This window comes from Urocitellus parryii, chromosome 1 (assembly GCF_045843805.1).
Source record: "Urocitellus parryii isolate mUroPar1 chromosome 1, mUroPar1.hap1, whole genome shotgun sequence".
Classification (NCBI taxonomy): domain Eukaryota; kingdom Metazoa; phylum Chordata; class Mammalia; order Rodentia; family Sciuridae; genus Urocitellus; species Urocitellus parryii.
The window spans coordinates 134,998,821-135,127,886 of NC_135531.1; the positions used below are offsets into that span (position 1 = coordinate 134,998,821).

At 36.9% G+C, this 129,066-nt stretch overlaps 2 protein-coding genes, 1 non-coding gene and 1 pseudogene across 3 annotated transcripts; 2 read left to right on the forward strand and 2 right to left on the reverse strand.

The window, feature by feature from the left end:
- Positions 1-2,489: 2,489 nt before the first annotated feature.
- Positions 2,490-20,594, reverse strand: LOC113199924 (ubiquitin-conjugating enzyme E2 B). Its single transcript, XM_026413110.2, has 6 exons — positions 20,457-20,594; positions 18,343-18,423; positions 15,552-15,577; positions 10,915-11,004; positions 6,227-6,315; positions 2,490-4,200 (listed from the first exon to the last, which is right to left on the reverse strand). The coding sequence occupies exons 1-6, from the start codon at positions 20,498-20,500 to the stop codon at positions 4,072-4,074; spliced, it is 459 nt and encodes a 152-aa protein (XP_026268895.1). The 5' UTR covers positions 20,501-20,594; the 3' UTR covers positions 2,490-4,071.
- An 8,238-nt stretch (positions 20,595-28,832) lies between these two features.
- LOC113178461 (cyclin-dependent kinase-like 3) lies at positions 28,833-90,237 on the forward strand. Its single transcript, XM_077801656.1, is given in 13 exon segments — positions 28,833-30,685; positions 31,383-31,569; positions 34,805-34,999; positions 41,054-41,232; positions 69,775-69,887; positions 71,515-71,654; positions 72,188-72,276; positions 75,377-75,530; positions 75,635-75,963; positions 84,468-84,561; positions 85,594-85,756; positions 86,531-86,628; positions 90,184-90,237. Coding segments are annotated over 13 exon segments (1,854 nt in total). The 5' UTR covers positions 28,833-30,626.
- Positions 42,492-44,117, reverse strand: LOC144256544 (eukaryotic translation initiation factor 4E pseudogene; annotated as a pseudogene).
- Positions 89,582-89,687, forward strand: LOC144249246 (U6 spliceosomal RNA). The gene has a single exon (XR_013342198.1). It is a non-coding gene; the product is annotated as a U6 spliceosomal RNA (small nuclear RNA).
- Positions 90,238-129,066: the final 38,829 nt, after the last annotated feature.

The following is a 129,066-nucleotide window of genomic DNA, read 5'->3' on the forward strand; positions in this document are numbered from 1 at the left end:
GTTATCAGGCCAAGCCAAAGCATCTTTTCCTATGGGAAGGGCAAAGTATCCTTCAGATTTGGAATAAGGTAATAGGTAAGCAGTTTCCTGTTCCTTGTTTTCTTTGTACTAGCACCAACCCCAAACCATAAAAATTTCCAACTCAGGTTTTCTAAGATGACTTTATACAGGGGCCAGCCAGAGCTGCAAGCCTCTCTGTGTTGGACATTCTCTTCTTCAGGAGTGCTGCTGGTCCAGTTCAGCTGGTGGGCTGTGGTATTCTTGGCAGAAGATGTTGTTTGTAAAGGGGGAAGAGAAGAGGGCTACGTTATCCTTGGGGCTTTAGAGAGGAAACAGCCATAACCAACCCTTTGCTCTTAAGAGGTCTGCTTTAAGTGCTCTTATGTTTTCATTCTGGCAGCTTTCAAGACACAGTAGAGAAACTTCCCTGCATTCCAGGAAGAATGACTAAAGGGTTCACAATTCAGAGACAGTCTAGTCCCCTTTACATCAGTTTCTAACCCAGTGGCACTTTATTGATCAGTCTTCCAGGTAAGATTTATCTGAGATCAGCCAAATTTCCCTAAAGACTACATAAGCATCTTTAAAAAAAAATATTTTTTTATGTAGTGGTGCTTGAAACTGAACCCAAGGCCTCCTACAAGCTAAAAAAAAAAAAAAAAAAAAGAAAGAGATGCTCTACCACTGAGCTCTGTACATCTCCCAGCCCTGAAAACATTCTACTTATGACCACCTCTACATAGAGACATACACTAATCAGGCAAATGGTTACTTGCTTTCTCTCAGGAGAGCACAATATTTGTTTTAGGTTCTTCCCAAACATCTTAATCCAGAAGTCACTGATAAAGATCCCTCATCCATCTATGAACAGAGGAAATGTTAAAGCCTCAAGAAAGTCCTGACAAAATTATTTTAAAGAAAATTTATTGAAAGAGTGGGCACACATGCTCATCTCTGTTTTTGTTCAAAGCATAGAGAAAAGAAAGTCAGGTGGGTGTGGTGGCCTATACCTGTAATCTATGCTACTAGGGAGGATGAGGCAGGAGGATCTCAAATTTGAGGACAGCCTGGGTATCTTAGTAAGACCCTGTCACAAAACTTAAAAGAATGGGAACCACATGCGGTAGTGTGCACCAGCTGCTAGGGTGCTGAGGCAAGAGGATCACAAATTCAAGGCCAGATTGGGTAACTTGGTGAGACCTTGTCTGAAAATGAAAGGACAGAGGATGTAGCTCAATGGCAGAGTGCTTGCCTAGCATGTGCAAAGCTCTGGATTCAACAAAAAGGCAGGTACTATTCATGAAGTACAGAAAGAGAATACAGTACCTGTAATAGCTTTATTTTTATATATATATATGCTGAGGATTGAACCCAGGGTCTTGTGCATATGAGGTAAGCACTCTACCAATTGAGCCACATCTCCAGCCCCAAGTTATTCATATCAATGGAATGATTTTGTTGGGAGTGGAAATTGGGTTTGAGATGTATCCTATAGACTCAAGGATATTTCCAGGAAGGGGGGAGAAATGTGGTTTATTGATACATCACAGTTCTTTATATCAGAGACAGGAGTGTGTCCCTATATCCACACTGTATTTATTTACATTGAAGAACAAAAAAAAAAAGTGAAAAATGGCAGTCAAGAAGACCTCTTTTTTGGATAGATACAAGCCTGGGTATACCTCTAACTGAAATATTTCCACAAATTGGAATGAATATCTATGTCCAATGGAACATCCAAAAGTAAACTTGATTCCCTTAATACCCTTCAGGGATCATACAATTACTGGTTATAAGATTAGACCCCAGCTCTATCACTTACTAGCTGGTTGACTCTGAACAAGTCATGTCATTGCTTTTTTTTTTTTGGTGCTGGGGATTGAACCTAGGGCCTTGTACATGAAAGGCAAGGACTCCACCCACTGAGCTATATCCCCAGCCCATGTCATCGCATCTCTTACCTAGTTTTCTCATCTGTAATATAATAGTACCCACCCTATAATTACCTTGAGTTTGAAATAATGTTAAAGTGCTTCCAATAGTGCTTTGCAGATTGTTCTCTGCTAGAAGTATTTGTTATCAAGGAATTGCATCACAAATGCATTTAAACCTTAACCCAACAATATAATTTTGTAACTAAATAGTTCTAGATCCTTGGATACCAAAAATTTATGAAATTTACATGAGACTTTAAAAGTAAACACTTTCTGTATAACAGAACTTTACAAATTGAAGGTTCATACCTGGTACTTAATCAAAGAAATAGGAATCTGTTCTAAGACTGAATGGAAAAAATCCAGGAATTACTAAGAGATGGAACCCTCCTCAGGGTTTTCTCCAAATTATGCAAATTAGGTATGAGATTCATGTATGTGTTGAATTGAGCAGTAACAACTCACTGTCCTCCCTGCAAAAAGTAATTCTCTGTAAGTACTTGAAATGTTCCAGTTTTAACTTGGGCAAAGAAAAACAGGTTAAGGATAAAAATATGTATTGAAGCAATATTCAATAACATTTAATTGGGAATCACTGGAGTAAAGGTCTATAATTTGTTTTACAGCTAAACTACAGAAGCATTACACAATTAATAAAGACCATAGGGTACCTTTAAATAAAGCATCTCTTGTTTTTGGCCATGATTCCAGTGAGTGAATTCCCATTTGCACCAAAGTTCAAATAACTTTTAAAGGAAAACATCAGCACTTATCCATTCCAGTGTTAAACTTTGCTTAACGAATAGAGGCTGTAGATACTGCTATCCTGTAACCCAATCTTCCAATAGAGAAGTCGCTATTGGTTATTTCTATGAAACTGGTATGGACATGACAAAAAACTTTGGGGTCACTGAAATAGCTGTTTTAACTACTAGAGAGACTACACAGGTGGTTCAACAGAATTTACTTGTATATTTTCCATTTTCTATACTACTTGAAGGCATAGGATAGCTTTGTATTAGCTTTCTACAATACTGTGTTTTAAATTTATCCAGTAAACTAAGATGCAGTACAACTTTTATACAACTTAGAGGAGATTTTAAAGGAAAAAAGTCTCCACAAGAGAAAGCAACTCAGCAGGCCCTGGTGTTAAACATTTCCCAGAATAAACAGATAGGCAATTGCATTAAAAGGTAGTTTTCAAATATTTAAATTACACCAAGATTCCTTCCAAATATCTGTCTTTCTCAAACCAATGCAACCAATTCATTGCTAATACTGGGACATGAATTTTTGGTAAATGCTAATGCTTATGGTTTTACTTTCTTCATTAGTCAAAAACCTTTTGAAGTGCTACCAAGTAGCAGAAAAAGCTGCATCAGTTCTCTGCTCATGGTAGAGGACCAATTGTGAAATCACAGAAGGTATACAGTTTAACATAAGTAATGCAAGAAACTATAACAAGTGGCCTAAATACAGAGTTGGACACAATCAAACCAGTTATATCTAAAAATTACTCAACTGGAACTAATATAGGTACATTCAAAATAAAATTGGAGATTATACTTGGTATTTAGAATCAAATTTGAAGAGTTTCTTGATAAAATAGAAATGTTCTTTTTGAAATTGGAAATGAAACTATCAATTGATGGAGAGCTAGAGACTTATTAACCCCTCCTACACAGATAAGGAAATAAGTGACAAAGTCTCTTGCACTGAAGTTATGTATTTTAACAGCTTTACATGTAATATTCATATATAAAAAACTTTTAAGTGCTTTTCTCCAATTTAAAAATCTAAAGAATTCAAAAATAAGGCATTCAATATTTGAAAAAAGTACAGATTTACAAAATGTGTATATTCTGTCATGAAAACTCCACACCAACATTATACACTTGGAAAAAAATACAAACAGGATATATTACAAATTTATGCAGCAATAACTTAGTTCACACCATGCAATAAAAAGTACATTAATCAAGATACACAAGCTTTTGTAGGTTCTAAACTGAAGGACTTTTTTTCTTTTTTTCTGCAGAATCCTTAAAACCTGTGGCACTTAAAATTTGTTAGCCTTTCTACTGGGAGGTAAATTATACACAACAATGATGAAAAAGATTAACAGACCAGTTGTCTATTATGAATCATTCCAGCTTTGTTCAACAATGGCCGAAACTCTTTTTTCATATTCTCGTTTGTTTTCCTGATAAAGCTGTGCTGCCTGGCTATTAGCTGGACTATTTGGATTTGGTTCATCCAGCAGAGACTGGAAAGAAAAAGAAGAAAAAATAGATTTGCACTGTCATTCTTTCAAATAACAAGGTTTAAATATGGAATATATGAAAATTATAAAAATAAATAAAATAAAGATATTGTCCATCTACAACTAAAAAAATATTAAAAGAACTTAGGCTTCTAAAACACAATTCTAAATTGCCTTCAGACCATTAATTTCAAGGAAATCAGAAAAAAAACAATATTCTTTAGTATACTTAGATTTTCATTAGCCAAGAAATAGGCAGCTTAATTTGGTTAAGATATGATACTTATAAATGCTTTAGTAAACAATATTTTCAAAAGTTAAATTTTCCAGACACAGTGGTGCATGCCTGTAGTCCCAGTGACTAAAGAGGCTGAGGCAGGAGGATCACAAGTTTGAGGCCAGCCTCAGCAACTTAGCAAGGCCCTAGGCAACTAAGCGAGAACCTGTCTTAAAATAAGGGCTTGGGGGTCTGGTTCAGTGGTTAAGTGCCTCTGGGTTCAATCCCTAGTCCCAAAAGATAAAACTATGTTAGTAGTGCTGGGGATTAAATCAGGGCCTCACAGGTTAGGCAATTACTTCTATCACTGAGTTACATCCCTAGATCTAAACCCCATTCATCCCCAGCCCTTTTTATTTTTTAAATTTTGAAACTGAGTCTTACTAAATTGCTGAAACTGGTCTAGAACTTGTAATCCCCCTTTTTCAGCCTACTGAGTTACTGGGATTATAGGCATGTGCCACCTTACCCGGCTAAGGGGGTGTATCTTTATTCTTTTGATAAACAAAACATATACATTTAGCAGTAAGAGAACAAAATAGATGATATGACTAGAATTAAGTTAAAGTGATATAGAAAAAGTTTTATAAAGGTCACAAACCAAAATGTTATTTTTGCTCCTCTCAAATACACATAACTAAAAAGCCCCTGAAAAACTGCTTTTCAAGGTCAACTCTGAACTCAGCCAGATTGCTCTGGCAAATGGTTACACTCATTTTTATTTATTAATTTTTTAAATTTTATTATTATTTTTTTAATACTTATTTTTTAGTTTTCGGCGGACACATCTTCCTTTGTATGTGGTGCTGAGGATCGAACCCGGGCAGCACGCATGCCAGGCGAGCGGCGCTACTGCTTGAGCCACACCCCCAGCCCCTCATTTTTAATTTTTTTTTTTTTTAAACTGGAGATTGAATCCAGAAGTGCTTTACCACTGAACTACATCCCAGCTCCTTTTTACTATTATTTTTTATTTCGAGACAGGGTCTTGTTAAGTTGCTTAGAACTCCACTAAGTTGAAGTTGGCCTCAAACTTGTGATCCTCCTGCCTCAGCCTCCCAAGTCACTGGGATTACAGGTATGCCACGGCATCTAGTTGATTTTTAATTTTATTAGAATTTCTTGCACAATATACTCAATGTTTCTCTGCACTTTTTCTTAAGGTTCTTAGGGTTTTCTAAATAGTTATCTTTATATTTCTCTCCAAGATTTTCTTCACAATCTCTGCTGTGCTACATAAGAGTAAGTTTGACCTATGAGAACACATTAAGAAATGGATTATGAAAGTTCTAAAAACACAAACTAATAAATAACTCATGGAAAACATAAGGAACTTCAACAAATTATAAACTGTGTAAAGAACTTCAACAAATTAAAAAGAAAAGAAATGGATTGTGGGCTGGATTTCATATGGTTAACGAATAAAAAAAGTAAGCCAGGTACACAGGAGCACACCTATAATCCCAGCTATTTGGGAGGCTGAGGCAGGAGGATCACAATTTCAAGGCCAACCTGCGCAACTTAGACCGGGAAGGTAGCTCACTTGGGTTCAACTGACATGTAATAGCACCCCTGGGTTCAATTCTAAAAACAAAAACAAAGAGCAGAGCAGTCAGGTGAAAATCATGGGCTTCTACTTGAGCTCTGCCATTAGTTACCAGGTGCTGGTAAGTAAGTTTGTTCACCTGTCCTAAAGGAGCTGACTGTATCCCACAGTACACTGAAAAATGATATATCGTAACACACTCTTACCTGAATTGATGTTAAGATAGAAGATACATCATATGTTGGACTCCATCGATTCTGAAGGATATCTAAACATATGCTGCCATCAGCATACACTGCAAAGACAACACTAAAATTAGTTATATGTTAACTTTGCCTATCTATTAAGAGAAGTCCTTACCACAAACAGGATACTTGGCCCAGTTAATTTAAAAAAAGACATATCTACTCTGTTTACTATGTAGGAAGATGTAAAACATTTAGAAGATTACATGTCAAAATACAAGCAGCAGGTATCTGTAAATTAAATCATGAATAATCAATCATATTTTCTTGTGATGAACACAAATTTTTACCTACTTGGGAGACTATGTACTTAGAGGATAAATTTTTTTGACAGACCACACTTAATACTCCCATTTTTCAGAGCACTAACCTAGGCTGTCTTCCTTCCTAACCATTACTGAAATATAACTAGATGATGCTAACCACTCCTTGGCCTTAGTTACTGTCCAAGTGCTCAAGTGCTCCCAAATGTTAGCTTTGGCCCAGATCTCCCTCTCTCAGCTTCAAAACAACACAGTCAACTGCTTGCTGTTTATTCCACAGAAGCATCAAACTCAGCAACTTCAAAGCAAAAAAAAAAAAAAAAAAAAAAAAACAAAAACAAAAAAACTACAAGATGATTTTAAAGTTTTGAACTAGTAACTATTTTTGAGAAGTAATCCAGAAGTCAGTTAGAACCCAAGCATCCATCAATTGATGAATGGATAAAATGCTTATGCAATGTCTTCATGTCAGGTCTAGAAAAAAGAAAACAAAATGACCATGGCAATGATGGCATAACTCTGTGATTATGCTTAAGTTGATAATTCTCCATTCACAAATCGCCCCCCAACCCCCAATTCTAGCCTTTTCCAGTTTTATTTAAAGGCCTTTGATTTGTTTGGGTTGATTCAATACCAACTTTAAGCCAAATAAAAACACAGTGGAATAAATGCTAAATGACTTAAAAATTTTCCCAAAACAGAAAATAAAAATCAAATGTATCTTAGCAAAAAAGAAAGGCAAACTAGAAGGAAAAAGCAACTTCAACTTATAGCTTCAAAATGCCAAATGCTGTACAAACTGAGTATCCCTAAATTTGAAATGCTTGAGGCATTGTTTCAGATTTTGTAGTGTGTGTGTGTGTGTGTGTGTGTGTGTGTGTGTGTGTGTGTGTGTGTGTATATATATAGACATAGATATAGATATAGAAATATCTTGGGATAGAACTTAATTTCTTTCTTTGGAGTAGGGATTTGAACTCATGGGTGCTTTACCACTGAGCCATATCCCCAGCCCTTTCATTTTGAGAGGGTCTCACTGAGTTGCTGGGGACCTTACCAAGTTTCTGAGGCTGGCTTTGAACTTACAATCCTCCTGCCTTATCCTCCTGAGCTGCTGGGATTACAGGCATGCACCACCCAGCCAGGCTTAAAACAGGGTCTCATTAAGTTGTGGAGGGTCTCCCTAAGGTTGCTGAGGCAGGCCTGAACTTACAATCCTCCTGCCTCAGCTTCTCCAATCACTGGAATTACAGGCATGAAGCATTGGGACCAGTTATAATATTTTAAATAATTTTATATGTGAAATGAAATTCCATGGTGTAGAATTTTCCACTTATGACATGTTAATGCTCAAAAAATTCCAGATTTTGGAGCATTTTGGATTTTAGATTAGTGATGCTCAAATGGTGGGTCACCTTGATTCCAGACACAGACAAACACATCTCTCCTCTGAGTAAGGAGCTCTATTATGTAGTCTAAGAAAAAGTCAAGACTGTCAATAAGTTACCTAACAGGGAAGACCACATTTAAATGAACAGAGTTAGGTGGAAGAGGAGATTCAAGTTTTTGAGAAGTAGTTTTTCATGAGAATTTATAATCCAAGAATCATCATAATTATTTTTTCTTCTGTGGTACCAGTGACCGAACCACATCCCTAGTGTTTTGTTTTTCCTTCTTAATTTTAAGACAAAGCCTCACTAAGCTAATGAAGCTGGTCTCAAACTTATGATCCTCTTGCCCCAGCCTCCTAAGTATCTTGGAGTATAGGTATGTGCCTCCATGCTGGACTACTGTATTATTATTATTATTATTTTAAATATTTATTTTTTAGGTGTAGATGGACACAACACAATGCCTTTATTTTTAGGTGGTGCTGAGGATCGAACCTGGGTCCTGCCTGTGCTAGGCGAGTGATCTACTGCTGAGCCACAATTCAGCCCTGGGCTACTGTATTACTAACAGAAAAATCCTGAGAAAAATCAGGTCAAGAGACACAGCTTCAGCTGTGCCTTGGTTGGGTGGTGGCAGTTGAAATCACTGTTGTGGATGAAATGACACTTTGGTGAAAAACATTGTTTCTCTATATGCATAACAGCTCTGACAAGAGATGTGTCAAGAGTTTTTCCCCACACCAACAATTCCCTGACACCAACTGGGTATCTACAATTCAATTCACCCTGACACCATTTACCTGGAGTTAGTGCCCGATCCCACAAGTTAAAGAACTCAGTGCCAGAAAAGGTCGTGCTTCAGATACCAATTATAAATCCATACCTCCCATGCTTCTGAACAATCAGACATAAACTGGGGATTTCTATGACTCCCACACCCATGTTGGATAATTTCTTACTTACATTTGCCAGTTTGTTATAGAGAATATAACTAGGGAGCAGTTAAGGTGATGATATGCATAGGGCAGTACATGGGAGGGGCAGAGCATGTGCCTGGAGCTTCTATTCCCTCTCTGGGCGAGATATCCTCCAGCACACTTCAAGGTGTTCACCAAACCCCAAATTTCCTAATCTAAACCTAACAGATATAAACTTTATGAAGTCGAGGAAGACCAAATTTATTTTCAAAAGTTATCCATTCATTCATTCAATCGACTAAGTAATGATGCAAATAGCTTTTAACCCAGAAATCTTATTTTGAAAAACTTTTTCTGAAGAAGCAATAACTGACACCTAAAAAGAATTTCAGAACATTTCAAGAATGTTCAATGTGCTGTTTAAACCACAAACATGGGTTCAATCCCCAGTACCACAAGCAAACAAAACAAAACAGGGCTGGGGTTGTGGCTCAGTGATAGAGTGCTTGCCTAGCATGTGTGAGGCACTGGGTTCCATCCTTGGCACCACATATGAATAAATAAAATAAAGGTATTGTGTCAATCTACAACTAAAAAAAAAAATATTAAAACAAACAAACAACAACAAACCCACCAAAACCCAATAACATTGGTTAAATAGATCTAGGTGATCTATATAATAGAACATTTATAGCTATTAAAAATGATTCAGGCCAGAGATGTAGCCCAGTACTTAGTACCTAGGTATGTGTGAGGCCTTGGGTTCAATACAAAGTGCATGTACACATATACACAGAATATAGAATATTTAATAAGGGAAAATATTCAATGCATGGGTGTATGTACACATATATACACATATATAAAATTCATATATAACACATTGCCAATTATGTATAAGCAAAATTGTATCCCCCCCCATTAACTTTTTTTTTTTTTTTTGGTGGTGGTACTGGGAACTAAGCCCACAGCTTTGTGAATGCTAGGCATGCACTTTACAGTTGAGCTACATCTTAGCCCCAAAGTTGTAAATTTTTTTTTTGTTGTTGGCACTGAGGATTTAACCTTGGGGCACTTTATATTACTAAGCTACATACCCAGCCCTATTTTAATTTTTATTAATATTTACTTTTTAGTTGTAGTTGAACACAATACCTTCATTTTATTAATTTATTTTTATGTGGTACTGAGGATTGAACCCAGGATCTTGCACATGCTGGGCAAGCACTCCACTGCTGAGCCACAACCCTAGTCCCCCCTATTTTTATTTTATTTTGAGACAAGGTCTCACTAAATTGTTAAGGCTGACCTTGAATTTATAATCCTCCTGACTCAGCTTCACAAACCCCTGGGATTACTGCACGAGCCCCTGGGCCCAGTTCAAGTTTGTATTTTTTAAAAGCTAGATTTTAGATGAAAAAGTTTGGTATTGTTCACAGTTCTACAAATACCTATTACTTTTCTTTCAAAAGTTATTAAAACAAGCCAGGTGCAGTGAAGCATGCCTGTAATCCCAGCAACTGGAGAGGCTGAGGTAGGAGGACTGCAAGTTTGAGGCCAGTCTCAGCAAGTTAGTGAAGCCCTAAGCAATTTAATGAGACCCTGTCTCAAAAATAAAAAGGCCTGGGGATGTAGCTCAGCGTTAAAGTACCTCTGGGTTAAATCTCTAGTACCCCACCCCCAGAAGTTATTAAAACAAAAAAATTTTTTCAGGTGTGGTGGTACATGCCTGTAATCCCAGTCACAAAGGAGGCTAAGGCAGGAGTATTGAAAGCTCACAGTCTGCCCAGGCAACTTAGCAAGACCCTGTCTCAAAATAAAAAGGGGTTTGGGATGTGTCTCAGTGGTAGAGTACCCCTGGACACTGGATTATCCTCAGTACCACAAACAAAAAAGACAACAAAGAAAAAAAAAAATACCTCAAATTTGGAAGCTTGATAGAATCCAGCTACAATAATGTAGCTAAGATGGACATCTACCAGTAGGCCCTAATTGAGAGAAGTAAGGGACAAGACCTAAAAGGAGGAAAAGAAGCTCCTACCCCAATCATTTGTGAAGTGTAATAAATTGCTACTTACCATTTGGATGAAACATTTTGGATAAAAACCTAACAGTTGGTGGTTTATTTGGATATTCTTCAGAAAATTCTATTACTAGTTTAAAAGTACCTAGATAGAAAACAAACCAAAATAATTAAAGAGAAACACAACTTTTAAGTTTATTAGTTCTCAAACCCATACTGGCGTTTGCACAACCACACAAAAATTTTCTATGTGAACTGTGGTACAGCATACAAAAAATACTAACGTACCTCTATGTTAGACTGGTAACATGCAACATTGGCAAGCACTTGGGGAATAAGCATTTTATGCTTATTCCCAATGCTATTGGCAGATATGTATATATATATATATTTTTTTTTTAAGACAACTGGTTCCTAGCTACCAAGATTTAAAATGTACTTGAAGAACTACATATAGTTTATCATAGCTTAGAAGGGGAAGATCAAAGATTCTGAGAGCGGCTGACTACCACATGGCAAAAGACCCACATTAGGTATGGGCGCTAGTATGAAAAGTTCTTTCCACAATACCAATCCCTTCATTTGAATATACCAAGAACCATTAAGCTTTTGTGTAAATGCCTACTGTTGGTTTTTGGTCAGTCTAAATCAGTATTTAATGGTGAACAGAGACAGGCATTTAAAAAAATTATCCATTTGTTACAAAGTCAACACATTCAGAGTACATAAAGGACCTTCAACTCTAGTTCTAATTCTAAGAAATAGCCACTATCAATGGTTTTGTGTTTGCCTTTCTAGACTTCTTTTGTGCTTTTTATCTAGAGTCCTTTCATTTAGAGGAACATGTGTAAAGGCTGAAGAAGCCCTCTAACTACAGCTCCTTAGACATACTCAGTAAGCTAAACTTACTAATGAAGTAAACAAAACTTTAAATCATTACAGTTGTTTCTGCAAGTCTTTCCTTATTCCACCAATGCAATTAAAATAACACGCTTTTCTAATGCTAAATTCTAAGTTCCTTGCTCCAATGTCCAAAGTTAGAGGTTCATTTTTAGTAAAATATATTGTACCTCCACTGGTCATACATTTAGAATATAATCTCTACCTTTTTACATTGTTGTCTGAAAATTTTGGATCAAGGAGGCCAAATATACAAGCATTAAATGTAATTATTTCATATTTGTATACATATTAATGCAACAGAGGTACTTCGCATATGCTAGTAAGTACATTTATACTGAGTTATATGTAAAAGATAACATTTTAATTATGTAGCTGTACAATTTAAAATTTCAGGCAAATATAAAACAGCTATATTTAACTTTTTGATCTCAGAACCACTTAATACTCTTAGTCCCACCATTGCCAAGAAGTGGACATGAAACAGGAAGAAGTATGCAAAAAGTTAACCATTTTGTAGTTGTCTCACCACAGAGAAAAATAATTAAAAAGTGATGAGGTTTGATATGTGGAAGATAGAGAAAAAAGCTAAAAAGGGGAGGAGAAGGAAGGAGGATCGCAGGAAGAGGAAGTTATGGGGGAATGAAATTGACCAAATTATGTTATATGCATACACAAACATGTCACAATGGGCCCTAGCCATAATTATAGATATAATTATAATTCACCAATAAAACATTAAGAAAGATGAGGTTTGAGTATTATCACTTTCTAAAATCTTTGCTTTTAAATGTAATTTGGGGTGGGGGTAGGTACCGAGGATTGAACTTGGGCACTCAACCACTGAGCCACATCCCCAGCCCTATTTGTATTTTATTTAAAGAAAGGGTCTCAATGAGCTGCTTAACACCTGCTTTTGCTTAGGCTGGCTTTGAACTCGAAATCTTCCTGCCTCGACCTCCCAAGCCATTGGGATTACAGGCATGTGTCACTGTGCCCAGCTTTCAGATGTAATCTAACTTTAAAATAAATGCTCTTTAGTAACCAACTTGAAAAACTTTCTGAAATTTAAATAATTAGCTCTCATCAATTAGTATAGGCTGCTTCCACCAAATCACTGATTATACCTATTGATATTTGTTGTTAAAAATCACAATTTAGGGTTGGGGTTGTGGCTCAAGAGTAGAGCACTTGCCTAGCAAGTGCAAGGCCCTGGTCAGTTCCTCAGCACCACATAAAAATAAATAAATAAAATAAAGGAATTGTGTCCAACTACATCTAAAAAATAAATATACAGAAAAAAAATCACAACTTGGAAAATCTTCAAACATCTACTAACTAATTAAACTGTAAAGCCACCACACAGTAACCCAGGTAGAGTATTTAACAAAAAGTTAATGAGAAGCATAGCACTATTTTATTATTTTTACAATCCTCTTTAATGATTGGCTTCACAGAAGACAATCCTTATCTGCTTCTGTACTCAATCTGTTACAATATGTTGTTTTGGTTGAAGTATAGTACATGAAGAAAATCCTTTCTCACACAAATATGTGAGCAAAAAAGGAGTACTTTCATGACTTTTATAGATAACTGTATTCTTTTTTGATATTACACAAAAGAAATGGTAATTAAAAAAATTTCTTGCAAAGTACAAACTGAAAGCCTAATTCAGCAAACTTTTCTTACTCAGTAACATTAAAATATGTTGTAATCTGCATAAATTTTACTTATTTGCTGTTAGTGGCAATTGAATCTGAGGCCTTGTGCATGCCAAGCATGTATTCTACCATTGAGGTACAACCCCAGACACAATACCCAGACCCAGATGCATAAATCTTTTACCAATCCACAATTCTATAAAAATCACAACAACTGGAAAATACTGATCCATTCAAGTTATATGGATCATCCAGATTATAAACTATTCAAAAAAATCACATTACTTAATAATCACCTATTATTCTCATCATAAAAGTCTTTAAACATTTGGAAACCATCATTTTACTATCAGTAACACATATCTTCAATTGCTTTCCTTAACCTATCAACCTACTTAGGGCACTTTTGAGAATACATATGCCATATATTGAAACTTGAATAACCACAGTCTTGTCAGTTATTTTCTGGTGTTGATGATCAAAAGCAGGGTCTCATGCCTGCTAGACAAGTGCTCTACCAATAAGCTATATCAGCAGCCCTGTCAGTCATTCAAGTAAAAAATGTTCCATGAAAAAACAAAACCAAAAACAAACCAGTAGCTCAAGTTGCAACTCGACTGCAGAAGACAATAGTTTGGTATGTAGAGAAAGTGCTTTATTCATAATTCTTACTTCATCACATAGAATTTGTTTTTTTAAAGCACCAGGGATTGAACCCAGGAGCCACACTTAACCACTCAGCCACATCCCCAGTCCTTTTGATTTTTTTATTTTGAGGGCTGGCCTCAAACTTATGATCCTCCTCAGTCTCCCAAATTACTGGGATTACATGTGTCTAATGCCATGCCTAGCCCACAAAGAATACACTGGTGAGAATTTAATACTAATAACTTCGGCAGTTTCATCATTTTATTTAATACTGGGACTGAAAATAGTTGCACTGAGTGACATCCAAGCCCTTTTTATTTTATTTTTTAAGTTTTGAGACAGGGTTCTGCTAAATTGCACAGGCTGGCTTCAAACTTGAAATCCTCCTGCCTCAGTCTCTTGAGTCACTGGGATTATAGGCGTGTGCCACTGTGCCCACCTAAGACATTTAAGTACCTCCTTTAATTCTTTACCTTACCTAGAAATAATTGCTAACAATAGTGTGGTTCATATGTTCTAAGACACATGTGTTTAGTAAAAATGGGATGTTACAACATATTCTGCAACTTTTTTGCCTACTCAGACATATGTCCAGATCTACCTTATTCTTTAACTGGTACATAACTTCCAGAGTCCATCATCATTTGCTTAACCATTTCCCCTACCAGGCATTGAGGTTATCTCCTTACAAATAGTTCTGCGGTCAGTATTCCTGTACAAATACCCTTGATGGATTAATTGTGAATTTTTTTTTTTTTTTTAAAGAGAGAGTGAGAGAGGAGAGAGAGAGAGAGAGAGAGAGAGAGAGAGAGAGAGAGAGAGAGAGAGAGAGAATTTTTAATATTTATTCTTTAGTTCTCGGCAGACACAACATCTTTGTTGGTATGTGGTGCTGAGGATCGAACCCGGGCCGCACGCACGCCAGGCGAGCGCGCTACCGCTGAGCCACATCCCCAGCCCTTAATTGTGAATTAATAAATATATTTAAAATGTCATGCTATAATTAGTGAAAATAGTGTCTGGTTAAAATCAATTTGATAAACTCAAGTATATACACATATTAGAACTAGTTTTCCATTTTCTTGGCTCATGGTGAAAAAACCCAATTTGAGATGAAAAATTTCAGCTCAAACAGCTATAAATATTAGACAGCAAAATAAAACAAAACATAATTTCCCTCAGGGACCTCTTTATCATGCTACAAGACCACCTAAAATAAACTGTTCTCAACATAGACCATGCCACTTATGCTTTCAGTTCTACAGGCAGATAACAAAGTAGCAGAAGGAACTGGCAATGGAGGTAGGTATACAAGCTGATATATGAAGAAAGTCCCTTGTAAACTATAATTTCACAGTAGCTTTATTCAGTTAACTTGGTTTATTACAATAGAATGTGACTTCAAGTAGATACATTGGTGTTACAATTTCTTACTAGAAAAGTACCCTTTTTAATAGTATAAAAAACAGTAAGAATGACTTACCATCTTCAAAGGGTGTCCCTTCTGGTCTGAAAACAAGAAGATTTCTGATTAAAAGATGTTTTTTAACATTGCTTTTCCCTGATCTTCAAGAATGAAAAAGATAAAACTCCAACAGAAAGAGGGGCTCATTTTTATTTTTTTTGTGATGTTTTAAAGATATGGTGGAGTTTGATATCACCTTAGCCTTGGATTTTCATTGAAAGAAGCATAATAACTTAAACTTTCTACTTTTCCTTTTAGAGTGGTTTTATGAAAACAAAACTTGTCCATGATTTCAGCACAAAACCAAATCAGCTTATGAATAATGTGTATTCTTTTTTTATTTTTTTGGAGTACTACAGATTGAACCCAGGTGCTCTAAACTGAGCTACATTCCCCAGTCCTTTTTATTTTGAGACAGGGTCTTGTTAAGGTGCCCAGGCTGGCCCAGAACCTGTGATACTCCTGCCCTGGCCTACTGAATGGCTGGGATTATAGGTGTGCAGCATTGTGCCCAGTTCCTTTTATATTTTAAGAAAGGATTTCTGTAAGTGTCCCAAGCTGTCCTCAAACTTGCAATATTCTTTTTCAACCTTCTGTGTGGCTGAGATCACAGGCATGTACCACAATGCCCAACTAAATGTGTAATCTTAACAGAAAGAGTAATCTTTTCACTTTATAGCTTTTAAGATGGAAATTAATAACCTTTAAGGAAATTACGACACCAAGCCAAATTTGGCTTTCCAAATCAACAATAGCGCTTGTTCAGGTAACAAAGCTGGCATCACAAAAATCACCAGATTCTTATGCTCAGATGCTCAGAGCTAGAACATTATTTTTTTTTTTCTTTTTTGGTGGTACTGGGAATTGAACACAGGGTGCCCTACTACTGAGCCACACCCTCAGCCCTTTAAGTTGCCAAGGCTGCTGGTCTCAAACTTGAGATCCTCTTGACTCAGTCTCCAGAGTCACTGGGATAGGGGCATGCACCACCATATCCATCCTATGCTCAGATCTCTTCCTTGCCTCCATATCCACATTTAATCTTTCTTAAAGAGCAGCGTGAGGGGCTGGGGATGTGGCTCAAGCGGTAGTGCGCTCGCCTGGCATGCGTGCGGCCTGGGTTCGATCCTCAGCACTACATACAAAGATGTTGTGTCCGCCGATAACTAAAAAATAAAATATTAAAATTCTCTCTTTAAAAAAAATATTAAAAGTTCTCTCTCTCTCTTTAAAAAAAAAGAGCAGCGTGAAGTTTATCACTTGCAAGACACATTCAAAATTTCAAAGAAGCAGAGTAACAGCCTGAATGTAATAGAATCACTTTATTCTAGAAGGATGAATTTCACTCTTTTCCCACTAGTTTTTAAATGTACTTTTGTGTGGTGCTAGAGATTGAACCCAGGGTCTTGTAAATGCGAGACAAGCACTCTACCAACTGAACTATATCCCCAGCCCTTAAATGTACACTCTTATAGCCGAGTCTGTGCTGATAGTTGTTTATGAAAAATATTCTTTTGCATTTTAGTTGAAAACCCTAGTTTTAAGAGTGAAAGAAAAACAGATCTCTAAGGAGAAAAAAGGCATTGAAAATTTTAAATCAAAAAGCACATTCGGGGTTGGGTTGTGGCTTAAGCATGCATGAAGCACTGGGTTTGATCCTCAGCACATAAAAATAAAATGAGGTATTGTGTCCACCTACAACTAGGAATAAATATTTTTAAAAAAACCATGTGGCTAGATGTGGTGGCACATACCTGAAATCCCACTGACTCGGGAGGCCGAGATAAGAGAATCACAAGTTCAAAGCAGCCTGGGCAACTCAGAGAGACCCTATCTCAAAATTAAAAATAAAACGGCTGGGGCTACAGCTCAGTAGTAAAGTGCCCCAGGGTTCAATTCCCAATACCAAAATTTAAAAAAAAAAGTCGAATATATCATCTGTCCCAGCAAGGTGGTACATAAGTTTGAGGCCAGCCTCAGACTCTGCAAGATCCTGTCTCAAAATGAAAAAATAAAAAGGATTTGCGATGTAGCTCAGTGTTGGATTAAGTCCCTAGCACCAAGAGGGGGGAGGCAGATGTGCAATATGTATAAAACATATACTGTGTAGAGAGTAGTTCACTTTATATAAAATGGCTTCAGTTATTTCACACTGGGCTGTGAAATTTTTCTATTAAATTCTTGCCACAGTGAAAGTTCTCAGTATTTTTGGTTCTGAGCCTTTTTAAAGCTCCACCAACAGAATGATCATAAACATCTGCACAGCACATTTTATAAAAAATAATCTTTTTCTTCTCCTTTATTATTCCATTCTACTTTGTTCCAAACAGTATTTTTTGCCAATCACCTAAAGGAATTATAAAACTATATGTAGCTGGGTGCAGTGGTGTGCATCTGTTGTCCCAGCTACTTGGGAGGCTGACACAGGAGAGTCACTAAGGCCCAGGAGTTCTAGGGCAGCCTGAGTAACACATTAAGACCCTTCACAACAAAACCAACCAAAATAAAATATAAGAACACCAAAGAGTAAAAAAATTGTATATATCTGCCCAACCTCATTAAAATGTTTCTTTGGGCTGGGGGTGTAGCTTGTGATAATAGCAAGTGCCAGCATGTGCTAGGCCCAGGACTCAGTATTCAGTATCTCAAAATGAATAAAAAGTAAAATTTTTCCCAATTTATATTGCAGTTTCAGCTCTTATTAAGGTCCCTGATTATACGTCAATCTCCTTTCCTAGATAATTGTTACATATTCACTTTTCTTAAAGACTCATCACACACCTCTTATTTGGTAAATCTTTCAACTCACCCAAATATAACTGCATTCCACTGCATGATGTTGTTTTCAGATGGTGCACCACTGACACCCACAGGTGGGTCCTCTTGCAATCTAGAAATCCAGGGTGATAATTTTCAAAGTTGAACACTGAGGTCACCAAGGAGGCCAAGCGGAACACCTACTAACTCTATACCAGTAATTTTGAGACACTAAACTAAATCCATTTCCTTGTTATGGTGCTGAACAGGAACAAACCATAAGAATTATATCAACCAAGTATACACATTTATTAAATAACTCTTCAAATTATCTGTAAACTTGAAGCGCTTCAGGAACATGTCTCTTCAAATAAAAAGATTAAGATTATTTTCTCTTCAAGAATTGATGTGTTCAGTATGACTGTCCCCTTGAACCAAAAAATAGCTATTTAAAACCTCAATAGCAAAAAATATTTTTACGGAACCATCAATATGCAACGACTGTGTGTCCTAATCACAGCTGCTGGTGCAAACTGCTACCAAAAAAAAAAAAAAAAAAAAAAAAGGCACGCAAACCTTTGTGTATACCCTAATGACTAAAAACACATTCAATTTAATTAGAAAACTGTTTTAGATAGGAATTTTACTTCATCTCCTTTAGTTCCCACAACAATGGCTTTTAAAAGTAATCAGAAGTTTCAGGTATTCCAGGGGTCTCTATTTTAAAGGCTCTGCACTAATGCCAAATCAACCTCTCAGACCAGGAGATTCAAGACAAAGCTTCCAACAGTCGTCACAGTCAAATTCTTGTAACCTGAAGACCCTTGGAAAACTACCAGAGGTGCCAGGCGTTCAACTCAGAATTAAGCAAAGAATTGCAATAATGAACAAGAGAATGTGGACATAAACTGGAAGTTTTATCTGAATTTCAGTCATGGGAGTTAATCAAACCTATTGATTTCAAGACGATTTTTTTCACCATTTAAAAACCTCAACAAAAAACCTATTATATAAATATATATAGCCATTTTCACCTGGCAAAATACTTTGCAATTAGTCTAAACAAAAATGGTACTGTTTTGTCAACCTCAGGTATATTAACCTACGATGAACAGAAGCTTTGGAGGAAACTACGGCTTGAGGCCTAAACTTAAGTGGTTAAAAGAAGCCACGAATGAATTAAATGCCTGTTAGCCAAGGCCCAAAACAATGGCTTCCAAAAGCCACACAAAATAATGGCGAAGTTAAGAGATTACTTTCTGAGCGGCAAATCTAAGTTTTATATTTATCTCAACCAGGGTTAATGTCCCCAGCCAAAAAAAAAAAAAACAAACCTTAACGCTAAATTTCTGAACCATTTTGTTTCTGTACTCGTAAATATTAAACAGAAGGTAAACTGAAAAAAAAGTTACTTCCTCCTTTAACCCCCACACCGCCTAACAAAACCTTACTTTACAAAAGAAGACCCAGGAGTATCAGGTTAGCGGAAGGCATTTTTCCAGACGGGAGGCTATAGATAGGGCTTTATTCACCAGCCAGAGCCGAGTTCCAGAAAGCACTGGCAGCCCGAGGCCCGTGTCTCCAGGCCAGCTCTCAAGGTCCTTTCAAGAGGGCGGGGGTAGAGTAGGGTTTCGTGGGTTGGGTTAATCACCTTCGGACCTCTCACAGTATACCCCACCCTCACTGAAGACCGAGAAAGCGCGGGGGGATGGGGGTCGCCCCAATACTGTTCCAAAGAGGAGGAGACCAGAGGCCTTGAAACAAAGCTGACTGCAGCAGGCGAGGCCCAGGCGGCCTGCAAGAGCTCACTTTCAGGGGCAGGGAGGGGGCGCTACAGAGTGCAGGGGTGAGAGACATGGTTTGAGCGCTTGGGAGAGACGTCGGGCATCTGATCTAACTGGACAGTAGAGACCCCTAGGCAAGCTGATCGCCTCCTTTTTACTTTTTTTTAAGGAGGGGGTGAAGAGTAGTAGTACCGATATCTTTACCCTGCCATAGTGAGCAACAAGGATGACGAAGTGGGAGCCGAGACTACGACTGGGCTTCCGTCGGTCCCCCTGGGCCCACTGGTGGTCCCCTTAGGGTTATAAGGGGAAAATGTCCGGGATCCCCGCCCTGCAGACCCGCAGCTTTGGGGGTCATCTCGGCGAAGCAGAAGGCCCTTACCGCTTGAAATCCCGCATGAGCCTCCTCCGGGCCGGGGTGGACATGCTCCCCAGCTGCCCCGCGGTCAGTCTGAAAGAAAAGAGTCCCGCGCAGCCCCCCCACCCCCCGGCGCAGCGCCGAATCACTGTGGGTCACCACCGCCGCGGCCGAGACTGCACAAACAACCCTGCAATGACGTCTCCCTCCGCCGCCTCCAGATCCCTCCGCCCTCCGCCGGTACCACAGAGCAAGGAGTGGGGGAGAAGGGGGCGGGGCGTGTGGGGGGCCCGTTAGGGGAGCCTCTTGACTAGGACCGTTTCCATTTTGGCCATCTGAACTTAACAAGAAGTTGTGTTCTCCGCGCTCAGACTAAAGAATGTGGACTAAGAGACACCGCAATGGAAACATTACTGTCTTCCCCCTCCCCCGCCACTAGTTTAGGTTCGGCGGGATGGGGAGAGGGACGCATCCGGGGCCAGAGATTTCAGGGAAAGGAGGTGGGATGACGTAAGATCACGTGACTCCCGGCGGCGTTGTCAACAATCCACCCCTGAGGGGGAGGGGACGAAGTATCTAGAACCACGTGTCCCTGTGACGTGATTAGAACCGGTCACGTGAGAACGTCGCCTGGATCTGACTTTCAGACAGGTCTATGGAAGGGTCATTTAACTTATGGGGCTTATTAGTTGTTTTTCTTGTTTGTCCCAAGTTCAGAGTCGTCCTTACCAAATGGACAGCTTGTTTTGATTTGTCTTTAAAATGGAATCAGAAATACTTTGGACTTAATTTGTCTCTAGTTGGTTGTTGGTTTATAAACTCTGGTCCTTGGGGCAGAGAGGATGACTCAAAAGGATCTGCCTACCTTCTAATAAATGCAACATTTGGTGCTGGGGCCCACACATAGTAAAATCTTCTGAAATGCTTCCTTAGGACTACCAAATACCCTGTTTCTGCACTCTAGTGTGGTGTCTGGTGTTGGAAATTTGGGGCGATGCTAAAAAGAATGATGTAGATGTCCAACTCTTAAAGATCCTCACAACTATGGAATTTAGTTTTCCTCTATGGGTCTTTTTTCTTTGAAGATATGTATCTAGCCTGAGATACTTCATTCCAGGTTTTCTACACTAGCAAGGATGGTGCAAATAGTCTGGAAGTGCCCCCCCCCTCCAATTTTCTTTAATCACTCAATTCCCTCTCTCTATAGCCTAAAATTCCAGCCTTTAGGATTTTGGTTGGTCAGAATTCTGAGCACTTAATTTGTCTATACATTTGGGGAATTCTTCAGCTCATCAGGGCAAGAGGTGAAATGAGATCCCTAACCCTAACCCTCACATTTGCCCATGCTCTTTCTTTTCATGGAACCAAAAAGAATTAAAGTGGGAAAAGTTCCCATTTTCGTGATATCTCCTTTCTTCAAACCTTAAATTCTACCACTTGCTTTTAACCTTGGTGAATATGTTAGCCAAGCCTAACTCTTGATAAATCTTGCTGTGCATTCACAATATGATTCCACATGTCAATATTCTTAATTTTTTGACTTCCCGCAGTAGCAATCCTAATCTTCTCCAAAACTAGGGAGGGCAACCTAAGTGCAGGGTTACATGCAATGAAATGCTAAAGAGAAACTATATTTCTAAAAAGAAATCCCTGTAGCCAGGCATGGTAGTGCTGAAAAGACCCCCCCCCCCCGTTTCCCTGTCCAAGGAGAATCACACAAAACACTGGCTGCAAAAAGCAAGAGGGATTTATTGGGGGACACAGGCGCCTGCGGGTGCCCAGCAGAACCTCAGCCGGAGCTTTGGTGAGCTGGCACACCGGGCTTGGGGATACAGAGATTTTTATAGGGTAAAGGGGCAGTTTTCGCGCGGGGGAAACAATAGGTTTCTTATTGGTTAATTTTAAACCCAGCATATAGATTACCTAAAGGGCAAAGTTGTTTTTCACTGTATGTTACTAAAAAAGAACCACATAAAAGCTACATATTTGCACTCTGGTCCTCCTGTTCCTGCTCATTCAGGCATGCCTAGGGACCTGGTCCTTTGTCCTTTCCCAACCGGTTACACCTAACTAATTATCTGAAAAATACCTCTGGTGCCTGCATAGGTTTGTGACATACCTTGGTGGTTTTGCAACTAGGCCTGAGGTTGTTGGGCTGGGGTCTTTCATTCCCCCCTTTGTCTGGAAACTTGGGAACCAATCATGGTTCCCTCAGTCGTGGGCCTATTTGGGCAGACTCTACATCTTGGTAAACAGTAATCCTCAGGGGACAGTTTTTAACTTTTCAAACTTACTTAAAATTGGCCTCCTAGATCCAACCTGACCTGATTTACTTATCTATTCTGGCTTTGTTTACCCTAATTTTAGAAACTTTATTGCCGTAAGGAGAAGGAGTGAAAAGGGGCGATGGCTCGTTCTGGCTGCTTCAGGCTGAAAAGGGGTGTCGAACATGAGGGGGCTCGATGACAGGGGGAACGACGACATGGGGGGACATGAGTTCCCTTTTCAGTTCCATTTGAGGTCTGGTTGGGGAAAAACAGGTTGTCATCTGGGGATGGGTACCTCTATGAGAGAAACAAAAACCATGAGTACTGAATAAGTGTTGCAGCACCTGGAACGTGTCACTGTACATAAGTTCCCTCCAGTTACCAGGATTGTAAACATATCATTTAACTTTTAGGGTTACAGATGTCCTTCCCCTTAGGACACAGTTTAATAATTTAATATTATCTGATCTTGCAAAATCCTTTTACTAGTATGACCTGTGTCTAATAGAGAAATCTAATTCTGTTACTTAGGGCTGGATAACCATACTAGCAAACACCAAGCCTACCTGTGTAGGTCAGAAATATCTGTGGGCCTTAAACTAAGAACTATTCTGGCAGTTCCTTTTGATAGTTATAGTTTACTTATCTATGGAAGTTACATTTAACTATTATTATTATTTAAAATGCACAGGAACAGCTATGTTTTGGCTTTGACTGTCTTTGCTAAGTGTTTAAGATGAAGCAAGTCAAACTGACTTCTGTTTCTATAAGAGTCAGCTGAATTTCTCTGGGAGTCCTCGGGAACTTCACAGCAGCTTCTCAGTTCTGCTAGTGCCATTTGCGCTGGGATGGGTCCAGGCCTTGCTTGACCACGTGGCTTCCCTCGGAAGCATCAGGGATGTCTCCCTTTTCTGATGACCCTCCTCTTCACAGCAAATGCACTGATCGGCTTTCTGTCCTCCACTGGTCTCATTAATCTCCCTGATCAGGAGGTTATGTGGCCTAGAGTTGCAGAGCTCTTTGGAGAAGTACCCTATCCCTGATTCAGACTGACTCAGAGGGCAAGAGCCAAATATTGGTTTTCTTGGCCCTTTAATTTAACTTTAATTTTAAAACTTAATCTTAAACATCTAGCAAATAAGTTTTAACAGCCTTATACTAAGTACTGGGCTTTAGTACCTATCTCTCTATCCTGTAGGTGATAACTCCTTATCTTAAGTTAACCCAGGTTGTGAGTTTTTAAAGCAGTACCTCTTTAAAACATTAACAGGCAATCCTTAGACCATCTAAAAGCAAACTACAAAACAAAACTAACTAGGATAAAAACATATTTAGTTTATGTAATAGCTACCTTGAATTTTGGCAGAGTTATACATTATAATTCCCTGTTTGAGGTCCTGGCAATCGTGACAAAAACCAACTTTTGGACACAACCTTAAATGTACTGAAATCTGGCCTACTTCTTTCATAGTCACTTTTACATGAGATGGGACATAGAGCCTTATCTCAAGTAAGGCGGGGCTCATCATAAGTCTTAAATATTATAGTTCTGAAGCTGATCTTTGTTTTGTAGACATCATTTTACAAAGTCTACATAAATTGTTGCTCAAATTTACATGAATATTAGCTAACACAACATAATATCACATCTAAAACACGAATTAAAGAAAGGCTGAAAGCTTTTAACTTTTTGTAGAAAAGTAGCAAAGTACTTTTGTGTTTTGCAATAAAACCTTTACATTGATCAGGCTCTCATTAACTTAAAAATACATTTAAATGTATGGAACTTTACATAACTTATTGATAATAAGTACAGTTACAGAACACAAATGGTATAAATAAATTTTTAACATGTTTTTTTTTTAAGCCTAAAATTACCATACAATTTTAGAACACCAGTTTGATATAATGCTCTTTCTAAAGCTTCTGCCTTACAGACTTGTATACCTGGAAGATATGAACACATTAATGGCACCAATTACATTGATGTTTTATATTAACCAAGTTTAGCTTTTTAAGAAATAACATAGCACAATTCTCTAAAACAACAGCACTTGTTTAACCAGTTGTTTAATTTCTTTAAGATTACTTGCTCAAAAACTTACACAGACCTTTTTTATATCATTTACTTAAACTTTTTAATTATTTAACCATATAGACTCTTATCCAGAAATCTAGAACCTTTTAGTTTTTCTTTTTATCTGTTAACCTCCTTTTGTTCACATTTTGAAACAATACCTGTAAACCTTTGAATCTAAGCAGATTATTTCATAGACATCAACATTTTATTAGGGCCTTTTTGAACACCTAGGAAAACTTATAAGCTTAATTTCAAAGACATCTTTACTTTCATCTGTTTACCCAATTTAAATTGAACCATTTGAATCACGTGAATCAAAGATATTTGGATTCATTTTTAAATTTTTTTTTTTTATGAGCGCTCCTCATTTGTCAATTTGTCATATCACTGCAGGATATATGGACATACACACATACAGACATACAACACATAACAAGAGTGTGCACACATAATAGTGAAGGCCTTGTAGCTTTTCGAAAATGAGATCTCCATTGTAATGTTTCAAAAAACTCCAGTTGATCAAAAATAGAACTTATCAGAAAAACATTAACTTGTCTGTAGGAACAAAATCATGAGCTCAAAAAAAAATATAGAATCTAAGAAAAGGCAAAAGTCCTAGAAAAATTGACCGGCCAGTAATTAGTAAATGCCATACAATTTACTCTTTGGTTTAATCTGGTTTGAGTTCCCATAAAAAGACACTTTTACCCCTTTTTTTTTTTCCTTGGGCCTGAGCTCCAAGCTGCTTCTGTTTGCATATCAGCTTAAACCCTGGCTGAGGTCTGGAAGGAACTGGAAAACCGGAATTCTGAGCAGAAACTTTATGCCTAAGGTATTTTAACCATAAGTCACAATTTATCTTTTTACATTAGAAAAATTTGCTCACACAAAACTGAAAATAGGATCTTTCTTGATAATATAAAAGACACCATCAGAAGGAGTTTCTTTAGGATCATTAAGCTACTTTCTTTGTTCTGAAGTTTTTAAAGTAATATTAGGTTACATTAAATCGCCTGAAAAATTTTAAAAGAGAACCACACACCACCATGTATATCAAAATTAAGCTTTGAAAATTCCCAAGACTGTTGCTAATTAATGTCATTCCAATAAGCCAGACCAACGTTTTAATTTAACACTTTTTTTAAAATTTTACACAGAGAGAAACAGATACCAAATCATAATTTACTATCTTTACCTAAATCAATGCACTGTATACCTAGTGAAATCTCCTTAGGCTACCCAATTTAAAAACTGATAAAAAATAAAACTGAATGATTGGGAGTCACTTGCCAGCTTGGAAGTAGAGTTTTTTTAATTTTCTATTCTAAGTATTTAAGTTCTCTGGCATGAATTATCTGAAATCACAAACTAAACAATTACCTAACCCTAACTTTTAACTGCAAGATAGTGCAATACTTTAGAAACCCATTCAGATACCAGATTGTTACAATAAAAAAATTAATTTTTGTTAGACACACATTTAACTTAGATTATCCCCAAGAAACAATCTATAATAACCTTAAAACAGACCAGATAAGGGAAAAAAATCTCTCCTAGGTTTTGAACTTCCATTTAATCATGACTTTTATTAGTGGCTAAAACAGACTATTGAAAGTTACCTATGTACCTTAGAGAACCTGGGCAGATTTTACTAATTATCTCATGTCTTTCTTACTCCTACAACCTGAATTGCTAACATTTCTGACCTGCGAAGGAAGGGAAGCATCCAGGAGGAATGGATGCGGGGTTGGGAGTGTTGCATGGCCCATACGGAGGCAAATGTGATTGGGGCTTTCCCTCAGTGCCATTCATCTACCGATCACCCTAGATACCCCTGAGGGCTGTCGGAAGGGGGCTCAAGAGAAAGGAACCTTAAGAATTCGTCTGAGAGTAGCCCAGACCGGAATTCCTCAGTTGTTCCAAACTCTTTCCTCCACCTCCACGCATCCGAGGCAGATCGGGATTAGGGACACTGTGTACTCACGCCAATTGCTCTCCGGGCCCAGACAGAAAAGTTGGAAACGGCTTTGGCAGAACCCAACATGCCTGCTCTGTACTGAACAGGTGATTGAGAGCTGCTTAGGCCGAGAAACCTTTCACCCGAGTCTTGAAGAGTGGCGGCTGCACTAATTGCGTTTAAGTAGCCGTCGGGTGCCCACCTTATCCTCCAGAAAGAAAGAGAGAGAAAGATGCACCTCAAACAGACATGGGGTGCATGCACTTACCTCAGTGTAGAATCTCAGTCTGGGACAGAATTTATGACTGAAAGTTTGGCTCCCATCCCCGAAGCCAATTAATGCTAATTTAATAATGAGGACAGGGTTTTGAGAAAAGTTAAAGCGAGATATCAAAGTTCTTTGATCCCCAGCAGGCATTTCTTAATTGCGGCGGGTGCACTCAGGCCAACTACAGGAAGAAAAGAAAACACTGCTTCCCTAATCTTGCTCACAATTTAGGTTAAAATCTAGCTAAAGTTATCTCCACACCTCTAAGGCAGATTGGAATTTGGGACTCTGCATTGGTCAAACTAAAACAATGCCATCACACTTAACAGAGACACACGGAGACACCCACAAAGACATAGATTCCCTTTCCAGATTCAAACTGAAACAATGAAAGTGGGTGCTGGCCCCAAGCCGACTGGGGCCTTCCCTTCAGACAAGCGAATTGGGGGAGCATCCCCCTCAGATTGGGTCTGACAACACCAGATTGGGAGATTAGTTCTCTTGCTAATGGTCGAGGGTGAGACTCAAAGGGATCGTAATTGATTGTCCCATGTTAGTTTCAGATGAAGGGATTGAATACAGAGACAGAAATAATAACCACAATAACACTGCAATCAGACCAAAGAGAAAGAGTGCTGCGCAACTTCCAAACAGATGGCTTTGGTAGAGCGAAAGTTCCACCATTGCCTACAGATACAGATGGCTTAGATGGAGCAGGAGCTCCACCGTTGCCTACAGATGGCTTAAATGGAGCGGGAGCTCCACCGTTGCCTACAGATGGCTTAGATGGAGCGGGAGCTCCACCGTTGCCTACAGATGGCTTAGATGGAGCGGGAGCTCCACCGTTGCCTACAAAAATCCCTGGGACGTCTCCCAGGGTGGCAGGGGAGAAGTCCGAGTTCGTCAACTCCTTCTCAAGCTGCCCAGAATACAGAGCGACTACGCGTAATCGTACAGATGCAGCGCATAGAAACAAAGTATCAGCCAAGAGTTGCAAACATTACAGACATAAAAGTGACACCAGACAACACAACAGACACGACATGAGCTGGCCAGCTTACCTCCCAGTGATGCCAGGTGGTCCTTGGGCAGGGATCCGGACGGGATGGGGGAGGGGCTGATATTTATCTCGGTGGAACCTCCAAATGAAAAGACCCCCCCCCCCGTTTCCCTGTCCAAGGAGAATCACACAAAACACTGGCTGCAAAAAGCAAGAGGGATTTATTGGGGGACACAGGCGCCTGCGGGTGCCCAGCAGAACCTCAGCCGGAGCTTTGGTGAGCTGGCACACCGGGCTTGGGGATACAGAGATTTTTATAGGGTAAAGGGGCAGTTTTCGCGCGGGGGGAAACAATAGGTTTCTTATTGGTTAATTTTAAACCCAGCATATAGATTACCTAAAGGGCAAAGTTGTTTTTCACTGTATGTTACTAAAAAAGAACCACATAAAAGCTACATATTTGCACTCTGGTCCTCCTGTTCCTGCTCATTCAGGCATGCCTAGGGACCTGGTCCTTTGTCCTTTCCCAACCGGTTACACCTAACTAATTATCTGAAAAATACCTCTGGTGCCTGCATAGGTTTGTGACATGCCTTGGTGGTTTTGCAACTAGGCCTGAGGTTGTTGGGCTGGGGTCTTTCAGTGCAAGCCTGTAATTGCAGTAACTTTGTTGGCTGAGTCAGGAGGATCACAGATTTGAGGCCAGCCTCAGCAATTTAGCAAGACCATCTCAAAATAAAAAATTTTTTAAAAGGGCTGGGGATATAGCTGAGCGGTAAAGGGCACAACCCCCCTTTAATCCCCAGTAACCCCCTCCCCCCAAAAAAGTCATGTTTTATATCTAACAATTTATAACTTTATAAAACTGGGAATTTATAATTTTCAAAAAGATCAAAAACAGTTATATCAATCAGTAAATGTGGTTCTTGAAGTCTGATGGCAGTAGTTGCAAAAATCACACTGGAAGCCAGCCACAGTGGCACATGCCTGTAATCCCAACGTCTCAGGAGGCTGAGGCCGGAGGATACAGAGTTCAAAGGTAGCCTCAGCAAAAACAAGGTGCTAAGCAACTCAATGAGACCCTGTCTCTAAATAAAATAAAAATAGGGCTGGGGATGTGGCTCAGTGTGCACCTGAATTCGGTCTCTGGTAATCCCATCCCCCCCAAAAGAGTCAAGAATCACACTCTATCTTGGTCACCAGGCCTGCCAAAACCTATTTGTGGAAAGAATAGTCTTAAAGCTCTAATTATATACTGTAGTAATTTTGTAGTTCAGGAACTGAGTCTGGTTCATACTTTATTTAACTTAACCACAACAAATATTGAATAAATATACTAATCTCAATTCACTGTAACTTTTCATTTTTTGCAGTACTGGGGATTAAACCCAGGGGCCCTCTACCATTGGGCTATATCTCCAGCTTTTTTGAAGGCAAAGTCCCACAAAACTGCAGAAGCTGGCCTCAAAATTGTGATCCTCCTGCCTTCTCATTCACTGGGATTATATAGGAGCACCACTGTGCTCGACTCATCTATTACATTCTTATTTATACACAGAAATTATTATTTTGTTGGATTGAAGCCAGGGCCTTGGGTCTGGCTAAATTGCCCAGATTGGCCTCAAATTTGTGATCCTACTGCCTCACCCTCCTTAGTAACTGGAAGTACAGGTCTATGCCATGGTGTCTAGCTAGAAATTATTTTACAATATGGTTGAGTAAATTTTGGAAAACAGACAATTCTGAATATTTTGGGTGGCAAAAACGATGAGTATTTCTCCTTCATGTAAACTACAGCAACAGCGTACAAAAACTTAGGAAGACTTAAAAATACTAATTTCTTTACCCATTAAATCAGAATATCTGGGGCCTTTTCAAAAGCTCTCCAGGTATGTAGATGCTTGGATGGGAACCAATAGATTACAATTAGTGGAAAATAATGTCTGTCCTGTTATTTAGAGGAAGCATAACTATTTATATTCAACACTTTACAGAACTACGAAATTACAGCTCCCATAAAGACAGCACAACCCGGGGCACTTGCTTCATGATATACTTTTTACTCACTGAAGGCTGTCACTAGAATTAAAGCGGTCTACTTCTTAAAACAATTAGGCACTGGCTCCTCCCCACGCCACGCCCAGCGCCCCAGTGCATCTTATATGATAGGACCCTTAGAATTGTTTTTCTAAAGAGTACCTTTTAGAGTTCTCACGTGTAGTAAGGGAGAGATTATAAGATTTGGAAAAATTTAGAAGGCAAACAGTAGATAGCCGGGGCCTCGGCGCGTGCTAATTACGCGTTCTGACACTGAGCTAGCTATACCCACAGACCAAGGAAAGTTCTTGGTTAAAGAACCATCTTATCCACGTTTTGAGGATGGATGTCAACTGTTGACACTCCTACATGGGAATATTAATGCAGTTGGCGAAACTGTACCACACAAAACTTTGGAAATATGATTTTACAAGCTGTCTGTTTAATTACCACAGATACCCTTTTAGGACCCAGAAGAAGCAGCTGGTATTCTCCGACCGGGGCACATCTGCGACGCAGGTCGGGAAAGTTTTCACCTCGGCTTCCCTTCCCTAAATATTTGCAGTCACTTACGCTGCAGCCAAAATGTGGACGCTCCGGTTCCCGGGTCAAAACCAACCTTTGAGGACTCTCCAACTGCGACAGTAAGCTGTATTTCCCTCCCCCACCTCCATGCACGTTTCCACTTTTCACAAGCTTCTGTTTCCGGGTCGGCACCCCACAATTATTCCGGTCTTGCGTACTAGGGCTGGAGCGCCCTCCCCGCCCCACACCGTTGCCATGGTAGCCGCCGACCTAGGGCTGTGGAAGTTAACCGGTAAAGTAGGGGCGGTGTCCCTTGCCTGGCTGGGGCTGCGCGGAGCCGGGCCAGTGGGATTACAGAATGGGCTGAGGAGGCGGCGGCTGCCGGAACAAAGTCGACAGCCGGCGAGGGGCGCAACACCGGTCCGGGATTCCGGGACGCGGGTTGAGGAGTGGGCGGGAAGGAGGCTTTGGTAGGACCCGTGGCATGTTGTGTGGACGACTGCACTGGTGCGGGAATCCCTTATTTGCCCCTAGCAGGAAGTGTGGGGACCCCGCGCTTGACACATGGTGACAAGTAGTGAGGGAATCTCAAAGTTGATGGGAATGACCGAGAAAACGGGAGGACCCCTCAAGTCTGGTGAGGATTGAAGCCGAGGAGGCATAATTCCCAGAGGCACACGGGCTTTGTGGAAAAGATTACTATTCCGTTTCCGTATTTGAAAGTGGGGGCTTACTAGGTCTATACATTATCCAGCTTGAATAAATAAAAGTGTAAACGTTTAACATTTTCCATTTTCTTTCTTTATTTCTATGAAGAAATAGAAACCAGGCTTTGAAAATGGAGATGTATGAAACCCTTGGAAAAGTGGGAGAGGGAAGTTACGGAACAGTAATGAAATGTAAACGTAAGGATACTGGGCAGATAGTGGCCATTAAGATATTCTATGAGAAACCAGAAAAATCTATCAACAAAATTGCAACGAGAGAGATAAAGTTTCTAAAGGTTTGCTTCTTTTGCCTTAATTGCTGTGTAAGTCAAAAGAAAAATTGTTATGAAATAAAAAATTTAAAATAGTTGAGTTAACCCATTCAACAGAAAAACCAACCTTATTGCTTACACTTTGTAATTTTATAGTACTACAAAATGTATGTGCTTCTGTATAATGTAACAGTTATGTAAATATTTGTGAATAGTTAGAAATATCGAAGTTTAATGCTTAATAAAAAAAAGTCTGTGCAAGAAATTGTGCTAGGTGCTGAGACTATACAGGGGTAAAAGGTGGTTATTTCCTCGATGACTCATAATTTAATCAGAAAGGAGAGTATATAAGACTAACACTAAATAAAAATTGGCTCATAATAAATGCCAAGTGATTGCCACAAAATTCTATTGGGCAGGGAAAGTTTCTTGGAGGAAATGGCACACATTTGGTTTTAAAGGATGTGTAGGATTTATATAAGAGGGATGAAACTATTGAGTTTCAAGTTGGGAAACAGCATAAACTTAGAAAGGCTAATGGACAATTGACAAAGAGCAAGAATAGAAAGAAAAAAGAATAGAGGCATTTGCCTATGCAGATTCCTGTGCAGAATTAGAGTTGAGATTAGTGTAGTAGATTCTAAACTCTTGTCATTTAAGTTAAGGACAGAATCAAAACTTGATTTTGTAAGATGTGGAAAGTGAAGGGGTTTTGTTTTTCCGTCAGTACTGGAGATTGAACACAGGATCTCACACCTGTTAGGCAAGTACCACTGAGCTACATCCCTAGTTCCTTTGTTTTGTTTTTCTCTTCACTTTTAAACACACACACACACACACACACACACACACACACACACAGCCTCCTTCTCTTCACTTTTTAAAAATTTCTTCTTTTTTAGGTATACATGAATTCCTTATTTATTTATTTATTATTTATTTTATTTTGAAGCAGGGTCTTGCTGGTTTGCACAGGCTGGCCTCAAACTTGGATCCTTCTGCCTTAGCCTCTCAAGTAGCTGGATTACACTTTTGGGCCACTGTACCTGCCTTCTTGTTTTTTAACTTTGTTGCAGTTAAGCTGATTATTTTTTCTACTTTATAGTTTAAAAAGAATAACCAATATGTGGCAAGACATGGAGAGGAAAAATGTATTTTTAATGTTACAACTATTATGCAAATTATTTAAAGATACCTTAACTTTTTTTTTCCCCAGCCCTATTTTGAAATTTATTTAGAGACAGGATCTCACTAAATTGCTTAGCACCTCATTTTTGCTGAGGCTGGCTTTGAACTCAAGATCCTCCTGCCTCAGCCTCCCAAGCAGCTGGGATTACAGGCATGCACCACCCTGCGTGGTTAAGACACCTTAACTATTTAATTGTCTTATAGGATTTTTAATCAGCTGTAATTAATTCAACTAAGATTTCTTGGAGGGTTAAATCTAAAACTATTACTAAAATGAGTTAATTTGAACTAAAGTTTTATCTGTTAGAATTTTAGTAAATAAATTATAGATAATTAGCATGTTTGTAGAAATGTTGTCTAGTAATGGAGAAAAATAAAATTAAACAACTTGAAAAGGAGTAATGAAGCATTTCTAGGTGTTTCTTGTTTTTATTCTGATAGACACTGGGCATGGTGCAAACTTCTAATTCCAGCAACTGGGAATACTGAAGCAGGAGGATCTCGAGTTTGAGGCCAACCTCAGCAACTTACCAAGACCCTGTTGTTTCACAGTTTAAAAAAAAATTAAAGGACTGGGGATATAACTCTGGTAAATATCCCTGGGTTTAATACCTAATACCAAAAAAAAAAAAAAAAAGATATTTGAGAAGGTATCTGATTCTGGATGAATCTTCCCTAATTCTTATTAGCTCATGTTAACATTTCACTGTTTTCATTGCTTTTGCCTTTAAAATATAGACAGGAAGCCGGTAATTTTCCTTAGGTAAGGGATTAATGTTCTTGTGTCCAGAAGCAGTCAGTTCTTTCATTGCTGCATTACTCTGGCGTCTTTCCAACCAGGGAAATTGGGAGCAAAAACAGGAAAGGAATCTGGTATTATATTTTGGCATGTTTTTCTGTTAGTCATGTTTCAAAGATTTTGGTCTCTGTAATACGAAGATATGAAGAAAAATTGAATAAAGGCAAATTTTAAAAACCAAAAGTATAGTTTTCTAATGAATACAATAATGAAAATATACCCTTTAATTTTTAGCCAAATGAATAAATATTTTTGGTAACTTGAAACAATGGTTAAATATTTCAGAATTGATTGTAATAAGGTCAATGTAAAAAATATATTAAAGTTAATTTTTTAATATTTATTTTCTGAGCTGATACACACTTTTTTTTTTTTAACTGGGGGTTGACCCAAGGTCTGGCAATTACCCAGTCTGGCTTGAACTTGAGATCCTTCTGCCTCTACCTCCCAAGTAGCTGGGATTACAGGTGTCCTCTACTGTACCTGATTTACATGCCATTTTTGACAATATATTTTAAAACTATTTCCACAATTAGTTGTACCATTACAAAAGCTGTTTTGTGCTTCATAGTCTAGACAATGAACAAGAATTACCACACATGATTGCATATTTTTGTAAAGTCCCTGTGGTTATAAATTGATATCTCTTATATCTGAAGGTTTTCTAGATAGTTTAATATTTTGCACTCTGAAAAATTTATAATTTCCCCTGAAATTAATGGATTTACTCTCTAGAGTTTAAGACTCAAATTAGAAAATAATTAATTTGCATAAATTCAGATTACTTACTTAATGGTGTTGAAATCCATCCTTATTTGAAAATATAAGGACCTTGGGGGCGGAGATATAGCTCAGTGGTAGAGTGTGTGCTTAGCTTGTGCAAGGCCCTGAACTGGTTCCCCAGTTCAAAACTATAACAACAAAACAATCAGAAAACATAACAACCTAAGTGTCATATGTTAAATTTAACCATAAATCAAGTTTAAAAATTTGAAGACATTTCTCAGCATACTAAGTTTCATTATAGTACATTGTTTCTAAATTTTTAAAATAAATAATCAAATGCCAACTTGATGTAAATTCTATAAATAGTTATCATGAAATACCTTAAAATTTTTCTTAAAATAAGAATTGAAACTAGTCACTTGAGAAATTTTTTTGAAATACATGGAGGAAAAGAAGCTGAGAATATTTAAAAGTTACATAGATATTGTATGTACATGTTACCATATTTGAAATAATTTATTAAAAGTCTGTTTCTTTTGTCAATAGCAATTTCGTCATGAAAACCTGGTCAATCTGATTGAAGTTTTTAGACAGAAAAAGAAAATTCATTTGGTATTTGAATTTATTGACCACACAGTATTAGATGAATTACAATATTATTGTCATGGACTAGAGAGTAAACGACTTAGAAAATACCTCTTCTAGATCCTTCGAGCAATTGAATATCTTCACAATAATAATGTAAGTGCTTCATAATAAGCCAAACTATAGGATGGATCATACTTACTTCTTTGCATGATTAATAAATTTAATGTTGAAAGCAGGACGTTTTAAATAATATACTGTGGTTACTTTGGAAATTAGAGTTTCCCATCTCGCTCAGGGTTTGTTGTAGTGGCTGTGACTATTTGTTTAGTTGCATTCCTGAACTAATTCTTTGAAGTCTATATTCTTTGTCATGTATGTCCTCTGAAATCTCTGTTCAGTTAGCTTAGAGGTTAGTTACCAAGCAGACAGGCTTTTTAAAGTTAATTAATATGAAGTCCTGCAAATATCACCACAGTCCTATTATAAAATATTTTCACCACTCCAAAAAGATTCCTCTTGCTCATTTCACTCAACCCTAATATCTACCCCCATTCCAGGCAGCCAAGAATCTACCTTTTGGCTAGAGATACACCTTTTAAGATATTTATTATAAATGAAATGATATAATATGTGGCCTTTATCATATGGTTTCCTTCACTTACCATAAATTTTTGAAATTCATCTTTGTTGTATGCATTGCTACTTCATTTCTTTTTAATTGCTGAATGATATTCCATTTTATGGATATACCACATTTGTTTATCCATACACCAGTGGATAGACATATGGATTGTTTCCGATTTGGGGCTCTTATAGATAATATTGCTCTGAAAATTCATGTGTAGTCTTTGTATGGATGTACATTTTTAATTTTCATGGGTGTATATCCAAGATGGATCACATGGTTAGTTTTATTTATTTTTATTTGAGATTGTTGTTATTGTTGTTTTATTTGTTTGTACTGGGAATTAAGCACCTAAGGGGACTTTACCACTTAGCTGTAACCCCAGCCCTCTTAATTTTATATTTTATTTTGAGCTGAGGCTGCCCTTGGACTTGAAATCCTGCTGCCTCAGCTTTCTGAATTACTAGGATCACAGGTATGTGCCACCACATCCAGCCTGTATTTTTTAAAATTTTTTTTTAAATTTAAATTACAATTGTTTGTATTATTCTTAAACCACAATCTTTTACTATTTTCTTTTTTAAAGTTTGTTCTAATTAGTTGTACATGACAATAGAATGTACTGACACATCATACATAAATGGAGTATAATTTCTCATTCTTATGTTTGTACATGATGTAGAATCACAGCAGTCCTGTAGTCATATATGTACATAGGGTAATCCTTTTCTGATACACTTCCCCTCCCTTCACTCCCCGCTACTTAAACTAAAGCAACTCTATTCTTCTCTAGTGTCCCCTCCACATTGTGAATTAGCATCCACATATCAGAGAAAACATTCTGCCTTTGGTTTTTCCTGTGTTGTTTTTAAAGAGACGACCAAATTGTTTTCCAAAGTGACTATCATTTTGAATTCCCACCAGCAATGGGTTCCATTTCTTCCACTGACGCCCCAATATTTGTTAATGTCATTGTGTGTGTGTGCATGCACTCTAGAAATCTAACCCAGGGGCTTGTGCGTGTTAGGTGCTTTACCACTGGCCATTACCCCCAGCCCTATTATTGTATGTATGTATGTATGTATGTATTTATTTATTTATTTATGGTACTAGGGATTGTACCCAGGGACACTTTACTACTGAGCTACATCTCCAGCCTTCTTCATTTTTTGTTGGGGGGCCCAGGATCTAAGTTGCTTAGGACTTCATTAAGTTGCAGAAGTAGGGGCTGAGGCTGTAGCTTAGTGGTAAAGTGCTTGCCTCACATGTGTGAGGCACTGGGTTCAATCCTCACCACCATATAAAAATAAATAAAGATACTGTGTATTCATCTGCAACTAAATAAATATTAAAAAGTTGCAGAGGTAGAGGTTGGCCTTGAACTTGCTGTCCTCATGCCTCAGCCTTTGGAATCACTGAGATTATAGGTGTATGCCACTGCACCTGGCTTATTATTGACTTTTTAATTGTTGCTATTCTAGTAGGTGTAAAATGGCATCTTTTGTGTGTGGAGGGTTAATTTTCTTTATTCATAGTGCAATTATCTATGTACAAAATCCTATAAAATATACAACAAAGCTAACAACTATTAAGTGAATTTATCAAGGTTGAGGAATTCAAGATCAACATACCAAAATCAGTTGTATTTCTATATATTAGTAACAATCAGAAATTCAAATTTACAAATATCATTTACAAAATACGAAATAATAGGGAAAATTTGACAAAAGATGTTCAAAACTTGTACAGTGAAAACTAAACATTGATAAGAAATATTAAAGATCATCTAAACAAATGAAGAGAAATTGCTTTTATGGAAGTCTCTATATTATGATGAAAGATCAAGGAAGATGCTTCAAAACAGAATTGTAGGGCTGGAGTTGTGGCTCAGTGGCAGAGCGCTTGCCTGTGTGAGGCACTGGGTTCAAATCCCAATATCACATACAAATAATAAATGAATAAAATAAAGGTCAGTCAACAACTAAAAAAAAACTTTAAAAATTCCAGAATTGTAAAAGTCAGAATTCAGAGAGTGTTTGGTTTCTAATAATATTCTCCCTGTAGTAATAGTGTTGGTTGCTGAAAAGACTGAGAATGTTAAGGAATGGAATGAGAGACTCTTCATGCCCCATGTTTATAACATTAAGGTGTTTGATGGGTATGTGGTGGGCAGAATATGTGAAGTAGTATCATAATGTGCTTATTTATTTCTATTTTCATGCACATTATATACTCAGACCTTGACATAGTGACTGGCATATAGCAGGAACTCAATAACAACTGTGGAAATAAAAAAGGATTAATGTAGTTTGACAGATACAACCTTAAGGAAGCTCAATTAGAAAGGCTTACCCTAAGTTATTTATTTAGTTATTTTGGCTATTTATGGAGGAAGACTGAGGCCAAACAAGAGCAACTTCCAAAGATTTATGGCAGTAGTTTGTATGAACTTTGAAAGATCTCAGATTTCTAATACTGAGACATTTTCACTCATGCTATTACACTTTGCAGATGATGAGTGTATGTCTGTATCATTCATCTGATTAAATTTAAATGCCTTCTTTGCTGTAGGCATTACATTGGACACTGAGAATATTGCTTGAACAAAGCATGTATCTTGCCCTCATGTAATTTACAGTACACTGGGAGTTTCAGACAAGTAAATAATTGACAGTTCAGCATGATAAATATTGTGAAAGGGGAAGTACACATGATGTGAATGTATGGAAGAATAAACATTTAAGCTTATATCCAAGAAAATGGTTGGCCAGGCAACTGGAACAACATCAACAAATGCATAGAGACTGGGAAATTAATATTGGCTCTGGCAAATTTGGAAACTAATATTCTATGGACAAGGGAGGGGAGGTTGAGAAGGTAGGCAGGGGCCAAATCTTATAAGTCCTTTCAAGCCAATTTTTGGAGTTTGATATTTATCCTATGGGATGGGGAATCCTTAAAGGGTGACAAACAGAGAAGTGATATGATCACACATGTGATTTTAGAATAGTACTGTGACTTCGTTGTGGATGTAGAGTGGAAGGGATCAGAATGGATTCAGGAAGAGCAATTGATAGTTGTGTAGTTTTGGTGAGAGAGCTGAGGAGATTTGAGCTAGGAAGATTGTAATAGTGTGAAGGATGGGAAAAAGGCCTTGGTTTTTGGCCTGAGCCATGGGGTCAGTGGTGGCTCCACTCATTGAAATAATGTATTATTGAGAATGAGTAGGTTTAGGGGAGAAGGAGATGCATTTAGCTTTGGATTTGCTGAATTTGAGGGGCCTGTGGTCAGTCTTGTGGGATTTCTTGTGGACTTTCACTCCTGGAAAGTAAGAGAGAGAGATCTTGGTGAGAAACAGAAATGTAGAAATCATTAATGTATGGATAGTTACTAAAGCTTATGAGTAGATGAACCATATATAAAATCAACTCAAAGTTGACTAAAAATTTAAATATAAGACCTGAAACTAAAATTTTCTTTACTAGAAGAAAAAGTAGGAGGAGACTCCATGACACTGATCTGGGCTGAGATATATGTCTCCAAAAGCACATGCAGCAAAAGCAAAAATAGACAAATGGAATTACATTAAACTAAAAGCCTTCTTTCAGTTTAATTTCTTAACCAAAGAAACAACCTGCAGAGTGAAGAGACAACCCACAGAAGGGGAGAAATGTTTGAAAATAATACCTCTGATGTTGACTTAACATTCAAAATATGTAAAGAATTTAAACAATGCAACAGATAAACTGATTTAAAAATGGACAAAGGATATAAACAGATATTTCTCAGCCAGGCTCGGTAGCACTTGCCTTTAATCCCAGTGGTCCTATAATTCCAGCAGCTCAGGAGGCTGAGGCAGGAGGATTGCAAGTTCATAGCCAGCCTCAACAATTATAGTGAGGCCCTGAGCAACTTATCGAGACCCTGTCTCAAAATAAAAAATAAAAAAGGGCCGTGGATATGGCTCACTGATTAAGCACCCTGCGTTCAATACCCAGTAAAAGGAAAAAAAAAAAAAAGTCATACAACCAGGCTCAGTGTAGCATGTCTGTAATCCCAGCTACTCTAGAAGCTGAGGCATGAGTGTCATAATTTCAAGACCAATCTTGGGAACTTAGACTATTTCAAAATTTAAAAAGGTGGGAAGGAGGGGACAGTAGCTCAGTGGTAGAGCACCCTCTGGGTCCAATCCCTAGTATGAGGAAAAAAGAAAAGAAGAGAACCTTTGCACAATGTTGGTGGGAATGCAAATTAGTATAGACATTATATAAAACAGCATGGTGGTTCCCCAAAAATAGAAATTATGGGCTGAGGGATAGAGTACATGCCTAGCATGTGTAAAGCCCTGGATTCAATCCCCAGAAGTAAAATAAATAAGTAAAAAAAAAAATAAACTTTCATATGCTCTATCAACACCACTAATATATATCCAAAGGAAATGAAATCAGTATGTCGAAGATACATCTATACTCTCTTGTTTATTGCAGCATTATTGTTTTTTAAAAATTTTTTTAGTTGTCAGTGGACTTTATTTATATGCAGTGCTGAGAATCGAACCCAGTGCCTCACACATGCTAGGCAATCGCTCTGAGCAACAACCCCAGCCTACATTATTCTTCTTTAAAATATTTTTTTTTAGTTGTAGATGGACACAATATCTTTTTTCATTTATTTACTTTTATGTGGTGCTGAGGATTGAAACCAGAGCCTTGCATGTGCAAGGCAAGCACTCTACCACTGAGCTACAGGTCCAGCCCGGCAGCATTATTCTTAATAACCAATAAATGGAATTAAAACCAAAATGAAATAAGGCACAGGATAAATATAATGTGATTTCACTTATATGTGGAATCTAAACAAGTTGAACTCAGAGTGAATAATGAATAGTTGGGTAGAGAGTATAAGAATATATCTTCAAGAGGGTTAGCTGTGAAAGAAATGAGAAGGACAGTAACTGGAATGGGCCATGGGGATAAAGGAAAGTTAAAATTTCATAAGTGCTTTTGATCTTATAGAAATGTGATTTACCTTTTTAGTATTATGTCTATCCTGGCTATCCTTCCTTCCTTCCTTCCTTCCTTCCTTCCTTCCTTCCTTCCTTCCTTCCTTCCTTCCTTCCTTTCTTTCTTTCTTTCTTTCTTTCTTTCTCTCTCTCTTTCTCTCTCTCTCTCTCTCTCTCTCTCTCTCTCTCTCTCTCTCTCCCCCCCCCTCTCTTTCTTTCTTTTTTGGTACTGGGAATTGAACCTAGGTGTACTCTACCACTGAGCTACATTCCCAACTCTTTTTATTTTTTATTTTGAGACAGGGTCTCACTAAGTTGCAGAGGCTGGCTTTGAACTTGCAATCCTCCTGCTTCAGCCTCCCAAGTAGCTAAGATTACAGGCATAAAACACCATGCTAGGCAGGTTTTATTTAATTTTCAAGTGATAGATAGGTAAGAATTAAAAATATGTAAATATTTTTACATGTGCTAAGGAAATAAATTCATTGTCTTAACTAGATTTTCTCAGTGTAATTTTTGAGAGATTTTCTAGAAAATGAAACCTTATTTTAATGTATTTCATCTTCTGTTTGTTTTTTAGATTATTCACCGAGATATAAAACCTGAGAATATTTTAGTATCACAGTCAGGAATTACTAAGCTCTGTGATTTTGGTTTTGCACGAACACTAGCAGCTCCTGGGGACATTTATACAGACTATGTGGCCACACGCTGGTATAGAGCTCCAGAACTAGTATTAAAAGATACTTCTTATGGAAAGTATGTATATTTTGGGAATCTGCCTGGCCTTTCCAAGGCATCTCTTTTTTGCCCCTAATACTGATATTCTCTGCCCTCTGGATCTAGATTGGGGCAAAGAAGAGGGACACTTCTAAAGGTAATAAAGATCCTATGAGCACCTGTACTGCTGGCAGCTGCTGTTGTGCTTAACCTCTGGTCAAATAGCTACAGCACCAGGAGACAGAGGCAGACGTCTCAGGGTATATCCATGCTTGCTTTAAGCTGAGCCATACCTTTGGAGATCTGCCCCCTCTGTTTATCTTTGGTCTCTACATTTTGCAAAGGTTTTAAATCATTTACCTCCCTCTGCCAGTGTTATAATAGGATCTACCAAGTTTCCTGTTTCCTGGAAAAATGGCACCCTCTTTGCAAAGACTGGCAAATAGTAATTTTTAAATTGTACTGTTCTCAATGACTCAAAAAGGAGCATGGTCTCAGTCTAATGTAAAATAACTATCTAAAATACAAATAATCAGTCTTTTTTTTTTTTGCTATTAATTCCATTTTATTTTATAAGGGTCTTTGTCAAGTTTATCAGTTTGAAAACAATCCATTCATAATCACCACTTAAAGACAAAATCTCCTATAGACTAATGATTTCCATTCTGCTACCTACAGTTCACCTTACTCTTTGCTCTATGATAGCCACACTTCATTTCACAGGATCTGAACTATACAATTATGTATCAGAGACAAAATATTTTTCAAGTTTGCTTTCAAATGATACCTACAAAGAAGAAATGAAGTTTTCAAGTTTACAGAAAAACCATACTACAACAATTGACCAATATAAATATCTTAATACTTATTCTGTTCTATTGATAAGAATACTAATGCATATGCCCCCACCTGTACTTTCCCTATGCTATCATTCTGACACTTAAGAATATCTCAACTTGCAACCAAGATTTACAACCACTGTTCCTATCAATCAAATGGTGATGCACCAAAATCCCAATTCTCATGAATTTTTACATATTGAAATTACATTATTTACTTAAGACTAAAGAACTGGGCCTTACTTTATAAAAAAACAAAGATAGCCACATCAGTTTCATCCATATATATGATACTACCTATTCAATTTATTAAAAATTGTAATAAACATAATCAAACTAGTGCTCCAAACTTATGCTGTTCAAGTGGAAGACACTACAAGAGAAGACACAATAGAGACTGCCTTGCAATAAGAAGTACAAATTCCTTCTATAGAAATGGGAGAAATAAAAGGACAAATCTAGTTGTCTAAAAGACAATTCACTGTACACATTTTATTTACAGTTTTGTACACTGTCTTAATATGAATGGGACCGCTTTTCTACTTGAGCCATTTTTAACCAAAGCAAAATAACCTAAGTAATACAAAGTGTTAAAATACAGCATAAAGATACAAAAACAGACATACTAATTCTAGTTAGGAATGTAATTATGATGTTACATTTTTTTATAATCCACAATTATGTTTAGGAAATCACACAAACATAGATCACTGATTTGAATGAAATGCATAAATTTGTAGCAAAGTTTTGTAGTTACAAAAAACAAAAAAATTACCAAAGAATGCACAAAATTAATGTTTATTCCACCTTTGTGTCATATTCCTGGATCCTTCACCAATGTTACATGAGGAAAAACAAAAGCAAAACAAATGGAAAACTGAAATCAGAATCACTAATGTTATCAAGTAGGGAAACAAATAAATTAAAATCTAGCAGCCATCAGCAAGAGTACAGCAAAGATAATGCTGTCAAAAGAAACAAAGAAAATTGCTAGAAAACTGTATGCATCATACTCTTTCAAACCAGCAAAATATGCCCCTGCATACAATGGAACATAAACTCAATTTTTTTCCTATTAAGGTATAGAAACGCAAGTTCTTTTGAATATTGTGGATGGGTAAAACTTGTTTGTAATGGTAATTCTACTAAGCTAATACAGAGTGGGCCAGGAACACATTTATGGATTCTGGGGATGATGTGGACTGTGAATTCTTTGATTGGGATAGTGGACACTATAATAAAAATTAAAAAAAAAAAATGAACACAGAAGTACAAGACAAAGGCGAATGAGACTTCTCTTATATCTGAGTAACATTTAGATGGAATCAAATTTAAATGCAGTCCACTCTGCTTTTGAAGAGGCTTTGGTTCAGCTCCCAAATCTCGATTGCTTGACGCAGTCTCCTATGAGAATACTCAGAAGGTGTCTTCTTAAACAACAAACCTATTTTTAGTGGTGGAGCCGCTCTTAGTAGCTGTGTCTGCATGGGACTGATAACCAATCACTATCTTTGGAGGAAGTCCTAACCTTTCCTTGTATACTCTCCCTATATGTGTAACAGCCTCTCTGTTTTCACATTCAGTAGTCCATATTGCTATCTTATCACCTTTAGCTCTAACATTAACAACAGCTCCACATACATCATCACTGTAGTCATCAAAAGATTCTCCAATAAGGCACAGCAGTGTCTCTAGCCAAAAACGATCGAGGTCACTTCGTCTCTGCTGTTTGTTCAATGTAATGAGCCATCTTCCGCCCCGTTTGTTTTTCTCGTCTTCCCACATAGGCTCAATACCATCCTTAAAAAGTGAGTAGTCACAGCCAGGCATTAAATTACTAGACAACTGGATATGGTTGTATAGAGCCCAAAAGTCTTCAACAGTATCAAACTTAGAGATCAGTCGAAGGTTTGCTTGCCAAGTTTTACTTTTATCATTTTTAAAAAACCAGAGTGCCCATCTGTTCTGTAGAGGATGTTTTATATAGTGTTCTGGGTTAGCAACCTCCTGATTAGATTCTGTTTTCTCCTCTTCTGTAGGCGGGGGATTAGGAGAAGGGGTGGTTTCCGGTTCCACAGTCGCCATCTTCAAATAATCAGTCTTGAAGAACATAAAGGGGCAATGGTATACAATTTTCTACCACGCGGCCTGCGCAGTGGTTTCATTAATGAGGTTCTAGGCATAAAGTTAGTTAGACGAGATCGAAATAAAAACACAAGACTCAATTACCTTAATTCTATTGCTAGGTCCGAGATGGCTCCCCTCTCTGGTTCGCTCCTCTAGCCGCCCAGCAGGGCAGCAAGGATTACTCAGGGCTAGCAGGAGAGAGAGAGCGAGCACGCCGGGGAGTAGCCTTTTATTAGGGAACCAGAGATTCAGGGGAGAATTCCATCCAATGAAGGTTGAGGGGGGGCTGCACTCCAAGGTCAGGGTCAGCGATTGGGTCCCCGGGGTCAGTGGTCAGGCACACCCCCACACGGATGGGCTCTCTCATCAGGAGAGGGCCGGGAAAAACTTCCACTTATGCCAAAGTGCCTCAGACCCTCAACGGGAGGCACCCGATCACGTGTGAGAATGGCTCCCAACATATTCCCCCTTTTTTGTCTTAAAAATGAGGCGGCGGTTCATTCTCTGGAGTTCCTGGATTCTTGATTGGAAGACTCGCCATCCTATAGTTACAATACAAAAGAGAATTAACAGCAAAGAGAATAATCCAATAATGTACCAAGCGGAGTGTTTAAGAATATTTCCAGGGTTGAATCCATTTAACTCCTTCAATATTTGGTTAGCCAAAGAAGAAGGATCTGAAAAATCAGCTTTATTATTTTGAATGTCTTGGATATGGTGATGAAGTTCCAGAATATCCAAGCTATTATTACTATTTTGCCAAATACCTAATAAATGGTTTTTAACTTTCTCCCAATCCCAGAGAGAAGCATTGTACTTGGCAGCTGTAACACATACATACTTATAATTAGCATGGCATTTAAGCCTCTCCTTAAATTTTAAGGCTGAAAGTTCATTACCTATGTCTATAACAGTTGCCTCTAAGGCATTTAATTTAGTTTCAATCCTTTCATCAATATTTACTTGATTACGCAGAGCCTTGGAAGTATTTTGAGCTAAATTATTAAGAAATTTTGCATGCTGAATATTTTGAGACAACGTCAGAGACGCAGAGACAGTTGAGGCAATAAATGAGACCAGTGCTAAGACACCAACTATTATGACTCCAATAGCACGTTTAGGTCTTGTTAGCTGAGCATGAATTTGCTGCAAGACTTGTAAACCAGCATCAGCATACTATGGCTCTGAAATATTAGCAGGTAATAAAACAAAAGAGGGCTGATGAAGTATCAGTACTCCTTTTACTCCATTGTACCTAGTAATACAATTGGTTAGGTTGCACTTATTACAAGCAATAACATATCTGTCACCCATCCATTTAACTTTTACATTTCCAATAATTAAAACATAAGGAGATTGGACACAAGCTCTTAAGCCATAGCAAGATCCCTCTTTACAGTTCTTGCCGACAAATTTTGGTAAAGGCTTATCTGTAAAATGTAAATACTCTGAGGCAGCAATTAAGCGCCAAATATCTTTTTGAATACCTCCTTCACTATAAGTCAAAATATTACTGACAAATCCTGCAGGTGTCATAGCAGAATTTCTTCGTAATTGTCTTTTATCAATCTTTGGAGACCAGTCTAAAATATACCCACTATCTTTAGACACCTTATGTTGTACAGGAAAGGCATTTACACAATCCATCCATTTAGGAAAGGTGTCGATCTCAATTATAGAACTATTTGGACAGTGGGATATCTGTGGAGGTTTTGCAGAAATGACTGGCTTGTTATGGGAAAGTCCCATTTTAATTACTGATCTAATATTAAGTTTTAAGTCCCCATAAATAGAATTATTTGTCAATCTAGGTTTACCAATCGCTGTCTTTTCTTCAAATGATACTTTCAGACAGCCAGCATGTTTATCATGTGACCAACACAAGGGTAATTGGGCACTGTAGCCAGAATAATTAAATCTAGTCACATGATGGGGAGTAATATGAGTATCTGTAAATCCTCCCATCATGAGTGAGTCATTAGTAAATACTGGAATAGATTCTCCAGTCCACACAGCTGGATTTACCAGGGGTGGATCTGGGGAATATGTCCAATAAGTGTCTACTTGATTCCCTTTTACCTAACAGCCCAGTAGGGCAATTACTGTCGCTACCATCAAGACTGGGGTCCTGTTTTTTCCTAGGCGTCGAAGTATTTGGGAAGCCTGGGTTGTTAGCTTCTTTACGTCTTTCCACGAAATCAGCTTTTCGACTGGTTCAATCTGGTCTTTCTTCATCCTTTTCCGAAATCTCCTCCTTCTGGGTAGTGGCTCCTCTGGGTTGATCCTCAGTCGCTGGAATCTGGGTTCTATCTCCTCCATGTCTGATAGCACATTCAGGCACCCAAATAGGACGGAAGGCACCTTCTGGGAAGATACAAGCATGGCCTTTTCCCCACATTATTACCGGATCTGGTCCCTTCCACTGACCAGTCTGTAAGTCTTTCCACAGAACTCTGCCTAAGGGGCCTGTTACTGAAGGAGACATTTGTCTCTCAGCAGCAGTGTGACCTTCTGCATCACAGTTTAAAAAATTTAAAACAAACAAGGCATGATTAAGGCTATTTTGGGGAGTGACAATCCTATTCCCCCCTTTTAATTTTTGTAATTGAAGCTTAATAGATAAATGAGCTCGTTCCACAATGGCTTGACCTTGGGGGTTATAAGGAATTTCTGTTTTATGATTAATTTTAAACTCTTGACAAAATTGTTGAAAAGAAGAGCTTACGTAAGCTGGAGCATTATCTGTTTTAATCTGCATAGGGCACCCTAAAACGGAAAAAGCTGCTAAGCAATGAGAAATTACATGTTGAGCATTTTCCTTAGTATGTGCTGTGGCAAAAATAAATCTAGAATAAGTGTCCACTATGACATGCACATAACATTGCTTACCAAATTGAGGAATATGAGTTACATCCATTTGTCATATCTGATTTGGTTTTAATCCACGGGGATTTACCCCTGATGGCGGAGATGGAGTGTGAATAACACACTTTGGGCATTGGCTTACAATCTGACGAGCTTGTTCTCTGGTAATACTAAATTTTTTACGTAAGCTAGAAGCATTTTGATGGTGCAAGGAATGGGAAGCTAGTGCACAGTCATATGAAGACATCTGTTGACAAAAGGCTACTAACTTATCAATTTTGTCATTACCTGAAACTAGAGGTCCAGGAAGATTAGTATGGGCTCGAATGTGTCCTATGAAACATGGGTACTTTCGCATTAGCATTGTCTTTTGTAAATTATGAAATAATTCAAATAACTCTTGTGATGAAGTAAACCCAATCATTGAAGTTTCAATATTTTTGGTAACTCCGACTGCATATAAGCTGTCAGAATAAATATTAATAGGCTCATTTGAAAAGTAATCTAAGGCACAGATCAGAGCTTGAAGCTCTGCTTTTTGGGCAGAAGTATAAGAAGTTTATATCACCTCTGTGTGAACACGACTGAAAAAACCTGCCTTACCGGAGTTAGAACCATCTGTGAATACCGATAAGGCTCCCTCTATTGGATAAGTTCGTACAATTTTTGGAAAAATGAGTGATGTTAATGATGCAAATTGTACAATCTTATCACGAGGATAATGGCTATCTATCTGTCCAGGGAAATCAGCAAAAGCTATCTGCCAATAGTTAGAAGTTTGAAAAAGCCAGTTAGTTTGTTGAGCAGAAAATGGAATAATTATGATATCAGGCTCAGATCCAATTAATTGTAAAATCCTAGTTCTACCTTTAATTACTAATTGAGCTATAGAATCATGAAAAGGAATTAATGTTTTTTGAGGAGAGTGGGATAAATAAATCCACTCAATAACTCCTAATCTTTGCCATATGGCTCCTGTTGGGGTATGTTCAGTTGGAAATATTAATAAATACACTATTTCTTTAGGATCTATTCTAGTAAGCTGTGCATTTTTAATTGCAACTTCAACTTTTTTCAAGGCTGCCTTAGCTTCCAAAGTTAGCTGACGTGGAGAGGTTGGAGAAGGATTCCCTTGTAATATCTGAAATAAAGGACTTAACTCAGAAGTAGTTAGTTTTAAGGATGGCTTTAGCCAATTAATATCTCCCAATAATTTTTGAAAATCGTTAAGGGTACGTAACTCCTTAACTCTTATCTGAAGATTTTGAGGACGGATTGTACGTCCTTGAATTATCTGGCCTAAATATTGAAAAGGAGACACCTTTTGAATTTTTTGAGGAGCTATACATAAACCCATTGCTGTAAGTGAAGCCTCTAACTGAGTAAAAATTTCTGAAAGTGTCTCTGGATTAGCATGAGCCAATAATATATCATCCATAAAATGAATAATATATGCATCAGGAAAGCTATTCCTTATGGGATCTATTGCCTGATCAACGTATTTTTGACACAGTGTAGGACTATTACGCATTCCCTGAGGAAGAACCTTCCAGCAATATCTCTTAACAGGTTCCTTAAAATTAATTGCTGGGACAGTGAAAGCAAACCTTTCACAATCTTCAGGATGCAACCTTATAGAGAAAAAGCAGTCTTTTAAATCTATTACCATCAAGCTATAATCTAATGGCTGTGGGGGAGGGAAGTCCTGGCTGTAATGATCCCATAGGCTGAATTGCATGATTTATTGCCCTTAAATCCTGTAGTAATCTCCAATTTCCTGACTTTTTCCTAATAACAAAAATAGGTGTGTTCCAAGGACTAAGCGTTGGTTCAATAGACCTAACAGCCTGAAATTGTTCCTCAACTAATCTATGAATTATTTTAAGTTTTTCCCCTGAGATGGGCCACTGAGAAATCCATATAGGCTCCTCTGTGAGCCAGGTGATTTTTTCAGCTGTCTTAGGGATTGGGGAAGTGCTCAGGGCCCCTAGTAAAAATTTTGGTTTGGAGCATTTACTAATCTTTGTCGTGGAGACTGGCTTGTAAACAGATACTCTTCCTGAAAGGTCTCCCTGTCATCTCTAGGAAAATACCTCTGATTAACTTCCTCAACTGACCTTATAGAATTTGGAGTAACTAATAATAATCCCATTTTGGTTAAAATATCTCTTCCCCATAGGTTAGCTGGTAAAGACTCTAACACATAAGGCTTAAATACTCCACTGTTCCCATCAGAATCTTCCCAATGGAGATAGTTGGCACTTTGAGCAGGCTGTGAAACCTGTCCTATTCCCTCTAGGTTAGCTGGTGCTACATGCAAAGGCCAGTTTCTAGGCCAAAACCGACTAGACAATACCGAAATATCGGCTCCTGTGTCGATTATTCCTAGAAAATTTTTATTATTAATTCTAAGTTTTAATAAAGGGCGTTCTTGTCTTACTAACTGTGACCAATATACTCTGTCTGGCTGCTTAGAAACTGAATCTGCCAGCAGGTGCCTTTCAGAGACACAAGGCAATAATATTAATTGGGCAAAAGTATCCTTTGGGGTGAGTCTTAGGGGATAATTGGCTTTTACAGTAACATATAGCTGTTCTTTAAATCCTGAATCTATCACACCAGGTATTACCTCAATGGCTCCCTTCAAATTATTTCGTCCCAAAATTAAACCTACAGTATTATCAGGAAGCGGCCTGAAAATCCCAGTAGGAATTTGTTCTGGCCCCGTTTCAGGATTTAATTCAACTGTCCTTGAAGGTCCTAAGAAAACTGTCTGTGATCTTTGTCCCTGTCCCGGTAAAAATCGCGGACTGTTCTGGTCGGCGCCAGTGACGTCACACTGTGCGACCTTCCCTGGAATTCCCCATATTGTTGCTCGGCTCCCGCCAGGAGGGAATGATGGCGGCGAGAAGGTGGGCTCATCCACGCCATCTGAATCCTCCGCATGGCGCTGCGAGTTTAAGTTCACATTTCGAACCTTTGGCTTGGCCCTTAGTGCCTTTGTTTTTAAAGGGCTTAAGGGAAAGGGAATTAACTTAGCCTCAGGCTGATTCTCCATTTGAATAGACCTAACAGCTCGTTGAATGCCTTTTAAAAGGTCCTCAGGGGGCCACGAACTCTGGCCCATATATTCAAAAAGACAAACTTCTAGAGCTGTCCATGTTTTCTGTATATTTTCAATGCCTCCAGGTAATTCATTAGAAATACAAACTCTCTGTAATTTCCTTCCTAATTTCTCCCAAGTAAGTAAATTTGGAGATTCCTGTTCGCAAAACCAAGGACAATATTCACCTACAATCTTTAAAAATTGTAATAACTGAGTTTTCTTTATCTGTTTCCCTTTCTGATTAATTATACTGTCTAAAATAGTCAGGTACATTTCCTTATCAGTAGAAGTTGAATTTCCCATTTTAATTAATTTAATGTCTCTTTCCTTCAATAACTCCAGGTACTTTTGTGACCCAAACGTCACCTCTTCCTTTATCTTTATCTTTTTCCTTTATTTCTTTATTTCCTTTTTCCTTATCCTTATATCTTTTTTCCTTATCTTTATAGCGCGCTCCCACTCAATCTAACTAATCTAGAATGCCCCACGTTGGGCGCCAAATCTACCACGCGGCCTGCGCAGTGGTTTCATTAATGAGGTTCTAGGCATAAAGTTGGTTAGACGAGATCGAAATAAAAACACAAGACTCAATTACCTTAATTCTATTGCTAGGTCCGAGATGGCTCCCCTCTCTGGTTCGCTCCTCTAGCCGCCCAGCAGGGCAGCAAGGATTACTCAGGGCTAGCAGGAGAGAGAGAGCGAGCACGCCGGGGAGTAGCCTTTTATTAGGGAACCAGAGATTCAGGGGAGAATTCCATCCAATGAAGGTTGAGGGGGGGCTGCACTCCAAGGTCAGGGTCAGCGATTGGGTCCCCGGGGTCAGTGGTCAGGCACACCCCCACACGGATGGGCTCTCTCATCAGGAGAGGGCCGGGAAAAACTTCCACTTATGCCAAAGTACCTCAGACCCTCAACGGGAGGCACCCGATCACGTGTGAGAATGGCTCCCAACACAATTTAATACTTTATTTAATAGAATTGCAGGGATAATTCTCATACACTTTTCCTGGAAACTATTATTCTGTTATGGTAATATCTAATATTGGCAGTGGAATGGAATCTAGGGCCCCACACATGCTAGGCAAGTGCTCTACCACTGAGCTATAATCCCAGCCTTTTTTATTTTTATTTTTTTTATTTTTTAATTTTTTTTTTGAATTTTTAATATTTATTTTCTAGTTCTCTGCGGACACAACATCTTTGTTGGTATGTGGTGCTGAGGATCGAACCCGGGCCGCACGCATGTGAGGCAAGCGCGCTACCGCTTGAGCCACATCCCCAGCCCCCAGCCTTTTTTATTTTGAGACAGGGTCTCATTAAATCATTCGGGCTGGCCTCAAACTTTCAATCCTCTTGCCTCAGCCTCCAGAATAGTTGGAATTACAGATGTGTGCCACCACACCCAGCTGGTACTTTGGATTGAACCCAGAGCCTTGCACATGTCAGGCAGTCACTCTACCACTGAGCTACACCCCATCCCTTTTTTATTTTTTATTTTGAGACAGGGTCTCACTAAGTTGCTGAGGGCTTCACTAAATTGCTGCAGCTGGTCTTGAACTTGTGATCCTCCTGCCTCCTGAATTGATGGGATCACAGGCATGCGACACTACACCCAACCCATTCTCAGTTTAAATAAGAGCACACTGAGGCACAGAGGTAAAATAATTACCTGAAGTCACATAGCTGGTTAAGTCGCCCAGATTCTAACCTAGGTGGTCTAGATTCACAATGCATGCACCCCCAGTACTTTCTTCTTCTTTTTTTGGTACTGGTGTTTGAACCTAGGTGAACATTATCCCTGAGCTATATTATCCCATTCCTTTTTTAAAATTTTTTTTAAATTTTTTTTTTAGTGAGAGAGAGAGAGAGAGAATTTTTAATATTTATTTTTTAGTTCTCGGTGGACACAACATCTTTGTTGGTATGTGGTGCTGAGGATCGAACCCGGGCAGCACGCATGCCAGGCAAGCGCGCTACCGCTTGAGCCACATCCCCAGCCCCAAAAATTTTAAAAATTTTGAGACAGGGTTTTGCTAAATTGCTGAGGCTGGCCTCAAAGTTGGGATCCTCCTGTCTCAGCCTCTTGAGTCTCTGGGATTAGAGGGGTATCCAGGCCCAGAGTAAGTTTTCAATTGTACCTGTCCCTGAGGCCCTGCACAAAACCATCTCTATGCCTCATCTGTGAAGTGATAATAATAATAGGACCTCCTTCATAGGTTTGTTGTGAGAATTAAATGATTTGATATACTAAAAGAATTAAAATATAGAAAATGCTCAATAGATGTTAGCTAATTTTATATAGAATATTATGAACTTTTTCCCCCAATTCTTTTTGTCCCTAGGTATAATATAGCCTTTGTAAGATCTATGTCTTTTTTTAAAAAATATATATACTAGGGATTGAACCCAGGGGCACTTAACCACTAAACCACATCTCCAACCAACTTCATTTTTTATTTTGAGATAGGGTCTCACTAAGTTGCTTAGGGCTTCCATAAGTTGCTGAGGCTAGCTCTGAATTTGCCATCCTCCTGCCTCCCGAATTGCTGGGACTACAGGTGTGCACCACCACGCTTTGTTTTTGTTTTCTTCTTTGTACTGTGGATTGAACACAAGGGCACTCTACCACTGAACTACATCCCAGCCAGATAGGGTTTCACTAAACTGCCCAAGCTGTCTACGAACGTGTCATCATTCTCCCTCAGTCTCCCAAGTATTTGGAATTGCAGGCATGTGCAATTATTGATCTTATAGAATGTGCAAGACAAGCCTGGCAAAACCCTTTTCTGATACATTCTCTAGCATTATCCCTTGCTCTTAAATTGTATCCTTTCTCTAAATCTTCTGTTTTATCTGCCAATGTTATGTCAGTTAACGTTAACAGTTTCACTCTTTCTCTAGCCTTCTTTCACTCTCTCTTTCTTTTTTAACTTCTTTCTAAAAGATGTGTTCCTTGAGGACAGGCATAATCTGTTGTATTTTTCCATATTTTTAATTGGTGCATTATAGTTGCACATAATAGTGGGATTTGTTATTACATATTTGTACATGCACACAATATAACAATAATTTCACCAATATCATTCCCCAGTGTTTTCCCTTACTCTCCCTTTTTCCCTTTTCTGATCCCTTTCCTCTACTTTATTGATCACCCTTTGATTTTCATAAGGTTCCCCCACATACCTTTCTTTTCCTTTTTCCTTTCTAGCTTCCACATGTGAGAGAAAATATATGCCCCTTCACTTTCTGAGTTTGGTTTATTTTGCTTAGCAGTGTTCTCAAGTTTCACTGTCCTACAAATGATATAATTTCATTCTTTTTTTAATATTTTTTATTTTATTTTTTTAGTTCTCGACGGACATAACATCTTTGTTGGTATGTGGTGCTGAGGATCGAACCCGGGCAGCACACATGCCAGGCGAGCGCGCTACCGCTTGAGCCACATCCCCAGCCCTATAATTTCATTCTTTATGGCTGAATAAAACCACATTGTGTACATACACTACATTTTCTCTATCCATTCATTCATTATGGACACCTAGGCTGGTTCCATATTTTGGCTATTGTGAATTTTGCTGCTATAAACATGGGTGTGGATGTATGCTGACTTTAATTCTTTAGGATAAATAATGAGGAGTGGTATACCTGGTTCCATGCCTAGTTTTTTGAGTATCTGTTGTATTCCACATAGCCAAACTTGGTGCTTTGCACTGGATAAGGTTGGATTCTATTTCACATTGTGTTTGAAACAAATTTGTCAGTGAGTCTTTTCTTAAAAAAGTTGTAATTGTAATAAACAAACAAAACCAGACAGAAAGCTTCATATAACAAATGTACAGTTGTACCATAAAATCAAAACTTGAATTTTGCTAGCTACCCCAAGAAACCCTTTGTAACCCATTCCTTCTCCCAAAACTAACCATAGTGTTGACTTTTATTGTAATCAATTCCTTGCATTTTCTAATAGTTTTATCATTCATGAATACATTCATTTAGTTGAATGTAACCTTTTTAATGACAGCTTTTTAAAGATATAATTTGCATACCATATATTTCACTCATTTAAAGTGTTCAATTCAGTCATCTTTATTATATTCACAGAGTTGTGCAACCATAACCACAATAATTTTAGACCATATTTATCACACCCAAAAGAAATCCTGTATCTGTTTTTTATGTTGTTGTTGTTGTTTGTTTTTTTGTGGTACTGGGAATTATTGAACCCAGGGCCTTCAGTATGCTAGGCAAGTGCTCTATCACTGAGCTACATCCCCAGTCTTTAAGCCTTATATTTATTAACAGTTGCTTTCCATTTCTTTCCAAACTCTCCAGGTCTAAGCAACTACTTATGTACTATTATTCTCTGTGGATTTGCCTATTCTGGATGTTTCATGTAAATGAAACTATACAATATATGGTCCTTTGAGACTGCCTTCTTTCATTTATACTTTTCAAGGTTCACCCATGTTGTACTCCATTTCTCTTTATAGCTGAATAATATTCCATTGTGTGGATATATCACATGTCATCTACCCATTCATCAATTAATGAACATTTGGCTTTGTTCTCCATTTTTTTGCTGTTAAAAATAATGCTGGGGCTGGGGTTGTGGCTCAGAGGTAGCGCACTTGCCTAGCATGTGTGAGGCCCTGGGTTTGATCCTCAGCACCACATTAAAAAAAAAAAAAAAAAGATATGTGTCCACCTATAAGTAAAAAATAAATATTAAAAAAAGAATAATGCTGCTGTGAACATTTGTGTACATGTTTTTGTATAGATAAATGTTTTAATTTCTTTTGGGGTGTATACCTAGGAATTGGAACTGTGGGTCATATGGTAGCTCTGTTTAATCTTTTGAGGAACTGTCATACTGTTTTCCAAAGTGTTTCTATTATTTTCACATTCCTACAAGCTGAATATGAGGGTTACAATTTCTCTGTATCTTTGCTAATACTTATTATTGTTCTTTTTTTTTTAAATATGGCCATCCTCACCTTTTTATTCAATCATCTTTTGGGAAAATTTTAGATTTATAGACAGTTTTCAAAGGATAGTACAGACAGCTTCCATATATCCCTTACCCATTTGCTTTTTATCCTAATGTTATGTTACCCATATGTGGTATATTTGTGAAAATGATGCTTGCTTTTTGTATTTAAATAAGATTTGGTATGTTTTTAAAAATTCCTTTTAAGCTACAGGAATTTGGGGCTGGGGATGTAGCTCAGTGGCAGAATGAGTGCCTTGCATGCAGTAAGGCCTTGGGTTTGATCCCCAGCACTCACTGCAAAACAAATGATAAGAAACCAATAAACAAAAAAAAAAACTACAGAAATTTCCTTTATCTCTTTCTTTTTCTTACGGCTTATCTGTTAAGGCCAGATCATTTGCTTTGTCAATTTCTCACAGTGCAAATTTTGCTTATTACATTCTTGTAGGGAAGTTCAATGTGCTTCCCTGACTTTATATTTTCTGGAAATTGGCAACTAGATCCAGAGGCTGGATAGTCTGAAGTTCAGTGCCTTTGGCAAGAGAACAGGCTTTATTTTCTTCTTTTATTAGGAGGCACATAATGTGATGCTAGCAGCTTTTAATCCTTAATGGCTAGATTCAACAACTCTTAGGGGTTTGCAAAATGGTGATATTTTAACTGCATCATCCTTTTAAAATTTATTACTTAGAATACTTTTATGAAGGGACATTTCTCCTCATTTGATTACTCAGGGATAATAGTTCATATATAGAAAGCAGAATAAATGCTTGATTTATCAATGTTTAGGATGAATTGGCTCCAAAAAATAAACTTTGAAAATCTACAATTAATTTTCTAAAAATATGACCAGGCCAGTGATGTAGTTCATTGGTACACTATTTGTTTAGCATGTGTGCAAAGTTCTGGGTTCCATACCCAGCATGGAACTCATGGACCTAAACTTATTTAATGGGTTTCTTTGCATTGCAGTTTTTTGGGGCAAGAGAAAAAGGCCTTCTCCCACTCATCACAAGATCACAGGTACCCCCCGCCAAGCATACAGGATTGAACCCAGGGGTACTCTACCACTGAATTACATCCCCAGACCTTTTATTATTTATTTGAGATAGGGTCTCACTAAGTTGCCCAGGCTGGCCCTGAACTTGTGATCCTCCTGCCTCAGCCTCCTGAGTAGCTGAGATTACAGATGTGTACCACCTAGATTTACTTTTAAAAAATTGTATGTGGCATAGAAGCCTTCAGAAATGAAGACCCAAGGAAAACTTTTGTGTTTTTATGCTAAGTATGATAAAAGATATGGGTAGTTGTGGGAAAACATGATTGTACTAAAAGAACACGATCTAATGGTAATAAACAGAGAGGGGAAACCCAGAAATGGCTGTTCATTCCAATTCTTCTTTCTTCTCTGTATAGCATGCTCACTACCCCTACCTCCATAAGGGACAAGATCCCTGTGGCATGAGATAAAGTAGGAAGTCAGAGAATCAGGGAAAGTAGGTCAGAGAGTATCCTTTCTAGCTTTTATGACTTGTTTTGGGGGAGAGGAATTTTAGTTTCTATGACATACCTTGGGAAAGTGGGGAGAAAGGAGGGCAAGAGAAGGTCAGATCTTGCTTCTGAGGTTCTTCTGGTCTCTTTCAGTTCAAAGTACTCAGCATGTCAAGGAACCATATTTTGGGATAACATATTTGAGCTCCTACACAGTATTTTTATTATTGAAGTTCAAAATTTTTCATCTTTGGCCAATGGAAGCCTTTCAAGGTGGCTCCTATGTCCTTTTAACATGACCCAGTATACAGTCTTTGATAGCTTCTTTGTTACCTAGCTGACAAGATGTTCTAGGCTTATTTTTACTTTTTTTTTTCTTTAGGGAGTCTGCCATGTATAAATATCTTTTAAAAATCAGCTTTATAGTGATATAATTCACATACAATATAATTCACTCATTTAAAGTGTGAATTTCAGTAGTTTTTAGTATATTTATTGGTAAGTGCAGCCATCACACAATTTTAGAACATTTTTATTACCTCAAAAAACCTCATTCTCTTTACACCCCTGTATCTTGGACTCCTTTTGCCCAACTCTTGGCAACCACTAGTCTACGCTCTATCTTTGCAGTTTCCCTATTCTGAACTTTCATTTGAATAGAATCATATAATATGTGGTCTTTTGTGACTGGCTTCTTTCACCTAGCATAATATTTTCAAGATTCATTCAAGTTGTAGCATATATTGATATTTCACTCATTTTTTCCTCCAGTGCTAGGGATTGAACCCAGAGCCTCATGCATGCTAGACAAGTGCTCCACCACTGAAACACCGCCCCCCACCCCCAGCCAGTACTTCATTCCTTCTCATAGCCAATAATATTCTGTAGTTTGGATTTAACATATTTGGTTTATTCACCTGCCCATTGATGAACCTTTACTACTTTTGCCTATGAATAATGCTACTATAGACATTTATACTCTAGTTTTTGTGTGGACATATGTTTTCATTTCTCTTAGGTATACACCTAGGAATGAAATGATTGGATCATGTGATAACTACGTTTAATTGTTTGAACTGCCAGATTGTTTTCCAAAAGTCTTCATTATTTTATATCATTGTCAATAGAGTATGAGGGCTATAATTTCCCCACATCCTTTCCAACACTTGTTATTATATGATTTTTTTTATTCTAGCCATCCTAATGGGTATGAAGTGATATTTTACTGTATATTTGATTTACATTTCCCTATTGACTAATGATACTGAACATTCCTTTTTTTTCTGGGCTTATGGACTCTTTGCTATCAGAGAAATTTCTGTTCAGAATCTTTTGAGTATATTGGATTGTCTTTTTATTATTGAGTTATAAGAATTCTTTATATATTCTGTTCTTTATGCAATTCTTTATCAGACATGACTTGCAAATATTTTTGTGAATTAAACGTAGTTATCACGTGATCCAATCATTTCATTCCTTCATTTGTGAATTTTCAACACTTTCTTCTTGATGATATGATTTTCCCCTCAGTATTTGGGATTGAATCCAGGGGCACTCTACCACTGAGGTACATACCCAGCCCTTCTTATATTTTATTTGCAATAGGGTCTCATTAAGTTGTTCAGGCTGGCCTTGAACTTGCCTTCCTCCTGCCTTGGCCTCCCAAGTAGCTGGGATTACAGGCGAGTGCTCCTGTACCTGTCTTATAACTTTAGCTTTTGTATTAAGGTCTTTCATTTACTTTGAGTGAACTTTTGTACATGATATAAGGCAAGGGTCCGACTTCATTCTTTTGCATGTGGCTATTCATTTGGCCCAATACAATTTGTTGAGGAGACTTTCTTTTCTCTTGAATAGTTTTGGCACCCTTGTTGAAAATCAATTGACTGTGGATATAAGGGTTTATTTCTGAACTGTGGGTTCTATTCCCTTGATCTATATGTCTATACCATGTTGTCTTAATTATTGTTGCTTTATAGAAAGTTTGAAATCATAAAGTGTGAATATTTCTACTTTGTTCCCTTTTTTAAATGAGTTTGTTTTTGCTATTCTAATTTCCTGGCAAATCCATATGAATTTTGGGATCAACTTCAGTTTTTGCATAAGAGGCCACTGGGACTCTGATAGGGATTGAATTACATCTGTGGATCAATTTGGAGATTATTGCTATTTTAACAATATTGTAAGTCTATGAACAGAGGATTTTTTCCCACTTATTTAGATCTTCCTTAATTTCTTTCAACATTTTGTACTTTTTACAGAATACATTTTGTACTTCTTCTGTTAAATTTATTTCTAAATATCTAAATATTTCATTCTGTTTGGTGCTATTGGAATGGAGTTGATTTCTTCATTTGCAGATTTTTTCATTACAAATATGTAAAATTACAACTGATTTTTGTATATTGATCTTATCTCCTGCAACCTGGATAGATTTGTTTATTAGTTCTCATAGCTATTTAGTGAATTTCCTAGGGTTTTCTATACAGAAGATCATGTCATCTATGAACAGAAACAGTTTCACTTCTTTCCTGGTTGGGTCACTGCTTATTTATTCATTTATTTTCTAATTACCCTGACCAGAATCTCTAGCACAATGTTGGAGAGAAGCTGGGTACAATGGTAAGGGCCTGTAATTCCAGTGTCAGTAGGTTGAGGCAGGAGGATGACAAGTTTGAAGCCAACCTCAGCAACTTAGTGAGACCTTGTCTCAAAATAATAAAAAAGGCTTAGGATATAGCTCAGTGGTAGAGCACCCCAGAGTTCAGTCCTGTACCAAGTAGCTGGGATTACAGGCGAGTGCTCCTGTACCTGTCTTATAATTTTATATGTGTGATACACACACACACACACACACACACACACACAAAAAGGAATCAACAATGTTGAATAGAAGTGGCAGGAGCAAACATCCTGGTCTTATTCACAATGTTAGAGGGAAAGATTCCAGTCTTCAATAATTAATTATGATATTAGATGTAGATTGTCATAGATGCCCTTTATCAAATTGAGATAATTTTCTTTTATTCTTAGTTTGTTGAGTGCTTTTATATTTTATCAATTTTTTTTGTCTATTAAGATCATCAAAATATGAATGTTATTTTTATTCTATTGATGTATTGCATTTGTTGATTTTTGGATATTAAACCAACCTCATGTTCCTGTAATACATGCCAATTGGTCATATGTAATTCTTCTTAGGTATTATTGGATTTTATTGAGAATTTTGTGTCCTTATTCACGAGGGATATTTGTAGTTTTCTTTTCTAGTGATACCTTTATCTGGTTTAAGTATCAAAGTAATTCTGTCCTTTAAAAATGAATTGGAAAATATTCCCTCTCTCTTCTTTCTCATTTCTTATCTTCTTTCCTTCCTTCATTCTCTTCCTCCTTTCTTTTTTGTGGTACTGGGGATTGAGTCCAGGGTCTCATACATGTTAGACAAACATTCTACCACTAAGCTACATTCTTACCCTGTTTTATTTTTTATTTTGAGAAAGGGTCTCATATGGCTGAGGCTGGCCTCTAACTTGCAATCCTCTTGCCTCAGCCTCCTGAATAGATGGGATTACAAGTGTGTGCTACCATGCCTGCTCTTGAAAGGTTGTTTGATAGTTCTTAAAGAGTTCTTTAAATATTTGGTAGAATTACATAGTGAAACCATCTGGGCCTAGATTTTTGTTTGTGGATAGTTTTTGATTACTTACTCAATATTTTTGTTTGTTTTAGGTTTATTAAAATTGTCTGTTTTTTCTTAAGCCAGTTTCAGTAGTTTGTGTTTTCCTAGGAAACAATCTGTTTAATCAAAGTTATTTAATTTACTCATTGTTTGGTAGGTTGGCTAGCAACATGTTCTCCAACTTTTTGTTTATCTTGGAAAAAAATTTTAATTTTACTCCATTTTCAAAAAATAGGTTTCCTCAATATGGGATTTTTGGTTGACAGGGTTTTTTTGGAACACTCTGAATTATGTCATTGCTTCTGGGCCTCCATTGTTTGTACTGAAAAGTCTCCTTTTAGTCTGATTGAGGATCTCCTTGTAAGTGATGATTCATTTTCTCTTGCTTTTCTTCTTGTTTTTGACTTTTGGCATTTTTACTATGGTATATTCCTTTGTGGTAGATCTCTTTGTATTTATCCTAGTTGGAGTTTGTTTGGCTTTCTGGATTTGTTGATTATTATTTTGCAATAAATTTGGGAATTGTCATCCATTATTTCATTAAATATTTTTCTTCTTTTTCGTTCTCTTTTCATTTTGGTATTCCCAGATACATATGTATGTATGTTTAATAGTGTTGCACATTTGAGTCTCTTCTCCCCACTCTCATTTTTTTATTCTCTATTCTTCAGCTTGCAAAATCTCCATTGATCTGTCTTTAAGTCCATGAATTCTTTCTTCTGCCTGTTCAAGCCTACTGTTGAGCCCCTCCAGTGAACTTTTAATTTCAGTTATTGTACTTTTCAATTCCAAGATTTCTCCCTGCTTACCCTCCTGCCTCTTTCTCCATATATAATTCGTTTCTTGATTAATATTCTCTATTTGATATGAGATTGTCATTGTATCTTCCCATGCTTCTTTAATCATGCTTTCCCTTAGTTGTGTGAATGCACTTTTAATATTTATTTTGAAATCTTTTTCTGTTCAATCCAACATATGTTTACTCTTATAGTCAGTTTGGACAGCCTGCTTTTTTTTTCTTGCATATGAATAATTTCTCATAGATTTCTTACATGCCTTGAATTTTTTTGCTGGAACCTCAGTATTTTAGATAACATATTCTAAAAACTCTGGGTACAGGACTTTCCACTCTGGGTCTTGCTATTGTTATTTTTGTGAATTTTAGTGAAATCTGTTTCCTCCCACAAAAGTATTAAATCTGTATAGTTGCTCCTCAGGGAGTCACAGCTTTGGATAAGTCATGGTCACTCTGGGATGACAATGGAATTAGTAATGTTATCTTTCTGTCTTCCCCTTGCTGTTCCTAGCCATTGAACTCCACAAGATAAGCTGATTGCTCTATTGCTTTCAGAATTGGCATGGGGCTTAAATTGCACAATGAACTATTCCAATCACACTGTGGCTCCTTTGAAGGAATAATTTCTGTGATGGTCAGTATTTAGTGTTTGTTCTGATTTTGAGAAGGCTTCTCTCAACTGGCTCATTTGATGGCTCTTTCCCACAAACTATCTGAGATATAGTCTAGATTGAATTGTCATTTAATGCAGGAATCTCTACTCAGTTGTCTTTCACTGCATCCTCCACTGTTCTAGAGAGCACCTTTAGGCCTGAACTTTTCTACACTTAGTTGCAAATAAAGTCAACTCCTTTGGAAGAGATCAGAAGCCTTTGATTTTATGGCCCTCTTCTTTTCCCAGGCAAAATCTCTGAAGTGTAGGGTTCTGGAGTTATTTTGGATTAAAGCAAATTTTATCTCTAAGCAATACTCTTTCTTCTAGGAGCTGAGTGCTCAGTGACTGGGAGGAGCAGCAGCCTGAGGTCCCCTTAGCTTGCTTCTCCCAACATGAAATCACTACCCCACCAGCCAGGTTGAGTGGCCCTAGTATTCTTGGTGTACTACACCCAATGTACAGCCATTGTTCCATGAGTTGGGGCTTGGTGGTGTTAGGAGCCACAGCAAAAATATTGATACAGGCACCTTTGGATTTAATGACTGCCAGCCAGCAATTCACATTCATATGGTAATTGGACTCATGCTGTTTAGCTGGGCCCATTTCAGGACTCAGGTTACTCATGTCACTCTTGTAATGGGAGAGTTCCCATTGGTTGGGAAAGGATGATAGGAGGGTGTTCCGGGGGAAGTGGAAGCCCCCCGGCTCAGGTAGAACACACGTGGTGGACCCACTTGTTAGGGGACGCACACGGCCTCTCTCAAAATAAAACTTTGTCTCAGTTTGACTGGCTTGTGTTTTTGTGCCCAACCGGGTTGCAAGATTGCAAGCCCACGTGCACTGACAGCTCAGCAGGGAATCGCTCAGCAGGGGTGCCGCAGGCAGTGCTCGGAGATAGCAGCTGCAGGAACGGGGCTCAGCCAGCTCGCTCGGCCCGGGCCGAGAGAAGCCAATAAAGTCAACTCCTTTGGAAGAGATCAGAAGCCTTTGATTTTATGGCCCTCTTCTTTTCCCAGGCAAAATCTCTGAAGTGTAGGGTTCTGGAGTTATTTTGGATTAAAGCAAATTTTATCTCTAAGCAATACTCTTTCCTCTAGGAGCTGAGTGCTCAGTGACTGGGAGGAGCAGCAGCCTGAGGTCCCCTTAGCTTGCTTCTCCCAACATGAAATCACTACCCCACCAGCCAGGTTGAGTGGCCCTAGTATTCTTGGTGTACTACACCCAATGTACAGCCATTGTTCCATGAGTTGGGGCTTGGTGGGAGATGTGACCTTCGTCTTTTTTTTTTTGTATCTTTATTTTATTTATTTATTTTTATGTGTTGCTGAGAATCAGACCCAATGCCTCACACATACTAGGTGAGTGCTCTACTACTGAACTACAATCCCAGCCCTTGACCCTCATCTCTCAACTTTATTCACCCAGGACTTAGCCTCAGCAACAGATAGCTGGGAAAAGTATGAGCAATGCTGAAGTTCTGTTTCTCCAGGAAAGAAAGAACTTCAAACGGGAGCTAGTGAAGAGGTAGCCAGACAGCTCTAGACTTAGAGCTGAGATTGGGGAAGGAGGGAATACACTTACTTCCTTACTGAATTTTCATAGTTTTTTGTTTGTTTTGTTGTTGGGTTTTGTTTTTGTTTTTGCATGCTGAGGATTGAGCCTAGGACCACAATGAACTACATTCCCAGCCCTAGTTGTACTTTTAGAAAGATAATTTTCACTGGTTTCAATGAGGAGTAGCCCAGCTGACCTGTTCATTATATCATGCAAGAAGTCCATCCCCAGTTGTTATTGTTGTTGTTCTTCTTTCTCTCCTCTTCCTTCCTTTCTTCCTCCTTCTTCTTCTTTGATTAAACCTAGGAGTACTTTACCACTGAGTTATATTCCCAGCCCTTTTTATTTTTAAAATTTGAGACAAGGTCTTACTTAGTTGCTGAGGGTCTCACTAAATTTCTGAATCTGGCTTTGAACTTTCAGTCCTCCTGTCTCAGTCTTTCATGTTGGAATTACAAGCAGTGCCACTGTGCCTGGCTTTAGTTCTTTTAATCCCCCCTCACCCCTGCATGTTAGACCAAAGCTTGGTTGGATCAGCTTTTATTGACCAAGCTTGTCTGTCTGTCTGTCTATCTGTCTCTCTTTTTAAAAACAAGCTCTAGAAAATTTTATTAAAGAAAAATTTTGTATAATTTACTTTTCACCAGTCTATTTCAGCATGTTTCCATGATATCAAAATCACCTGCATGAATTTCAGCCAGTGTGCATACTTAAAAGTATTTTCTTCAGCTTGTGTCAAATTTAATATTATCGCCATCATAGCGATGGATCCTAGTTTGGCCAATGTGATGTAGTACTGTTTTGGATATATTCAAAGCTGGGAAGCTTTTGGTAGGAATGACTATTATAGTTTAGCTTTGAAACGTCCCCCAAAATCTGAAGTGTTAATGTCTAAGTGTTAATTGCCCATCTGTATCACTATTTGGAGGTCATGGAAATTTCAGGAGGTAAAAGGAAGTTACATTATTAGGGGTGTGCCATTGAAGGGGATATGGGAACCCTTGTCCTCCTCTTCTCTCTTTGCTTCCCGGCCACTATGAGGTGAGCAGATCTCCTACACCCGTGTTCCATCCCCATGATATGCTGCACTACCACAGATCCAAAGCAACTGACTGAAACCTTTGAAACCATGAGCCCAGATTAATCTTTAGCCTCTTTTAAAGTTGTTTATCTCAGATATTTTGTCACAGCAACAGAAAACTGACAAACACAATGACCAATTTTGCTTTGCCTTGTCTGATAATCTTCAGAGTCTGTTTGTACCCTAGCATATACCTTCCACTTCTCATGATGAGTTGGAGCCTATAAATGATCAGTTCCAGTTTCTACAAAACAAACATTTATAATGGACCTTAAGCCTTGTATATAACAACCTCAAAACTGGATCTAGCTTTCTGGAGCTGAACCCCATAATAAAATTCCTAAACTAGAGGGCCCCATGTCCTCTCAGGTTCCCTTTGGGAACCCTTCAGATGCCAGTGGGCATGCTGTCTCCCCAGTGTTGTGTGTGTCTCATTAAAATTAATTAGAGCAGTTTTAGGTTTGTAGAAAAGTTGAACAGAAAGTGCAGAGGTATCATATACCCCCTCCACCTCATACCTCACTACTACAACATTTCCTTTTTCTCTTTCTCCTCCTCATCAATATTATTATTATTATTATCATCATCATCATCACCAATAACATCATCATCATTATTTTCTTTTGGTACTAGGGATTGAACCCAGAGGGCTTTTATCATTGAAGTACACTCCCAACCCTATAATTTTTTTTTTAATTTTGAGATAGGGTCTCTCTAAGTTGCTGAGGCTATCCTTGAACTTTTGATGTTCTGGCATCAGCTTTCAAAGTTGCAGAGATTGTAGGTGTGCTCCACTGCACCTGGTTACATTTCCATGTTATTAACATCTTATATTATATGGTATATTTGTTACAATTAATGGGCCAATACTGATACATTATTCTCAACTAAGTCCTATAGTTTACATTAGGATTTAACTTTCTGTGTTGAACTTTCTGGGTTTTGATAAATATATAATATCATGTCCATAACTTCAGTATCATAGAGAATAGTTTTATTTTACCTTTTTTTTTTTCCCTTTTCTTATTGGTACTGGGACTGAACTCACAGGCACTTTACCAATGAACTGTACCCACAGCCCTTTATATTATGTTTTCTTTTTCTTTCTTTCTTACTTTTTTTTTTTTTTTTGGTATTAGGGACTGAACTCAGGGGTATTTAACTGAGTATTTTACTGAGCCATATCCCCAGCCCTTTTTATTATTTGTATATTTTAAGTCAGGGTCTTGCTAAGTTGTATAGGTCCTTGCTAATTTGCTGAGACTGGCTTGAACTTGCGATCCTAATGCCTCGGCCTTCTTCTGAGTCTCTGGGATCACAGACTTGGACCACCACACCTAGCTTTTATTATGTTTTTTTATTTTGAGATAGAATTTTACTATCCTAAATCCCATAGTTTACATTAGGATTTAAACGGGGTGCCAGGGTACCTGCCTGTAATCCCAACAATTTGGAAGCCTGAGGCAGAAGAATTTCTGAGGCTTCCAAATTGTTGGGATTACAAGCAGGCACCCTGGCACCCCGTTTGTACCTCTATCTTTTTATTATTTTCTCCTTCTCCTTTAACTAGCAAACCCTGGTCTTTTTATCATTATTTTACTTTAGCTTTTTCCAGAATGCCATATAGTTGGAATTATACAGGATGTAGAGTTTTTAGACAAGCTTCATTGACTTGGCAACATGTATAATGTTCTATGATTTTTTTTTTTTTTGGTGGCTTGATAGCTCATTTCTCTCTCTCTCTCTCTCTCTCTCTCTCTCTCTCTCTCTCTTTTTTGCTGCTAAATAATATTCATTGCATACATATACCACAATTTATCCATTAACTTATTGAAGGACACTTCAATTCCTATCAAGTCTGTGCAATTATGAAGCAAGTTGCTATAAATATCCATGTCCAGGTTGTTATGTGAATCTAAACTTTTTACTTGCTGGTTAACTACCAAGGAGTACAATTGCTAGATTGTGTGCTAAGACTATATTTAGCTTTGTAAGAAGTTGCCAAAGTGTCCTTCAAAGAGGCTGCATAATTTTGCATTCCTGCCAACAATGAATGAGAATTTGTTGGTCCACATCCTCATCAGCAGTTGGAGGTGTCAGTATTTTTAGATTTTAGCCATTCTAATAGGTATATAGTGATATCACATTGTTTTATTTATTTAGCTACTGGGGATTGAAACCAAAGGTGTTTTACACCACATCTTTAATCGTTTTCACTTTTTGAGACAGAATCTCACTAAATTGCCCAGACGGCCTTAAACTTGGCGATCCCCTTACCTTAGCCTCTTGCATCACTAGGATTACGGGTAGGTACTACTGTGTCCAGCTGTTTTCTTATTTTTTGATTTTTAATTGTAGAAGGACACAATACCTTTATTTAATTTATTTTTTAAAATATTTATTTTTTAGTTGGACACAATATCTTTATTTATTTATTTTTATGTGGTGCTGAGGATCAAACCCAGGGCCTTGCATGTGCTAGGCAAGCGCTCTACCACTGAGCCACAACCCCAGCCCCTTATTTTTTATTTTTATATGATGCTGAGGATTGAACCCAGTGCCTCACATATGCTAGGCAAGAGCTCAACCACTAAGCTATAACCCCAGCCCCTGTTGTTTTAATTTTCAATTTCTTGATGGTATATACTGTTGAGCAACTTGTAATATGCTCATTTGCCATCTGTATGTCCTCTTTGGTGAGGTATGTGTTTATATCTTTTGCTAATTGTAAAACTGGTTTATTTTCTTATTGTTGAGTTTTAAGAGTTTTGTTGGTATATTTTGTATACAAATCCTTAATCAGAAATTTTGTGAATATTTTATCCCAACCTATGGCTTGTCTTTTCATTATCTTAACAGTATCTTTCACAGAATAGAAGTTTTAATTTTAATGAAGTCCATTTATCAGTGGTTTTACTGAGTGAACTATGCTTTATATCTAAAAACTTATCACCAAATCCAGGGTCTCCAAGATTTTTTCCCTATATGTTTGTCTAGAGGTTTTATAGTTTTGCCTTTTACATTATGTGTATCATCTATTTTGATTAATTTTGGGGAAAATTTCAAGATCTTAGTCAAAATTGTTTTCTTCTTTTCATATGGATGTCTTGCACTACTTGTCAAAGACTAGTTGAGGGGCTGGGAGTGTAGTTTAGCACATGTAAGGCCCTGGGTTTGATCTCCAGCAACTCAAAAAACAAACAAAAAACTCAACCAAATAAAACCAAAACCAGTTGACTATATTTCTGTGCGAGTTCTGTATCTGGGCTCTGTATTCTGTTACCTTGGTCTTTTTTTTTAACCAATACCTCAAACTGGTATGTTTTACCAGTATGATGGCCTTACAGTATATGATGGCCTTACAGTATATCTTAAAGTCCAGCAGAGTTGATGCTCTGACTTTATTCTTTTCTCTCAACATTGTATTAAAATGTTCTGGTGGGTCTATTTCCTTTCCATACAAACTTTACAATTAATTTGTTAAAATCTACAGATTATTTTTTTTAAATTGATAGATTAAATTATATGTATTTATCATAGACAATAACATGATGTACATATACATTGTGGAACAACTAAATTTAGCTAATTAACATATGTATCACCTCACATAATTATCTTTTTTATTGAATTTTTTTTTTTTAGTTATTGATGAAACTTTATTTTATTTATTTACATGCAGTGCTGAGAATTGAACCCATTGCCTCACACGTGCCCGGCAAACGCTCAGTTGTACCTCTGAGCTACAACCCTGGCCCCACATAATTATCTTTTTATATTGGTGTATGAAACTGGGAATTGATCCAGGAGTGCTCTACCAGGGAGCTATACCCCTGGCTGTTTTTATTTTTTATTTTGAGTCAGGGTCTCACTAATTTCCTGAGGTTCTCACTAAATTGTTGAGGCTGGCCTTGAATTTACAATTCTCCTGCCTTAGCCTCTGGAGTAGCTGGGATTATAGGTGTGTACCATAGTACTAGTTTAATTATTTAATTTGCTAGATTTTTATTCAGGTTGCATTGAATATTTATATAAAGCTTGGAATAAATAACATGTTGGTAAGATTGTCTGCCCATCCATGAACCTGGAATATATCTTCATTTATTTGATCTTCTTTGATTTCTTTCATGAATTTTGCTTTTGTTGTGCCTGCCAGTTTAATTTGGAGATAATTCCATTTTGGCAAGTATGGATAGACCTACTTCATCATTTTAAAGAGAAGAATATTATTTCATTATGTGGTTTTGCAAAAATTTACTTAGTCATTCCCTTATTGATGAATATTTAGGCTGCTTCCAATATTTTTTCTACCACAAAAAATGCTGCAGTGAAATTTTCATGTAATTTACCCTGATGAACATATCGTAGAATAAATGTCTCAAAATAAAGTCATATAATCAAAAGTATATACATTTTAAAATTTGTTATCTTTTGTTAATTTCCTTCCAAAGAAGTTGTATAAGTTTTCTCTCCTGGACTAGTACAAGGAAATATTCATTTCCCATAGCTTCACAAATATAATACATATCAGTTATTATAATCCTTGTCATTTGGATCAGTGAAAAATAAATCTCATAGTGGTTATTTATATTTCTTCTAAATGTGAGATTGAGTATCTTTTATTTATTTACAAGTCCTATGAATAAGAACAATCTTTTTTAAAGCATCATGTGGAAAAAAATTTGGATTATGGCTGACTCACAATGGGCTAAGATAAATAAAATAATAAGGGTAAAATATTTGAGACTTTTAATTTTTACTTTTAAAACATGAGACTTGGGGCTGGGGATGTGGCTCAAGCGGTAGCGCGCTCGCCTGGCATGCGTGCGGCCCAGGTTCGATCCTCAGCACCACATACCAACAAAGATGTGGGTCCGCCGAGAACTAAAAAATAAAATATTAAAAATTCTCTCTCTCTCTCTCTCTTCTCTCACTCTCTCTTTAAAAAAAAAAAAAAAAAAGAAGAAGGGTGTGAAACCAGTGTCCCCTCCCGCCCCCCCCCTTCAGTCTTCCCTTGTCTCCAACTGTCTGTCCTCAAGGGGTCAGATAGGAGCTGCAATTGCAGAAAAAAAAAAAAAAACATGAGACTTTAGTATTCAAATCTAATTCATAAACCGCTTATGATAATATGCTTATATAAGTATATGAAAAAATTTTAGAATTAGTTACTTTTTATCTGGATTATTTCAGGGCTTCTTGTGCAACTTAAATACAAGTTATTTAATGTTATTAATAAAATGCGATAATATTTAATGTTTAAAGTTAGCATATGATGCTACAGTGAAAATTTTAATGATACCACTTAACATTCTTGTTTCTTTGGCCTTGATCTTATTTTAAAAGTATTTTTAAAATAGATGATCTTGATGAAAAAGTAATTTAGTTGGGTTTGTTTCAGGCCAGTGGATATCTGGGCTTTGGGCTGTATGATCATTGAGATGGCCACTGGAAATCCCTATCTTCCTAGCAGTTCTGACTTAGATTTACTTCATAAAATTGTTTTAAAAGTAGGTAGGTATTAATGAAATATTCTATTACATGCCTAAATAAATATTACCAGATAAATTCTGTTTGATTTTCAAAGTTAGTTTTTCTGCCTAAAAACAGGGAAGCATATTGTTTGGATAAATGATGGCAGATGGATGCCTGGGGCTGATAGAGAAGGTAGAAAATTTTCTGTTTTTACAAATAATATTTTCTTTTCCAGGATGCAGATAGCTAAGCCATATGTTGATGGTTGGTGCTAAGAAAAACAGTACAAAAGGAATGTATTTCAGACTGTCTAAAAGTTGTTGTTAATTTTTGCCTTCTACAAATATTTGTACTTTTAAAATAAGATCTTTTGAACAATAGAATTGAGTCAAAATTTTTTAAAGCATTTGGAAATAGAAACACCAATTATTTATTTAGAAACCATTCTTTTCAACCAAACCAAACTAAAACAAAACAAAAAACCTCAGGGTAGTTAAAATAAATTATTCAAGAATATATTTGAGGTCAGGGGTGGTGGCTCAGTGGTAGAGCACTTGCCTGGCATGTGTGAGGCACTGGGTTCGATCCTTAGCACCACATAAAAATAAATAAAAATAAAGATATAAAAAGAATATATTTGATGAGGGCTGGGGGCATAGCTCAGTGTTAGAACACATGTCTATCATACATGAGGCCCTAGATTCCATCCCTAGTACAACACTCAGAAAAAGAATATATTTGATGACAAACAAAAATTAAAGAAATATATTTGATGAGAGTTTTAACTATTTGATGATCTGCTTTAATTACTCAAATATTTTGGTGGTTAGCCTTGCACAGGGTATTTCAACAATTTGTTTTTAATATTTCTGAATGAAGAGCTCAAGGAGCGCTTTGTGTGGTAGGAAAGATATACATAAACATAATTTTACAGGATTATGAGGAAGGAACTGGGAACAATTATGAAAACAATGAAATCTAGATAAATACTGACTTAAGATACTGTTCAGAGCCTTAAAACATCAACTTCTTTTGTGTCTTCTTTAAAGTTCTGGTTAGGAGATTAATGTTAGAAGGAATCTTAGAGAAAATTAGATTAATCCCGTAATTTTACAGATAAATTCAGCCATAAAAAACAAAGAGATTTGCTCAGTCACAGAACTAGTTATAGCAAAACGGATGCTAGACTTAGTTCTCTCCACTCTTATTTATAGTTCTTTCCACTCTACTACTAGTCTGTAGTCTTGTTTCATCTTATGTAATATTTTGATTTTAAAATAATTTTAATGTTTTAGCTGTTTTGAGTAAGGCTGTAATCTGTTTTGCTGATGAAATTGTAGTTCAACTATTTAGATACCAATAAGGAAATATGTAAAAGTTTAAAAATGCTTTTTGGGGTAATAGTACATGTCTTACAGTTTGGGAAAAGAAAACAAACCTGATGTGCCATATTATGCTACTTGTGTGTTATTAACAGTTTACTAGTGAAACCTCAATTTTTTTATGACATTCAGATAATTTCTTGTTCAACTTTGAAAAATTTTAAAAACTGTTACTCTTTCTTGTCTGGGTTTTTAGTAATTTAGTGGAGATCACATGGCAATTTGATTATTTTGATTGTAGATAATTTCTATGTTTTCTTATAAGTATGTATTTCTCTTTTCAGGCAGTTTGACACCTCACTTGCAGAATATCTTTACTAGGAGTCCTATTTTTGCTGGGGTAGTCCTTCCTCAAGTTCAACACCCCGAAAACGCAAGGAAAAAATATCCAAAGCTTAATGGATTGCTGGCAGATATAGTTCATGTATGTTAAGATTAATAATGTATATCTGAGAATCTGCATAAATTATAATACTTTTTAAAAATATTACTTTAGGGCTGGAGATATAGCTTAGTGGTAGAGCACTTGCCTAGCACATGTGAGTCTCTAGGTTTGATCCCCTGTATCATATATACAGAAAAAATTATCCAGTTTAGCATATCACTAATCATGTTTCCAGATCTGTCAAATGCAAATTATTTCCCATGAACTTTCTACCATACAGGGCTGACAAGAGGACCAAAATGAGCTAAATAATTTCTGTTCATCACAGAAATACACTGAGCTTTGCTTTGGCTAGAATCATTGAATATTTAACCTGTAATAATGCTTTGCAAGTAAAAATTTCTTAGGGAAATAAATGATCAGAACATACAGTCAGAAATTCCTGAGCTTTAATTTCATCTTTTCTCTCTCATCTCTGGGTAATTGACTATTTCTAAGAATCATTTGTCAAATAAATTTAATTTTTGCCCTGTTAGAACTCACTGATTATCAAAATATTTTTTATTTTCTAGGCTTGTTTACAAATTGATCCTGCTGAGAGGACATCCTCTACTGATCTTTTGCATCATGAGTATTTTACTAGAGATGGATTTATTGAAAAGTAAGCATTTGAGTGAATGTGGTCTTTTAAGTATTTTTAAGTTTTTTTAAAAATTTATACATGACAGCGGAATGTATTACAATTCTTATTACACTATAGAGCACAATTTTTCATATCTCTGGTTGTATACACAGTATATTCACACCAGTTCATTACTTCATACCTGTACTTTGGATAATAATGTTTTGGATACTTTAGGAAATTTTACTAGCAGGAGAATTGCTGGATAGGTTAATGTTATGAAATAACTTAACAAAAGCGTAATGAGTTATTGTTGCAGGTACAGACTATATGATAGACTTACAGGTATCATGGATGAAAATTTAAATAAAATTAATGAAAGCTGACATCATAACACATTTACAATATTCTAAGCAGTGTGATATGTTTTCCATTCTACAATTTCAGAGTCATCAGAGAGCAGAAATAACATTAAATAGACAATCAATACCTTTTAGCTCCCATTTGGGCCTCTCAGTCATAAAATAATTGGTTATTCCTCTTTTGATAGCATCTTTGATCTTTATACTATAATTAGCACTTCCCAAATTATTTTTTATTTCTTTATTCTCTGCTGTGAGACTTGCTTTCTGATCCTACCCACTAAATTTGAAGTTCCCTGAAGATAGGGACCATAATTCTTTAGATCTTGTGTGTCACACATGGACAATTAAGATTCATTCTTCAGCCTTATTTCTAAAAATCATTATTTTGTATTTGGGTTTTGAAAGAAACAAGAAAGGTTTCTTATTAATTGCAGAATCACTCAGTTTGCCTGTGGACATGAATTCAGAAATGTGGACAGCAATTTAAATGTGATGGAGTTAAGGTCAGGGATGAAAAAGTCTGAGAACTGCCACTAAACAGAAAAAAGGCAAAGAAAAGAGAATCCTTGAGAGTAACTAGAACTTCAAGCATTTTAAGAATTTTACTCTAAAACAAAAAATAAGAAGATTTATTAATGAACATGCCATTGGTAAAAAGTACCAATCATTACATAAGAAAGTTGCTTCATATAAATTCCATATAGATTAAGTTGATATCTCCTAGGTGTTTAGCTATTAGGATTTTACTATTACAGGGTGAAAGCAACTTGAGTTCAAATTATGGAACTCTCAGAAAATGTTTGGGTAAGACTTTTTCCTTTGATATGACGCCTCTTTCCTTTGTGGACCTTCTTCAGTGCAAGGGAGTTTTTATTGCTTTGTTTTTTAAGTACCAGAGATTGAACCCCCAGGGGTGCTTAACTACTAAGCACATCCCTAACCCTTTTTTAATATTTGATTTAGAGACAAGGTATCACTGAATTGCTTAGAGTCTCATTAAGTTGCTGAGGCTGGCTTTGAACTGGTGATCCTCCTGCTTCAGCCTCCCAAGCCACTGGGCTTACAGGCATGCGCCACTGCACCCATCTGTGCAAGGAATTTTAACAGAAGTGTGACATTTTCTAATTTAGTCAAACTAATCATACTGGAGATTTTTTTTTCTTTCTTTTTCTTTTTGGTACTGGGGATTGAACTGCACCTGGCACACACTGGAGATATGCACATACAGGATATTTTAGTTTTAGGTGGACATAATATTTTTATTTTTACATTTATGTGGTGCTGAGGATCCAACCCAGTGCCTCATGCATGCAAGGCGAGCACTCTACCACTGAGCCACAACCCCAGCCCCAATAGGAGATTTTTTACATCTCCTCACACTGCCTGTTATTAGACATGTGCAACGCCCAGCTGACAAGAGTGGACTGGACTAGGGAACAATTCATTATGGACTAGTATTTCAAAACTTTCCAAAACCAATGGCAGTAGTGGCTTTTGGAATATCGATTTTGGAATTTTGAACCATAGAAATAAATTTTCCATTAAAAAATAAATAACTTCTCAAAAGAAAGAAAGTCAAACTAAAATCAAAACAATCGTCCTTCATTTTTGATGTATTATGTAACTTTGTACTGAAAATATTTCTCCAGAGTAATATTTCAGAAACTAGGTAGTTCATCTTTTAAGTCCTGTTACTTTAAGGAACCACAAAAACCACAAAGTGGCCTGAATTGACCTTGAAAAGAATAGATATTTATTAAAACTTTACTTTTGATAAATGAAAAATTAATTTTAAATTTTTATTAATAAAATTTAATTTATTGAATAGAGTTTGTATTACAAAAGGAATCTAAATCACCTGTTTAGTAAAAATTTTACATAGTAGATTCCAATAGCAAAGAAATTATGTGTGTGTGTGTGTGTGTGTGTGTATACATATATATGTGCAGATGTATATATATTTAATGCTGGGGATTGAACCCAGGGGCACTCTTTCATTCAGTTATATTCCCAGTCATTTTTGTTTTTTTGAGACAGGGTCTCGCTATGTTACCCAGGCTGGCGTTGAATTTGTGATTTTCCTGTCTCAGCCTCTGGAGTAGCTGGGATTATATAGGCATGTATCACAATGCCTGGCTAGCAAAGTTTTAAATTTTTACTTTTTTTGTTGGCTCGAGATTGAACCTAGGGCCTCACACATGCTAAGTAAGTATCCTACCAATGAGCCACATCCCCATCCCCCAGGGAGCAGATTTCAGAGGTGAATATTGAGCCATCTCTTTGAGTGCTTTTTTTTTTTTTTTTTTTTTTTTTGGTACCAGGGATTGAACCCAAGGGTGCTCAATCACTGAGTCACATCCCAAGCCCTTTATTTATTTATTTATTTTTCAGTTATAGATAGACACAATACCTTTATTTTATTTATTTATTTTTATGTGGTGCTAAGAATCGAACCCAGTGCCTCACAACCTGCTAGGCAAATACTCTATCACTGAGCTACAACCCTAGTCCCCTGCCCTTTTTAAATAAAATATTTTATTTAGAGACAAGGTCTCATTAAGTTGATTAGGGCCTCGTTAAGTTGCTGAGGCTGGCTTTAAACTCATGATCCTCCTGCATTAGCCTCCCAAAGCAGTTCTTAGCACCCATTTTAATCATGTAGCGTTGTTTATGCTATACTTGAAATGTGAAATAATTGGCTAAATGATTATTGAAAGATAAAATATCAACATAAACTTTAGAACGATTATTGTTGATATTGCTTGTTTTATCAGATTCTTGCCAGAGCTGAGAGCTAAATTATTACAAGAAGCAAAAGTCAATTCATTCATAAAACCAAAAGAGCATTCTAAAGAAAACGAACTTGTGAAAGATGAAAGAAAAGCAATTTATAGCAATACGTTCCTAAGTACTTCAGTTTTGGGAAAGGTAAGAACTTTGCTTTTCATTTCAGCCAACATAATTGATTTATAATTATCCCTCTAATGGAAAAAAAATTCTCATGACTCATATTTTGGATGTGTATATTTCAGGAAGTAGAAAAAGAGAAAAAGCCCAAGGAGATCAAGGTCAGAGTTATTAAAGTTAAAGGAGGAAAAGGAGATATTGCAGAACTGAAAAAGATGGAGTATGAAGGTGGACATGGTCAACAGGATGCAACTGAAAATGCTCACACTGTGTGTCAAGATACAAAACCTATAATCAATGAGCCATCAAACCCTGTCAATCCCAGCACTAACTCCAGTGGTATGAAAGAAGATCCACATGCTGGAGGGTGTATGATAATGCCACCCATCAATCTAACTAGCACTAATTTGATGGCAGCAAGTCTCAATTCAAATATCTCCCACCCCAATCCAAGGTGAGCTGTAATAGAGAAGAGACCTAAGTAATAAAATGTTATTGTATAATAGAAAAAAGTTGATATGACTGAACTTCTGTTATACATGTACCTTGGTGTCTTAGTCCATCTTCTTTTGCTATGACAAAATACCCAATGCTGGGTACTTTATTAAGAAAAGAGATTTATTTGGCTCCATATTCTCATGGTGAGAGGGTCCAGGCAAGGGCCCCTGGCTGCATCATAACATGACAAAGAAGTGGAGAGGGAATGGGCAATATATGGAAGGAGCATGTATACAAGCAAGGAAGCAAAAGGGATTCAGGGGAAGTTCCTGGCTCCCTTGTAACAACCCTCTTTTATGGAACGTCCTTCAAGAGTAAAACATGCCCCCAAGAGAAAAGCATTAATCCTTCTTAAAGATCTAATCATCTTCCACTAGGCCTCACCTCTTTTTTTTTTTTATCTTAATGATATATTTAATCCAACATATTCAAAATATTTTTTTGCATCTAAAACTTGTTTAATCTTGTTACTAATCAAATAATTATGAATTAAGCCCAAATCTTATTGTTTTTTGGTCAAGTATAAGAAACAAGATCTTTTATATATTAATGAATTGTGTTGTACTATTTTATAAAGGAAATTTTAGCTTGTTTAAACAAGTTCACCAAATGCAGTGTAATAAATGAAAAATAAAAATATAATCAAAATAATTAAACATATATCTTGGAATATGTTAACTCTAAATAATTCTTAGCACCAGTATTGGAATATGCTAGTATTGGAGTATGCCTGTAATCTCAGCAATTCAGGAGGCTGAGGCAGGTGGATGGCCAATCCAAAGCCAGGTTCAGCAACCCAAGGAGGCCCCAAGCAACTCAGTAAGACCCTGTCTAAAAACAAAAAAATATAAAGGGTGGAGATGTGGCTCTGGGTTAAATTCTGCTTCCAAAATAACAAAAACAATCAAATGAATAATTCTTAGGTTAATGAAGAAGTAGAAACAGAAATTGCCTACTTTCTTGAACTAAAAACACAATTTATCAAAAGCTGTGTTAGATGGCCAAAGTGATACTTAGAATAAAAAATGATGAGTAATTATCATTGTACTTTTTTTTTTTTTTGGTACCAGGGATTGAACACTGGTGCTTTTTTTGCAACTGAGTTACATCCCCATCCCTTTTTACATTTTTAATTTGAGACATGGTCTCACTAAGTTGCTTAAGGCTTCACCCAGTTGCTAAGGCTGGCCCTGAACCTGAGATGAGGATCTCCTCCTTAGTCTCCCAAGCTGCTGTAATCACAGGAATGCACCACCATGCCTGGTTATCACTGTACTTTCAATCTTTGTGGTGTTCTAAGTTTTCAACTCATGAATTATTATTTTATTATAATAATAATCATTTTTTCTTTCTATTGGCACATTATAATTATACATAACAGTGGGATTTGTTCTAATATATTTATATGTGCACACAATAAAACAGTATAATTTGAACAATTTCATTCCTCAGTACCTCCCCTTTCCATCTCCTCCCTCCCCTGATCCCTTCTTCTATTCTGCTGCTCTCCTTTCTATTTTTTAAAAATTTGTTCTAATTGGTTATACATTACAGTAGTATGCATTTTGACACAGTGTACACAAATGGAATACAATTTCTCATTCCTCTGTCTGTGCATGGTGTAGAGTCACACCAATAGTGTAATCATACATATATAGGGTAATAATGTCTGTCTCATTCTATTGTTCTTCCCATCCCCACAACCCCACCCTTCCCCTCACTCCACTCTGCACAATGCAAAGTTCCTTGATTCTTCCCTATCTCCCCCTCTCACAATGGATCAGCATCTGCTTATCAGAGAAAACATTTGGCCTTTGGCTTTTTGGGATTGGCTTATTTCATGTAGCATGAGGTTCTCTAGTTCCATTCATTTATTGCAAATGCCATAATTTCATTTTTCTTTAAAGCTAAGTAATATTCCATTATGTATAAGTACCACATTTTCTTTATCAATTCATATGTTGAAGGACAACTAGGTTGGTTCCATAGTTTAGCTATTGTGAATTGAGCTGCTATAAACATCAATATGGCTGCATCACTGTAGTATGCTGATTTTAAACCGAGGAGTGGGATAGCTGCGTCAAATGGTAGTTCCATTCCAAGTTTTCTGAGGAATTTTCATTCTGCTTTCCAAAGTGGTTGCATAAATTTGCAGTCCTACCAGCAGTGTATGAGTGTACCTTTTGATACACATCCTCACCAACATTTATTATTGGTTACAGGGATTGAACCTAGGGGTGCTCAACCACTGAGCACATCCTCACCAACACTTATTATTGCTTGTTTTCTTGATAATTGCCATTCTGATTGGAGTGAGTTAAACCTTAGAGTAGTGTTGATTTGCATTTCTCTAATTGATAAAGATGATTAACATTTTTTAAAATATTGTTTAGTAGTCCATGGACCTTTATTTTATTTATTTATATGCAATGCTGAGAATCGAACCCAGTGCCTCACACATGCTAGGCAAGCACTGTGCCACTGAGCCACAACCCCAGCCCCAGAGATGATGAACATTTATCCATATGATTGTTGATTGATTGTATTTCTTATTCTGTGAAGTGTCTGTTCAATTCCTTAGCCCATTTATTAATTGGGTTATTTGGTTTTTCGGTGCTAATATTTTTGAGTTCTTTATATATCTTGGGGATTAGTGCTTTGTCTGAGGTGTGTGTGGTAAAGAGTTTTTCCCATTCTGTAGGCTTTCTATTTCCATTATTGATTGTTTCCTTTGCTGAAAAGAAACTTTTTAGTTTTAATCTATCCTATTTATTGATTCTTATTTTTTCTTCTTTTGCTTTAGGAGTCTTGTTAAGGAAGTCAGGTCCTAAGCTGACATGATGAAGATTTGGGCCTACTCTTTCTTCTTTTAGTCACAGGGTCTCTGTCCTAGTGCCTAAGTCTTTGATCCACTTTGAGTTGGTTTTTGTGCAGGGTGAGAGATAGAGGTTTAATTTCATTTTGCTGCATATAGAGTTCCAGTTTTCCCAGAACTATTTGTTGAATAGGCTATCTTTTCTCCAATGTATGTTTTTGGTGCCTTTGTCTAGTAATAAGATAACCCAATTTATATCAGTTTGTCTCAGTGTCTTCTATTTTGTACCATTTGTCTACATGTCTATTTTTGTGCCAATACCATGCCATTTTTGTTACTATTGCTCTATAGTGTAGTTTAAGTTCTGGTATTGTGATGCCTCTTGCTTCACTCTTCTTGCTAAAGATTGCTTTGGCTATTCTGGGTCTCTTATTTTTCCAAATGAATTTCATGATTGCTTTTTCTACTTCTATGAAGAATGTAATTGGGATTTTAATAGGATTTGCATTAAATCTGTAAAACAGTTTCGGTAGTATGGCCACTTTGACAATATTAATTCTGCCTATCCAAGAGCATGGGAAGTCTTTCAATCTTCTAAGGTCTTCTTCAATTTCTTTCTTTAGTGTCCTGTAGTTTTCATTGTAGAGGTCTTTCACCTCTTTTGTTAGATTGATTCCCAAGTATTTTATTTATTTAGTTTTTGAGGGTATTGTGAATGGAGTAGTTTTACTAATTTCTCTTGCAGTGGATTCAATTATTTGTGTATAGAAATACATTTGATTTATGGGTATTGATTTTATATCCTGCTACTTTGCTGAATTTATTTATTAGTTTTAGAAGTTTTTTGGTGGAATTTTTTTGAATCTTCTAAATATAGAATCATGTCAACAGCAAACAGTGATAGTTTGAGTTCTTCTTTAGCTATTTGCATACTTTTAATTTCTTTCTTCTGTCTGATTGCTCTTGCTAGATTTTTAAGGACTATGTTAAATAGAAGTGGTGAAAGAGGGCATCCCTGTCTTGTTCCAGTTTTTAGAGGGAATGTTTTCAATTTTCTTCCTTTAGAATGATGTTGGCATTGGGCTTAGCACAATGTTGAGGTATGTTCCTACTATCCCTAGTTTTTCTAGTGTTTTGAACATGAAGAGGTGCTACATTTTGTCAAATGTTTTCTCTGCATCTATTGAGATAATCATATGATTCTTGTCTTTACATCTATTAAGTATTATGTTTATTGATTTCTATATGTTGAACCAACCTTGCACCCTTGAGGTGAACTCCACTTAATTGTGGTGCACTATCTTTTTAATATGTTTTTGTATGTGATTTGCCAGAATTTTAATGAGAATTTTTGCATCTGTGCTCATCAGGGATATTGGTCTGAATTTTTCTTTCCTTGTTATGTCTTTTTCTGGTTTTGGTATCAGTGTGATAACTAGCCTCATAGAACAAGTTTGGAAGAGTTCCTCCCTTTTCTATTTCATGGAATGATTTGAGGAGTATTGATGTTAATTCTTCTTTGAAGGTCTTGTAGAACTCTGCTGAGAATCCATCTGGTCCTGGACTTTTCTTGGTTGGTAGGCTTTTCATTTCTTGAAATTGATCTATTTATATTATGTGTGTCCTCCTGATTCAGTTTGTGGAGAGCATATGTCTCTAAAAGTTTGTTGATGTCTTCAATATTTTCTATTTTATTGGAGTATAAATTTTCAAAATAGTTTCTAATTATCTTCTGTGTTTCAATAGTGTCACTGTGATATTTCCTTTTTCATCACAAATTTTAATAATTTGAGTTTTCTCTATCCTTCTCTTTATTAGAGTAGCTAGGGTCTATCAATTTTATTTATTTTTTCAAAGAATCAATTTTTTGTTTTGTCAATTTTTTTAATTGTTTCTTTTGTTTCAATTCCATTGGTTTCAGCTCTGATTTTAATTATTTCCTGTATTCTACTACTTTTAGTGTTGATTTGTTCTTCTTTTTCTAGGGCTTTAGATACAATGTTAGGTAATTTATTTGTTGACTTTTTTACTCTTTTAATGAATGAGCTCAATGCAATGAACTTTTCTCTTAGCACTGCCTTCATAGTGTCCCAGAGATTTTCTTATGTTTTATCGGTGTTCTCATTTATCTCTAAGAATGTTTTTATCTCCTCCCTGATGTCTTTGGCTGTCTGTTGTTCCTTCAATAGCATATTATTTAGTCTCCGGGTGTTGGAGGAGTAGCTTCTATTTTTTATTTTATCTGATTTCTAGTTTCATTACATTATGATCTCATAGAATGCAGGATAGTATCTCTATTTTTTTTTTATTTGCTGAGAGTTGCTTTGTGGCATAACATATAGTGTATTTTAGAGAAAGATTTATGTTCTACTGAGAAGAAGGTGATTCACTCAATGATGGATGAAATACTCTCTATATATTGTCTGTTAAGTCTAAATCATTGGTTGTATTATTTAGTTTTATAGGTTCTTTGTTTAGTTTTTGTTTGGAAGATCTATCCAGTGGTGAAAGAGGTGTGTTAAAGTCACCTAGTATTATTGTGTCGTGGCCTATTTAATTCTTAAAATTGAGAAGGATTTGTTTGATGTATGTTGATGCACCATTGTTTGGGGCATAAATATTTATAATTGTTATGTTTTGTTGACATACGATTCCCTTAAGCGGTATAAAATATCCTTCTTTATCCCTTCTGACTAACTTTGGTTTGAAGTCCACGTTGTCTGATATGAGGATGAAAACCCCTGCTTGTTTATGCAGCTTGTTTATGAGCGATATGTTTTTTCCCAGATATATTTTTTCCTAACCTTTCACCTCAGTCTGTGGATGTCTATTCCTAGGAGGTGAGTCTCTTAAAGACAGCATATTTTTTTCTTTAATCCAATCTGCAAGTCTATGTCTTTTGACTGATGCATTTAGGCCATTAACATTCAGGGTTATTATTGAGATATCCTTTGTATTCCTGGTCACTTCGGTTTATTTTTGGTTTTTAACTTGACTAAGTTTCTCCTTTGATTGGCTTTTCCTTTAGTGTAGCTCCTGTCTTTGCTGGTTTTCATTTCCTCCTTGTAAAATATTTTGCTGAGAATGTTCTGTAGTGCAGGCTTTCTAGATGTGAATTCTTTTAATTTTTGTTTATCATGGAAGGTTTTTAATTTCATCTTCAAATCTGAAGCTTGATTTTGCTGGATTAAGATTCTTGGTTGGGGGCTGGGGTTGTGGCTTAATGTTAGAGTGCTCACCTAACAGTTCGGGGTGCTGGGTTCGATCCTCAGCACCACATAAAAATAAATAAATAAATAAAATAAAGGGTTTGTGTCCAACTACAACTAGAAACAAAACAAAACAACAATAACAACAACAAAAGATTCTTGGTTGGCATTCATTTTCTTTTAGAGCTTGATATATGTTGTTCTAGAACTTCCTCGAATTGAGAGTCTGGTTTAAGAAATTAGCTGAAATTCGAATTGATTTCCTCCTGTATGTAATTTGATTTTTTTCTCTCATAGCCTTTAAAATTCTTTTCTTATTCTGTATGTTAGTCATTCTCCTTATAATGTGCCTTGGTATGGGTCTGCTATAATTTGGGGTCCTATAAGCCTCTTATAACTTTCCGTTTCATTCTTTAGATTTGGGAAATTTTCTGATATTATGTCTTTGAAAAGATTGTGCATTCCTTTGGTTTATATCTCCATATCTTCATGTATTCACTTAAATCTTAAATTTGCTCTTTTCATGTTATCTCATATTTCTTGGAAGTTCTTTTCATGGTTTCTTCCCATCTTCTCTGTGCCGTTGACTTTAGTTTCAAGAGTATGTATTTTGTCTTCATTGCCTAAGGCTCTGACTTCCAAATGGTCTAGGCTGTTGATGATACTTTCAATTGAAATTTTAATTTGGTTTATTGTTTACTTCATTTTGAGGATTTCTGCTTGATTCCTTTTTATAATCTCTCTTTATTGAAGTGATCTTTCACTTCCTATATTTTCCCTCTGATACCATTCTTTATTTTGAAGATCAGCCTAACTATGTACCTTCTAAATTGCTTCTCTGGCATTTCTTCTACTGTGTTATCTATGGCTTCTATTGTTGGAAAATCTTGGTTTATTTGAGGCACTTTGTTTCCTTGTTTTTTCATGTTTTTTGGGTGTCTTCCCATCTAGCAGTATGGATCTGAGGCAGTACAGTTTCTATCCTGTAGTCTTATAGTGTCCTTGAAGGCTTCCAATACCTCATCTGCAGGTACTGTAATGAGCTTCCAGGGGGCAGCAGGCAGTCTGTGGGTAGTCTTTAAGATAACAGCAGCAATCCTGGAGGTTGGCTGGTGGACAATGGGCAGGCAAGAGGCAGGCAAATGGCCAAAAGGCGGATGATAGGCAGCAGTAAACAAGCAGTCTGTGCTAGAAAGGCAGGCGATATGCTGGTAGACACCAGAAGGGAGATAAACAGCAGGGTATCAGTGGGCAATGATGGCTACTTTGCAGAGAAACAGTAGTTCCTCTCTTCATATCCTGAGTTATGGAGCCACGAGGAATGAAGCTTCCCTCTAGTTCGCCATCTTGGGTCCTCCTAGGCCTCCCCTCTTAAAGGTTTCACCACCTCTCAGCACAATCACATTGGGACCAAGCTTCCAGCACATGGACTTTGGGGGACAAACCGTATCTGAACCATAGCAGGTGATACAACAAAGTAAGCTTTGTTCTATATCATAACAAATTCTCTAAATATAGAAAGGATAATAAGAAATAATCTTTGTTAGTCAAATGGCATTTTAAGGTCAAATGTTTTGGCAGGAAAACAGCATATTGGGCCAGTTTTAGATTTAACCTCTGATGAGAGACTGGTATCTTGAGTCTGATTAATTGTGGACAGTATATTGAATGGTGAGAGACTGTCTAGCAAATCATTAGGATTATTTATAAATTCATCTATTGTGATTGTATGTAAGGAAGGAGACAAGCTTTATTAATTAGTTCAAGCAGATTCTTTTAGTGTTTTTTTTTTTTTTTTTTTGAGGGGGCCTACCTGGGGATTGAACTTGGGTGTTTTACCACTGAGTTACTTGCCTAGTCCCTATTTTAAAACAGGGTCTTGCTAAGTTGCTGAGATTGGCCTCAAACTTTCCATCTTCCTGCCCCAGCCTCCCAAGTTACTGGAATTACAGGCATGCGTCACCATACTTAGCAATCCAAGCAGATTCTAGCAGACTTTTTTGGACTGGCAGATCCTAAGGATTAGTGGTCTGCAGACATGAACAAGTGAACATGTCCATCCAAAGGTGCAGTAGGTTACACACTATAATAGCCCAATTGATCTTGATCCCAAAACCATGGTGTCATAATTGTGATTATAAGCCAGTCTTAGACAGTAAGCTCATATGAGATCCAAGTTCAGGACAGTCAGAAGAGATCAATTAGGCCAGCAGTAGTAACTCCATGACATATTCATTACCACATGTTAGCCATGCATTAGTTTTCCTCATTACCACTTCTCTCTTTAGAGCTCTTGGTACTTAAAGACAGCCAATCACTTTTTGGTCCTCAGTGTTCTGACAGTAGACATCCATGGTGTAACTTACACATCTTGAAACTAAAACAGAGGCACTTCTGGGGAGTTCTAATAACTTCTCATTTATTTTTAAATAATAGGTTAACTGAAAGAGCAAAAAAGAGACGCACTTCTTCACAATATGTTGGACAAGTTATGTCTAATAGCAGGCAAGAGGACACAGGTCCCACTCAAGTAAGACAAGAAGCTAGTCATTAAAATGTGGCCTCTTTTAACATTAGTCCCCTTTTCCTTTTCTCTGTTTTTGGGATTCCAACATTTTAAAAAATATGCTTTTAGTTTTTTTCATTTACTTATTTTTTTTAATGATACTGGGGGTTAAACCCAGAACCTTGTACAAGGTAAACATGCAATGTACCACTGAGCTACATCTCCAGATTTCATGTTCTTGAGTTGATAATAGGCCATTATTTCCTTATTGTTTTCACAATTTTAGTTAATTTTCTTTATCTTAAGTTTTGTATTTAACGTGAGACTTAGAATAAATTAAAATTTCTACCTTTAAAAGTCACAAAAATATTTTAAATATTTTATTCTGGATTAAAAACAACTGCCAAATATATACTACTTACTTTCACTAGAAAAAAATAGTCAGTGTAGTTCATCCACCCTCACCAATTTTTACATAGGAAAGTGGTTTATTCACAATTGAAGCACGGGCTCAGTTTAATAATGAAAATGATGTCAACACAAACCTATCTAAGAGTAGGTGTTTTAAGTACATTTCTGTACATTTGTGGAGTGGGATACTGCACAATTACACTGCCTTAACAAAGTTTTTTGATCTTTTACCAAATGATCAAAAATAGGTAGACAAATGTTTTCCAAAAGCCATTCATAAGTAGTTTTTTTTTTCTTTGAGTTTTCCCAGTGTTCACAAAGTGTGTAATTTTATAAAATAGGAAAGTGAACTGAAGTAATTTTTCCAAAGAATGCAATAGATGGTACTAGAACTTAAAAGTTAAGATTCTGGTTCTCTGGAGCAAGACTGTTATTTTCAGAATAATAAATATACTAAAAGTTTGTTTTTTGAAACTTACATTGGAGTTTGATCTGTTTATATGTTTAATGGTATTCTATTCTACTTCTTAATTTTAAATAATTGTTGTTATATTTTGCATCATCCAAATGGTTAGCAATTCTAGGCTTGTCATTCTACAATAGTTACACACATTTCTTTAAACTAGCTCTCATTTGTTTGTTTAGAGCCAAATGGAGAAGCATGTATTTAATGAGCGAATAGGTCCAAGCCACCAAATGGCAAGTGGGAACAAACGGAAGCTGAATTTTTCCAGATCTGACAGGAAAGAATTCCATTTCCCTGAATTGCCTTTCACAATACAGTCAAAGGAGATGAAAGGAATGGAAGGTATACATTTGCTGCTTAGCTGCATAAATCTTCGGATGATAACATGTACAGGACTTTTTTTTGTAATACAGGTTATAGTATGATTTGAAAATGGTAAATTATTGAGAAAAACATTTTCCATTGTTGAGATTTCAAATAAAGGATGATACAAATGAGATAATTTAAAAACCCATTACATCCCAAGTTTTCAATTCTATATAGTACAATGGGACACAATGGGTTAAAGAGGTGTTAAGACAGCTTAAAAAGGTAAATTTTTAATTCATTCAATGTTGAAATGTTAGGACAGCATTCAAAGAAGGTGGTTTTGGTTCAGTAAATGACCTGGAATAAATCACCTTTCTATATTTATTTGACCAGGAATGTTATATGTGCTTTAGGCACCCAAGGATTTCATAGATTGATTTATAAATTTAAGATTTATCTTAAAATGAAACTTTTTTTTGCCAAGTTATGTTTTTTGAAGAATAGTGACACCTTGTGAAAATATGATATAATAGCAAGACTGTAGTACTTGTACACTTATGAGGAATTACCTGATCTGCTTAGTAATACTTAGGATAAAAATATATTCCTTTAATACTAGACTCTGAATTATAAAACAGTTTACCGTATTTTATTATTATAACTCATGATTCATTTATTTCCTTTGTAATAAACTAAGAAACCAACTGTAGTGGACTTCAGAATTTCCATTTGAAATTCTTGAAAAGGAGAGTAAAATTTCCAAGTAGGAATAACAAATTTTCATTGTTTTATATATTTTTGCAAAAGTTAAACAGATAAAAGTGCTGAAAGGGGAGTCAAGGAATACAGATTCATCTAAAATACCAGCTTTATTTAATATGGGTCAAAACCAAGAAAAACAAGAGGTAAAACTTTTTTGCTTACAGCTTTTACTAAGCAATGTTATTTAAAGTCCTTGATTCTTTATAAATTCAGTTGTTACTAATGGAAAGCTATATAAAAATTCAGAATTCTGTAATCTTCAAACTCTGGAAAGAGAACTATATCTTTCTAGAATAACCAATCATAAATGTTTCTAAAAGTTATTTTGGGGGGTATTAATTAACAGCCCTCATTTTTTATGTTTGGTTTGTTTTTGAGATGGAGCCTTGCTATATTGCCCAGGCTAGTCTGGAACCCTTGGGCTCAAGTAATCTTCCCATATCAGCCTCCCCAGTATTAATGGTATTAATATGGGAGTATTAATGGTATTCTATTCTACTTTTAAAAAATATGCCTGGCATATCAGCTCTCATTTGAATTTTGAATGACAAGAATACACAGTACTTAGGGAAAATAGCAACTGTGTTATGTGTGTTGTCAAACATCAAGCAATTAATCCATACCAATGAAAATGACAGTTCAGATATAAACATCTGGTTACATGGGCCACCAGCATATATATTCGATTTAGCTTCTTTTTGTTTTCTCTCCAATTTATTCCCCATCTCTGCTATTTACCCACATGTCCTATTTTCACAAATATTTGCTCTCAGCTAGCTATCAGGTAATTTCTTAAAATATCCCCTACCCCTATTCACCAGAAAGATTTTTGAATTTTATTTGGAAATTCTGAAGTTTTCAACTCCAAATGAATATCCTTTAAAGGTACTCTTTTAAGAAAAAGAGCCTGTGCTGAGAACCCAGTGAGTTTAATAATGTAGGTGGCCTCCTAGCTGCCCTTTTGAGGTCAAATCTGTAAATTATTTATCAACTTTATTATCTCTATTTTTTTAAAAAAAATTGGCTACATTTATTCATGATAAAATTTTACATACTTACTAAGGAAATTTGAAGAAATTAAAAATACAGAAATTTTTATCTGAAACTGTAAGAAGGCATTTTAACTAAAGCTACTCATAATTTGGAGAACAATATTATTAGACACTATTAGATGTATGCTCCCTGTGGCAATTAGGGCTATGCCTTAGTCTTGATCTCGAACTTGTTAAGAATTCCACAATCCACTTTGCAGAAAAGAGATAATAAAACAAGAAAGCCACTAATGGTCATCTGCTTGTTCATTATAAAAGTAACAAGGTGGCTTTAAACTTATACTTTTGGTGACTTACTAATGTTACAGCTTGTTGCACAGCACACCATCTACATGTATTTTGAATGATTGGGTGAATTAGAGCTCTTGAACTTGTGTAGACTAGCATTACAGATTTTTATCTTACTGTTCCATGAAAGGCCCCAGGAACAAAACCATTTTAATGATAAAACAAAAGAAATTCTTAATTCAATTTTAGGATAGTAAATAAACAGGAAACTGTAAGGAGAGCCCTTTCTTCCTCACGTGATATAGAGCTCCTAAAAAGATGACTTTTTTGGGAGTGAGGTACCAGGGATTAAACTCAGGGGCACTCCACCACTGAGCCACATCCCAGTCCTATTTTGTGTTTTTATTTATTTGGATACAGGGTCTCACTGAATTGCTTAGCATCTCACTAAATTGCTGAGGCTAGCTTTGAACTCGTGATCCTCCTGTCTCAGCCAAACCAGCCACTGGGATAACAGGTGTGGGCCACAGTGCCTGGCTACTTATTCTCTTGAAAACATATTATGCTATTTTGTTCTCCAGAAAATCATGTCATTGTTTTGTGGTGCTGACGATCAAACCCAGAGCCTTATACATACCAGACAAAGGCTAGACCACTGAGCTACCCGTTTCCCAACCTTGACATTGCTTCCCACCCCACTTTAGGAAAGGAGCCTGTTTAGATTTTTTATCTTTATCTTGGTACTTACTATTAAAATTCCATTTTGCTGGATGTGTTGGCACGCTTCTGTAATTCCAGCTACTTTGGAGGCTGAGGCAGGAGGATTACAATTCCGAGTCACTGGGATCAAAGATGGGTGTGCTCCACCACACCCAGCTAAAATGATCTTCTAAAAAGAGTGACCTTAAAACAAATCATTATTAGAAATAACCAGAAGTCAGTTGTTTATAGTTTATTGGTACTGTCTATTCAAAAGTAGTTCTGACAGGTGACTGAAATGGCATATAAGGTGTTGGACCATGATGCAAGAAAAGACCACTGACTCCAATTAAAATCAAATTAAAGCAAGCTTATTATTTCAACCGGCCGGGCTGCCTTTCCCATCAAAATCATGGGAGCCAAGGACAGCCACGAAGCTTCCTTGCAGCCCAGTTTTATAGACCAAAAAGTTACACAAAGGGGGGTTACAGATAACAAAACTCTGAGGAGCATAACATAGTTTACATTTTTGCTGGCCCCGACATCAGAATTTATGGAGGTCTTAGAGACTCAGAGAGGGTCATTATCTGGCCAGGGAAGACCAGAACTTTTGAGGCATCACTAAGGTTTAGGAAAGGGTTGTTATCTGGTCAGGGAAAACCAGGCATGGGTGAGTTCAGGGCACGGGCAGGCATTCCAATCAGCTTTACAACATCAACTAATGGCCAGGCTATACAGACATCCTAATATTTTTACAGAAAACAGAAATGAATCCTTCATAACTTGTGGCAAGCTGGCTTCTGATCTGAAGAGAGAACTAGGCTAGGTATATCATAAGGCTAGTTCAAACACTTTTAATAAATTAATATACAAATTAAGAAAATTTCTAGCCCGGGCACAGTGACATACACCTATAATCTCAGCGACTGGGGAGGCTGACATAGGAGGATCTTGAGTTCAAAGCCAGCCTTAGCAACCACAAGGTGCTAAGCAACTCAGTGAGACCCTGTCTCTAAAGAAAAAAAAAATAGGTCTGGGTATATGGCTCAGTGGTTGAGTGCCCCTGGGTTCAATCCTCAGTACCAAAAAAAAAAAAAAAAAAAAAAAAAATTTCTTCATTTGCTTCGGCAGCACATATACTATATAATTGGAACTGTGCAATGAAGATTGGCATGGCCCCTGCACAAGGATGACAGCAAATTCATGAAGTGTTCCATTTAAAAAAAAAGATATTTTGAGTCTGTAGTTTTAGAGAGTACAAGAGAATATGATATGATACATTTTTAACAACATAAGATAGGAGGCTGGGAGTGTAGCACTTGCCTAGCATGCACGAGGGCCTGGATTAGATCCTCAGCAAGGCCAAATAAACAACAACAATATACAAAACAAAACCCATAAAAACAGGAATAGCAAATAGGATCAAAGTATTTCCTAAATGTACACTAAATTGTTTCTGGCATATTGAAATAGGCATGCATCCCTTGAAGAGGCTCTACAACTAGGGAGAAACCCTAAATTACTGTGAATGAGTAACTTGGGCAAGACGGATGAGTCCATACAAAGGCCACCTTTAGTTCTGTTTGATGGTGATAATGAGGAATACTTTGTTAGAAACAAACCCCAGATGCAAAATACAGTATTCTATCTCTGCTTGCATTTCCTTAGCCAAAGACTCACTGTTTCCTCAGTTAAGGTCCTGTTTCTATTTACTTTTAGAATACAGGAAATGCACAGACTGAAAGGAAGAAGAACCTGCCAGATGTAGAGTAGAAAATGCAGCAGCTGAAAATTCAGGGAATATCAGAATTATAATATGGTTTAAAGAGAATGCTTTTTTTTTTTTTTAAAGAGAGTGAGAGACAGAGAGAGAGAGAGAGAATTTTTTTTTAATATTTATTTTTTAGTTTTCGGCGAACACAACATCTTTGTTTGTATGTGGTGCTGAGGATTGAACCCGGGCCGCACGCATGCCAGGTGAGCGTGCTACCACTTGAGCCACATCCCCAGCCCAAGAATGCTTTTTATTAATGTTACATACACAAAAGTGTTGACCAGAGGATCATACAGATTAATCAAAAATCTTGTATAGTTATGTGTATATTCACCTAAATTTGAAATTTATAAAATTTGAATTACTTGTTGTCTTAACTTGAATATTAATTTATAAAAAATTGCCTGATCTGTATATTCTAATAAAATTGCAATTTACATTAAGTCAAATAATTTTATTTGAACATCTGTTATTTCAGGCATGTTTGATTAGTGGTCAATCTCAGCTTTGGCTCAGAGTTTTATAATTACAGAAGGGAGTTTCTAAATACGTCATAAAGTGAGATCCCAATGTCTGAGAGCACCAAACATTTGTGGGCAAACAAGTATACTTGATAAACATGAAACATGGGTTTGGTTCCACACTGTACGCTCTGAAACAGCATTTAAACAGATTGAGAAATTGTTTAAAAAGATGGAAACTGGATAAAGCAAGGAAGCAATTCTTTTGGCCTGACCAGCGTATTTATAATTTAGTTTTTTACATATAATATAACGTTAACACAGTCAAGGTTTTAGCAGCATATATTTACATTCTTATCTTTGATTCTTACTAGCTTGGTTTCTAATTTTAGGGTGGAGATGGCCATTGTGAGGGGAAGAATTCGAAGAGGAACAGATTTTTTTTCTGGTAGTGTCTTTTAAATAATGGTAAAAATACAAACTGACAACTTCCCTTTTTAATGTTATATACAATAGAAATGTACCTTGAGCTGTTGCTAAGAGAGCCATCCATCCATCTGCATTAGCCTCATCCAATTGTTTTTGTTTTGTTAGGAAAATATTCACTGTTTTCTTCTTTCTTCTAAGAACTCTGTTGTTGTGATGCTTTGATTTGGAATTATAAAGTCATCTCCTCTCTGTCTGTTTTTTACTTGCCATGATTACTGAGTGGGTAACATTCCCTGTTACATGACACACATTATACTTATACTGAGAGTCACAGAACTTCAAAAGTCAATTATCTCCTAGAACTCTCCAGTTTCCTGAAAACATATTCTTAATGAAATAACTAATCCATTATTTTATTTTATTTTATTTTTAGTATTACAAGTGAGCTCTAGCCCTTTTTTTTTTTTTTTTTTTTTTTTTTTTTTTTTTTTTGAGACAAGTTCTCACTAAATTGCTTAGGGCCTCATTGAATTGCTGAGGTTGACCTTGAACTTGTGTTCCTCCTGCCTCAGACTCCCATTATTTTAAAAGCTAATCATTACCATTACATGATGAAATATGTCTTCTATTGGTCAGCAATAAAAATATAATACTTATAAAATATCTAAAGATAATATGACTTTGAGATGTTAATTCTTTTATCATTTTAAATAATTGGCTACACTCTTCCAGTTTCCTAGTTCCATGTAATAGTACTTTTATGTGGTAAGGACTTTTTCTATTTCATAAAATAAACTGTGCACAACCCAGAGATGGTATACTATCTGACTTTTCTATTGCTGTAACCAAACAACTCAGATTGGATAGTTTATTAAAAAAGGGGGGGGTTGGCCCCTAAGAAGCCTAAGAGCATGGTGCTTGCATCTGTAAGGCAGCCGATGAGGGAGGGCCTTCTTACTGTATTATAAACATGGCAGAGGTCATTACATGGTGAGACAGGGCAAATATGCTAGTTTAGTCACTCTTACTTTTCTTATAAAGTCATTAATGTCATCATAGGGGACCCACTAGTATGACCTCATCTAATCCTAATTTCCTTTAAAGGCTCCAATTTCCAAATCTCTGAACATATAAATTTGGGGATTGAGTTTCCAATATCTGAACTGTGTGTGTGTGTGTGTGTGTGTGTGTGTGTGTGTGTGGTGCTGGGGACTGAACATGGGATGTTGAACACACTAGAAAAGCACTATACCAAGAGCTACATTCCCAACCCTTCAACACATGAACTTTTGAGGGATATATTTGAACCTTGGCGCTACCAAAATTCTGGATTTTTCTACTCTTCAAGAAAAGTTAATACAATTGTCCTACTTGATGTTTTACCAGGATTCTACCTGATTCTGTATTTACTGAATCAACACGGAAATAAAGGAAAACATAATTTTATTATGTTTTTTTTTTTTTTTGAAATTTTTAGTTCATTTCATTTTTGCGGGACTGGGGATAAAACCCAGGGTCTTGCACATGCTGGGCAAGTGCTCTGCCAGTGATTTTCCTCTCTATTCCTTTATTTATTTTTAAATCAATCCTTTTCACTTTCATTTATTATAATTTATCCTTTTCATTTATTATAATGGGTTTCATTTATTACAATTTATGCTTATTTTCTAGAGGTTTGATCATCCTATTTTGGCATCATCAATAATTTTTTTTAATTTGTTCTAATTAATATACATGACCGTAGGATGCATTTTGACATATTATACATAAATGGAGTATAACTTCTCATTATTCTGGTTGTACATGATATAGAATCACACTGGTTGTATAATTGTATATGTACAGGGGTACCTGTATTTTTTTAATTTTATTTTTTAATTTGTTCTAATGAGTTATACATGACAATAAAATGCATTTTGACACATTGTGCACAAATGGAACATAACTTCTCCTTCCTTGGCCGAACATGATGTAGACTTACTTTTATTTTGAGAAAGGGTCTTGCTAAATTGGTGAGAATGGCCTTGAACTTGTAATCCTCCTGTCTCAGCCTCCCGAATATCTGGGATTATAGGCATGCACCACTACATCCAGCAGAAAACATAATTTCTTTATTACATATTGTGATCTTTTTTCATTTCAGAAAAAATTAGCATTAGTACTGAGATTATTATATATAATAGACCTTTCTAATCAATTTCTTGTTAGCTTTAGCATAGAAATTAACATTTGTTTCTTGTGGTACGTCAACAGGTATGTCTATGTCTGTCCAAGCCTGTTGGATTTGTATATTTGTCTATCCTTACACCAGTTTCTACAAAAATGCTTCCTGGGATTTTGGAAGGGACTGTGTTAAATCTATATATCAATTGGATGAGAAGGGATATATTAACAATATCTACAATCTACAAGCATGATATGAACCATCTATTTAGATCTTCTTTCTCCAGCAATGTTTTGTAGTTTTCAATGTAGCAGTCTTATACATCACTTGTTAAATTTATTCATATATATTTTGTATATATTTGTTTTCTATATATTTTAATTTTGATATACTTATAAATGGCATTACTTTTTAATTTCAACTTTCAGTTGTTTGTTGCTAATACATGGAGATACAATTTCTATTTATACATTGATCATGTGTCCTGAGACCTTAATAAATTCAATTACTAGTTGTAGTAGGTTTCTTTCTTTCCTTTTCTCTTTCCCTTTGTTCTTCTCTTCCTCTGTCCTTCCCTTCTTTCCTCCTTATTTTTTTTTTGTATATTTTTCAGGATTTTCTTTACAGGTTGAGAATCCCCAATCCAGAAATTCAAAATCCAAAATGGTTGAAAATTTAAAATAAAAAATGCTCTAGCATTCAAAACTTTCTGAGCAACTACATTACACTCAAAAAGTGTTTCTTTTTCTTTTCTTTTTTTTTTTTTTACAGCATTTCAAACTTCAGATTTCAGATTTTGGAATTAGGAATGCTTAGCTGGTTCGGTCTATGCAAATAATCTAAAATCTGAAAACCTTTAAAATCTGAAACACTTCTGGTTCCAAATATTTCAAGTAAGGGACATGCAACCTGTGTAGTCAAAAATGTTTTCCTTTTTTCTCTCCAATGTTTATGTCTTTTATTATTTTTTTCTTGCTTTATTGCATTCCCTAGAACATGTGGTAAAATATTGAGTAAAAGTAGCGAGTGGACAATCTTGCTTGTTTTCCTATACTACAGAGTAAGTACTTAGCTCTTTTCCACTAAGTGTACTATTGATTGTGAGGTTTTAGGTAGATAACCTCTGTTCAACTGAGGAATGTTCCTTCTATTCCTATTTTCTGAAAGTCTTTACCATGAATGGGTGTTGACTTTTGTCAAATGCCTTTTTGTCTCTATTGAGTTGTTCTTAATGATTCTCTTCCTTCATTCTGTTAATGTGAATGACAGTGATTGATATTTCAATAGCAAAACAACCCTGAATTCCTAAGAATAAACTCCACCTGATTTTTTGTATGTATTGTTGAATTTAATTGGCTAAAATTTTAGTAAGGATTTTGGCATCTATGTTAATGAAGGATTTTTTTGTCTGTTTATCCATTTTCCTTATATTTTCCTTATCTGGTTTTGTTATATTTGTTATTGTGCTTCATAAAATGAGTTAGGAATTATTTCTCCTAATAATTTGGATCTTAAATGTTCCCCAAAGGCCTACATGCTGAAGGTTTGATTCCCCAGTCTGTAGAAGAACCTTTAAGAGGTGGAACTGTGGAAGAAAGTTAGATCATTAAGATGTGCTTTTGAAAGGGATATCGGAACCCAAGCCCCCCCCCCCCACTGTCTTTCTTTTTGCTTCTTGATCACTATAAGGTGAACAAGCCTTTACCACCACTTGCTCCCACTATGATGTGCTGCTTCACCCTGAGGCTCAATAGTAATGGGCTAACCAACTATGGAACAAAACCACTAAAACTGAGTCAAAATAAACCTATCCTTTTTTAAGTTGATTACCTCAGTTTTTTTTATCACAGTGATGCAAAACTGACCAATACATCCTTCTTCTGTTTCTTGAAAGAATTTATGTAGTATTGATTTTGTTTCTTCCTTAACTATTTGTTAGAAATCAACAGTAAAGCCAACAGGTACTAGGGTTTTCACTGTGGAAAGATTTTTATATATAAATTAAATTTCCATGTTAGTTAGTTTTCCTTGTCAGTTTTGATAATTTGCCTCTTTCAAGGAATTTATTCATTCCATCTAAGTTGCTAGTTTTATTGGCATACAATTATTCATTGTTTTCTTTGTTACCACTTTACAGTTACTGACACCTATAGTGATGTATCTTTTTTTTTTTTTAGAGAGAGTGAGAGAGGAAAGAGAGAGAGAGAGATAGAGAGAATTTTTTTAATATTTATTTTTTAGTTCTCGGCGGACACAACATCTTTGTCTGTATGTGGTGCTGAGGATCGAACCCGGGCCGCACGCATGCCAGGCGAGCGCGCTACCGCTTGAGCCACATCCCCAGCCCCGTGATGTTATCTTTAGCATTCCTGTTCTTAATAATCTATGTTTTCTCTATTTCTTTCTTTTATTTTCCCTTGTAAGTTTAGATTGAGATTTATCAATTTGGCTAATCTTTCCAAACAACCAGCTTTTGGTTTTACTGATTGTTTCTACTGAATATTATCTTTATTATTTCTTCCTATTATGTTTTTTTTAATTTGCTGACTTCTGAAAGTGGAGGCTGAGATCATTCTATTTTCTAATATAAGCAACTAAAACTTTAAATTTCTTCTCCTACATCCCATAAACCCTAAAACTGTGAGTCAAAATAAACCTTTCCTTTTTTAAGTTGATTATCTCAGGTATTATATCAGTGATGCAAAACTAGTACTGAAAAAAAAAAACCCACACAAAATAAACAAAACTGCAACTAAGTTGAGTTAGTGATAGTGTAAGGGTCCGGCGGAGCATCGGAGAAAGACCACAGGAGACCAACTTCAGGGGCTGGGGATGTGGCTCAAGCGGTAGTGCGCTCACCTGGCATGCGTGCGGCCCAGGTTCGATCCTCAGCACCACATACCAACAAAAGATGTTGTGTCTGCCGAGAACTAAAAAATAAATATTAAAAAAATTCTCTCTATCTCTCTCTCTCCTCTCTCACTTAAAAAAAAAAAAAAAGAGACCAACTTCATGCAATAAGCAGGGGGGAATTTTATTGAACCAGCATGCTGGGGCTCTGTGCCCACTCAAGAAAGGAGAGCAGCCCAGAGCCCAGAGCAGAGGTCAAGCAGAGCTTAAGTACACTTTTTGGAGAGGGCAGGGGGCTTTGCATACATCAGAACAAATCATCATGAGGCGCGGGAAAATTGAACAACAACTCTGAGACATGATTAGTACATTCATTGGCGGGAACAGTCTGGGCAGGGGTGATTGGTCACTCCTAAGCGGGGTACACATTTAAACTGATTGGTTTTGTGGCCTGGATGCTTACGTGCCGAGCTACTTGGAGCTCTTAGCTATTAAACAACAAGGGAATCAATGGAAATATTTACTGGGGGGGCTGGGGATATGGCTCAAGCGGTAGCGTGCTCGCCTGGCATGCATGCGGCCCGGGTTCGATCCTCCAGCACCACATACAAACAAAGATGTTGTGTCCTCCAATAACTAAAAATTAAATAAATATTAAAAAAAAGAAATATTTTGGGCAGTTCCATTATTGTCCTAACAGCTACAGAGATTACAGGTTCTGGGGGTAGCAGAGGAATTTTAACAATACCTGGTCTATTACTTTTTAGCCCAGGCCTTGCAATTTAGAAACTTTACAATGCCTGGTCTTTTACACTTTAACTCAGACTTTTGCAACTTAGAATCAGCTTAGAAATTTTACTTTTACAATAGCACCTTTAGGTCTGATATGTTTACTGATATGGGGGGGGGAGTGGGGATTGAACTTAGGGGCACTCAACTACTGAGCCACATCCCCAATAAAATATATTTATTTTTTAGTTGTAGGTCGACACAATATCTTTATTTTATTTTTATGTGGTGCTGAGGATTGAACCCAGTGCCTCATGTATGCCAGGAGGGTGCTCTACCACTAAGACCCAGCCCCAACTTCCCAACCCTTTTTAAAATATTTTATTTAGAGACAGAGTCTTGCTAAGTTGCTTAAGACCTTGCTAAATTGCTGTGTCTGGCTTTGAATTTGTGATCCTCCTGCCTCAGCTTTCCAAGTTGCTGGGATTACAGGCATGCACAACTGCTTATTTACTGATCTTTAGTCTACTTGTTTTATAAATTACTGAGGGAGGCATATTGAAATCTTCAACTATAATCCTGGATTTATATGTTTCTCCTTTCATCTGTATCAATAGTTTCTTTATGTATTTTGAAATTCTGTTAATAGGTACATATATATTTAGGACTATTATATTTCTAATGAAAATGATCCTTATCTGCTATATACTGCCTGAAAACAGTTTTATATTTGTTTGAGATTAAGACAAAAATACTATTACTCCATTATTGCTGGAACTAGAAGTTCAGTTAAAAAGTACTTAAAGAGTATTTAGTGACTGTTTTGAATAATGGAAATCTGTTGAATAACGCACTGACATTTATCTTAAGAATTAAAAAAAATCCCCAGAGTCATTAGTAAAAGTTATAGTTCTGTTTTATATAAATTGCCCTTGATTGAACAATGTTTTAATTAATGACCATACCTAAGGGTATGGATATGGAACAGGAATTTGTCCCCTTGTTATAAATATTTAATTAATAATGTATTTTTGTAATGCTAGGTGTTGAACCTAGGGTCTTGTGCATGGTAGGCAAGTGAACTTCCACTGCACTGTACCTTCCAGCTTCCTCTTATTATAAAGGTAGGGTCTTATTCATACTTTATTTTTTATCCTTATTCTAGTTATTATAATTATCATATACGATAAAAAAATAATTGGTGATTACATGTTAACTTCTTGCCAATAGTAAAAGGAAATTTCATCAGTGATTGTTGATGGTAGGATAGATTTTATTGGCTAATAACATTTGTCAAAATGTATTATTAGGTAAATGTATCTGAGTTCTTTTTCTGGTCTATTTTCACATGTGACTTCATGTTATTTGTTATAATGTGCTTTTTTAAAAAGCAAGTGGTTGAAGTAATGAGTTGCTTACGTCAAAAATGAAAATGACCTATATTGGCTAGAACATGATAACATTAGGATAAGCCAGGAGTCATTGAAAGAAGATATTTTGTTTTTTCATTTGTATTTCATTCTTGCAGCCTTTTTATCAACTGTTCTCAATAAATTTTATTTCCAGGATCTGAGTAAAAATAGTGTAAGGCCATGGTTGTGACAGAGTGAAAAAATCAACATTTTCTTTAAATTCAGGCGTTAAGGAAATCATACCTCTTAAAGCACATACATTGTTTTGTATATCTAGGAACCAAATTATAATAGTACATAGGAATACCGAGAAGAGGAAAAGTTAAGTTCAAAATCATACAGCTGCCAAAAATAGTCTAAATTGTAAATAAAGTCTAAATTAAAGTTAGGCTAGGTTACTAAAACAATTAGCAGAATTGCATAGGAAAGTGATCAGGAGATCTTAGGTGATGTGGGAGCCTTTAGTTACAAGCATATTAAAGGCAACAAGCTAGCATTTAAACAAAAAATTTTAAATTAAGTTAATTCTTAAAATTTGGGCTGGGGTTGTGGCTCAGTGGCAAAGTGCTTGCCTTACACATGTGAGGCACTGGGTTTGATCCTCAGCACCACATAAAAATAAATAATAATAAACAAAATTGTACCCATTAATGGATCACCATGTAAAATGTCAGTAAAGCATTCTTTTATTTAATAAAAGGTGAAAGTATACAAACAAAATGTCCTGCTATTCTACTAACTTCCTGTATATTCTCTCCTGCAGAGACAGGTTTATAACCATTGTTTTTCTTTTCTAAAAAAGTAATTCTGAGATCAGATACCCAGAGGAATGTCCTTATGGGTATTAAAGCCAAACTAAAAGGAAGAAAGATGAAAGTGTTCATTAGGCTATATTCTATTCAAACTTGTACAATATATTGCCATTCATCCTAGATTTGCTATACAGTAGTTGCTTGTTATTGATTAGTTTTGAATTATTATTTGAGAAATCTCAGGGCAGACAACCCTTCTTAAATATGTCTTTGGCAGGGCACTGTGGCACATGCCTATAATCCCAGCTACTTGGGAGACTGAGGCAGGAAGATTGCAAGTTCGAGCCCAGTCTGGGCAATTTATCAAGACCCTGACTCAAAATTAAAAAAAAAAAAAAAAAAAAAAAAAAAAGAAAGAAAGAAAGGTTAAGGATGTAGCTCAGCAAGCATTCTACCTAGCATATTTGAGGCAAGGCCCTGGGTTCAATACCTAGTAGCGCTTGCGCGCACACACACACGCACACACACAGCCCTGGGTTCAATAACTAGTAACACACACACATACACACACACACACACACATGCACTTGGACAAAGAAAAAATAGGCTTATTCACCTTAATTTTGAAACCTGGAGCTCTAGAAAGAATTACTGAGTTCATAATCACTATAAATTTGGTTTTTTTAATATTCATTGTTTAGTTGTAGTTGGACACAGTACCTTTATTTTATTTATCAAACCCAGGGCCTCACGTGTGCTAGGTGAGTGGTCTACTACTGAGCCACAACCCCAGCCCTAAATTTGGTATTTTATCTTTTTTTAAAAAGTCTGATTAGTTTCTCTTTATAATAATTTAATGATTCTGTGGGAAAGCAAAAGATGATTTTTTGTAACTTGAATAATCAACAAGAATTTGGGCTGCTCTTTCCTGTCTATATTCACTCAGCAATCTGATCCAGACTGTTGGGAGGCTAAAGTAGCATATACCATTTATATGCTCTAGCCTGAACTCCATATTCAAACTCCAGACTCAGATTTCCAGTTGCCCATTCAACAGCTCCAGTAAGACATCTAAGAGGTAGCTCAAACTTAATGCACCTAAAATTGAGGTCCCTGCTCTCTTCCCTACTCCTGCTTGTTCTCTTCATTATTTTCCATATCTTTGTTAAGGACAACTCTGTTTCTCCAGTTGCTCAGAGAGAAAAATCTTGGAGTCAATCTCTATTTCCCTCTTCCTACATTCTTTCAGCTCTATCTTTGACTTATTTTCAGGGTCTGACCACTTTTTAACTCTCCATTTCTATTCACATCTCTTGTCCAGATTTTGTAGAAGTCCCCTTACCAGTCTCTCTGTTTTTTACCAATGTCCAACTTTCATTTTCTTATAAATGCTCTGCCTAGGTGTTCTTAATAAAATTTAAATCAGATGATGTCATTGTTCTGCTCAAAACTCTGATGGCTTCTCATTTCTTTTTTAGCTGTAGTTGGACACAATACCTTTATTTTAATTATTTATATGTGGTGCTGAGGATCGAACCCAGGGCCACGCATGTGCTAGGCGTGCACTCTACCGCTGAGCCACAACCCCAGCCCTGGCTTCTCGTTTCAGAGTAAAAACCAGATGTTACCGTAACCTATAAGACCCCACATAGTAGGCCTCTGCTGCTTCTTTGACACAATTCTCTACTTTTCTCTCTATTGTTTTTTCTGTTCCAGGCCCACTGTCTCCCTTACAGTTTTTTTTCCCCCTTACAGTTCTTAGTGTACACAAATTGTGTTCCTGCCACAGAACCTTTGCTTTTGCTGTTTCCGGTGCCTAGACAACTCTTTCCCCAGGTATTTGCATGATTTCCTCCTTCATCTCTTTCCAATTGTTCAAAACAGCCTCTTTACTGGTCATTACTTATATATAAACCCTTCACTACCATCTTACATAAGATCATAACTTTCCATTCCTATTCCTCTTTCCTGTTTTATTTTTTCAATAGCATCTTCCTATTTGATAAGCCGTCTCTTTCATCTTGTTCATTAATTGCCATTAAAATATGGCCCCATGAGGGCAGGGATTTAGTATTTAGTGCTTTGTTCAATTTCTGCATTTCTCATGCTTAGAGTGTCTAGCAGCCTGGTCTGATGATGCATGTCTTTAATCCTAGCCTTGGGAGACTAAAGTAGCAAGCCAGTGTCAGGAATTCATCAAGACCCTCAGCAATTTATCGAGACCCTGTCTCAAAATAAAAAAAAAAAAATGAAAAGGGCTGGGTATGTGGCTCAATGGTAAAATGCCCATGGGTTCAATTCCAAGTACTTGCTCCCACCCAAAAGAATAGTGCCTACCATATATTGGCACTCAACAACATTTGCTTTGTGAGTGAGTGAATTGATTTAAAAAACCCACCTGTTAAGTCACTTGAGAAAAATGAATATGGGATAATTTTACTGGTGGTATAGAGTATGCTTTCTGTAGCATACTAGATTTTTCTTTTTGTTTTCTGAAGCAGGGTCTTACCATGTTGCCCAGGCTGACCAGAATGTCCTGGGCTCCAGTGATTCTCCTGGCCTCAACCTCCAAGTTGCTTGGACTATAGGCACATACTACTGTGCTGGTATTATACTGGTATTAATTTCATTTTATGGATTGCAGTATATAAATCACAGGTACTTATTACATGGTCTATGTGCCCTATCCTCTGAGAGTAAGGATGCTCTGAAGTTCTCTTCAAAATCATATAGTCCTAGTCTCCTCCAGAGGGAGCCCAAGGCCAGCATTTTCAGGACCTGGAGCCAGTTTCTTCCCATGTCTAACAGGACAAGTCATTTGGTTGTTGGATTGAACTAATTTATGAAGATAGGGTGTTTCTTTGGCAGTGATTTTTGCTCTAAATACCCTAGGTGAGAGATGCCATAAAAATGCAAAGCAAGAATTGGGTTTCTTTGTCTGAATATCTTAGAACATTCAAACCAATCCCTGGAATATTTAAGCACATTTTAGGAACATTTACTCTTCAGCCTCTCCTTTGAGTAATTTCTTTTTGGCTACTAATCATTACATTGAACAGTATTATTACAATGTTAAAAAGATCTGATTCCTCATGAAAAACGAGATTATGGAATAATTCTGCCATCAGTAGTCTTCCTTGGATTGTTTTTCAATTTGGAAAGTCATTTTCTTTAATTTCTTTCTGTTCACCAGAGAACATTTTGTAGCATCAAAATAATTATTTATTTATTTTTATTTGAATGATTGATTTTTTTTTTTTTTGTACTGGGGATTGAACCTAGGGACACTCTACAACTGAGCTACAGCTCCAGACCTTTTTTATTTTGACACAGGGCCTCACTGAGTTGCCAAGGCTGGTCTGGAACTTGGTGATCCTTCTGCCTCAGCCTCCCCAGTCACTGAGATTTCAGATGTGTGCCAGAATAGTTATTGAAACTGCCAATAGACTCTGGGAGATTCTTTCATTTTAAAAAAAGGTTTAATGAATGCACATTCTACTTTTGTTAAATGGAATGTAGCATAACTGTTAGTGTTTGAGTTAATATTAGATTGCCTGAGTTAAAAAAAACAGATGCTGGGGCTGGGGTGGTGGCTCAGTGGTAGCGTGCCCGACTGGCATGCATGAGGCACTGGGTTCTATCCTCGCACCACATAAAAACAAACTAATGTATCCACCTAAAACTAAAGATACATAAATAAATAAATAATTTTTTTTTAAAAAAACCAGATGCTTAAGTAGTTACTATCTTTACCACTTTTTTTTTTTTTAAACTGGGGAGTGCTTGTATGTGTGGTGCTTTGTTGCCTCAGTTTTCCCAGCTGGAAAAGGGAGACAAGAAAAGCTTATCTTTTAGAGATATTGTGAGGACTTATGCACAGAGAATAGTGGATTTGTACTGATGAAATTTAATGGTTTGTAGAGCATCTTTCAAGAATGCAGAATTAGGAGAGTTGGGCATGGTAGTGCATGCCTATAATCCCAGCAATTTGGGAGGCTGAGGCTGGAGAACTGCAAGTTCAAAGCCAGCCTTAGCAACTTAATGAGGCCCTAAGCAACTAAGAGAGATTCAATTCACCAATACTAAAAAAAAAAAAAAAGAATAAGAATTAAGGTCTTTATTTTAGTTCTGTTGTCCCAGTTGTCTGAGTTAATTCTGACTTGATTCCTCTGGAATAAATTAAGTCTAGAGATGCCCTCTACTCTTGTTACATACTACCTGTATAGTTCTGAGGGTGTCTGTGCACTGGTCTTCATTTATTCAGACATGAAGTTAGTGTGAGTGACAAATACATTCATTATCTGCTAAGCATATTCAAAATGTTTCATTAAATACAAGAATAAATAGGGGACTGAGAGTGTAGCCCAGAGATAGAGTTCTTGTAGAGTGCTTGCCTAGCATGTTCCGGGTCCTGGGTTCAATCTCAGGAGTGCCAAAAAAAAAAAAAAAGGAACAAACATGGTATTTAGAATTTTGAAAGAGAACTATCTAAAGTGTCCTGTATTTCAGATGGGAAGAAAATTAATCTCCAGAGACCTGGTAGCACTTTTTAGAATTGTACCCCATATCAAAGAGGAGACACTAGTGATATAGTTATTTTTCATCCTGGAAACATCAAATCTAGACCAGTAGTTCACAATTTTTACTTTTGAGGTTACATTGGATTTTCTCAGAATCTTTGTGCACTCATGGATTTTGTAAGGTGATGTTACAAACATGACAATGGTAGTGTTGAGAAGATGAGTTACTAGTTAATTTTGGTAGATCCAGGTTATATGGATGCTGAAACTTTTAAATGAGGGCCCTTTTTGAGAAAAACAATATAAGATTTCAAGTGCAAATTTGCTAGGTTTGCTTCCATGGCTGTGGAAGGAGCTTGCACAAGGAAGGAGCTAATTGCTTTCTCTGCGGATAGGATTATGGCGACTTATCTCTGTGACAACCAATAGTCATTCAGCAAAGTGGGTTATGACAGTGGCAGTGACAGCTGAATTGGTAATCAAGTGTTCGGGTTTTAAAATCAATTGGGTAGTCATCCATGTGATGATGTAGGAGTCCAGGCTCCAGTCCTTTGACCATATGGAGTTGTTATAAGTGAAAGGGATTGCAACTGGTTGGCCAGTGAGTTGCTGCTATGTGGCACTCATTTCCTTTCATTTGGAAAAAGAAACAGAAAATCACAATGAAGTAACAAGCTCCCTACTGCATTAACAACTTAAAAAATAAAATTAAAATTTGAGCCATTAAATAATCAAACCTGGCTTCTTTTTTTCACCAGAGTAATAAAACCTTGCTTCTGATGGGCTCTAATTATCTCCTAATTATCAAATTCACTGGCTTTCTTTAGTCCTTATTTCCTCTGAGCTTTGTGTCACATTTGACACTATGAATCATCTTTTAATTCTTGAGATCTCTTTTTTGTCACATGTCATCATTTTCTTCTCATCTTCAAATGCTTTTCTGCTCTACTGATAATTTATCTTCCCACCTGTTACCTTGTTATCATCTGGAGTTCAGTTCTTAAATTATCTATTCTTCCCTGTTTCTTTGAGAGATACAGCTTGACTACCACCCCTGAGAGTATTTGAGGCTAGTACCCCAAAATTTGTAGTTCTGACACTGACATTTTTCTGAAGCCCCAGTTCTACATGTTTGTTAAATATTTCCACTTTATGAACCAGGTGCAGTGGCACATGCCTGTAATCCCAGCAATTTGGGAGGGTGAGGCAGGAGGATTGTAAATTCAAGACCAGCCTCAGCAATCTAGTGAGAACCTATCTCAAAATAAAAAATGAAAAAAGAAGGCCTGGGGATGTAACCCAGTGGGTTTAATCCCTAGAAACATACATACACACATATATGTATTTCCACTTTATAATTTTGCTATCCCCTCACATTTATCTGAACTGGATTAATTTCTCCCCAAACCATCTTTCCATCCTAGCTTTTCTCATTTTTAAATGTGGTACCATGATATTTCCTGGCTTGAAACTTGAATTAAACTTGATTTTTTCAGCCTCCGTGTATCAGCCATTCAGACACCAGGCCTACTAAATTTAATCTTTTTTTTTTTTTTTTTGTACTGGGGATTGGGCACTCAACCAATGGTTATATCCCATCCCAATTTTGTATTTTATTTAGAGACAGGGTCTCACTGAGTTGCTAAGCACCTTGCTGTTGCTGAGGATGACTTTGAACTTGTGATCCTCCTGACTCAGCCTCCTGAACCACTGGGATTACTGGCCCGTACCCAGCTTAATTTATTCTTTGTAGCACATTTTGATCCTCCTCAATTGTATTAAATATTTTGTGTTTAAGCTTATGTAGGCTGCCTTGTATGGCCTGGACTCTTCTCATATCAGGTGATCTCTACTCCCTAGAATCCCATATTATTTGTTGTTTATACTACATTTTACATTCTGCTTTGTGATATCAGTTCTCTTAATTTCTGTGTGTCCTCCATAAATAGCTTCATACCTTTATCATCCCTCCCCCAATATCTTTATATAGTTATGTTCCTTTTTTTAATATTTTAAAGTTGTTGATGGACCTTTATTTTATTTATTTGTATGTGGTACAGAGAATCGAACCCAGTGCCTCCGCATGCCAGGCAATCGCATTACCACTGAGCCACAACCCCAGCCTCTAGTTATGTTCCTTAATATATATGGAACAGATAATTAAATTCAAAATAAACTTTTTTGTTTAGAGACTTGCCGAAGTCTTTTTTTTTTTTTTTTTTTTTGAGAGGGGAGAGGTTACTGGGGATTGAATCCAAGAGCACTTAACCACTGAGCCACATCCCCTGCCTCTGCCTCCCGAGCATCTGGGATTACAGGTGTGCACCACCATGCCCGGCCCTCTTACTGAAGTCTTAGTGAATCATGTTAAAAATGATCAGTAAGGTGTAGGGTTATAACCTAGAAGTAGAGCATTTGCCTGGCACGTTAGGAAGCCTTGGGTCATCGCCAGCACTGAAGGAAAAAAAAAAAAAGAACAGTAGGCATGGATATTGCTGAGTGAGCTTGCCAGAAGAAATCTTGGTACAATACTGCCGTGATGTACTTCCTCTTTAAACTTCAGGACACTCACAGTTCTGTTGACTTTTAGGAAGGTGTAGTTGAAGATCTTCTGATTTTTCAATTTCTTAGATAAAAAGCAAATCTACTTTTTCATTCTGGCCATAAGGTAGTAGATATCTGACAATATATGTATTGTGTATCCTAGAAAACTCCAATCATAAAACTTCTCATTAAAGGACAGAAGTTACAGTGGCTTACCACATTGGTTTGAACATGCCACTCAGGTGGAAGAAAGTAAGATAAGAGACCAAGAAAGGTGGGAAGTTATGTTGGAGACTGTATATAAAGCTGAATCCTGAGATGGGCACCATGGCTCACACCTGTTAATCCCAGCTTCTTTGGAGGCTGAGGCAGGAGGATTGCTTGATCCCAGGAGTTTGAGGCTAGCCTACCCAATAGAGTGAGAACCCCCATCTCAAAAAACAAAATAAAACAAAAACAAAAAGACACAACCCACTGATTGAGTCCTTAAATCGATACCCTTTCAAAATGAACCCAACTACTATGTATAGCTATAATGCTCTAATAAAAGAAAAAGTTATACCCTTAGGTCCCACCCATTCTCTCCCTTACTTGTTTGAGTGTCTGTTTCCCCATCTTCCTTTCCTTGTAATAAATTCCTGCCTATTACTCTGAAAAAAAAGTGATATCCTTAGTAAAGAGTGAATTAGAAAAAAAATCATTAATGGCATGGAAATTTACCTTTCTTGTTCATGGCTCTGGATGGGAAGAAATAAACAAAACAAAACCTTTCCCCTGAAAATTAAAAACCATCCTTCATGCAGGTTTGGCATCAGAATTCTCAATAGCTATGTGATCCAAAATGTAGTATAAAGTCATAATAGATAGGTACAAAACCAAGTACCTTCTATAAACTAACACAAATCCTCTTCCAGAGGAATGTAAACTAGGGTTTGACAGAATCCCACAGAGAGGATTCACAAAACACATGAAGAAATAAGCCAACTAGAATGAGAGTTTGCAGAACTAACAGACTCAAACTTACAGAAACTTCATAAATTAAGCTTGTCAGATACATAACATACAGAAGTTTATTTACTGTATGTAAATATATATATATATATATATATATATATATATATATATATATATATATATATATATATATATTTAGTCTTGGGGCAAATTCAAGTTGTCCTAGGTAAATGCTCTACCACTGAGCTATACTTTCATCCCAAAATATTGAACACATGAATAGGAAACAGACTTTCAGGGCCTGAGAGTATAGCTCAGAGGAAGAGTGCTTGCTTAGCATATGTGAGGCACTGGGTTCAATCCCCAACATTGAAAGGGAAAAAAGGGGTGAGATGGAGTGGGGAAGAAATAGGTTATTAAAAGTTTGGAAAAAGCACAAAAATAGAACATCTAGAAACAAAAATGTAATAATTGACAGTGCTGGGGTTTTTGCTCAGTGGTAGACTACTCGCCTGTCAAGCGAGAGGCACTGGATTCGATCCTCAGAACCATATAAATATAAAGATATCATGTCCATCTCAAACTAAAAAAAATTTTTTAAAATTAGCCTATACTATATACCAGGTGATTTTTTAAATGTAATAATTGAAATTAGAATCCTAGTGGATTGATTAAATAGCATATTATACAGAGCTAAAGTGAAAGTTAGTGAACTGAAAAATCTAAAGAAATTACCCAGATTCTATTCCAGGTAGACAAAGAAGTGGAAAAGATAAAATGGAGGTTAAGAGACATGGGTAAAGTGTGAGAAAAGCTAACATATGAAATAATTAGAATTCAAAAGGGAGAAATAGAATGAGAGAAGACAATATTAAAGGAAGTAACTGTTGATAATTTTCCAGAATTGATGACACAAGAATCAATCCCAAAGAACCCTAAGCAAATAACCCAATTGAAGCCCATTATCAGATAATCATCATGAAAGTATAAAACACCCAAGAAGTGAGGAAATTAAAAGCAATCAGAGAAAAGGATAAATTACTATAAATGAGTGACAGGTGGAATGACAGCTGACTTCTCATATAAGCAATGGAAGCTAGAAGACAGTGAAATAATATCTTTCAAGGACCAAGAGAAAAATAACTGTAAACCTGAAATAGTGTGGTACTTTAATAGTTTTCTACTAACATCTGTTCTTCATTATTCTTGTGTAATATAAAATCCCTAACTTTTAACTGAGCACAAGAATTCCTGGAATAAAAAAAAAATTTTCCTACCCTTCCTTACAGTTAGATTTGGTCATATGCCTTACTTCATTAAGATCAATGAAATGTAAAAGAAAGTGATGTTTGATAGGTATGGAGGTGCATGCCTGTGATCCCAGTGACACTGGATGCTGAGGCAGGAGGATCACAAGTTCAAGACCAGCCTCAACAACTTAGTGAGACACCCCTTCCCCCATCTTAAAATAAAAAGTAAAAAGTACTCAGTAGTAAAGTACCCCTGGGTTCAATCTCTAGTACCAAAAAATAAAAATATAAAATAAAAAGCCCTTATTTGCCCTTTTCTTCTGGTTATAAGACAAGCATGAAGACGGACCTCAAGCAGCCATTGTGAACCAAAAGTAGCACACAGAGGATGGTAGAACATCAAAATAGTTGGAAACTGGGTTCTTGACTGTCACTGCCAAAATAAACCTTTATTTTGTTTATGTGAAACATACTTTCACATTATTATATTTAGTTTTGTATTAGTTAGAGTTCTCCAGAGAAAGAGAACCAATAGGAGGTTATTAGATTGACTTTTGTGATCAGAGGTCAAATAGTCCCACAATGACTGTCTGCAGCCTAGAGATTCAGGGAAACTGGTAATTGCTCAGTTTGAGAAGGCTGAAAACTCAGAACAAGACATAGGCCAATAATGTGGTTGCAATCTGACGCCAAAGGCCTCAAAGCCTCTGTTGTAGAGCTGTTGATGTAAGTCTTCATTCAAAGGCTGATGAATCAGGAGACCAAGGCCACCACCAGCAGCAAAAACCACATCCATTCGAGAAGGATCAAGTGTGTGCATGCACTTCTTCCTTCTACTTTTTTATTCTATCTGGGCCCCTAGCCTATTCAATGGAACTGTCCATGTTCTTCAGGATAGGTCTTTCCTACAGCTCATTGACCCATGAGCCAATTTTCTCTGCAAATACCCCACAGACACACCCACAATTATGCTTTTCTATCTAGGCATCCCTTAACCCAGCCAAGTTGGCAACCAAAATAAACTGCAACGTTCTCCAAAAGAAGAGACAGATTTATAAAGACAGATTTATAAAGAAAGAATATAGAAAAAGAAGAAATAAGCACAAAATAACATGACACAAATAAATTAAAATATATCAGTAATCCTAAAAAAAAAAAAAAAAAAAAGAGACAGAGATCTAGCCAGGCACAGTGGTGCATACCCGTAATCTTAGCTACTCAGGAAGTTGAGGCAGTAGTATGGCAAATTCAAGGCTAACCTGGGCAACTTAGTGAGACCTGGTCTTAAAACAAACAAAAAATCCTTAACAACAATACCAAAACTAGGAATGTAGTTCAGCACAATTTAAAAATGTAATGAATGAAAATATAGCTACTGTTATTATTCATAAAATACCCCAAAATAGTGAAAACATGTTGGAAAAGATATATAAAGAAAATACTAAAAAATAGCTTTTGTAGGTATATTAATATTAGAAAAATATTGTAAAGCAAACAATTATAAAGGTCATTTCATATGATGATTTACTTAATTCACCAAGAAGATTTAAAAGCTAAAAATTTTTGAAGTGTCAGACTGGGGGTATAGAAGTAGGATGCGTTGTTAGAATGCACAGATCCTGAGTTCTATCCCCAGCACCAAAAACACAAAAGTTTTGCATCAAATAATATACCTTAAAAATATATGAAAGACAAATTTAGTGAACCTAATGAGAACTTGAAAAATCTGTTATCATTGTGTGAGTTTTCTGTTTGTTTTATTTCATTTTGTGCATGTGTGTGTGTGTGTGTGTGTGAGAGAGAGAGAGAGAGAGAGAGAGAGAGAGACTGAAGGTTGAACCCAGGAATGCTTTATCACTGAGCTACATCCTCAGCCCTTTTAAAATTTTGAGACAGGGTCTCACTAAGATTCCCAGGCTGGCCTTGAACTAGTGATCATCCTGCCTCAGCAGGATTATAGGCATGTGCCACCATGCCTGATTGTAGGGTGAGATTCTTAACATTTCTTTCAGTGACTGTCAAAACAAGTAGACAAAAAACAAACCCAAATATAGATGTATATTTGAATAACACACAATGTTTAAATTTGATTTAATGGAAATATAAGAAACTATTATACCCCCAAATAAAAATAACTCATAGAATGAATTTTTAAAATGTACTTTCTGAAAGTGTAAAAGAATAAAGAACAATGGAAATTAGAAACACATAGAAAAGAATCAAATTTCAAAACCTATGGAACAGAAGATGTGCTTCTGGATAGGGTAAAGTCATTTGCAACAAAATTAAACATCCACTGAACAACTGAAACTGGAGAAAATACAATGTGTTTTAAAAGCGAAGATACAAAAATGACTTGAAGGGATAATTCTAGAGAATTTAGCTGATGATTTATGGTGGCTTTTCCCCAAGAGGGTACATACTAATTCTTGAAACAGGGAAGAAACAGAGAGTTCAAATTTGGCTCTGGAAGAGGGCCACTACTGGGTAAAGAGAAAACTTTGTAAAAATAAAAGCTCTCAAATGGGTGATCAGTGTTACCTTCAAAACAAAATAGAAAATGTGTAACAACAATAGTCCAACTACAATGTACCAATAAAAAATGTGGAAAGAGAAAAAAATACATGAGAAAACAAAATGCTTATCAAGAAAAAAAAAGAGTGAAAAGATATAATGTACATGTAACTGGGTTCCCATAAGTACTAGAAAGATAAATAAGGCAGAAGCCTCATTTAAAGAGAAAACATCCAAAAATATTCTCAAGGTGATGAAAGATAAAGACTTATGTATAAGAGAAGCTGTGAAACCCAAAATGGAATCAAATTTAAAAAAATCTCACCTAGGCATGTCATAGTAAAACTGCTGAATACAGAAGATTAAAAATCTAAAAAGCAAGAAGAAAAAGAGAGACATGGGGCTGGAGTTGTGACTCAGTGGTAGAGCGCTTGCCTAGCATGTGTGAAGAAGTGGGTTTAAAACTCAGCACCACATTAAAAATAAATAAATAAATAAATAAAAATAAAGGTATTGTATTCATCTACTACTAAAAAAAATATTCTTAAAAAGAGAGACATGTTTTCTTCAAAGGCTCATCTCAACGAAGGATGAAATCTAGAAGCCAATAAAATGACATCTTTTTTTTTTTAAGGATTATTTATTTATTTATTTTTTAAAGAGAGAGTGAGAGAGGAGAGAGAGAGATAGAGAAAGAGAATTTTTTTTAATTCTCTGCGGACACAACATCTTTGTTGGTATGTGGTGCTGAGGATCGAACCCAGGCAGCACGCATGCCAGGCGAGCGCGCTACCGCTTGAGCCACATCCCCAGCCCCTAAAATGACATCTTTGAAGTGCTGAAAGAAATAACTACCAAACACTTTTCTATATCCAGTGAAATTACATTTAAAAAATGAGGGCAAAATAAAGATTTTTGTCTATACAAACAAAAGCAAAAGAACTTTACTTGCCAGCAGATCTACCTTAAGAAAAAAGCTTCAGCTTTAGGCAAAAGAAAAACAATCACAAATAACAAAAGGGGGAAATGTGTGGGTTAATATAAATGAACATTGAATGCAAAAATCAATAATGGTGATAAGAGGACTTAAAATACCTGTAGAAGCCTGGGCTCATATCTCAGTGATAGAGTGCTTGTCTATTATGTGTAGGGCCCTGGGCTCAATACCCAGCAACACATACACAATACACAAAAAAATAAAACATAATATATGCAGAATTACAGTGTTTGACCACAATAAAACAAAAAGCAGGAGGGGGGTTAATAAAGCTTAAAGTTTCTAAGGTTTTAGCATTATCAAGGAAGTAGTGAAAGTAATTATTTGTATTTAAGGAAAAAAGATGGTAGATTTAATTTCCAATGTATTCAGTTTATAACAAATATTATAAATTCTCCAGGATAGCATCTTTAACAAATGGTGCGGGGAAAACTGGAAATCCACATGCAACAAAATGAAATTGAATCTCTATCTCTCATCATGCACAAAACTTAACTCAAAATGGATCAAGGATCTAGGAATTAAACCAGAAACTCTGCGTCTAATAGAAAAAAAAGTAGGCCCTAATCTTCATCATGTGGGGCTAGGCCCCAACTTCCTTAATAAGACGCCTGTAGCATTAAAACCAAGAATCAAAAAATGGGATGGATTCAAACTAAAAAAGTTTTTTTCTCAGCAAAAGAAAGAATCTGTGAGGTGAACAGGAGCCTACATCCTGGGAACAAATTTTTACCCCTCACACATCAGATAGAGCTCCAATCTCTAGGGTATATAAGTAGCTCAACAAGATAAGCACCAAAAAAACAAATAATCCAATCAATAAATGGGCCATCAACAAATATACGAAATCAATCAACAAATATACGAAAAAATGCTCATTATCTCTAGCATTCAGAGAAATGCAAATCAAAGCTAAGATACCATCTCATCTCAGTAAGAATGGCAGCCATTATGAAGACAAACAACAAAAAGTGTTGGCAAGGATTCGAGGTGGGGAGGTACACTCATATACTGCTGGTGGGACTGCAAATTAGTGCAGCTAATTTGGAAAGCAGTATGGAGATTCCTTGGAAAACTGGGAATGGAACCACCATTTGACCTAGCTATTCCTCTTCTCTGACTATACCCAAAGGACCTAAAAACAGCATTCTACAGGGACACAGCCACATCAATGTTTATAGCAGCACAATTCACAATAGCTAAACTGTGGAGCCAACCTAGATGTCCTTCAGTGGATGAATGGATAAAAAAAAATGTGGCATTTATACACAATGAAATATTACTCAGCACTAAAAAAGAATAAGATCATGGCATTTGCAGGGAAATGGATGGCATTAGAGAAGATTATGCTAAGTGAAGTTAGCCAATCCCAAAAAAACAAACGCCGAAAGTTTTCTCTGATATAAATGGGGTGACTCAAAGTGGGGTAGGAAGGGAGAGCATGGGAGGAAAATTACCTCTAGTTAGGGAATAGGGGTGGGAGGAAAGGGAGGGAGAAGGGGAATAGCTAGGATGGTAGAAGGAGACGGTCATCATTCTACAAAATACATGTATGAAGATATGAATTTGGTGTTAACATACGTTATATACAAAGAGAGATACGATAAATGGTGGTATAAAGGTGTATTAAGAATTATATGCAAAAAAATAAGAGCTCATGTATAATGGCATAATTTGGTATGAACATACTTTATATACAGAGTTACAAAAAATTGTGCTGTGAGTGGATAATTATGAATATAATGCACTCCACTATTGTCATCTATGAAATAAATAAATAAATAAATAAACATTAAAAATAAATAAATTCTCCAAGTGAATATTAACATTATCAGATTGGATTTAAAATTATCCAACCATATGCACTTACAAAAAAAATCTTATACTTTTAAAAAATTTTAAGCTATAGTTGGACACAATATCTTCAATAAATTATTTATTTTTATGTGGTGCTGAGGATCGAACCCAGTACCTCACACATGCTAGGCGAGTGCTGTACTGATGAGCAACAATCCCATCCCCAAGAATGTCTTATACTAAAGACATAAATGTTGAAATTAAAAATGGGAAAAATATAGTATGTAAAAGCCAACCAAAGAAAGCTGATGTTGCTATACTTTTATAAGATAAAAATAGACATTAGGGCAAAAAACATAATTAAAGATAACAAGGAATATTCTTTCACAATAAAGAGGTCAATCCACAAGAAGATATAACAAACCTAAATACATATGCAATAAATAACATAGTTTTGAAATATATGATATATATCGTTTTTTTAAGTGTACATGGTTAATTTATCAAAGAGAACAATACAACAAGCTTTGACAGAGTTCCAAAGGGTTGGAAATGTTTATAATGTGTTCTCTGATCACAGTGGTGTTAAGCCAGACGTCAATAATAAAAATGAACTCAATAATAGAAATTAAGAAGTACAGGGCTGGGGTTGTAGCTCAGTGGTTGAGCGCTTGCCTCCCATGCGCGAGGCACTGGGTTTGATCCTCAGCACCACATAAAATCAGTAAATAAGTAAAATAAAGATATTTAAAAAAAGAAGTACATTTCTGAGTAATCCACAGGTTGGAAAAAAGAGAGAGAACACAATAGAAATTAGAAAATATTTGTAACAGAATAATAATGAAGATAGGGCATTTCAGAACTTCTGGAATACAGGTTAAACACTGGCTGGAAGGAAGCATAAATCTTTAAACATAGATGCTAGGGCTGAAGTATGGCTCAGTGGTAGAGTGCTTGCCTAGCCTCACAAAGCCCTGGGTTCCATCTGCAGTGCTGCAAAACAACAGCAGCAGCAACAACAACAAAAACATTTGCTAGAAAAAAATGAAGGTTAATGTCAAAGTGTTACTCAAATTTCCATCATTATGACAAAATAATCTGAGAAGAAGAATCTTTAAAAGAGGAAAAAGTTTATTTTGGCTTATGGTTTGAGAGGTTTCAGTACATAATGTCTTCATTCCTTTGTTTTGGGCCCGTGGAAGAGCTATGCATGTTGGTGGGAGCACATGGTAGAGAAAACAGAGGAAGGAGAGAGAGAGAGAGAGAGAGAGAGAGAGAGAGAGAGAGAGAGAGAGAGAGAGAGAGAGAGAGAGAGAGGGAGGAATTGAAGTCACAATACAAGGACATGCCCCTAGTGACCTAACTTCCTTTAACTAGACTCCAACCTTTGAAAGGTTTCAACATCTCCCAATAGTGCCACAGCCTGGCCTTTAACAATCAAGCCTTTAATGTATGAACCTTTGTAGGACAATCAAACCATAGCAATAATTGATCTAAGCTTGTACCTGGGTCCCCACTGGCTCAGGCATTCTGGGGACTCAAGGCTACCCTTGGAAGGGTTGCTACCCACCTCCTCTCCTGGAGAGTCCTCAGGTGTCACCAGTGTGCTTGACAGATAGGAGTGAGTGTGTGAGTGTGTGCATGTGCGCGTGCCCAGATCTGTGTCTGGGACTGTGCATTCAAGGGTCTGGGCAGGTGGGACTCCAGAACTTCCCTGTCCCTGCCTGCACTGAGCCTGCCTAAGTGCCTGGGAAGCCTGTCCAGATCCAGAGCCAGGCCCCTGTGGCCTGTTAGCTGCGTTCCTGGAGGCAGAGAGGAGCGACTTGGGCACTGTCACAGTGCTCAGGAAGTCTGGACCCTAAGGACTACTGCCCATGTAGTGCTGGTCCTAGGGCCGCTTGAGGCACTGACCTACTGGAACAGCTTCTGTTTTCCCTTCTTGCCATTATTAATCCATTCTTGTTGATTTTTCTTAAATTTTTAGCCATTTCTCAGTGGGCTGCCTCTCAGGTCATGTGGGTAAGCCCGGGTAGGTCAGACTGCAGATCTTCTGTGTTTCAAGCGTCTCTCCTGGGCTCTAGGGCATCAGCCAGCTACCCTTTGTGGGCAAGGGTAGGACCACTTTTGTGGCCCTCCCTCAAATTTCCACTGTGTGGCCTAGTGGGTGGGGGTAGTCTTCGCATCAAAGATGTCCCCATTTTGCCCCCTGCCCATTAGTCACTGTATCCCCCTGACTCAGCCTGTGACGAGAGGGGGTGCCCCCAGTATTTGAGGAGCAGCAGCGTGGGGAGAGTCCTCAGTGCCATGGTCCCACATTCCTCCCTCCCTCTGGAGGAGGGGGTGGCTCCCTCAGGGGCTGGTGGTGGAGAGTCCCTGAGTCTTCTCTGGGTCTGGGGGCAGGGCCCTGGGTGCCTACAGCACCGCCCTTGTCTGTGATGGTGTGTCAAGCACTCAGACTGTTGTAAACTGTTATTTTGTATGAAAGAATTTGTCTTTACTAAACAGATTTAATAGTTAAAAATAAAAAATATAAATAAATAAATAAATAAAAGGCTGGGGATGTGGCTCAGTGGTTGAATACTCCTGGGTTCAGTCCTCAGTATATAAACAAATAAATAAATGGAAGATCAGTAGAGGAGGGAGAAAGGGGGAGATGGGGTAGGGAGGAGGAGAGGAAAATAGTGAGGGGGAATGGGGATTGAAATAAAATTCCTTGTTGAGCTGGGGGTGAAGCTCAGTGGTAGAGTGCATGCCTAACATGCATAAGGTCCTGGGTTCAATTCCCAGCACCACATAAAATAATGAAAGTACTTCAGAGACCAAGTACTGAACCAAAGCAGTTGGCTTCACCTTAAGTAAACTGTCCTATGGAAAAAAATTCCTTTATGTATAATTTTGTCAAAATGAACCCCAAAACCTGTATAATTATAATTCGCCAATTTAAAAAAAGGAGAAATGTACCTCTTAGAACTCTGTGAAGAGCATAATTGACTAATGTCCTTAACTGCTGAACTCTGGAATTTGTTACCACATTTGCACCCAGGCCAGACTTCTTGTTAATCCCAGCTAATGACTGGATTTCTCAGGAATAGGAAGGCAGGTCCTGTTTTTGAGAAATGCAGAATGCCTTTAAATATCTTCCATTCAGCCTTTCTTTCTTATCCCTCTTTCACAAGGGTCAGACCTGCATTGCAATCATATAACTGTCTAGCTTCCCCTGGCTCCTGTCTCATTTTTCTTTATAGCATTTACTTTAATAAACTTCTTACATGTCAAATGCCCTTCTTGGAATCTGCTTTTTGAATTACTCAAATTGACAAAGTGGACAGTGGGTGAATTTATAAGGCCAATGAAAGAATATCTTCTAGAGACCTATAAACTAAATCATTCTTAGAGATACCACAGGGCTAGGAGAAACTCAAGTTTCTGCCACTCAATACAGAGAGATCCTGGGGAATTTATTTATTTTTCTCAGCAGCTCATATTTTACTGTATATTTGATTTACATTTCCCTATTGACTAATGATACTGAACATTCCTTTTTTTTCTGGGCTTATGGACTCTTTGCTATCAGAGAAATTTCTGTTCAGAATCTTTTGAGTATATTGGATTGTCTTTTTATTATTGAGTTATAAGAATTCTTTATATATTCTGTTCTTTATGCAATTCTTTATCAGACATGACTTGCAAATATTTTTGTGAATTAAACGTAGTTATCACATGATCCAATCATTTCATTCCTTCATTTGTGAATTTTCAACACTTTCTTCTTGATGATATGATTTTCCCCTCAGTATTTGGGATTGAATCCAGGGGCACTCTACCACTGAGGTACATACCCAGCCCTTCTTATATTTTATTTGCAATAGGGTCTCATTAAGTTGTTCAGGCTGGCCTTGAACTTGCCTTCCTCCTGCCTTGGCCTCCCAAGTAGCTGGGATTACAGGCGAGTGCTCCTGTACCTGTCTTATAACTTTAGCTTTTGTATTAAGGTCTTTCATTTACTTTGAGTGAACTTTTGTACATGATATAAGGCAAGGGTCCGACTTCATTCTTTTGCATGTGGCTATTCATTTGGCCCAATACAATTTGTTGAGGAGACTTTCTTTTCTCTTGAATAGTTTTGGCACCCTTGTTGAAAATCAATTGACTGTGGATATAAGGGTTTATTTCTGAACTGTGGGTTCTATTCCCTTGATCTATATGTCTATACCATGTTGTCTTAATTATTGTTGCTTTATAGAAAGTTTGAAATCATAAAGTGTGAATATTTCTACTTTGTTCCCTTTTTTAAATGAGTTTGTTTTTGCTATTCTAATTTCCTGGCAAATCCATATGAATTTTGGGATCAACTTCAGTTTTTGCATAAGAGGCCACTGGGACTCTGATAGGGATTGAATTACATCTGTGGATCAATTTGGAGATTATTGCTATTTTAACAATATTGTAAGTCTATGAACAGAGGATTTTTTCCCACTTATTTAGATCTTCCTTAATTTCTTTCAACATTTTGTACTTTTTACAGAATACATTTTGTACTTCTTCTGTTAAATTTATTTCTAAATATCTAAATATTTCATTCTGTTTGGTGCTATTGGAATGGAGTTGATTTCTTCATTTGCAGATTTTTTCATTACAAATATGTAAAATTACAACTGATTTTTGTATATTGATCTTATCTCCTGCAACCTGGATAGATTTGTTTATTAGTTCTCATAGCTATTTAGTGAATTTCCTAGGGTTTTCTATACAGAAGATCATGTCATCTATGAACAGAAACAGTTTCACTTCTTTCCTGGTTGGGTCACTGCTTATTTATTCATTTATTTTCTAATTACCCTGACCAGAATCTCTAGCACAATGTTGGAGAGAAGCTGGGTACAATGGTAAGGGCCTGTAATTCCAGTGTCAGTAGGTTGAGGCAGGAGGATGACAAGTTTGAAGCCAACCTCAGCAACTTAGTGAGACCTTGTCTCAAAATAATAAAAAAGGCTTAGGATATAGCTCAGTGGTAGAGCACCCCAGAGTTCAGTCCTGTACCAAGTAGCTGGGATTACAGGCGAGTGCTCCTGTACCTGTCTTATAATTTTATATGTGTGATACACACACACACACACACACACACACACACACACACAAAAGGAATCAACAATGTTGAATAGAAGTGGCAGGAGCAAACATCCTGGTCTTATTCACAATGTTAGAGGGAAAGATTCCAGTCTTCAATAATTAATTATGATATTAGATGTAGATTGTCATAGATGCCCTTTATCAAATTGAGATAATTTTCTTTTATTCTTAGTTTGTTGAGTGCTTTTATATTTTATCAATTTTTTTGTCTATTAAGATCATCAAAATATGAATGTTATTTTTATTCTATTGATGTATTGCATTTGTTGATTTTTGGATATTAAACCAACCTCATGTTCCTGTAATACATGCCAATTGGTCATATGTAATTCTTCTTAGGTGTTATTGGATTTTTGTGGTGAGCCGTTTCTGTGAACTGTGGCCGCCATTACAAGATGGCGCTGGTTTCCCCTGTAGTCTGTGACAAACAACTCCTTATCAGAATGAGTTGGCACGCTGTGACTTGGCACCCTATGAGAAAAGTCCACGTGGCAGCTTCGCATTGGGGCTTGAGGTGCTTTATTAAGGCTGGGAGGGGCATCCGAGGAAGAAGAAAAAGTATCAAGGACCTGAATAAACTGCTGAGAGAAGATTCCCGAGTTGCGTCTTCCTTGCGGGCAAGGGGTCGCGACAGATTTTATTGAGAATTTTGTGTCCTTATTCACGAGGGATATTTGTAGTTTTCTTTTCTAGTGATACCTTTATCTGGTTTAAGTATCAAAGTAATTCTGTCCTTTAAAAATGAATTGGAAAATATTCCCTCTCTCTTCTTTCTCATTTCTTATCTTCTTTCCTTCCTTCATTCTCTTCCTCCTTTCTTTTTTGTGGTACTGGGGATTGAGTCCAGGGTCTCATACATGTTAGACAAACATTCTACCACTAAGCTACATTCTTACCCTGTTTTATTTTTTATTTTGAGAAAGGGTCTCATATGGCTGAGGCTGGCCTCTAACTTGCAATCCTCTTGCCTCAGCCTCCTGAATAGATGGGATTACAAGTGTGTGCTACCATGCCTGCTCTTGAAAGGTTGTTTGATAGTTCTTAAAGAGTTCTTTAAATATTTGGTAGAATTACATAGTGAAACCATCTGGGCCTAGATTTTTGTTTGTGGATAGTTTTTGATTACTTACTCAATATTTTTGTTTGTTTTAGGTTTATTAAAATTGTCTGTTTTTTCTTAAGCCAGTTTCAGTAGTTTGTGTTTTCCTAGGAAACAATCTGTTTAATCAAAGTTATTTAATTTACTCATTGTTTGGTAGGTTGGCTAGCAACATGTTCTCCAACTTTTTGTTTATCTTGGAAAAAAATTTTAATTTTACTCCATTTTCAAAAAATAGGTTTCCTCAATATGGGATTTTTGGTTGACAGGGTTTTTTCGGAACACTCTGAATTATGTCATTGCTTCTGGGCCTCCATTGTTTGTACTGAAAAGTCTCCTTTTAGTCTGATTGAGGATCTCCTTGTAAGTGATGATTCATTTTCTCTTGCTTTTCTTCTTGTTTTTGACTTTTGGCATTTTTACTATGGTATATTCCTTTGTGGTAGATCTCTTTGTATTTATCCTAGTTGGAGTTTGTTTGGCTTTCTGGATTTGTTGATTATTATTTTGCAATAAATTTGGGAATTGTCATCCATTATTTCATTAAATATTTTTCTTCTTTTTCGTTCTCTTTTCATTTTGGTATTCCCAGATACATATGTATGTATGTTTAATAGTGTTGCACATTTGAGTCTCTTCTCCCCACTCTCATTTTTTTATTCTCTATTCTTCAGCTTGCAAAATCTCCATTGATCTGTCTTTAAGTCCATGAATTCTTTCTTCTGCCTGTTCAAGCCTACTGTTGAGCCCCTCCAGTGAACTTTTAATTTCAGTTATTGTACTTTTCAATTCCAAGATTTCTCCCTGCTTACCCTCCTGCCTCTTTCTCCATATATAATTCGTTTCTTGATTAATATTCTCTATTTGATATGAGATTGTCATTGTATCTTCCCATGCTTCTTTAATCATGCTTTCCCTTAGTTGTGTGAATGCACTTTTAATATTTATTTTGAAATCTTTTTCTGTTCAATCCAACATATGTTTACTCTTATAGTCAGTTTGGACAGCCTGCTTTTTTTTTCTTGCATATGAATAATTTCTCATAGATTTCTTACATGCCTTGAATTTTTTTGCTGGAACCTCAGTATTTTAGATAACATATTCTAAAAACTCTGGGTACAGGACTTTCCACTCTGGGTCTTGCTATTGTTATTTTTGTGAATTTTAGTGAAATCTGTTTCCTCCCACAAAAGTATTAAATCTGTATAGTTGCTCCTCAGGGAGTCACAGCTTTGGATAAGTCATGGTCACTCTGGGATGACAATGGAATTAGTAATGTTATCTTTCTGTCTTCCCCTTGCTGTTCCTAGCCATTGAACTCCACAAGATAAGCTGATTGCTCTATTGCTTTCAGAATTGGCATGGGGCTTAAATTGCACAATGAACTATTCCAATCACACTGTGGCTCCTTTGAAGGAATAATTTCTGTGATGGTCAGTATTTAGTGTTTGTTCTGATTTTGAGAAGGCTTCTCTCAACTGGCTCATTTGATGGCTCTTTCCCACAAACTATCTGAGATATAGTCTAGATTGAATTGTCATTTAATGCAGGAATCTCTACTCAGTTGTCTTTCACTGCATCCTCCACTGTTCTAGAGAGCACCTTTAGGCCTGAACTTTTCTACACTTAGTTGCAAATAAAGTCAACTCCTTTGGAAGAGATCAGAAGCCTTTGATTTTATGGCCCTCTTCTTTTCCCAGGCAAAATCTCTGAAGTGTAGGGTTCTGGAGTTATTTTGGATTAAAGCAAATTTTATCTCTAAGCAATACTCTTTCTTCTAGGAGCTGAGTGCTCAGTGACTGGGAGGAGCAGCAGCCTGAGGTCCCCTTAGCTTGCTTCTCCCAACATGAAATCACTACCCCACCAGCCAGGTTGAGTGGCCCTAGTATTCTTGGTGTACTACACCCAATGTACAGCCATTGTTCCATGAGTTGGGGCTTGGTGGTGTTAGGAGCCACAGCAAAAATATTGATACAGGCACCTTTGGATTTAATGACTGCCAGCCAGCAATTCACATTCATATGGTAATTGGACTCATGCTGTTTAGCTGGGCCCATTTCAGGACTCAGGTTACTCATGTCACTCTTGTAATGGGAGAGTTCCCATTGGTTGGGAAAGGATGATAGGAGGGTGTTCCGGGGGAAGTGGAAGCCCCCCGGCTCAGGTAGAACACACGTGGTGGACCCACTTGTTAGGGGACGCACACGGCCTCTCTCAAAATAAAACTTTGTCTCAGTTTGACTGGCTTGTGTTTTTGTGCCCAACCGGGTTGCAAGATTGCAAGCCCACGTGCACTGACAGCTCAGCAGGGAATCGCTCAGCAGGGGTGCCGCAGGCAGTGCTCGGAGATAGCAGCTGCAGGAACGGGGCTCAGCCAGCTCGCTCGGCCCGGGCCGAGAGAAGCCAATAAAGTCAACTCCTTTGGAAGAGATCAGAAGCCTTTGATTTTATGGCCCTCTTCTTTTCCCAGGCAAAATCTCTGAAGTGTAGGGTTCTGGAGTTATTTTGGATTAAAGCAAATTTTATCTCTAAGCAATACTCTTTCCTCTAGGAGCTGAGTGCTCAGTGACTGGGAGGAGCAGCAGCCTGAGGTCCCCTTAGCTTGCTTCTCCCAACATGAAATCACTACCCCACCAGCCAGGTTGAGTGGCCCTAGTATTCTTGGTGTACTACACCCAATGTACAGCCATTGTTCCATGAGTTGGGGCTTGGTGGGAGATGTGACCTTCGTCTTTTTTTTTTTGTATCTTTATTTTATTTATTTATTTTTATGTGTTGCTGAGAATCAGACCCAATGCCTCACACATACTAGGTGAGTGCTCTACTACTGAACTACAATCCCAGCCCTTGACCCTCATCTCTCAACTTTATTCACCCAGGACTTAGCCTCAGCAACAGATAGCTGGGAAAAGTATGAGCAATGCTGAAGTTCTGTTTCTCCAGGAAAGAAAGAACTTCAAACGGGAGCTAGTGAAGAGGTAGCCAGACAGCTCTAGACTTAGAGCTGAGATTGGGGAAGGAGGGAATACACTTACTTCCTTACTGAATTTTCATAGTTTTTTGTTTGTTTTGTTGTTGGGTTTTGTTTTTGTTTTTGCATGCTGAGGATTGAGCCTAGGACCACAATGAACTACATTCCCAGCCCTAGTTGTACTTTTAGAAAGATAATTTTCACTGGTTTCAATGAGGAGTAGCCCAGCTGACCTGTTCATTATATCATGCAAGAAGTCCATCCCCAGTTGTTATTGTTGTTGTTCTTCTTTCTCTCCTCTTCCTTCCTTTCTTCCTCCTTCTTCTTCTTTGATTAAACCTAGGAGTACTTTACCACTGAGTTATATTCCCAGCCCTTTTTATTTTTAAAATTTGAGACAAGGTCTTACTTAGTTGCTGAGGGTCTCACTAAATTTCTGAATCTGGCTTTGAACTTTCAGTCCTCCTGTCTCAGTCTTTCATGTTGGAATTACAAGCAGTGCCACTGTGCCTGGCTTTAGTTCTTTTAATCCCCCCTCACCCCTGCATGTTAGACCAAAGCTTGGTTGGATCAGCTTTTATTGACCAAGCTTGTCTGTCTGTCTGTCTATCTGTCTCTCTTTTTAAAAACAAGCTCTAGAAAATTTTATTAAAGAAAAATTTTGTATAATTTACTTTTCACCAGTCTATTTCAGCATGTTTCCATGATATCAAAATCACCTGCATGAATTTCAGCCAGTGTGCATACTTAAAAGTATTTTCTTCAGCTTGTGTCAAATTTAATATTATCGCCATCATAGCGATGGATCCTAGTTTGGCCAATGTGATGTAGTACTGTTTTGGATATATTCAAAGCTGGGAAGCTTTTGGTAGGAATGACTATTATAGTTTAGCTTTGAAACGTCCCCCAAAATCTGAAGTGTTAATGTCTAAGTGTTAATTGCCCATCTGTATCACTATTTGGAGGTCATGGAAATTTCAGGAGGTAAAAGGAAGTTACATTATTAGGGGTGTGCCATTGAAGGGGATATGGGAACCCTTGTCCTCCTCTTCTCTCTTTGCTTCCCGGCCACTATGAGGTGAGCAGATCTCCTACACCCGTGTTCCATCCCCATGATATGCTGCACTACCACAGATCCAAAGCAACTGACTGAAACCTTTGAAACCATGAGCCCAGATTAATCTTTAGCCTCTTTTAAAGTTGTTTATCTCAGATATTTTGTCACAGCAACAGAAAACTGACAAACACAATGACCAATTTTGCTTTGCCTTGTCTGATAATCTTCAGAGTCTGTTTGTACCCTAGCATATACCTTCCACTTCTCATGATGAGTTGGAGCCTATAAATGATCAGTTCCAGTTTCTACAAAACAAACATTTATAATGGACCTTAAGCCTTGTATATAACAACCTCAAAACTGGATCTAGCTTTCTGGAGCTGAACCCCATAATAAAATTCCTAAACTAGAGGGCCCCATGTCCTCTCAGGTTCCCTTTGGGAACCCTTCAGATGCCAGTGGGCATGCTGTCTCCCCAGTGTTGTGTGTGTCTCATTAAAATTAATTAGAGCAGTTTTAGGTTTGTAGAAAAGTTGAACAGAAAGTGCAGAGGTATCATATACCCCCTCCACCTCATACCTCACTACTACAACATTTCCTTTTTCTCTTTCTCCTCCTCATCAATATTATTATTATTATTATCATCATCATCATCACCAATAACATCATCATCATTATTTTCTTTTGGTACTAGGGATTGAACCCAGAGGGCTTTTATCATTGAAGTACACTCCCAACCCTATAATTTTTTTTTTAATTTTGAGATAGGGTCTCTCTAAGTTGCTGAGGCTATCCTTGAACTTTTGATGTTCTGGCATCAGCTTTCAAAGTTGCAGAGATTGTAGGTGTGCTCCACTGCACCTGGTTACATTTCCATGTTATTAACATCTTATATTATATGGTATATTTGTTACAATTAATGGGCCAATACTGATACATTATTCTCAACTAAGTCCTATAGTTTACATTAGGATTTAACTTTCTGTGTTGAACTTTCTGGGTTTTGATAAATATATAATATCATGTCCATAACTTCAGTATCATAGAGAATAGTTTTATTTTACCTTTTTTTTTTTCCCTTTTCTTATTGGTACTGGGACTGAACTCACAGGCACTTTACCAATGAACTGTACCCACAGCCCTTTATATTATGTTTTCTTTTTCTTTCTTTCTTACTTTTTTTTTTTTTTTTGGTATTAGGGACTGAACTCAGGGGTATTTAACTGAGTATTTTACTGAGCCATATCCCCAGCCCTTTTTATTATTTGTATATTTTAAGTCAGGGTCTTGCTAAGTTGTATAGGTCCTTGCTAATTTGCTGAGACTGGCTTGAACTTGCGATCCTAATGCCTCGGCCTTCTTCTGAGTCTCTGGGATCACAGACTTGGACCACCACACCTAGCTTTTATTATGTTTTTTTATTTTGAGATAGAATTTTACTATCCTAAATCCCATAGTTTACATTAGGATTTAAACGGGGTGCCAGGGTACCTGCCTGTAATCCCAACAATTTGGAAGCCTGAGGCAGAAGAATTTCTGAGGCTTCCAAATTGTTGGGATTACAAGCAGGCACCCTGGCACCCCGTTTGTACCTCTATCTTTTTATTATTTTCTCCTTCTCCTTTAACTAGCAAACCCTGGTCTTTTTATCATTATTTTACTTTAGCTTTTTCCAGAATGCCATATAGTTGGAATTATACAGGATGTAGAGTTTTTAGACAAGCTTCATTGACTTGGCAACATGTATAATGTTCTATGATTTTTTTTTTTTTTGGTGGCTTGATAGCTCATTTCTCTCTCTCTCTCTCTCTCTCTCTCTCTCTCTCTCTCTCTTTTTTGCTGCTAAATAATATTCATTGCATACATATACCACAATTTATCCATTAACTTATTGAAGGACACTTCAATTCCTATCAAGTCTGTGCAATTATGAAGCAAGTTGCTATAAATATCCATGTCCAGGTTGTTATGTGAATCTAAACTTTTTACTTGCTGGTTAACTACCAAGGAGTACAATTGCTAGATTGTGTGCTAAGACTATATTTAGCTTTGTAAGAAGTTGCCAAAGTGTCCTTCAAAGAGGCTGCATAATTTTGCATTCCTGCCAACAATGAATGAGAATTTGTTGGTCCACATCCTCATCAGCAGTTGGAGGTGTCAGTATTTTTAGATTTTAGCCATTCTAATAGGTATATAGTGATATCACATTGTTTTATTTATTTAGCTACTGGGGATTGAAACCAAAGGTGTTTTACACCACATCTTTAATCGTTTTCACTTTTTGAGACAGAATCTCACTAAATTGCCCAGACGGCCTTAAACTTGGCGATCCCCTTACCTTAGCCTCTTGCATCACTAGGATTACGGGTAGGTACTACTGTGTCCAGCTGTTTTCTTATTTTTTGATTTTTAATTGTAGAAGGACACAATACCTTTATTTAATTTATTTTTTAAAATATTTATTTTTTAGTTGGACACAATATCTTTATTTATTTATTTTTATGTGGTGCTGAGGATCAAACCCAGGGCCTTGCATGTGCTAGGCAAGCGCTCTACCACTGAGCCACAACCCCAGCCCCTTATTTTTTATTTTTATATGATGCTGAGGATTGAACCCAGTGCCTCACATATGCTAGGCAAGAGCTCAACCACTAAGCTATAACCCCAGCCCCTGTTGTTTTAATTTTCAATTTCTTGATGGTATATACTGTTGAGCAACTTGTAATATGCTCATTTGCCATCTGTATGTCCTCTTTGGTGAGGTATGTGTTTATATCTTTTGCTAATTGTAAAACTGGTTTATTTTCTTATTGTTGAGTTTTAAGAGTTTTGTTGGTATATTTTGTATACAAATCCTTAATCAGAAATTTTGTGAATATTTTATCCCAACCTATGGCTTGTCTTTTCATTATCTTAACAGTATCTTTCACAGAATAGAAGTTTTAATTTTAATGAAGTCCATTTATCAGTGGTTTTACTGAGTGAACTATGCTTTATATCTAAAAACTTATCACCAAATCCAGGGTCTCCAAGATTTTTTCCCTATATGTTTGTCTAGAGGTTTTATAGTTTTGCCTTTTACATTATGTGTATCATCTATTTTGATTAATTTTGGGGAAAATTTCAAGATCTTAGTCAAAATTGTTTTCTTCTTTTCATATGGATGTCTTGCACTACTTGTCAAAGACTAGTTGAGGGGCTGGGAGTGTAGTTTAGCACATGTAAGGCCCTGGGTTTGATCTCCAGCAACTCAAAAAACAAACAAAAAACTCAACCAAATAAAACCAAAACCAGTTGACTATATTTCTGTGCGAGTTCTGTATCTGGGCTCTGTATTCTGTTACCTTGGTCTTTTTTTTTAACCAATACCTCAAACTGGTATGTTTTACCAGTATGATGGCCTTACAGTATATGATGGCCTTACAGTATATCTTAAAGTCCAGCAGAGTTGATGCTCTGACTTTATTCTTTTCTCTCAACATTGTATTAAAATGTTCTGGTGGGTCTATTTCCTTTCCATACAAACTTTACAATTAATTTGTTAAAATCTACAGATTATTTTTTTTAAATTGATAGATTAAATTATATGTATTTATCATAGACAATAACATGATGTACATATACATTGTGGAACAACTAAATTTAGCTAATTAACATATGTATCACCTCACATAATTATCTTTTTTATTGAATTTTTTTTTTTAGTTATTGATGAAACTTTATTTTATTTATTTACATGCAGTGCTGAGAATTGAACCCATTGCCTCACACGTGCCCGGCAAACGCTCAGTTGTACCTCTGAGCTACAACCCTGGCCCCACATAATTATCTTTTTATATTGGTGTATGAAACTGGGAATTGATCCAGGAGTGCTCTACCAGGGAGCTATACCCCTGGCTGTTTTTATTTTTTATTTTGAGTCAGGGTCTCACTAATTTCCTGAGGTTCTCACTAAATTGTTGAGGCTGGCCTTGAATTTACAATTCTCCTGCCTTAGCCTCTGGAGTAGCTGGGATTATAGGTGTGTACCATAGTACTAGTTTAATTATTTAATTTGCTAGATTTTTATTCAGGTTGCATTGAATATTTATATAAAGCTTGGAATAAATAACATGTTGGTAAGATTGTCTGCCCATCCATGAACCTGGAATATATCTTCATTTATTTGATCTTCTTTGATTTCTTTCATGAATTTTGCTTTTGTTGTGCCTGCCAGTTTAATTTGGAGATAATTCCATTTTGGCAAGTATGGATAGACCTACTTCATCATTTTAAAGAGAAGAATATTATTTCATTATGTGGTTTTGCAAAAATTTACTTAGTCATTCCCTTATTGATGAATATTTAGGCTGCTTCCAATATTTTTTCTACCACAAAAAATGCTGCAGTGAAATTTTCATGTAATTTACCCTGATGAACATATCGTAGAATAAATGTCTCAAAATAAAGTCATATAATCAAAAGTATATACATTTTAAAATTTGTTATCTTTTGTTAATTTCCTTCCAAAGAAGTTGTATAAGTTTTCTCTCCTGGACTAGTACAAGGAAATATTCATTTCCCATAGCTTCACAAATATAATACATATCAGTTATTATAATCCTTGTCATTTGGATCAGTGAAAAATAAATCTCATAGTGGTTATTTATATTTCTTCTAAATGTGAGATTGAGTATCTTTTATTTATTTACAAGTCCTATGAATAAGAACAATCTTTTTTAAAGCATCATGTGGAAAAAAATTTGGATTATGGCTGACTCACAATGGGCTAAGATAAATAAAATAATAAGGGTAAAATATTTGAGACTTTTAATTTTTACTTTTAAAACATGAGACTTGGGGCTGGGGATGTGGCTCAAGCGGTAGCGCGCTCGCCTGGCATGCGTGCGGCCCAGGTTCGATCCTCAGCACCACATACCAACAAAGATGTGGGTCCGCCGAGAACTAAAAAATAAAATATTAAAAATTCTCTCTCTCTCTCTCTCTTCTCTCACTCTCTCTTTAAAAAAAAAAAAAAAAAAAGAAGAAGGGTGTGAAACCAGTGTCCCCTCCCGCCCCCCCCCCTTCAGTCTTCCCTTGTCTCCAACTGTCTGTCCTCAAGGGGTCAGATAGGAGCTGCAATTGCAGAAAAAAAAAAAAAAACATGAGACTTTAGTATTCAAATCTAATTCATAAACCGCTTATGATAATATGCTTAT

Bases quoted from the DNA above. Each gene is read 5' to 3' on its own strand.
- LOC113199924 (XM_026413110.2), bottom strand. From the start codon at position 20,500: ATGTCCACCCCGGCCCGGAGGAGGCTCATGCGGGATTTCAAGCG. The intron at 6,316-10,914 runs GTAAGTAGCAAT...TTGTCTTTGCAG, and splicing joins CAAAATGTTTCATCCAAATG to TGTATGCTGATGGCAGCATA. The intron at 4,201-6,226 runs GTAAGAGTGTGT...TTTTCTTTCCAG, and splicing joins CTATCTTAACATCAATTCAG to TCTCTGCTGGATGAACCAAA.